We start from the raw sequence: 144,179 nt of genomic DNA on the forward strand, positions 1-144,179 counted from the left end.
CACAAACACTTGTTGAATGTGTGAGTCTCTCTCCTTCCTGCCACTTAAATATACCTCCAAGGATTGGAATGTTCCCTTTGACTCAAACCTACTTCCAGTTGATTCTCAGTCACTCATTTTGAAACACTAGTCATCCACCTACAACCTCTGTCGCTTTCCCTGCACAAAATTTCTTTGAGCCCAAACCACTGTCCTCTGTCCATAGCTTCTGATCTCTGTGGCACTGCCTAACCCAACCCCTGCTCTATTTTGGTGATGTGATGCTCATGTAAGTCATTTTCAGAGTACCCATCCTCTTCACCCTATGACATTCATTTTTCATCAAATCTCACTCTGGTTTTGGCCTTCCTCACATATTCTGACTCTGCTCAAAATAGAGAAATTTGACGTCCAGGTTGAAGCCATAGTACAGCAGCTAGACATTTGCTTTGCACGAGGCCAGCTTGGGTACAATCTCCAGCATCCCATATGGTTCCCTGGCACTGCATGGAGTAATTCCTGAGTTCAGCACCAGGAGAGGTCCCTGAAAATCACCACATGTGGCAATGAAAGAAAAAAATTGTCATTAGGAACAGGAATAAGCTCAATTTTTACCTTTGGGTCGATGTAATGTTTCTGCTAGATAGAACCCAAGCTTGTGCAACATTTCCAAAGTAGGGACAGTCGTGAGTGAAATGAGCACAGAATTATTTAAAAAAGAATTTGATTCAGTCACTTATCAAATAAAGTAGAAAATATGCATGTAAGTAATTAACAATGTATTCAAAATATCATAGGAAAAGGCCTGCAGCAATAACACAGTGGGAGGATACTTGCGTTGCATACAGTATCCCCTGAGCCCCAGCAAAAGTAATCCCTGAGTATGAAGATAAGTATGAACATATCAACTACAATACGCTCACTTTATTCCATTGTATCTTCAATAGTATGATAAAGCAAGAAAGAAGATAAACGTTGAAAATTATAAACAGAAATCTTGATTCACTGTTAGTGAATGACCTACATTGGTTAATAACTAAAACCTCCAAAGAAAACTAGGATAACACAAGTGATAACAGAGTTGCAAAGCTAAAGGATTTTCAACCGTCTTCCTCAGATAAAAAAAAAATCCAGTTGGGCCAAGAAATTCTTGGTAAAAACCTTTAAAATGGTAGAAAGATAATTTTGTAGGTTTTTTTTGCTTTTTGAGGTCACACCCAGCAATAAAGAGGGGTTACTCCTTCCTCTGCACTCAGGAATTACTCCTGGTGGTGCTCAGGGCACCATATGGTATGCTGGAAATGGAACCCGGGTTGTCTGCCATACCTGCTGTGCTATTGCTCCAGCCCCATTTTTGGATGACATAAAAAGACATTTGAAGACATTAATCATTTGTGATTCAGAAAATCTGGTATTGTGGTAGAAAATTCTTACCAACATTAAAAACTCTAAAATTTATAAAACAAATCTCCAAACAACCCTAAAATATTTTCATTAAGCTGAACTAGATAAGATAGTTCTAATTTTCCTTTGTTTATTTTTTGGACCACACTCAGAAGAGCTCAGGGCTTCCTCCTGGCTCTGCACTCAGGGATCACTCCTGCTGGGCTCAGGGACCCTATGGGCTGTCGGGGATCGAATCTGCATCAGCTGCATGCACTCAAGATCCCTCCCCGCTGCACTGTGGCTGCCGGTCCCAACAGTTCTAATATTTGGTCATTAGATCATAGGCTCTATGATCTAATTTTTTATTTATGATCAAAAATACAGGAAAAAGACCTTTTGGTGGTTCCAGAAGGGGCACTGTCCCCCCATAATTTGTCAATGCTTTGAGTAATCATTGCCCCTCTACTTTGAGCAGTTTGGCTTGGCTATGGGTCTATGTATTTGGAGAGATACAAAGTGGGTTAGAACACTTGCCCTGCACACGTGCGACCCAGCTTTGGTCTCTTTATTAATTGAGGAATGTGTCACATTACATAAATCAGTTTCACAGAGCCACTTCAATATTCTCAGGGATGAATATTTAAAATTATTATATAAATGAAATAAAGGGGAGCATAGAACGATAGTAATAGAGGGTGATGTGCTTGACTGGTACGCAGATAACCTGATTGGGAAGCACAACCAGATGTGCAACGCCTATAGGTGAGTCTTCCCATGATGTTTTTTTTTTATTCCATCTCACTGTTCATTTATCTAGTATGTACAGTAAGCTGTGTAGGTGAAGACATGTCCATTTAAGAGGTTATTTTCTTTCATTTTACGTCACTTAGTCTCAGCTTTCCTATCTCCTTTTCCATCCTGGTCACACCTGGTGACACTCAGTGCTCACTCCTGGCTCTGTACTCAGAAATCACTGCTAGCAAGTCTCCTACACAAGTGCGCTAGCCTATCTCTCCAGCCCCACATCACTTAACGTTTCCTGTCCTGAGTACTTTGTGTCAGAGAGGCTGTGAGAGTATTAAAGTCTCTGAAGGCAGTGGTTTGTGGAGATATCCACCTCTTTAAGAAGGTGCAGTTCGCAAAGGGGACTCTGGTTTCTTATCAGCAAGAAAGGACAGATCACTGAATAGCAGGAAGAGACAAAAAGAGTGATTTTTTCTAACCCTTGTACCTCACGTTTGTTCATTATATAAATGTTAAGGCAGCATCTGAACCAGGAAAAAAAGCCAAAACAGCTGACTTGGACCAAGATGGTGTAGGTGGCCTTGATCTCTGGAGAGGATGGTGGGCAGAGACAGTGCCTAAGGATGTGCTGGACTTTCTTGCTATGGTTGAACAGGAACTTTACCATGTGTACGCTGGTCCAGATCATGAGGGACACACACAGGAAATCTCTTAAAACCATTACTCCCAGAATTCCAGACACCACCAGAGTCTCTGAGTCATGTGCCATACAGTATTTTTGGTTATAAACTAGTCTAATTCCAGTAGTGTTGAGTGTTGCTTTCATTGCATGATGACCTGGCTATAGATGAGCATGTTGAGTATCCAGAAGAAGAGGAAGGCAGAAGAAATGCATGTATGGATGTTTGATTTGAACCACGCCCACTGAGCATGGTTGTTGGTGGTCACAATGGCTTGGAACACACTGAGGAAAGATGTGGTACAGAGGGAAAGACCCCGACCCAATCTGGACAAGAACAAAACGGCCTTACAACCAGTGTCGTTCAGAAAATTTCTTATTCCAAAGAAAAATATTAATTCTTGAATCCCTGAGAATAAAACTGTCATCAGGTTGGCGAGTATTAAGTGGGTAAATATCCAATCTATTGGCTTTGCTTTTTGCAGAAAGATCTTCATGTATATCATGAGCAACAGCGAATTTCCAGTAAAACCAAATATGAATTGGAAGAAAAATAATACTCCCAAAATCATATCTCTTAGAACTATTGTGTCCATCACTTCCCGTTGAATTGAATAAAGACCTGCACATTGAATAAAGACCTGCGCAAAGTGCAGATAACAGATTTGTTGGTGAACCTGAGAGAAATGTCATGACATGCTGGTGTGAATGTGACTTACACATGACGCCAACAGCCAATAGACTCTGCAAAAGCACTGTCATTTTTTCAGAAAATGAAGAATTAGTCCAAAAAGAATTTTTTGAGGGTTGTCAATATCAACTAGCAGGATTTATTGATACCATATTTTTGGTTTTTGATTTTTGGGTCACACCAAGCGATGGTTTTACTCCTTGGGGATTACTCCTGGCTCTGCACTCAGGAATTATTCTAGGTGGTGCTTGAGGGGAACCTTATTGGGATGCCCTGAATCAGCCATGTGTAAAACAACTGCCCTCCCTGCTCTCCTGTCTCTACACACCTGTTTCTTTCATTTTTATTGGATGATTTTAGTTGACTATTTTCAGAGAAGTTAATTTTGTATCTTGTTGAACATTTTGAATCGATTGAGCACAGCGGTAGGGCATTTGCCTTGCAAGCGGCCAACATGGCAGACCTGAGTTAGATTCCTCCGCCCCTCTCAGAAAGCCCAGCAAGCTACCGAGAGTATCTTGCCCGCACAACAAAGCCTGGCAAGCTACCCGTGATGTATTTGATATGCCAAAAACAGTAACAACAAGTCTCACAATTTATTGTGAAATGTTACTGGTGCCCGCTCGAGCAAATTGATGAACAACGAAAGGACAGTGCTACAGTGCTACATATATTTTATATTTTAGTTATTCGAGACTTAAATTGATTATTTTTAACTTGACAAATTTAATGCATTTCTATAATTTGGAATATGTTACAGAAACTTTAAAATCATTTAAGTCATTTGTTTTACCTTTGAGTTTTTTAGTCATGGTGATGGTCAGGAGTGACTTCTGGCTCTGCACTCAGGAATTACTCCAGGAGGTTCTCTGGGGACTCTATGCGGTGATGGAGATCGAATCCTGGTGTGCCATGAGCAAGGAAAATGCCCTCCCATATATACTCCAGCCCCCATTCAATCTTTTCAATCCTATTATTGGATCACCATTTTACATCTCATCATTCTGGTCTCTCTCCTGATCCTGACTTAGAGTATCCCAGGACTATCCGATTCTTTAGATTTCTCTTCTGAAAATGACTTCTGCAAATCTGGTCACAGATAATGTGCCAAATATCTCAGGACTATCCAAGTTTTAGGGTCACTCAAACAGGGATCACACAGACAGGCCGTTTTCCACCCATATTGCTCCAGCCTCCTGGTTCCCCTCAAGTGAGCCACCATTGAATTTGACAGACATGTTCATCACTGTGAGTAGACACGGCACAATAAGGGGTGCATGAAGACAGAGACCCAGATATTGCAAATGGCCAATCAGCAGCATCCTTACAGGATAGATTCAGTGACAATTTGCTTCTCTATTATGTCCTGGACATGTCTGTCTGCTTCCCTCTGGTCTAAACTATTTTTTCTTAATATCCCAAACATGGGGTTCCTTTAGAAGGTGAATTTCCCACATCCCACTATTCCGACGCGGGTCTCTTGGAGTTTCCATGAATTCATAGGTAGATTCCTTCAGTGAAAGTCTCAGTATGTTTCCTGGATATTATCTTAATCTTCTTCTCTACCATGAGTCACACTTTCCCAAGAACCCTTTCTTGGAGTAGAGCATTTGCCTTGAATGTGGGCAACGTGGGTTCCTTCCCCACATCCCATATGGTGCCCCATGCACTGCTGGGAATGATTTCTGAGTGCAGAAAAAGAGTAAGCCCTGAGCTTTGCCTGGTGTGGTGCCTCAAAAAAAACCCAAGAGAGGAAATCTCAGGCCAATTCTATGAGTCCAATTTTCCCTTTGTGAGATGGCCGGAATTCAGACTGGAGAAGGGTCATGAGCCTGAAGTTGTCTACGTACTATATAGCTGTTAGAAAAAAGGATGCTATGAAATTTGCTTATAAATGGATGGACATGGAGAGTATCAAACAGAGTGAAAAAACTCAGAGGGAAAGGGACACACAGAGAACGACTGCACTCATTTGTGGGATTTAAAAAAACACACAGTGTAAGTTTAACAACCATGGACAGTAGAAACAAGGGCCAGGACGATTGGTCCATGGTTACAAGCATGTCTCAGGGCTGGAGGAGAAGGCAATTGGGATAGAGAAGGAAGAATTTTGACAATGATGTTTCGAACAGATTGCTCTGGGTAGGAGATGTGTGCTGAAAGTGGGTAAAGGGTCAAAGATGATGAACTCTCAGTATGTGTATTGCAAATCTTAATCCTCAAAAGGAGAGAGACAGAGAGAGTGAGAGAGAGACATAGAGAGAGACAGAGGCAGAGACAGAGACAGAGGAGTAAAACTAGGGATATTAGTGGTGGGAAATGCACACTGTTTGAGGAATGGGTGTATTGAATGACTGTAATTCCATCAAGAAAACTTGTCACTTTATCTCACAGTGGTTCAATTAAAAACACACAGGCACACACATACACACAAACTTGTTGTATGTGTGCGACTCTCTCCTTCCTGCTTCTCAAATACACCCCTGAGGATTGAAATGTTTTCTTTGATCTCAAGCCTATTTCCAGTTGAATCTCAGTCACTCATTTTGAAATACTACTCAGCCACCCACAAACTCTGTCGCTTTCCCTGCAGACAAGTTAATTTAACCTGAATCACTGTCTTCCCTCCATAGATCCTGACTCGCTGTGTCACTGCCTAACCCAACCCCTGCTCCATTTTTGTGGTGTGATTCTCAGGAAAGCCATTTTCAGTACCCATCCCCCTCACCCTCTGACATTCATTTATTGTCACTTCTCATTCTGGTTCTGTCTTACCTCACCACATTCTTATTCTTCTCACAAATAGATATTTGTTATCAGGATTGAAGCCATAGTACAGCTGTTAGGCATTTGCTTTGCACGAGGCCAGCTTGGATACAATCTCCGGCATCCCATATGGTTCCCTGGGCACTACAAGGAGTAACTCCTGAGTGCAGCATCAGGAGGAGCCCCTGAGAATCACCAGGTGTGGCAAAGAAAGAAAAAAATCTGTCATTAGGAACAGGAATAAGCTCAATTTTTCCCTTTGGGTCAATGTAATGTTTCAGCTAGATAGAAGCAAATGTTGCACAACATTTCCAAAGTAGGGGCAGTCCTGAGTGAAATGAGCACAGGATTATTTAAAGAAGGATTTGTTTCAGGCAATTATTAAATGAAGTACAAAAATATGCATTCAAGTAATTAACAATGTTTTCAAAATCACATCGGAAAAGACCTGGAGCAATAGCACAGCAGGGAGGACACTTGCCTTGCGCACAGCTATCTTGGGGTTTATCCCTGGTACTGCATATCCCCTGAACCCCAGCAGGAGTGATTTCTGGGCACAGAGTCAGGAGTACGTGAGCACAGCAGGGTGGCCTAAAAGCAAAACGGAGCATAAAGCAAACAGTGTAAGCCTTTAGGGGATTCACAAACATGCTAAAATATCACCTCTTTATGAATCATATGAACATGTTGACTTAAGATTTGGCAAAGTAAGTCAGACTACCAAAAGCCAAATAAGAGAGGCAGCTCTCTCCTTGAAACATCTCATATATGTGCCTGAAGTGAGTGTGGAGTGGGGAGTCCGTTTACCTTGCACGTGGTCGACACTTTTGATCCCGACATTTCATATAGTCCCCACAGCACTCCCAGGAGTAATTTCTGAGTGGAGAGCAAGTCCCTTAACATTGCCAGGTGTGATCCAGAAAGTAAATCCAGCCAACCAATCATACAACCCATACAAGGCTAGAGTGATAACAGAGGGAGGGCGCTTGCCTGGCAACTGCTGATAGGGTTTGGCTCTTGGCATCCCTTATGGTCCCGGACCCCACCCTGAATAATTCCTGAGCTCAAAGCTGGAGTAAACCCTGAGCACCACCGGGTTTGGCTGCAAGAGGAACAAAAAATATCTTGTAGTACAAAAGTATTGTAAGACTAAGGGAGAAATAATTGATTCAAGATATTATAACAAAATCTACAAGATGCCAAACTCACTACTTTAAGTCATAAGTATGAACATATCAATTATCATAAGCCCACATTATTCCATCATATCTTCAATAGTATGATAAAGCAATAAAGAAGATAAATGTTGAAAATTATAAATTGTTTGATGTCTTGGTTCAATGTTAATGAATGACCTACATTGGTTAAGAATTGAAACCTCCAAAGCAAACTATCATTCTGAGGACACAAGTCAAAAAAAAGTTGCAAAGTTAAAGGATTTTCAACAGTCTTACTCATATAAAATAATTCTAATGGGTTCAAGAAATTCTCAGTCCAAACGTTTTAAATGGTAGAAAGATATTTTGTGATGACAGAAAAAGACATTTGAAGACATAAAATATTCATGAATCAGATATTCAGGAATACCAGATGTGGTATTGTGATAGAAAATTCTTACCAAAATTAAAAGCTCTAAAATGTATAAAACAAATCCCCAAACAATCCTAAAATTATTTAATTAAGCTGAACTAGAAAAGGTAGTTATAATTTTCTTTTTTTATTTTTTGGACCAAACTCAGCAGAACTTCTGTTTCTGCAATTAGGAATCACTCCTAGTTTCCTCAGAGACCCTATGAGCTGTCTGGGATTAAACCTGAATCAGCTGAATTCGCAGCAAGAGCTCTCCCTGCTGCACTGTCACCCCCAATAATTCTAATACTTTAGTTATTGAATGGAACTGTGAGTTACCATGAATGGTTTTGGTCGACATGATAAACTCAGACAGTCTCTCACCCTGTTCGTTCCATTCTAGGCCATGGGTCCCGATGTGAAGTTCTTCAGCTGATCTTCTCGGTCCTATCTTGGCATTAAAATCACCCACAATGATCTTGTAGAAGGTGTGGTCTTCTTTATAGAACTTCTCTAGCTCCATGTAGAACTTCTCGATTTCTCTTTCATCATAATGAGATGTTGGTGCGTAGACAACGAAGATAGAAACTGCAGGCAGTGAGCCACATCTATTCAAATGTAAACGTCCGATTCCGGTTGTTAGGCATTCGAATGAATCAATGCTCTTGGCCAAGTTTGTGTTGACAAGGACACCAACGCCTCCAACACCTCTTTTATCGCATGTTCCGAGGAAAAATTCTTCTCCAGTGTCGAAAATGGCATGGTGAGATTCGTGCCTTCTTGTCTTGGTCAGAACAATGATGTCGTACTTGATCATTCGCGTTTGTACCATCAGGTCCTCGATGGATGCATCTGATGCTAGCGTACGTGCATTGAAAGTACAGACGATCATTTTTGTCTTCCTTCATTGTGGCAGCCTAGGTCGGCCTTGAGATTTTGTCGGCCTCTCCTTTCTCATCCTTCTCAGTGCTGCTATGTCGGTGAAGCCTTCAGGGTCAGGTGAATGTGACCAGTTGTAGTTACTGGTTTTGGCATATCTAAAACACAGCGGATAGCTTGCCAGGCTCTTCCGTGCGGGCGGAATACTCTCGGTAGCTTGCCAGTCTTTCCGAGAGGGATAGAGGCTTTTGGGGTGACCTCTAATCACCCTTTTAGGTGTTACAATATTTGAACCCTATCAAATATGGTACAACAATTCCAGAAGATGGGTATTTAGTGTCTTATGATGTGTCGCGCGGCCGCTTGCGACCACGCGGGTCCGGAAAGCATCCTGGAGTGTGGCGACGGCTGGGTAGTGGAAGTAGTGTAAGTAGTGTAAGACATCAAGTAGTGGAAGACATCTTCATTATCAGAATTTTCACATCCAACAAGGTTGAGAAGAATATCATCATCTTTATCATCAACTTCACATCCCAGGAGCATCCAACTTTCCACATTATCACTTTCTGAAATGGTACTCTCTTCTTCACTTGAACTGACCTCTATGACCATTACCTCTCGAAGGTTGAAGAAATAGCTAAGAGGACGAAGAACCTCCAGCTCCGGGCACATCTCTTTGATTCCACTGTTCTTCCTGCATTAACATATGCCTCAGAGACCTGGGCCCTACGCAAACAAGATGAGAACACTATTCAGGTCTCCCAAAGAAGAATAGAAAGAGCTATGCTTGGAATATCACGTTTCACTCAAATGAGAGAACGAATCCGGAGTTCTGACATCCGTCGACGATCAAGGATCAGGGACGCTGTCTCATCTGCCAAGGTGTCTAAAATCAGATGGGCTGGTCACGTAATGAGATTTAAAGACGACCGTTGGACTAGAGCTGTTACTGATTGGATTTCACGGAATGTCAAGAGACCGCGTGGCCGCCCACCTACCAGATGGTCAGACTTCTTCGTCAAGATCATGAACGATCGGTTTGAGACCCTTCATGTTCCCGGAGCGAACAGATGCCATTGGGCTACACTAGCACACTACAGGGACAAATGGATACGTTACTGGTGCCCGCTCGAGCAAATCGACGACTAACGGGAAGTTAAGTGATAAGTGATTTAAGTGAAGTTATTAGATCATAGGCTCTAAGAAAAATACATGAAAAGGGGCGTTTGGGAGAAAAGTTAAAAATCAATGAGGGGGCTGGAGCTATAGCACAGAGGGTAGCGCATTTCTCTTGCATGAGGCTAACCCACGTTTCATTCCCAGCATCCCATATGGGACTCAAGCACCGCCAGGAGTGATTCCTGAGTGCATGCGTCAGAGTAACATCTCTGCATCATCATTGTGACCCAAAGAGCAAAAAAAAAAATCTATGAGAAATGCATAGATGGGGGGAAGAGAAACAAAAGAAAAGTGAACTCAGAAAACAAAGCTTAATCAGAGTGGAAAGGTGAACACAGTTGCTGTGTCAGGGAATGAGTGAGGATGTAAACATTCTAAGTAAATTGTTGTATGTGTTTCTAAAAGAACGAGTTATGTCACCAAAAGTTTTAAAAAATACCTTTAAATGAAACTGCAGATTAAGAGCCAAAAAAGGGGCCAGAGTGATAGTCTAGTGCAGAGGATACTTTCCTTGCTCATGGTGGGTTTGGGATTAATCCCTGGCATTTTGTAGGGTCCCTGGAACCCACCAGAAGTGTTCCCTGAGCACAGAACCAGGAGTAAGTTCTGAGCAACCTTAGTGTGGCCCCCAAACAACCAAAGTGAAATAAAAGAGAAAGTACAGTAGAATAAAAATTATAACAAAGTATATGGTTAAAACTGTAAAGAAGAAAATCATAAATTGTTGGGGCTAGAGTACAGTGGGTAGGGCCTTGCCTTTCACACAGGCAACCAGGATTCCATTCCCAGTATCCACTGAACACGACCACAGTAATTCCTGCTTGTCTTGCACACAGCTGACGAGTTACCATTCAAGAGGGTCCCCCATGCACCACCAGGAGTAATTCCTGTTAGCAGAGGCAGGAGTTAGCCCTCAGTATCACTTGGAGTGACTCAAGGCATAAAACAAAACAAAGAAGAAATCAACTCCTGAATATCATGAGTATAGGAACTCGCGTGAGTTTAGCATTAGAATCACTTAATCACTTAACTTCCCATTAGTTGTCGATTTGCTCGACCGGGCGCCAGTAATGTCTCCATTTGTCCCTGTCGCGTGCTAGTGTAGCCCAATGGCATCTGTTCGCTCAGGGAACATGAAGGGTCTCAAACCGATCGTTCATGATCTTGACGAAGAAGTCTGACCATCTGGTAGGTGGGCGGCCACGCGGTCTTTTGACATCCCGTGGAATCCAGTCGGTAACAGCTCTAGTCCAGCGGTCGTCTTTAAATCTCATTACGTGACCAGCCCATCTGATTTTAGACACCTTGGCAGATGAGACAGCGTCCCTGATCCTTGATCGTCGACGGATGTCAGAACTCCGGATTCGTTCTCTCATTTGAGTGAAACGTGATATTCCAAGCATAGCTCTTTCTATTCTTCTTTGGGAGACCTGAATAGCGTTCTCATTTTGTTTGCGTAGGGCCCAGGTCTCTGAGGCATATGTTAATGCAGGAAGAACAGTGGAATCAAAGAGATGTGCCCGGAGCCGGAGGTTAGAAAGTGTGTCCAAAATAAACAGAATCAGAAAAATAAATCCTTCTCCTTTTTTTTTTTTTTCGTCATTGTGGGTCACACCTAGTGATGCTCAGGTTACTCCTGGCTCTTCATTCAGGAAATAGTCCTGGAATGCTAGAGAAACCCTATGGAAAGATAGGAATGTTGGAACACGGTTCAGTAACGTGCAAGGCAAAACTCTCTACCCCCTGCTCTAATGCTCCAGCCCCAGGGAAAGGAAATTTTCTAATGAAAAATTCCTGTATCTTCCTTCAAGCAGGACCAGAGACAGGAAGTACTTACTGAGTCTGAGTATGGCAAAGTTGACAGAACCCTCTGCCATGCTGCTGGTGAATGCCTGTGTGTTCATCAGGGCTATAAAAACACACCAGTGACTTGTCCCCAAACACCCTGTCACTTTGAGCTCAGGAAACTTTGTGATGTGCCCACGGACTCAAAATTACTGTCTCAGTTGCAAAAGGATCAATTTAGAAAAGTTTTAATGAAACTTCCCCGCAGGTGTTCACTTCAGAAACTTTCCCATTGCATCATCCTGAGTCCTCAGAGTTCTGCAGGAGCAGAGCAGAAAACAAACTTGGGGATAATTGGCTACTCTCAGAGAAATCAAAAGTTCTCATTTCTCTGACAACCTTTTGGAGAGTAAGCGTTTCTCTCTAAGGATTTATTGTGAGAACAACCAAATCTCCACTGAGTTGAGAAAAGAAGGATTATAAATTATAATTCTTTTTTATTGAATCACCATGAGACATAGTCACAAAACTTTCATGTTTAAGTTTCAATGAACTCCCACAAGTGAATTTTTTCCACCATCAAAGTCCCCAGTATCCCCGCCGACCTGCCCCTCCCACTGCTTCTATGGCAATTTTCCCCATAATCTTTCTCTACTATGGGGCTTTATCATTTTGCAATACAGATACTGAGGGGCTATCACGTTTGGTCATTTATCGAATTTCAGCACACATATCTCATCTGAGTGATCCCTCCAATTATTATGAAATCAGGAATCCCCACTCTAACCCATCAAATTCTCCTCCAGTTCATAATAAAGGTTTCCAACTGGAGCAATATTCCTGGCCCTTGCCTCTACTGTCCTTGGGTATCAATATCATAATATGTTATTTTGTATTCCAGAAATCAATGTGGTCATTCTTCATCTGTCCCTGTCTGTCTGACTCATTTCACTTAGCATGATACTCTCCATGACTATCCACTTATAAGGAAATGTCATGACTTCATCTTTCCTAATAGCTGCATAGTATTCCATTGTTTAAATGCACCAAAGTTTCTTTAACCAAGTTGTTTCTTTTTGGACACTCAGGTTGTTTCCAGTTTTGGGCTATTGTTCCTGGTCATGCATTATGCTTGTATTTTAAAGCTCACCTTTTTCCTAAGGTCTACCTTTTCTCCAGCCCATATAGATGACTTAGTCTATCACACTACCTCCAAAATCTGTTGCAATTTCTTGGTGCACTCTAAGGTTTCATGTTTATTTCTCTGCTGGAGAAGTGTGCAAAGTCACCAGACACACAGTGGAGAAGCTGAGTGCAGGAATGTCAGCACGGTGCTGTTCTACTTCCTCGATCAACCGAGGCCAAGGGTTTTCTCACCATGGCTAAATTAAGAGCGACCGTTGAAATGCTTTGTCTTCACTTGACATAAAATCCTTTGGGTCCATCATATTGCTGAAAATGGCATGAGAGTATCATTACTTGCTGTTGAAGACAAAGTTGAATTTGCTTTCTACATGAACTTCTCTGTGGATCCTTTTGGGTTCTGTGCCCTGAGCTCTTATCTGGCATTTCTTGCGGCCTGATAGCATCATTTTCCTAGTAAATGAAAATTCTTAAGGATCAAAAAAGTCAAACTGAAAATTAGTGGAATCTATAAACCATATCACTGTATCACTGTCCTCTCATTGTTCAACAATTTTCGCGAGCGGGCCCAGTAACCTCCCCATCATGAAACTTTGTTGTTACTGTGTTTGGCATATTGAATCCGTGATGGGTAGCTTGCCAGGCTTTGGCGTCCAGGCAAGGTACTCTGGGTAGCTTGCGAGGCTCTCCAAGAGGGTTGGAGGAATCGAAACTGGCTCGGCCATGTTGGCTGCGTACAAAGCAAACGCCCTACCTGTTGTGCTATCGCTCCAGCCCATAAACCATATATATACACATATATATGTATATTTACTTTTTTAGCCACAATTAGTGATGCTTCGTGGTTCCACTTAACCCTGCACTCAGGAATTACTACATTTGAGTTGGGGTACGATATGGTATGCAGGGTATTGAACATACTGTACTATCTTTTCAGGCCTGCTCACTTATTTCTATATGTCATAAATTATTGTGAACATTTATAACTATTTGATAAGCATGAAACGTGAAACTCACATTCCACATCTATAAGAGCCTATAAATGACTCTATTTTGATCAGGTTTATGGTTTTTGTTGCTACTTGCGTCACATCCAATGATGGTCAGGGCTGTCTTCTGACTCTTTACTCAGGAATTACTCCTGTCCGTGCCTGCTGATCCATGTGTAGTGTTGGGGATTAAACTCCAGTCACCGGTGCAAGGCAAGTTTATCCTTGTGTTGGGTTCCCGCAGGCACTTTCTCCGGGTCATGTGGAGGGTGCCACCCTGTTGAATAAGGATCCGGGGGTTATCTTGAAGATAGGCGGGCCTCAGAGACAGTGCTCCATAGATGGCATAGGGCATTCCCAGAAGGGGCGCTCTTCCCCCATAATTTGTAATTGCTGCACGTAATTATTGCCCCCCTATTACGAGTAGTTTGGCTTGACTATGACTCTGCTTTTGTGCCTTCTGGAGATTATGTTATTTGAGTTACTTGCCACCCATTGCAGTGCATCCTGGCCCATCGTTCTCCAGGGACACTTACAATTTTCCATGTGTGTTAAACTCCGGCTTGTGTTCTACTCCTCCTCTGTACTTCCCTCCTATTGTTTCCATTTCTATCCCCATCCCCCAGTCACTAGTAGTCCCTCTTTCCCCACATTAGCCCTGCTTATTTTTCAATAAAATTTGTTATCTGGCGATCAGTCTGCAACCTGTCCTTCTGTCCAGCACCTGTGAATGCCTGTCAGTGCCAAATGCACCAGCGCACACAGACACCGCAAGTTGGAAATTGTTGAGGATTGCTTTGGCCCTGAGGCTTATGTTCTTTGAAATGTTCTTTTCATGGTGTAATCCAACTGTAGAAAATAATACTAAATTATAATGTTTTTTAATTAAGTATCATTGATAAAGCAAAAAATAATGTACAGAAGGGATGGGGTGTGAGGATGACCATGATGGGACACCTTTTTTTTAAAAAAAAGAAAAGCTCCCTACACACAACCCCAAATGTATGAACATCTAGTCTTTGATAAAAGAGCAAGAAAAGTAAAGTGGAGCAAGGAAAGCCTCTTCAACAAATGGTGCTGGCATAACTGGACCACCACATGCAAAAAAATGGGTTTAGACCTCGATTTAACACCATGCACAAAAGTCAGATCAAAATGAATTAAAGATCTCAACATCAGACCAAAATCCATAAGATACATCGAAGACAAGGTCAGCAAAACCCTCCAGGATATTGAGGCTAATGGTTTATTCAAAGACGACACTCCATTGTCCAACCAAGTGGAAACAGGGATAAACAAATGGGAATATCTTAAATTTAGAAGCTTCTGCACCTCCAAAGATATAGTAACCAGAATACAAAGACAATCTACAGAATGGGAGAGAATATTCACCCAATACCCATTGGATAAGGGGTTGATATCAAGGATATAAAAGGCCCTGGTTGAACTCCATAAAAAGAAAACATCCAACCCCATCAACAAATGGGGTAATGAAATGAATAGAAACATTCTCAAAGAAGAAATCCGAATGGCTAAAAGGCACATGAGAAAATGCTCTACATCACTAATCATCAGGGAGATGCAGATCAAAACAACAATGAGATATCACCTCACACCACAGAGACTGGCCGACATCCAAAAGAACAGGGGCAACCAATGTTGGCACGGATGTGGCGAGAAAGGGACTCTTCTTCACTGCTGGTGGGAATGTTGACTGGTCCAGCCCTTTTGGAAAACAGTATGGATGATTCTCAAAAAATTAGAAATTGAGCTCCCATTTGATCCAGCAATACCACTCCTGGGAATATATCCTGGAGAGGCAAAAGAATATAGCTGAAGTGACATCTGCACTTATATGTTCATTGCTGCACAGCTCACAATAGCCAAAATTTGGAAAAAATACGAGTGCTCGAAAACAGATGACTGGTTAAAGAAACTTTGGTACATCTATACAATGGAGTACTATGCAGCTGTTAGAAAAGATTAAGGCATGGAATTTACATACAAATTGTACTACATGGATAGTATCATACTGAGTGAAATGACTCATAAAGAGAAGGGCAGACATAGAAAGATTGCGTTCATCTAGAAAATATAAAATAAAAAATAGAAGATCAACATCCTAGAACAGTCGAGATAAGTTACAGGAGGTTGAGTCCATGTCTTGAAGGCCAACCGCACATGCTATGGGAAAGGGCAGCTCAAATGGAGAAGGGAAGACCAAACAAAGGGTGTTGGGAGGATTCTCCCAGGATGGGAGATACATGCTGAAAGTAGACTATAGACCAAACATGTTTGCCACTCAATGCCTCTTTTGCAAACCTTAGCATCCAAAATGAGAGAAAGAACAAATGGAAATGCCCTGCCACAGAGGCGGGATTGGATGGGGGTATAGGAGGGGTGGGAGGGTTACTGGGACCAATGGTGGTGAAACAATGGGCACTGCTGGAGGGATGGGTACTCGATCACTGTATGAACAAAACCCAAGTACAAAATTTATAAGGTCAACAACTGTAACACATGGTTTTTCGCTAATAGAAAAAAATTAAAATTAAAGAAAATTTTAAAAAGTGGTCCGGAAAAGGAGAGGGAACTGTTGGAAGGCTCTTGCCTTGCCTTGGCCAACCTGGGTTCATCCCCCGCACTATAGAAAACCTTGCACCCCCCACCTTTAGTTCGGCTGTGGCCACCCCAAAATCAAGCCAGAGCACTGGTGTGCAGTGTGGGGGCTGCAGAGGTGAGCGAGGATAGGGGTCCCTGTTCAGAGAGTTCAGAGGGTACGGGGAGCTTCAGCAGGTTCTGGAAGTAGGTTAGTACCTGGGGTGGACATTCCTGAGAAATAACCCTGGGAAGGGACGGACACGCTCCACAGCGCCGACTTGTGGTGACCGCGATGAAGTGGCGTGTCCCGGGTTTATAGAGTAGATTTCCAGTGCTGGGTTTTGCTTCAATGATTAAGGATCAAGCCTCAGGCAATAGAGCAGGGAAAAAGTGGGTAGAAAAGCGCTTCCCTTGCAGCAGTTAAACCGGGTGCGAACCCAGGCACCCTATACCTTTCCCGAGCACCTACAGGAATTATTAAGGAACGAATAGCCAGAAATTACCCCGGAACATTGCTGAGTGGGGCCCCCAATTAGAAATTAGCAAACAAAAAGCATTACCTCAGTTTCTTTGTCAGCTGATTCCTTCAGCTCAGGCCCGAGGTACCAAGCTAAATCATGCTTCGACCTCAGCGCCTACATATGTAATAGAGAATGGGCATTTATTGAAATGTGGGGTGATGAGGTATGGGATGACCAAGACAGGAAACTTTTCAGACGGGGTTCTTTGAGATAGAATACGGGGAAGACAAAACTTTGTGCTCAACACAGCATTTCAATTCCAGGCATTATGTAGGGTCCCTGAGGGCCTGCATAAGTTGGCTGTGGCCACCGACCACCCCCCCCCATAAAGAACCTGGTGTCACTTGCCCAGTGAGTCAGTATGGTGAGTGGAGAGTGGACGGGGATCACGTTTCTTTAAGTTCCCGAAGCCCAGCTAGAACAGCAAATACTGAACACCCAAATAAGAAGCCAGAGATAATTGTGGGAACCAGTGAGGGTGGGGGGCTGTGGAGGGCGGCAAGCCTCTGGCTGGGGGAGCCACACAGAGCAATGCCAATCGTTAAATATTCCTGTGAGTGTGTAGGGGACTATATGGGTGCAAGAGTTCCAAGCTGATGCAAGGCCATGCCCACTGTTATCCTAATATGGTCCCATGCTGCGTGCTTGATTCTTAATCACTCCCAACACTGAAGCAAACCGGGACTGGAAATCTTAAGGGTTGGAAACTCGAGCAACGGCAGTTCCGCGATTCCGCCACAAGATGTCGCTGCGGGGCGTTTCCGTTCCTCCCTAGGACCTTTTCTCAGAAATTCCACCCTTGGGTTTGCTTCAATGTTAGGTGTGGGGTAACTAAGGATCAAGCATGCAGCCCGGGGCGTGCAGCAGTAGCAGAGCCCTTAGGGCTCTTGCCTTGCGTTCTGCAGACAATTATGCAAGATTGATTCCTGAGTACAGAGCTGCAGGGGGCCCCGGTAACCACTCTCCGGCCCGCGGAGGTGGCCCGAGGATTGATCCGATGGTGCAAGGAGGGACCAACCGAATGAACACGAGACACAAGAGACAGAGTACAGTTTAGAAACAGAAAAAGAGAGAAAAAGGGACAGGCGTTATTGAGGGATAGAGGCTGTTTATATAGGGTCCGGGCAGCTCAGTCAGGAGCAGAGGCAATATAACCATATATGGTAAGGTCAGCAACAAGAGCTTTACCTAACATTCAAGGTAGACATTTGCACATCAAAGGGTCTTGTGGCAGTAGGTGCATCCTGAGCTTTACATTTGTATATCAAAGGGTCTTAGGGAGTAGATGCATCCTGGAGGTTACCATAGATAGGCCAGATAAGCTGTCAGCCTGATGTGTGGCTATAGATCAGGTATCTGCTGAGATCAGGAAGTCCTGGGAGACTGTCACCAATGTCTGTCCCAAGCAATTCCTAACATGGGAACCATGGCCAGGGTCTGTGAGAGGGCTCTTGGCTTCCCACACAGAGCCAGTAGTCACCCCTGAGCATCGTCAATTGTGACGCCCCCAAAAACATAAAAACATGAAAAGAAATCATAGCAGCCTCAATCCGATGCCGGCATATTCCTTCGGATGCAACCTTAGTGGGGTACAGAGATGAATCTTGCTTCCACACCCCTCATTCTCACAGAACGGGAGAACACCCTCAGAAATATGGGATGTCATGTTGTGGGGTGCACAATAACATGAAACTTTTAAGAAGCAGTTAACCCAGAGAATTAGTAGGGCAGGATTAGAACTTGCCTTGCTCAGAGAGAAAGAATGAAGAATTTTTATTGAAATTAATTTTTAAATGAAAACTTGCCTTCCTTGTGGCAGATGAGGTTCAATCCCAGGCATTTCTAATGGTCCCCAAAACCGCCTGGCCCCACACCAAACCCTCATATAAAATTAAAAATCCTCAGCAGTGGGGTTGGAGCGATAGCACAGTGGGTAGGGCGTTTGCCTCACAGGCAGATGACCCGGGTTCGATTCTCAGCATCCCATATGGTTCCCCGAGCACTGCCAGAAGGAATTTCTGAGTACAGAGCCAGAAGTAAACCCTGTGCTTCACTGGGTGTGACTCGAAAAGGAAAAAAAATCCACAGCAGAATGGGTGTATTTAGAATTTCCAGGAAAGGAGATTGGCTGCCAAGGCTCAATATTTCCATTTTAAATAAAATTCTTCCCACCCCACCCCAAGTTCCTCTGACAGCAGTTACCTTTGCCCTAACCTTCTGGAGACGTTGGAGTTGAATCTGGCCTCTGCCATCTTACTCACAGAAAACAGAGGACTTGGGACTTATCATTTGTATGTGAACCCCAAAGTTCTCTTAAGTATGGAGGAAGATACATGGTCAGAAGTGTGGGGCGCTGGGGGCTGGGATGACGGGGTTGAAGACCTGTAAGAACAGTTCGGTTTGAGAGATCGTACTGTGGAAGGCACAATTGTCTTTGGGCTCACCCTGGGTTCCGTCTCAGGCACCAGTAGGGTCACCTGAGCTGCCCTAAAAACTCTTGTGGCCATCCAGAGCCCACACCCCCAAATCAAGAAGCCAGAGCCACTAGCTTGGCCAGTCAACTCCTGGAGCTATGGATTTCCAAGGATCCGGCTCCTCTGTACAGAAATATTTTTTCCCGCAGAAATTCTGAGGGTTCTGGGGAGCTAGAGCGGGTTCTGGAGAGAGGTCAGGACCAGGGGTGACATTTATTAAGAGAAACATTCCAGGGGAGGGACGGAGTCGCCCCTCAGCGCCCTCTGGCGGTGCATAGGCGGAAGAGCCCGACTTTCCTGCCTAAATATTTGCAGCCCTTGGGTTCGCTTCCATGTTAACCTGCGGGTCCTTAGGATCCAGCAGGCCGCCTACGGCCGTGCAGCTGTACTGAGCATCAAGGGTGCTTGCCTCGTATGGGGCAATCCGGGTGTCGGGATTGAACCCAGCAGAGTGGCACGTGCTTTGCCTGCAGTAGAATCTCTCCTAGACCTAACCTCGATTTCGCAAACGGTTCCTGTCCCAGGCAACCCCACACCTTCGCGGTCTTCTGTGGAGAAAGCAAGACTCAGCTCGGCATCCCCACGTTTGGTGTGAAGAAATCCTCCCTGAAAGGCTTTTGTTTGTTTGTGTTTTGGGGACCACACCCGGCGATATTCAGAGGTCACCCCTGCCCCTGCAGTCAGGATTCACTCCTGACAGTCCCCGGGGGAACGTATGGGGTTCAGGGATAGAGCCAGGATCGCCCCATATAGGCAAGTTCCCTCCAGACTCAGTTTTCAACCCACGGCACTAGGCTGCGTGATTGATCCTTAATGACCCCTACTCAACATTGAAGCAAATAAAAGAGTTGGAAATCTTAAGTGTAGGAAAGTCGGGTGGCAGCAGTTCCGCCAAAGGTCACGAGATGGCGATGTGGAGAGTTTCTGCCCGTTTTTCTAAGAATTTTCCACTCTTAGAAAATTTGGATTCCCCATAACAACCCAAATTTCGGATTGGGTTGTTTGGGTTGCCCGTAACAGAAAACATTCAAAGCCTTCGAACACAGACAAGCAAGGTGGGTTCAGAACTTTTCTTGCTCAGAGCGAAGAGAACAAAAAATGTAAGAAAATAACCTTGCCTTGCTCATTCCAGAGGCCCGGTTCAATCTTCTGCACCCCTCAAGGTCCAGAGACAAAGCTAGGGCAACCCACTCGACCCCTCGAGGAGATTCAGCTAAGCACCCAAAAAAGATCTAAAGTCATGAATCGAACTCAGGTTACACAAGTGAAAGACAAGCACCCACAGACTCTCGTACAGCTGCACCTGCGGAAGTGGTTTGCTTGATCCTTAATGACCCCATCCTTAACACTGAAGCAAACCCAAGTGTGGAAAAATTCTTAGAGAAACCGTCCTGGCGAGGGATGGAAACGCCCCACAGTGCCATCTCGTGGCGTTTCGACGGAACTAGCGCGGCCCGACTTGCCCATGCTTAAGACTTCCAGTCCTCTTCTTGGCTTCAATGTTAGGTATAGGGTCATTAAGGATCAATCAAGCTGCTTAAGTACATAAGTTGCTGCAGTGGGAGCAGAGTGGTTAATACTTTTGGGTGGCAGTCACAGGCCCTGGTTCTTTCTTTGTCTTTTCATACAGTCTCATCATCATGCTGGAGAGATTCCTGAGTGCAGAGTCAGGAGAACCTCTGAGCATTGCTGGGTTTGTGGCCCTCAAACCATGAACAAACTAAATAAAACCAAAACAGCCTCAGTCCCTTGATGGAGGATTCCCTCATCCTATCTTGGTGGGTTCTGAGCTGTATCTTGCTATATCCCTGTGTCTTCTTAGTAGAAGTGGGTTGGGGCACCCTCAAAACATTTGGTGATGGCACGAGGGGTTATTTATAACTGGAAACCTTTCCAAAGAGTTGGGTCACAGACCGAGAAAAGCTGGCTCAGGTCTTTTCTTGTTCAAAGTGAACAGAACAACGACAAAATAATCTCACCCTGCTCGTAGCTGACTAGGTTCAATTCCAGGTACTCAACGGTCCCCAGAACCCTGTGGGCCCACACCAAAGGAGCCCCCCCACCAATCCTCAAATCCACAGCTATAGGACAGTGGGTAGGGAATTTGCCTGGCACACAAGAGACCCTGTAACTTTCAGCTCAGGAAACTTTCTGGTGTGCCCGTGGACTCAAAAATTACTGTCTGAGTTGCAAAAGGATCAATTTCGAAAAGTGTTTACTAAAAGTCCCCCTCAGGTGTTCTCTTTAGAAACCTTTCCATTACATCAGCCTGAGTCCATAGAGTTCTGCAATAGCAGAGCAGAAAATAAAATTGGGGATAATCGGCTACTTGCAGAGATATCAAAAGTTCTCATTGCTCTGATCAAATAGCTCTGACAGACTTTTGGAGCGTAATAGCTTTTCTCTCAGGATTTATTGTGGGAACAAGCAATTGTCCACTGAGTTAAGAAAAGAAGGATTATAAATTATAATTCTTTTTTATTGAATCACCATGGTAGGGCGTCTGCCATGCACGCAGCCAACATGGCCTACCTGAGTTCGATTCCTCCGCCCCTCTCGGAGAGCCCGGCAAGCTACCGAGAGTATCTCGCCCTCATGGCAGAGCCTGGCAAGCTCCCCGTGACGTATTCGATATGCCAAACACAGTAACAACAAAGTCTCCAATGGAGACGTTACTGGGCCCGCTGGAGCAAATCGATGATCAACGGGAGGACCTTTACTTTTACTTACTTTACTTGAATCACCATGAGATACACTCACAAAACTTTCATGTTGAATTTCAGTCCTACAGTGATAGAACTCCCATCCCTCCACCAGTGCACATTTTCCACCACAAATGTCCCCAGTATCCCACCCAGCCCTCCCACTGATTCTGTGGCAACTTTCCCCATACTCTTTCTCTACTTTAGGGCATTATGATTTTGCAATAGATACTGAGGGGCTATGACGTTTGGTCCTTGATTGCCTTTCAGCACACATGTCCCATCCTGAGCGATCCTTCCAACCATCATTAACTCAGGGAACCCCACTCTATCCCAGCTTCCTTCTCCTTCAGCTCCTGAGGCAGACCTCTAACATTGGAGCAATATTCCTGGCCCTTATCTCTACTGTCCTTGGGTATCAGTCTCCTAACATGTTATTTTGTATTCCACAAATGGATGCAGATATTCTATGTCTGTCCCTTGCTTTCTGAATCATTTCACTTATCATGATACTCACCATGACCATCCACTTACAAATAAATGTCATGATTTCATCTTTCCTAACAGCTGCGTAGTGTTCCATTGTGTAAATGTACCAAAGTGTCTTTAACCAGATGTTTGTTTTGGCCACTCGGGTTGTTTTCAGCTTCTGGTTATTGTGAACAGTGTACAGATCTGTTCTTGATCATGCATTCTACTTGTTTTTGAAAGCTCACTTTATTTAACTGTACCCCCAATGGTATGATAAAGGAATAAAGCAGATAAATATTGAAAATTATATATTGTTAGAGATTCACTATGAATGAATGATTTACATTAGTTAGTAATTGGAACCTCCAAAAGAAAATTATCATGATAAAACAATCCACAAAATAGATGCAAAGTTAAAGGATTGTCAATAGTATTACTCCTATAAAATAATTCCAATTTGTCTAAAAAATTCTTGGTCAAAACTTTTTCTTTTGCTTTTCTTTTTTGCTTTTTTGGGTCACACCCGGCAATACACAGGGGTCACTCCTGGCTCTGCACTCAGGAACCATTCCTGGCGGTACTCAGGGAACCATATGGGATATTGGGAATCGAACCCGGGCTGACTGCATGAAAGGCAAATGCCCTACCCTCAGTGGTATTGCTCCATCCCTGGTCAAAACTTTTTAAACACATAGAAAGATGTTTTTGGATGATAGAAACAGACATATGAATACATAAAATCTTCATGAAACAAAACATGTGGTATTAGAACCCAATAACTTCCACCAAAAAACTCTTAGAAACAATAGACTCGTATAGTAAAGTTGCAGGTTATAAAATCAATACCCAAAAGTCCATGGCTTTCCTATACGCAAACAGTGAGAGAGAAGAAAGCAACATGAAAAAAACAATCCCATTCACAATTGTGCCCCAGAAAATCAAGTACCTAGGAATCAGCTTAACTAAGGAAGTAAAGGACCTGTACAAAGAAAACTACAAAACGCTACTTCAGGAAATAAAAGAGGACATGAGGAAATGGAAAGATATCCCCTGCTCATGGGTCGGGAGACTTAACATTGTCAAAATGGCAATACTACCGAAAGCATTGTATAAATTCAATGCAATCCCTATAAGGATACCCATGACATTCTTCAAAGAAATGGAGCAAACACTCTTGAAATTTATATGGAACAATAAGCCCCCACGAATAGCTAAAGCAATTCTTGGGAAAAAGAAAATGGGAGGAATCAACCTCCCGAACTTCAAACTGTACTACAAAGCAGTAATAATTAAAACAGCATGGTACTGGAACAAAGGCAGAACTGCAGACCAATGGAACAGGGTTGAATACACTGACATTTCTCCTCAATCATATGCTCATCTAATCTTTGATAAAGGTGCAAGTAATGTGAAGTGGAGTAAGGAAAGCCTCTTTAATAAATTGTGTTGGCATCACTGGATGGCTACATGCAAAAAAATAGGCTCAGAACTCTGCCTAACACCATGTACAAAAGTAAGATCAAAATGGATTAAAGACCTCAACATCAGACCAGAAACCATAAGGTACATTGAAGACAAAGTTGGCAAAACCCTCCATGACATTGAAGCTAATGGTATCTTCAAAGATGCCACGCCACTGGCCGAGCAAGTGAAAACAGAGATAGATAAATGGGACTATCTTAAACTAAGAAGCTTCTGCACCTCCAAAGAAACAGTGACCAAAATACAAAGACAGTCTACAGAATGGGAAAGGATATTCACCGAATACACATCTGACAAGGGGTTGATATCCAGGATATACAGAATACTGGTTAAACTCCACAAGAAGAAAACATCCAACCCCATCCAAAAATGGGGCAATGAAATGAACAGAAACTTTCTCAAAGAAGAAATCCGAATGGCAAAAAAGCACATGAGAAAATGCTCTACATCATTAATCATCAGGGAGATGCAGATCAAAACCACAATGAGATACCATCTCACACCTCAGAGACTGGCCCAAATTCAAAAGAACAAAAGCAACCGATGCTGGCGTGGATGTGGCGAGAAAGGGACACTCCTTCACTGTTGGTGGGAATGTCCACTGGTTCAGCCCTTCTGGAAAACAGTATGGACGATTCTCAAAAAATTAGAAATTGAGCTCCCATTTGACCCAGCAATACCACTCCTGGGAATATATCCCAGAGAGGCAAAAATGTATAGTCGAAGTGACATCTGCACTTGTTTGTTCATTGCAGCCCTCTTTACAATAGCCAGAAACTGGAAGAAACCTGAATGCCCAAGAACAGATGACTGGTTAAAGAAACTTTGGTACATCTACACAATGGAGTACTATGTAGCTCTTAGAAAAGATGAAGTCATGAAATTTACATACAAGTGGTACAATATGGAAAGTATCATGCTAAGCGAAATGAGTCAGAAAGAGAGGGATAGACATAGAAAGATTGCATTCATCTGGGGGATATAAAGTAACAAAGTATGAGATTAATACCCAAGAATAGCTGAGATCAGCACCAGGAGGATTACTCCATAATTTAGAGGCCAGCCGGGTATCCTAGAGGAAAGGGCTATTCAGATAGAGAAGGGAGCACCAAATAAAGGATGTTTGGAGGATCCTCCCAGGAGGGGAGATGCATGTCGAAAGTAGACTATGGACTGAACATGTTTGCCACTCAATGCCTCTTTTGCAGACCACAACACCCAAAAGGAGAGAGAGAACACAGGGGATTGCCCTGCCACAGAGACGGGGGGATGGGGGGATGGGGGTGGGAGGGATATTATCCATGGTGGTGGAAAATGGGCACTGGTGGAGGGATGGGTATCTGATCATTGTATAATTGAAACCAAAGCACAAAAAATTGTAAATCTACAACTTTAAAAAAAATAAAATAAAATAAAGGGGAAAAAAAAAAACATGTGGTATTATAATAGAAAATTATCACCAAAATTAAAAACTCTAAAATTATAGAGCAAATACCCAAAAAACCTTAAAATCATTTAACTAAGCTTAACCAGATAAGATAGTTCTAATTTCTTTCATTTATTTTTATTTCTGGACCACACTCAGCAGTACTCATGGTTTATTCCTGGCTCTGCACTCAAGGGTCACTCCCGGCATAAATGAAAATTCTTGAGGATTAAAAAAACAGCCTGAATACTAATGGAATCTCTAGGCCATATATATACATATATATGTACATATATGTGTATATATACATATGTATATCACTGCACTGTCCTCCCATTGTTCATTGATTTGTTTGAGCATGCCGAGTAACATCTCCATTGTGAGACTTGTTGTTAGTGTGTTTGGCATATCGAATGTGTCACGGGTAGATTGCCATGCTCTGACATGCGGGCAAGATACTCTTGTTAGTTGCCAGGCTTCTCGAGAGAAGCGGAGGAATTAAACACGGCTCGGCCAGGCTGGTTGTGTGCAAGGCAAACGCCCTACCACTGTGCTATCATATATATATATATATATATATATATATATATATATATACTTTTTTCAATCACAGTGATGCTTATTGGTTACACCCAACACTGCACTCAAGGAGTTATACCTTTAGGCTGGAGTACTACTTAGGATGTGGGTATTGAACCTGCTGTACTATCTTTTCAGTCCTGCTTACTTATTTCTATATGTCATAGATTATTGTGTACATTTATAACTATTTGATAAGTCTGAGGATCATATATGGTGCTGGGGATGAAACTCTGGTCAGCTGGTGCAAGGCATGTTTAGCCTTGTGTGTTGGGTTCCTGCAGGCACTGTTTCCGAGTCATCTGAGGGTGCCACCCTGTTGAAAAAGATCCAGGACTTCTCCTGGAGGTGGAAGGGCTTCAGAGGCACTGCTTCAGAGATGGCATAGGGCATTCCAGAAGGGGCTCTCTCTCCCAGTGATTTATAATTGCTGTGTGTAATCATTACCCTTCTATTACGAGCAGTTCGACTTTTCTGTGGATCCACTTTACTTCCTTGCTGGAGATTGTTATTTGAGTTACTTGCCACCCATTGCAGTGCATCTGTGGCTCATCACTCCCCTTGGACATACACACTTCTCCATGTGTGGTAAACTCGGCTTGTGTTCATCTCCTCCTTTGTGTTTCCCCTGATTGTTTCCCATTCTATTCTGTCCCACTTTTTAGCAGGTCCTCCTTCCCCACATTAGCGTTGTCTATTTTTCAAGAAAGTTTGTTTACTGGTGAACAGTCTGCAACCTGTTCTGTCCATCACCTGGGAACGCCTGTCAATGCACCAGAGCACAGGGAACCAAAGACTGGGGATTGTTAGAGATTGCTCCAAACTCGAGGCTTATGTTGTTTTTTTAATGTTCTTTTTATTGTGTAATCCTGCCTGCCTTTGTTCCTCTACTGGTACCTTCATGTGTGTGGAGAGTGGTCTCTGCACGGTGGTGGTCTCCTGCCCCCACGCCTGGCTGTTCTTGCCGGCCCCCCCCCCTGTTTTATGCGTTCAGCGAAATTATTTGGAACTCAGTGAATAATGTCTACATTGCTTTGTTGCCCTGACTTCACTTTTGTTTTAAACATTTTATTTATTTATTGCCTTTTGAGGTCACACCCGGCGGTGCTCAGGGGTTCCTCCTGGCTCTGCACTCAGGAGTTGTTCCTGGTATTGCTTGGGAGACCCTATGGGATGCCGGGAGTGAACCAGGGTCAGCTTGTGCAAGGCAAACACCTTACCCGCTGTACTATCGCTGAAGCCCAAACGCCACTGCACTATTATTCCATTGGAGGACTTTTTCAGGGTTGGAGAGATAAATAGTGGAATAGAACACTTTCCTTGCATGTGGGTGACATGGTTTGATCTCCCATTACCTGAGGAATGGGTCACAGTACACTCATTGTTTCTACAGAGCCACTTCAGTACTCTCAAAGGTGAATATTTGAAATCATATTATAAATGAAATAAAGGGGGCATAGAGCAATAGTGTCAAAGATAATGTGCTTGCCTTGAGAACAGACAAACCCGGTTGGAGTCCCAAGCATAGCCAGATGTGCTTTCCATTCTCCTTTCCCAAGAAAGAATGGAAATTAAATTTCACTTACAGGTGCAGCTTTCCACAATGTGTTTTATTTAACTCAGAGTTCATTTACCTCCCTCTGTACAATAAGTAAGCTGTGGACTTGGATATGTTGTCCGGATAAGATATTATTTTCTTTTATTTTACAACAGAAAACTTTCACTCACCCTCCTTTTTCTCCTGGTCACACCTGCTGATGCTCAGGACCCACTTCTAGCTCAGAACTCAGAAATCACTCCTGGTTGTGTGCAGATCATGTGCAAGGCAACGGCCCTACCCACTGCGCTATCTCTCCAGCCTCACATCACTGAACCTTTGCAGTGGGATTTTTCTGTCCTGAGCACTTTTTGTCGAAGATGCTGTGAGAGTTATTCAAGTTGGATGGTAGTGGTTTGTGAAGATTTTCTCATATTTCCAAAGGTGCAGTTCAGAATGGGGCCTCTGTGATTTTTAACCAGCAAAAAAGGACAGACTACGGGATAGCAGGAAGAGACAAAAATAGTGATGTTTTCTAACCACTGTAGCTCATGACTGAATGATAAATAAATGGTAAGAGAGCAGTTGATCCAGTAAAGGACAAAACAGCTGACTTGGACCAGGATGGCGTGGGTGGCTTTGATCTCCAGAGAGGATTGTGGGCAAAGACTGTGCCTATGGATGTGCTGGACATTCTTGCGATGGTTGAAGAGGAACTTTACCATGTGCACGCTGGTCCAGATTATGAGGACCACACACAGGAAATCCCATAAAATCATTCCTCCATGAAACAGAGATGCTTCTGAGCCATGTGCCTTAATTGCCATACAGTATTTTAGGCTAATAACTCCTTCAATTCCAGTAGTGTTGAATGGGGCCTTCACTCCAGTTATAACCCGGCTATAGATCAGCATGTTGAGTACCCAGAAACAGAGGAAGGCAGAAGAAATGCACGTGTAGATGTTTGATTTGAGCCATGCCACTGAATGTGGTTGTTGGTGATCACGATGGCTTGGAACGCACTGAGGAAAGATGTGGTAGAGAGAGAAAGACCCTGGCCCACTCTGTACAGGAACAAAACTGCCCGACAACCAGTGTCATTCAGAAAATTTCTTATTCTAAAGAAAAATATTAATCCTGGAATCCCTGAGAATAAAACTGTCATCATGTTCGCAAGTGTTAAGTGGGTAAATATCCAATCCATTGGCTTCTTTCTTTGCAGAAAGTTGTTGACATGTAGCATGAGCAACAGTGAATTTCCAATAATACCAATCATGAATTGGAAAAAAAATACTCACCAAACTGTTTCTTGTAGAAATATTGTGTTCATCCCTTCCTTGTTTGTTCAGTAAAGACCTGCAGAAAGAATAAGTAACAGATTTGTTGGTGAACTTGAGGGAAATGTCATGACACGCTGGCATCAATATGTCTAAGATATTCTTCTTCAGTAGAACATGAAAAATGCTGTCATTTTTCAAAATATGAAGCATTATTCCAAAAAGAATTCTAAGAGGGTTATCGACATCACTGAGGAATAGACATTGCTTCCATTTATTTTGGTTTTGATTTTCGGGTCTAGCCAGCAACGGCTGTCAGTTACTCCTAGCTTGGAATTTAGGAATGATTCCTGGCATGCTTGGAGGACAGTATGGGATGCCTGGGATCAAATGGCAAGCCCTCTCCACACTGCACTATGTCTCTTGCCCTGTTTTTTCCATATTTGTAAAATTATTCCAGTTGACTATTTCCAGTGAAATAAATTTGGTATTTTTTTTGAAAAAATTTTAAATAAGTTATATATTTCATGTCATAGAGATATATTTATTTCATGTCATAGAGATATATTTATATTTATATTTCACAGTTCCAGAAGGCAGAATCTAAACGATGGACATGGGAGTCTCCCGGTGGACGATTCCACAACGAAATAGACCACATCATATTCAATCGACGGTTTTGCCTGACTGATGTCGCTGTTGTCCCAAAATTTCGAACGGGATCGGACCACCGTCTCCTTCGTGCAAAATTCTACTTCACAGAGCGGGGAGAAAGGGCTGCAAAGTTCAAAAAGAGAACTCCCAGAATGACCACCAACTGGGAACTCTTTGGTACTATTGCGGCAACATGGGAAGATGCCATTGTTGACAACATTGACGAGGAATACGATCGACTGGTTCAGCACCTCCATGAATGTGCGAGGAACGCCAAGAGAGAGATAGCCACAAAAAGTCGCCTATCTTCGAAAACTCTTGAGCTAATTCGCCAGCGTGGTTTGGCGCATGCCTCAGGCAACCGCAAGCTAACGTCCGAGCTTGCAAAGCAGTGCAGAGATGCGATCAAGGAAGACCTCAAAGAGAGAAGAGCAGAAGTACTGATAGATGCGGCAGAAGCCGGGAAAAGTATTCGTAACGCCCGCCTGTCCTTCGCCAACTATAAGACCAAGATGACTGCCCTCCGACGTCCTGATGGATCCATCACATCCTCCAGAACGGCAATGGAGAAGATTATCCATGACTTCTACTCAAATCTCTTCGATAGCCATGTCCACTTGCCGACATACCAAATTCCACAGGATGGGTATGTCGTTCCTAACGTTCTCCCTTCCGAAATCCAACACGCCATTTCGTTGGTAAAGAAGCAAACAGCACCCGGACCAGACAAGGTCAGACCTGAACACCTGAAGAACCTGCCGTCAGTACTCATCAATACACTGGCTCGGCTCTTCACTCGCTACCTGTCTGAATGCAAGGTTCCGTCCCAATGGAAAACCAGCAGGACCGTACTACTGTTCAAGAAGGGAGACATCCATGACATTGGCAACTATCGCCCGATCTGCCTATTGTCTGTCATCTACAAGCTGTTCACTCGAGTCATCCTGAATAGGATTGGCAGAACACTAGATGAAGGACAACCATGCGAGCAAGCAGGGTTCCGCAAAGGATTCAGCACCATCGACCATATCCACACGGTAACCAAGCTCATTGAGGTTTCTCAGGAGTTCAAGATGCCGCTCTGCTTAACGTTCATTGATTTAAAGAAGGCCTTTGATTCTGTTGAGACGGAAGCGGTCATTGAAGCCCTAGCCAATCAGGGCATTCAAGCCCAATACATCAGGATCCTCCGTGAGCTCTTTTGCGGATTCACTACCAGGATCTCACCATTCTACAAAGAAGTGATCGTTGATGTCAAGAGAGGGGTGCGGCAGGGTGATACCATTTCACCGAAACTCTTCAGTGCCACCCTCGAGAACATCATGCGACGACTGGAATGGGAAGGAATGGGAGTGAAGATAGATGGTTGGCAACTACACCACCTCCGCTTTGCTGATGACATTGTTTTAATAACGCCAAACATCAGCCAAGCGGCACAAATGCTGGCTGACTTTGACCGTGAGTGTGGAAAGGTGGGACTACAGCTGAATCTTACGAAGACAATGTTTATGAGAAACAGCCTTGTTCCTGACGCCCCATTCGCTCTCAATGGAACGACCATCTCTGAATGCAATAGCTATGTGTACCTAGGTCGAGAGGTCAACATGAGAAATGACCTGGCACCCGAGCTGCGCAGGAGGAAGAGAGCAGCTTGGAACGCCTTCAAGAACGTCGAAGAAATAGCTAAGAGGATGAAGAACCTCCGGCTCCGGGCACATCTCTTTGATTCCACTGTTCTTCCTGCATTAACATATGCCTCAGAGACCTGGGCCCTATGCAAACAAGATGAGAACGCCATTCAGGTCTCCCAAAGAAGAATAGAAAGAGCTATGCTTGGAATAACACGTTTCACTCAAATGAGAGAACGAATCCGGAGTTCTGACATCCGTCGACGATCAAGGATCAGGGACGCTGTCTCATATGCCAAGGTGTCGAAAATCAGATGGGCTGGTCACGTAATGAGATTTAAAGACGACCGCTGGACTAGAGCTGTTACTGATTGGATTCCACGGGATGTCAAGAGACCGCGTGGCCGCCCACCTACCAGATGGTCAGACTTCTTTGTCAAGATCATGAACAATCGGTTTGAGGCCCTCCATGTTCCCGGAGCGAAGAGATGCCATTGGGCTACACTAGCACGCGACAGGGACAAATGGAGACGTTACTGGCGCCCGCTCGAGCAAATCGACGACTAACGGGAAGTTAAGTGATTAAGTGTGATTAAGTGATACAACTTAAATGGATTGTATTTAACTTGACACCTTTAATACATTTACATAATATGTCTATGAAATTGAAAACCATTCAAGTTTTTTTTTCTTTGGTTTTTTGGGTCTCATCAGGTGATCCTTAAGATTACTTCTGGCTCTGCACTGAGGAATGACCTCTGGAGGTGCTCAGGGAACCGTATGGGGTAATGGGGATCAAACCCTTTCCCATCACAAGCACGGCAAATGCCCTAACCAATGTACTTTCACTCTGGCCCCTTTCAAGTTATTTGAATCACAGTATTGGATGCCCATTTTACATGAAATCATTCTGGCCTCTCCCCAGATACTGTCTTAGAGTATAACAGAGTGTCTGATTCTGTTGATTTCTTTTCTGATTCTTTTCTATCATTCCCTCCAGTGCTCCAAAATAGTTTGATTTGAGAGCCCTGACCAGTGAGACTGGTCACATCAAATGCGACAAATACATCAGGAGTGCCCAAGCTTTAGGGTCACCCTAACTGGTAGTGTAAAGGGCGTCTTTTGTTCATCCAAATCGCTCCAGCATCCTGGTTCCAATCATGTGAGCCGCGTTGAAGCTGACAAACACGTTCAGCACTATGAGTAGACACGGCACAATTAAGGGGTGCATGAAGACAGAGACCTGATATTTCACAAAGACAATCAGTGACAGCCTTAAAGGATAGATTCTGTGACAATTTGCCATTCTGGCCAGGAATGGCTGTCTGATTCCCTCTGGTCTAAACTTGTTTTTCTTAGGGGACTACCCCGACATTGAGGTTTCTGTTAGGGGGTCAATTTCCCACAACTTAGTATTCATTACCTGTGTAAATTCAAAAAAGACAGCAGCAGCGGCAGCTCTATCTCACCTGGCACCCGGGTTGGGTGGTCTCACTCCTCTACCCCACCCCAGGAGGTCGATGGTGATGGGCAGGTAAAGGAAGGAATGAGGGCCAGGCTGGTTGGTCTTAGTTGCAGTTTATTCCAATCCTCTCTCCATTCATTCCTGTCTCTCTCCTCTGCCTCCCCTTGCCCATTCTTTATATAGTTTCATTATATCTCCCAGCATGAGGAATTGGGGTAACAATTACACATAGGTGTGGTCATAATCAAAAGGGGTAGAATTCTTTCCTTGGGGAAAGCTGCTTCTCGGACAGATTCTCATTATCAGATCAACCCACCCTAGAGGGGAATCCTCTTGTTTTGTTTCTGCTCTCTTTGTCCAACAAACATATAAGTATATATAGTATAAATCGTTTTGTACAAATACAGTAAGAAATACCTTAAACTTAAGGAATTGCCTCCTAGGGCCATCTCAATCTCAGACTACAGTGCTCAGGCCAGATAGTCTTTCCTATCCGTAGCAGGGTCATATTCTCGTTGTTACTTTTGGATCATGAGAGCATTTGTCTATGGTCAAGCTGCTAACTTATAGTTAAGAATTGTGGCACTTTGGCCTGGTCCATTTCGATGCCTGTGTAACTCACTGCTTGCCCTGGGTCCATTCAGTCCGTCGACGGGACCCTGCTTCTGGGGTGTTAGGAACTAAGGGTAACTGAGGCTTAAGTCGAGAAAGCAGATGCCTGGGAGTGAATAATATTCAGAGCCAATTAAATCCTAAGTTACAAAGCATAATGTTAACGTTCTTCCAGTATCTATAGAAAAAGGGCATTGGTCTAAAGTAACCTATTCAAAAGACATAGGAGAGGAGAAGGATAATATTAATTTACAATATAATTTCAGTGTCCTAGAAGGATCTGACCTTACAAACAATTAACAGATTCTGATTAGGGGAAAAGCTGATTAACTGGTTGGGGAGGAGGGCATAGGGAAGAATTTACAGATAAACACAATGGAAAGGAAGTGCCTCAGGAGCACTGTAATAAACCTGAGTTTCTCATGGCAAGGGAGAAAGGGCAAACCAATATTAAGCCTAAAATATTTGGAACTATATTCCAACAATTACCAAAGTCTCCTGCCATGTCCATGAATTCATAGGGATTTTGGTTAAGTTCTCAGTATCTTTCCTGGACATTATCTTCATGTAGTTCTCTATGATGAGTCACAACTTCTCGAGCAACTTTCATGGGGTAGAGCATTTCCTTGTATACAGCCAACGTGGATTCGATCTCCCACATCCCAATTGGTGCCTCACGCACTGCCAGGAGTGATTCCTGTGCGCAGAGCCAGGAGTAAGACTAGAGCATTTTCTGGGATGGCCCCAAAAACAAACGTGAGGGAGACAATTCTGGGGAAAAACACTGAGGAAAAACACAAAGCAAACAACTTTGTGTTGCGGCTGGACTTCTGCTGAAGGAGGCAGAGGAGCCTTCTTTGGTCCACATACTATACAGCTGTTAGAAAAATGAAGTTCTGAAATTGCTTCTAAATACGTGGATATGGAGAGCATCATGCTGAGAGAAATATTCAAAAGGACAGGGAGAGAATAACTGCACTCTTGTGGGATATAACAACATGGTATAAGTCTAACAGCCAAGGACAGTAGATCCAAGGGCCAGGAGGATGGTTACTGATTGGAAGCCTGTCTCAGGGCTTGGAGACGGTAGTTGGTTAGAGAAGGGACCAGTATGACAATGATGACTGGAAGGGATCACTGTGAGTGGGAGATGTGTGCTGAGAGTGGGTAAAGGGACACGCACATTGGCTTCTCAGTTAGTTCCAGGCGCCAGAGCAGATGGCTTGTTGCAGAAGGCCCAATAAAAGAGAAAGGGGGGGGGAATCCAAATAGAGGGGCCAGAGAGAGAGCACTGCGTGTAGGGCACTTGCCTTGCATGTGGCCAGTTCTTCTTGGTACTGGGATAAATTTCTTAGCTCCGTGGGGTGTGGTGGTGGTCTCCTCTAGATAGAAAGTCGGAGTCCAGGGAAATAAATCCTTTCTAAATCAGCAACGGGCTGGAGTGATAGCACAGAGGGTAGGGCCTTTGCCTTGCATGCAGGCCGACCTTCGATTCCTCCATTCCTCTTGGAGAGCCCGGCAAGCTACCAAGAGTATCCTGCCCTCACGACAGAGCCTGACAAGCTCCCCAGTTGCTTTTGATATGCCAAAAACAGTAACAAGTTTCAGAATGGAAATGTTACTGGTGCCCGCTCAAGCAAATCGATGGACAACGGGAGGACAGTGCTACAGCGCTAAGTATTAATATCAACAATCACAGCTCACTTTATTCCATGATATCTTCAATAATATGACAAAGAAATAAGAAAAAGCTTAATATTGATAATGATAAATTGTTAGATTTCTTCATTCAATATTAATGATGTGCATTGGTTAGTATCGAAACCTTCAAACAAAAATATCATTACGACAGCACAATTAATACAATAGGTAAAAGTTAAAGGATCAGCAGCATAAAAACTACTATAAAACAATAGCAATTGGTGCAAGAAATTGTTGGTCAAAACTTTTTAAACTTGTAGAAACATTTTGTTGGATGACAGAAAAAGACATCTAAATGCATAAAATATTTATGAACAGAGCCTGTGGTATTGTGATAGAAACTTCTTACCAAAATAAAAAACTCTAAAATTTATAAAACAAATCCCTAAACAATCCTAAAATCATTTAATTAAGCTGAAGTAAATAGGTTATTTCTAATTTTTTTTTGTTCGGTTTTTGGACAACGCTCAGCAGTACTCAGGGCTTACTCCTGGCTCTATGCTGTGTGGGTTGGTGGGATCAGGGACCTTATGGGCTGTCGGGGATTGGACCTGCATCAACTGCATGCACGGCAAGAGCCCTCCCTGCTGCATTGTGGCTGACGACCCCAATAATCCTAACTATTTGTTTATTAGATCATAGGGTCTAAGAAAAATACATGAATAAAAAGGCATTTGAGAGAATAATTAAATATCAATGAGAAATACATGAAGAGGTGGGTAGAAGAGAAATAACAGAAAAAGTGGACTCAGAAAACAAAGTTTAATCATAGTGGAAAGGTGAACAGAGTTTCTGTAAAAGTGATGAATGAGGATGTAAATATTCTTAATAAATTGGTATATTTGTTACTATTAGGACTAATTTTTGCCATCATAAAGTTTTTAAAAATGCTTTTAAATGAAAATGCAGATTAAGAACAATAAAAAGGGTCAGAGTGATAGTCCAGTGCATAAGGCACTTGCCTTGCTCGTGGTTGGTTTGGGATTAATTCCCTGCATCGTAAAGGGTCCCCAGAACCCACCCAGAATTATCCCTCAGTAAAGAGCCCGGAGTAAGTCCTGAGCACCGCTGGTGTGTCCCCCAAACAACCAAAGTTAAATAAAAGGGAAAGTACAGAAGAATACAAGCATAACAATATATATGGTTGAAACTGCAGGAAAAAAATCATAATTTGATGGTGCTTGTGTTTCACGCAGCCAACCAGGATTCCATCCCCAGTATCCTCTGAGCACGACCACAGTAATTCTTCCTTCTTTGCGTGCAGCTGACCAGTTACCATCCCATAGGTTACCGCAAGCGCCACCAGGAGTAATTCCTGCATGCAGAGGAAGGAGTAACCCCTCAGCATTGCTTGGTCTGACTCAAAAGCAAAAAACAAAACAAAGAAGGAAAAAAAAACAGAATATCATGAGTATATAGGAATGTGAGTATTGGAACTCCGGTGAGCTTAGCGTTAGAAAGTGTTTCCCACAAAATCAGCATCAGGAAAAATAAATTCTCCATTTTTTTCTTTAACTTTTTGGGTTACACTGGTTGCATATCAACGGGTAGTGTCTTAGGCTTCACCAGGCAATTGACTCTTTCTGTATAAACTTTGTTGGTGGCCAGCGAAGGCCCCAGCGGCTGTCCCCCTCGCCGCCTAGTTCCTGGGGGTCTCAGTCCACTCCCCAAGCCGGGTGGCCATGAGATGAAGGAGGAAACAAGGGTCATGCCGGTTGATTCCTGACTGCCCCTCAGGCTCAAGGGCTGAAACACCACCTAGGGCTATTCCTCTTCCCCTTAATTAACATCTTAATGAACATCTTCATATTAGTTATTTTTGTATGGATACAGTAAGAGATGCACTGAGGCTTGGAGGGCAGCTCTCCTGGGAACATCTTGCCACAGACTCAGACTACAGTGCTCAGGCCAGATTAATCATTCCTAACCCTAGCAGTGTCTGAATCTAGTTATTGCTTTTTGGATCATGACAGCATTTGTCCATGTCCGAGCTCTTATCTTATAGCTAAGTATTGTGGCACTTTGGCCAGGCCCGCATGATGCCAAGGTAGCACATAGCTCACTCCTTGCCCTGGGTCCATCTAGTCTCTCATGGGGACCCTGTTTTGGGGGGTGCTAGGTCGAAAGTGCAACTGAAGCTTAGGTTGAGAGAACATATGCCCAGGTGGTAAATATCATTTATAGTCAATTAATTCCACATTACAAATATAGCATTTACTGTCTTCTTGTGCCCATATAAAAAGGACATTGCTCTGAATTAACACTGCAAAGGACTTAAGGAGAAGAGAAAAACTATATTTACAAGCTAACAGAGCGCAAAGAAAGAAGTTCTAAATAAACACAAAGGAATGGGAGCACTGTGATGGGAGCAACCCAATAACCCTAGCTCCCTGAGGCAAGGCAAAAAGGACAAACCAGTGCTATCCTACACATTTCCTCCTTCTAGAGAAGCTTCCCATGCCCTTGCTAACATCCCTAATTTGGTTAAAGTCTATCTTCAGCCTTTGCTTTGTCTTGGATATTAACCCTAAGTGCTTTAGGCTTCATCAGTGAATTGCCCCCTTTTCTGGGAGGAAGAAACTGCCAGAGAAGCTTAACATGCCCTTGCTGGCAACTCTAATTTGGTTAAAGATTATCCTTAACTTTTCCCTTATAATTTACCTCTCCTTGTCACCAGGCCCCAAGTCAGTCTTGATTACATATAAGTCAAAACTTTCTGGTAATTCTGAACTTTGTATTTGTACTGCTTTGTATCTGAAGTGCTGTAGATTTCTACCTGCTTTTCTATCTCCCCTAAGGAGCAAAGTTCTTTGGTTAAACACAGAAAGACCGTTAATGCTATGCTTCCAATATTTGGGAGTTGATTGACTGAGATATATCTGCTCCAGGGCATAATTACTTGGTCCTAATTACCTGACTAAGGCTTCATTTGCTGTAGTTCCTAACACCCCAAAAGGGAGGTGCCACTGTGGGCCTGGGATGAACCTGTGGTGAATGGCAAAGCCACCCGGTATCGAACTGGGTCATCTAAAAGGCATAAATGCATGGTCCTGAAGCAAGCTGTTACAAACTAAGAGACAGGACCCCCTTGGGGAAGGACAAGCTGAAGTGTCCTGAGGACTTAGTCTGGGATATATGGTAAAAGCCTTGCTTGCTCTCAGAGCCCAGAGAACTAAGTGTTGGGATCTTTGTCTCCTGCTGTGTTCATCCAAACAATTGCAAGAACTGATAACTTATACAACTAGAGGGAAAGATAAGAGCAAAGTAGATGTCCCTGGGAGACAGAGTGTCTTTTTGAGTTGATCTACCAAGAGAATTTCCTCTGCCAATATTTATGTAAATGAGCAATCACACCTATGTCCTTACCTCAATCCCCCATCAGATGTTCTATAAGAATGCTAGCAACTCTGCATTAAAAGGGCCATTTTCACCCTCAGACTGTCGTGCTCCATCTCCCCATATCTCTGCTCTATGCTGGGGAGACCTGGGGAGGCAGGGAGGCAGCTCTGGTCCATGGAACGCAAACACATCACAGTAGCAGTTTGTGAACTCACATACATGGTGATGCTCAGGTTTCTACCTGCTCTGCATTCAGGAAATATTCCTGGCGGTGCTCAGGGGACCCTATAGAATGTCGGGGATGTTGGAACGAGGGTCAGCTGTGAGCAAGGTAACCTTCATAACCCCTGCTCCAGCCACAGGGAAAGATAATTTTTCTAAAGAAAAATCCCTGTCTCTTCCTTCAAGCAGGAGAAGAGACAGGAGGTACTTACTGAGTCTGAGTTTGGCGAAGTTGACGGGACCCTCTGCCAGGGTGCAGGTGAATGCCTGTGTATTAATCCAGGGCTAGAAATACATACCAGTGACTTGTCCCCAGATACTCTGTCACTTTGAGCTCAGGAAAATTTCTGATGTGCCTATGGACTCACAAATTAAAGTCTGAGTTGCTAATGGATCAATTTAGAAAAGTTTTTAATGAAATTCCCCTCAGTTGCTCACTTCAGAAACTTTCCCATTACATCATCCTGAGTACACGGAGGTCTGCAGGAGCATAGCAGGAAACAAACTTGGGGAAAATTGACTACTCACAGAGGTATCAAAAGTTCTCATTTCTCTGATCAAATAACTCTGACAGCCTTTTGGAGAGTAATCGCTTTTCTCTCAGGATTTATTGTGGGAACAACCAAATATCCACCGAGTTAAGAAAAGAAGGATTATAAATGATAATTCCTTTTTTATTGGATCATCTTGAGATACAGTCACAAAAGTTTCATGTTTGAATTTCAGTCCTACAATGACAGAATTCCCATCCCTCCAACAGTGAATATTTTCCACCACCAGTGTCCCCATATCAGCACCTACCCACCCCTCCCACTGCTTCTTTGGCAATTTTTCCCATAATCTTTCTCTACTTTTGGGCATTATGATTTTGCAATATACATACTGATGGGATATCACATTTGGCTCTTGATTGACTTTCAGCAAACATGTCTCATCCTGAGTGATTCACCCAACCATCATTAACTCAGGAATTCCCACTTCATCCCAGCTGGGACCCACATAGCAAAAAAGCCATAAACTTGATCAAAATGAGGATTAGAGTCATACAAAGACAGTAATTTGTGAGTCCTTGCGCGCATCAGAAAGTTTCCTGATCTCAAAGTGACAGAGTCTGCAGGGACCAAGTCACTGGTGTGTTTCCATGGCCCAGTAAATCACACAGGCATTCTCCCGCAGCTGGCAGAGGATTCCATCAACTTTGCCAGCGTCAGACTCAGTCTGTACCCCCTGTCTCTGCTACTGCTTGAAGGAAGAGGCAGGGTGTTTTCTTTGGAAAATTTTCTTCCCCTGGGGCTGAAGAGATAGAGCAGGGGGTAGGAGTTTGCCTTGAACGTGGCTGACCAGGATCCAAGATCCCTGACATTCCATAGGTTCCCCTGGGCACTGCCAGGAGTATTTTCTGAATGCAGAAGCAGGAATAACCCGAGCATCACTAGGTATGACCTAAAATGACAAACAAAAAAAAAAAGAAAAAGAATTTAATTTCCTGATTCCATATTTGTGGGACACACTTTCTAATACTAAGCTCACCTGTGTTCCTTATACTCACATTCCTTTATAGTCATAATAATCAGGTTTTTTCTTTTTTTTTTTTTTTTTTTTTTTTGCTTTTGAATCGAACCCACCTTACACAGGTGAAAGTAAGCACTCTCACAGCTCTCCTAACTGCGCGTTGCTGGTCTGGTGGCCCCCAAACCATGAACAAACCAAATAAAACCAAAACAGCCTCAGTCCCTTATTGGAGGATTCCCTCACCCCAACACGGGTGTTTCTGAGTTGTATCTTGGTGTATCCCTAAGTATTTTTGGTAGAATGAGGGTTGGGGCACCTAAAAACGTGAGGTGATGGCACGTGGGGTTGACTATAACTGGAAACCTTTCCAAAGAGCCGGGTCTCAGACAGAGGAAAGTGGACTCAGAACTTTTCTTGTTCAAAGTGAACAGAAAATGACAAAATAAACTCACCCTGCTCATAGCTTACTAGGTTCAATCCCAGGTACTCAATGGTCCCCAGAACCTTGCGGACCCACACCAAGCAGCCCCTCCCCCACAAAATCCTCGGATCCAGAGCAATTCGGGTGTTTGTCTTGCACCCAGCTGAACTGGGTCCAATCCTGGACATCCCAGATGGTCTCCCAAGCACCGCCAGGAGTAATTCTTGAGTGCAGAGCCTGAAGTAACCCCTGAGCATCGCTGGGTGTCAGCTAAGAAGCTAAACATAAATAAATTAAATAAATAAATTCCTTGGCAGAAGTGATGTGTTTAGAATTTCCAGGGAAGGAGATTCCCTGGTCTTAGGCCTATTATTCCTTTGTGAATTAAAATTCTTCTTAACCCACCCCCAGTTCCTCTGACGGCTGTTACCTTCACCCCAGACATCGGGAGATGCTGGAATTGAATCTGGTGTCTGCGACCCTCCTCCATGCAGAACAGAAGACTTGGGACTTCTCATGTGTCTAGGAACCCCAAAACTTTCAGGATGGAAGAAGGCATCCTCAGAAATTTTGGTTGCTATGCTGTGGGGACGTCGAACATGGAGACCTTCAGAACCGCGTTGGTGGGAGACGTCGTAGTGCGGAAAGGCAAGCCTCTCCTGTGTCACCCTGTTCGCTCTCAGGCAGCTGGCTCTCGAGCACTGTGCACTGGGTGTACCTACATGCATAGAAAGAGTGGAGCGAGCCCCAGTCAGCACGGACACCCGAACACTGTTCATTGTCTGACCCGAGGCCCATCAGGGCGCTGCAGGGACGGAAGATGCTGGACTCTCTCATCCCCTCCAGCCCTTGGCGGGTGTGAGAGAGTTGAATGCACCAGAGGCAGCTTCCTCTTGTCACATGAAGTTCTGGAGAATGAAGGACCATTGGGGTCCGGGTCACCCCCCAACCCCGACTCCACCCCACCCAGTCCACACCTACTGATCTGGCCCGATGATTCAGGGGAGGGGGTCGGAGGTATGGGTGGGGCAGCGACAGGAGTTGGGCTGAGGGGGGCGCACAGAGCTTGGCCAGAGGGGCAGTTCCATCTGGATTCAGACATTGGTTCCTGCATTCGGGGACCCCACACCTGCCCTGCTCCCCCAAATGTCAGGGGAATCCAATGAGCAGTCTCTGTCGGACAGGAGGGAATCCAGTGGTCAACAAGGAGGTCCGGAAGCAGCAGAGTTTTGGGGGGAAAGGGTGGGAGGCATGTTTTGGGGGGTTTTATTAGCTCTGAACTGTAAGTCCTTCATATGGGATGCAGGGGTGCTAAATTTCCAGCGAAACTTCTGCTCTGCCCCCCAAAGCAGAGTGGAGTCATTTGGATTCCTCCTGGGAGCCGAAGAAGGAAGGAGATTCCTCTTGCCTCTCCGTGAAGCAGTTGCAGGAAAAGATAAATAGGGAGGGTCGAGGCCTCAGCACCATGAGTGTCCCCATGGGTGTTTCCCATCTGCCCCCCCTCCCCGACCCCCGAGAGTCAATTGCTGAAGCAGATGTGGTAGCCAATAGTGATCCTAAATTGCATGATTAGAGGGTTTAGGGCCACTCTGGAAGTGCCCAAGCTACTTCCTGGCATATTTGGTTGCAAGACCCACTGTAGCAACACCCTGATGCACCCCTCCAGACCGCAACCTGAGTTGGCTTAAAGCTCCACACCTTGGGGCCTGAGTGACAGAATAGAAAAATGGGCATTTCTTTTGAAGGTGGCCAACCTGGGTTTAATTCTGGGCATCTCTCGTGGTTCCTGGCACCACTAGGAGTGCTTGCTGGATTTAGAGCCAGGAGTAACCATAATGCCGCGCTGGGTTTGACCCCAAATGCAAAATAAATAAATCAAAAGGAAAGAGAAGCTCCCCACCTCCGTGAACTCCCAGAACCCACTGAATGCACAAGAACCAGTGAAAACCAAAGGCTCAGCCAAATGCTTCTGACCCCCAAGCGCATGAAGAATATTCCCAGCCCCTCCCCCCATTCAGCCCCGCCACCCCCCAAGAACGACAGGACAGAGGGGAGGGTGTTTTTTCCTTCATGCTGCTGACCCAGATATGTGGTACCCTGAGCAACTCCAGGAGTGACCCCTGAACACAGCCAGGTGGGGCTCAACACCCCCCACGAGGAAAAAGAATGCGTCCCCCAGGTCCCTTTGATGAGGGAATCCCACGCTTTAGCCCTACCCCACAATCCGCCTAAGGAACGACGGGGGGCCAGTAACGGGATGTCCTGGGGACACTGCTGGGATGACCCACCCACCCCTGTGACTGACCAGTTGCTGGAGTCACCCCGAAACTAAGATAACGCTGAGATGCCCTCACCCGCCCCATCAGATCTGGGGGAGACTGAGGCTCCCTCTAGCTCTGGCGCTTTCTGCTTTGGGAGGGGCCCGAGCGATGGGTCAGCAGGGAGGGCGCTGGCCTCGCATCCCGACACCCCGAAGAGTCCTCGGATCCCCAGGGAGGGAGTCTTAGGCACCACCGGGTAAGGGTCTAAAACACATAAAAAAATTAAAATGTTTTTTCCACTTTTGTTTGTTCGGTTATTGTCCTTGTTTCTGGAACTTTCAGAACAACCTCCACGCTTCCAATTCGTTTTTCTCCTAGACCACGTGCTTCCTCTGCCCACCCACCTTTTATTTTGGGGGGCCTGGGGGTCTTTGCCCAGGGGTTACTCCGGGCCCTGGGCTCACACCAGGCTGGTCCCGGGACGCTGTGGGGTGCCGGGATCAAACCCGGCCGGCTGCATTCCCCTCTTACGCATCTTTCTAAATAAGTTCTACTCATTAAAAACGACCATTTTTTCTCTCAAAATCAATTTATAAACAAGATAAACCTCTCGGCAGGAGCGCTCAGCGCGTCCCTGGTGAGGGACCGCCACCCCGGGCCGCCGCCACTGAGCAACCCCGCCGCCCACAAGGTGGAGACCCGGAGGTTCAGGCGCTCAGAGCGACCACTGGCTGGTGAGGAAACCGACCTTCCGGGACCCCCCTGCCCCCCTGGGTGCCCCCTCACCCGCTCCTCACCTTCCGCAACCACGAGACCCGCCTGCACTTCCGCACAGAATGCCAAGGCTGGTAGATAAAGGTTGCGCATTTTGTGACATCACCTGCACATTCGCCCAGAGCCTTAAAGGGTCAGGCTTCAAATATTCCTGGCCAGGTACTTGTCTGGTAAAGAAGGTTCATTTTTCCTCCTTTCTGGGATAGGATCAGGTGATCCAGACATCAGGGCGTCACCAGGTTTGGGATAGATGGGAGAGAGATGAGCTGAACAGATAACATGTTGAGTCTTTGTATTTACAAGGGAAATAAAATTCACAAAAATACTTTGCAAACAGCCGCCAAGACCATCTCTCTGAGTCCCAACGTTCATTTATTTATTCATTTACAACCCTCAGCTACATGCTAGGACCACGCCCCCAGGATTCCTCCTGGCAGGTGCCAATGAAAAAGACTGGCTTCAACAGGGTCACTCACTATTGGGGGCTGTGGAGTGGCGGCTCAAAGTGATCTGGCAGTTTTACATATACATGTCTACACAGAAAGCTGCAGGACAGGGCCCAGCACAACCCCTAGTTGAGAAGTTTGGGATGTTCAAAACTTCTGCCATCAGCAGGTGCGGCATCCTCAACACCCACAGCCCCCCATGTTGATCTCCACCCCAGGCCATGTTGCCCCATCGCAGAGCTGGAGGTGAAGATGCCTCAAGGATAATGTACTCACACTCGAGACCCCTGTGCCATGCTAAATCCCCCCAGTGCAACCAGCAAAGCTGCACATCCTCCTAAAGCCTCTGGAGCAAAGCAGATCCCAGGAAACCACTTGATATGGATGGGAGGAGTAAAAAAACAACCACAAAAGTGCCCCAAGAGCTGGCACAATCTCGTTGGTCACATTATAGGCACTGGAGGTGAGAGGTACTCATGTTCTGCCACTAATTGGCCTTCAGTGTCCCCCTTCGACTGAAGTATCACTTTGTCCTTTAAACGTGTGCCCGGAGGAGGCCTGATCCACTGGACATCACTAGGAATAAAGGTGCACATGGAAGACTCCCATCTGTGACATCATCCATTTCACCAAGGAGACTTAACGTGCCAGATTCCAAGTGCACACAGACCATTATGGCAGCCCCGGTGAATCAGTGCAAGGGGGATGAGCTTTAATCAAAAAGAGGATAGGCAAGTGCTGGAGGGGCTGGTCACAGAGTTCAGGGCAGCGAGTTAAGGTGGAGTCTCTTAACTGGTCAAACATAGAACCAATGCTCCCACATACATTCATCATAAAAAACAAAGCAGGTTGATTCAAAGTGAGACAGGCAAGTAGGTTGTGAATTGGTACTGGGACAATGAGTTTCTCTGGGAAGTCATTAATCAAGATGGGTGCAATGTCTCTGAAGCCATTCCTGAAGATGCAGAGGAACTGGCCTAGCAGCAACCCAGAGAGCTGGAGAGACACTGGACAGAAGCAAAGGCTGGGAAGAACATCAGAGAGCACTGTACAGTGAACACTCTACCCCTTGAAAACATGCTATATAAGAACCTACAAGGAAACTCCAGGACACAGCTTTAGAAACACGTTTTCATCCAAGAGTATGGGGAAAGAGGTTAGTACTGTGGCTTAATGCTTGTGTTAAGCATGGTTTTCCTGAGTTCCATTCCTGGCATCCAAAACAACACAGACTCCGAAGAACTGCCAAGTATGGCATGAATTACATAAAACATATTTCAATAAATAAATCCATGTATGGACCTACCCTAAGAACAGAGGCACATAGGAGCTAATGGGCACCAATGTGTACTAGATCATTTTGTAGACTTCCTCTTTTGGACAGACTCAAAACAGTTTTAATCATTCTGGTGGCTAGTAGGGTTGAGATTTTACCACTTACAAACGCAACGTGTTGTCATCTTTTCTCCTAATATAATTGAAATGAGAAGAGTAAAATCCAGGAATGTGACCACCCTTTATAGTTAGTCATCACAGCTGATGTTATTGCCTGCTGAGATGGGAGTTTGGGCATTCTGCCAGGTTCCCACCATTTGTAAAATATTTTGATCAAGGGGCCTGTCCCATCCTTTCATAGAACCATCAGAAATCTTTCTGTGCACAGTCAAAACCATTTCAACTATCTCTAATCCACCCAATAGCACAGCGGGTAGGGCGTTCGCCTTACAAGCGGCCAACATGGCCGACCCGAGTTCGATTCCTCCGCCCCTCTCGGAGAGCCCGGCAAGCTACCGAGAGTATTCGATATGCCAGACACAGTAACAACAAAGTCTCCAATGGAGACGTTACTGGGCCCGCTCGAGCAAATCGACGATCAACGGGAGGGCCTTTACCTTTTACCTTACCTTTACCTAATCCACCCCATTAAAGAATAATGACATGGCCATTATCCTAAACTTTTCAGAAATATTTATCCTCAATGCTTAGGAAAATCTAATAAAAATCTGAATACAAGGAGTGCAGAGCTGATACAGCGGGAAGGTGCTTGATTGCACAAGACTGATCGGGATTCAAAGTCCAGATCCCCATGAGGATACCTATGTTCTCTCTCGCAGATATGGATGAGCTCAGAGCCAAGAGTACGGCCTGAGCAAAGCAGGTCCGACTCCTCAAAACATAACAGAAGAAGGTTTGAAGTGTGGAGGTTTGCCTCTTTCTCCATTCCAAAGGATTCACTGCAACATCCTGGTTGATCTCTATCATAAACCCCGCCAACCGAGGTCTCTGCCTCAAGTCCAAGCAAAAATGAGACACTGGGCTGGAGTGATAGCACAGCGGGTAGGGCGTTCGCATTGCATTCAGTCAACACGGGTTCAATTTCCAGCATTCCATCGGGTCCCCCAAGAATAGCCAGGAGTAATCCCTGAGTGCAGAGCCAGGAGTAACCCCTGTGCATCTCTGGTTTTGACCAAAAAAAAAACAAAAGAAAACAAAAAGAGTGACACTGACAGCTGTGATCGAGGGGTGGCTTTTGTACCCATTTACTTAGTTCCTATTTAATCAGTTTTCACCTGGATTCCATTATCAAGACCCGTTATTTACAGGGGCTAGAGCAACAGCACAGCGGGTAGGGCGTTTTCCTTGCATGCGGCCGACCCAGGTTCGATACCCAGCATCCCATATGGTCCCCCGAGCACAGCCAGGAGTGATTCCTGAGTTAAAAGCCAGGAATGACCCCTGAGCATCTCCAGGTGTGACCCAAGAAGAAAAAAAAAGAAAACGTACCCATTATTTAAAGGTTAATATACACATCAAGTCCAAGTGTGTGACACTGGCATAGGAAATAGTAATCATTACTGTTACTATTATGGTTTGCTATATAAGGTAACTCAGGAGTTTAATTCAGCATCACCAGGAACTCAGGAATTAGTAGGCATATGAAAATACACAGAGGCAAGAACTCTTAAGAGTGTACAGAATGAGAAGATCTTTGTGTTTCCCTGAATTGCAAACATCAGCAATTCCCTTTCCCTCATAGTACTGAATTTACCATTTTAATTTGAACGTGAGAACTGTAACATAAAGAATGAACTAGGAGTGTATATTTAAGACATCAAAAGGTTCAAGCCGAGTGTTTACCATAAGATCCCCCAAGCACCACACTTCCAGAGTAATTCCTGAGTGCATATTCAGGAGAAACCCCTGAACATCATCCAGGTGGGACACAAAAATGAAAAAAAAATGGTCAAATGGCAAGTCGTGAGGAACCCAGAGATAATGGAGGCATTGTGTATCCCACCGAAGTCCTGGGGGAGATTGAATGATGAATTCAAGGTAAATTGAAATTCAGATTTTAGGGACTGCTGGGCGTTTGTCTTGCAGGGGATGATGGGATATTATCCCTTTCCCTCCCAGGCCCACCTGGCGTGATCCTGACTGTGGAGCCAGAATAAGTCCTGGGCATTTCTGTTTGTGCCTTACCCCTGCCTCTACAAAAAGGTATGTGTTTTGTGTATTGAACAGAAAGCGCTATGTCAGGGGGATCAGGTTTATAAATGACAGTTGTGAGCAATTTTAGTGATCCCTGTGATCAAGGCTTTCTCTGCCTGTAGATGGTTTTTCTGGGCTCACCTCCAGTATCACATGGCCCCCTGGTACCACAGGGAGTAATCAGCTACCTGGGCAGCACTGGGAGCCTTAGGATTTGCATCTTTGGGGAGGGAAACACAGTCAGCAGTGCTCAGGGCTTATTTATTCCAGCCTTTGCACTGAGGAGTCACTCCTCTGGGGCCAGGGTTGAGGGCTCCTAACATCCTAACGTCCAGCACATCCTAATGGTTTGGAGGGAATTGATGTAGGCATGCAGGCAGATATGGAAGGTTCCCCCTCCCAAGGCAAAGGCAGTAAATTTCCTGGGAATAGCTCTGAAGTTGTGAAGGCCAACCTTGCAGAAAACAGGAACTAAGACCTGATCACACCCTCACCTATGGCCAGCAACAGACCCACAGAAGCTCCTGCTGAAACAAAAGGCCAGAAAAGGAATTTCAAAGAAGAGCATCACCCCTCCCAACCAGCCTAGGCAACATCCTTAGTAATGGGACTTTGACCTAGGTAAAAGCCTAGATTGGATTCCCTTCTCTTCCAGGGAGACCGCTCATTGGCTTTCCTAGACATTTGCGGGAGCAGGGCAAGTGGGGGGTCCGCAGCGTTGGAACCAAAGTCGGACTCCAGAAGGATGTGGGCCCCCCACAGCTTCAGACCCCCTCCCCCAAATCATATAGTCAGATCAGGAGGTGTGGACCAGGTGGGGTGGGGTGGGGGTTGGGGGATGACCCCAGACCTCAATGGTGCTGCTTCATTCTCGAGGGGTCCGTGTGCCAAGAGGAGCCTCCTCTGGTGGATTCAACTCTCTTACACCAGCAAAGGGCTGGAGAGGATGAGAGAGTCCAGCATCTTCCGGCCCTGCCTGCCTCCGACTGGGCCTTGGGTCAGAGAATAAACTGGGGATCTGTGTCCGGGTATACCTGCTGCCTAGGGCTCCCCCCACTCACTCTATGTGTGGAGGCACACCCAGTGGGCCGTGCTCCAGAGCCAGCTACCCGAGAGCAAACAGGGTGACACAGGATAGGCTTGCCTTCCCGTAGTACGATGTGTCCAAACAACTCAGTTCTAAAGGTCTCCAGATCCCACATCCACATATCACAGCACCCCGTATTGCTGAGGGTGCCATCTTCCGTCCTGAGTTTTGAGGTTCCTATACACATGAGAATTCCCATGTCTTCAGTTCTCCGTGGAGGAGAGTGGCAGAGGCCAGATTCAACTCCAGCATCTCCAGATGTCTGGGGTGATGGTAACAGCCATCTGAGGAACTAGGGTGTGTTAAGAAGAATTTTAATTAACACAGAAATATTGAGCCTAAGACTGGGCAATCTCCTTCCCTGGAAAATCTAAATACATCACTTCTTCCAAGGAATTTTTTTTTGCTTTTTGGGTAACATCTAGCAATGCTCATGGGTTACTCCAGGCTCTGCACTCAGAAATTACTTCTTGTGGTACTTGGGGGACCGTATGGGATGCCCAGGATTGGACCTGGGTTGGCTGTATGCAAGGCAAACATCCGACCAACAATACTATACTTCTGGCTCTGAGGGTTTTTTGGGGGGCCTGATTTTGTGTGTGCCCACAGGGTTCTGGGGACCATTGAGTACCTGGGATTGAACCGATTGGTCGGTTACAAGCAGGGTGAGATTATTTTGTCGTTGTTCACTTCATTTTGAACAAGAAAAGTTATGAGCCCTCTTTGCTCTGTCTGTGGCCCAGCTCAATGGAAAGATCTCCAGTTATAGTCAACCCCATGTGCCATCACCCCACGTTCTGAGGATGCCCCGACCGTCTTCTACAAAGAAAAGGGGTCAGAGATACAGCAAGATACAGCTCAGAACCCACCAAGTTAGGGTGGGGGAATCTGCCATCATGGGACTGACGCTGTTTTTGTTTGATTTGGTTTGTACATGGTTTGGGGCCCCAACACCAGCCATGCTCAGAGGTTCTCCTGGCTCTCCACTAAGGAATCACTCCGGCATGATGGTGGGGTTGTATGGAGAGCCAAAAAGAGAACCAGGGACCTCTGACTGCAAGCCAAGAGCAATAATGGCTCTGCTCCCGCTGCAGCGACCCAAGCGGCTTACCTGATTAATGACCCTAGACCTAACACTGAAGCAAAGAAAATGGCTGGAATTCTTAAGCTTGGGAAAGGTTGGCCCGCGGGAGTTCCGCGAAGCGCCACGAAGTGTCGCTGTGGGCATTTCCGTCCTTCCCCAGGTCTGCTTCTCTTAAGAATTTTCCACCCTTTGGTTTGCTTCATTGATAAGTATGGGACAAATAAAGATCAAGCAAGTCGCTTCCACAGGTGCTCCTGTACGATAACCGCGTGAGTGCTTTCTTTCACTAGAGTAACCTGGGTTTGATTCCAGCGTTCAGATCTTGTGGGGTACATATCTGAATCTTCTTGGGGGTCGAGTGGGCTTCTCACGCTTTGTCTCTGGACCAGGAGGGGTGCAGAGGATTGAACCTGATGTGGAAAGAGCAAGGCAAAGTCATTTATTTTTATTTTTTATTCTCTTCACTGAGCTAGAAACCTTCTGAAGTCACTTTGCTATGTCTGTGACCAAACCATTGAGAAATATTTCCTGTTATGGGCAACCCACATGCCATCACCCCATCTGAGAGAGCCGAAACCTCTACTACAAGGAAGAGGCAGCATGGACACACCAAAATGCAGCTCAGAAACCCCCACGTTGTGGTGAGGGAATCCCCCAATAAGCGACCGGGGCTGTTTTGGTTTTATTTGGGTTGTTCATAGTTTGGGGGACACAAATCCAGCAACGGCAGAGGTTCTCCTGAAGTTGCATTCAGGAATCAGGCATGATGGTGGGGCTGTATGGAGAGCCAGAGAAAGAACCGGGGTCTGTGAGTGCAAGCCAAGAGCACTAACCGCTCTGCTCCCACTGCAGCGACCCAAGTGGCTTCCTTGATCCTTAATGACCCTATACCTAACATTGAAGCAAAGAAATGGGCTGGAAATCTAAAGCGTGGGAAAGGTGGGCCGCGGCAGTTCTGGCGATACACCACGAGATGGTGCTGTGGGCATTTCTGTCCCTCTCCAGGATCATTCCTTTGTTTTTGTTTTTGTTTTTTTTTTAAATAATTTATTTCTTTATTGAATCACTGTGGGAAAAGTTACAGAGCTTTCGGGTTTAGGTCTCAGTCATGTAAGTATCAAACACATTTCCCTTTACCAATACTTATTTTTAACCGCGAACCCCAATAGAACCCCACCTCCCACCCCTCCCAATTCCTGTGAGCCAGATGAGTTCTAGTTAATACTCTATCTACTTTGACTAGATACATTGTTTCGATAGAAGATGCACAATTATTGTTTAGAGTTTACGACCCCCCCCCCCCAATCTGATATGCTGAAACAGCGTTGTGAAATAATTTGCTTTCTACAGCTGGGTTTAAGAATAAAATGATGTCGCGCGGCCGCAATAGCGGCCGCGCGTGTTTTTATTTATTTATTTGTTTGTTTGTTTCTCTGTTTTTATTTATTTATTTATTTTTGAATTAGTGAATTACCACGAGGTACACTTGTAGACTTACAAATTTTTGTGCTTGGGTTTCAGTTATACAATTATCGAGTACCCGTCCTCCACCACTGATCCCAGTTAATCCCTCCCCTTCCCATCCCCCCCATCCCACCCTGCCTCTGTGGCAGGGCATTCCCTTTTGTTCTCTCTCGCCTTTTGGGGGCTGTGGTTTGCAAATGAGGCATTCAGTGGCAATCATGTTCAGTCTATAGTAAACTTTCAGCATGCATCTCCCATCCTGGGAGGATACGCCCAGCACCCTTTATTTGGTGCTCCCTTCTATATCTGAGCTGCCTTTTTCCGTAGCATGTGGGGCTAGCCTCCATGCGATGGAGTAAACCTCCTGGCACTTGTCTTGACTAATATTGGGTGTTAGTCTGAAAGAAAGGGACAGACATAGAAAGACTGCTTTCATCTGGAGAACATAAAGTAACAAAAGGTGCTCGTTTCTCTAAGAATTTTCCACCCTTGGGTTTGCTTCAGTGTTCAGTATGGGGTAATAAAGGATCAAGCAAACCTCTTCCACAGGTGCAGCAGTAGGAAGGAAAGCCTGTGGATGCTTGTCTTTCACTTGAGTAATCTGGGTTCGATTCCAGCCTTCAGATCTTTGTGGGGTGGATAGCTGAATCACCTTGGGGGTCGAATGGGTTGCCCTAGCTTTGTCTCTAAACCTGGAGGGGTGCAGAGGATTGAACTGAACCTTTAATGAGCAAGGCAAGTTTATTTTCTCACATTGTTCTTTTCTCTCTGTGCAAGAAAGGTTCTGAATGCACCTTGTGATGCCTGTGACTGAGACCTTTGAAAGTTTCCTGTTATGGGCAACCTACATCCCATCACCCAACATTAGGAGGGTACTCTGTCTTCTACACGGTTGTGAGGAATGGAAGAATATACAGTTCTGACACCCTCAAATCAGGGTGAGAGAATTCACCATCAAGAAACTGAAGCTCTGTGTTTTACTTTTCTTTCTTGTTTGTTCCTTTATGGTTGTGGCCACACCCGGATATGCTCAGAGCCTTCTCCTGCCTCTGCACTCAGTAATCACTATGGACAAGACTGAAGAACCGTAGGGGAAATCTATGACTATACCCGGGTCCTATGGATGCAAGGCAAAAGCCCTATCCGCTCTGCTCCTGTTGCAGCGGCCCAAGCTGTGTGCTGGATCCGTAATGACCCCATACTTAACATTTAAGCAAAGAGAAGGACTGAAAATCTTAAACGTGGGAAAATTTGGACCGGAGAAGTTATGCTGAAACGCCATGAGATGGAGCTGTGAGCGATCCCGTCCCTCTCCAGGCCCATTTCTCTAAGAATTTTCCACCCTCAGTTTTGGTTCTGTGTTAAATATGGGGTAATTAAAGATCAAGCATGGAGCTTCAAAGTGGCAGTGGTCAGAGAGCCTTGAGGTTGCGAGTCTCTCACATGGGTGACCAGCATTCGATTTCCGCCTTCAGATCTTGTGGGATACATGGTTGAACCACGTTGGGAGTTGAGTGGGCTGCTCCATCTTTGCCTCTAGACCAAGAGGGGTGCAGGGGATTGAACCTGACATGAACAGAGCAAGGCAAAGCTGCAAGGCTGGAGCAATAGCATAGCGGGTAGGGCAATTGTCTTGCATCGGTCCGACATGGCCACCTGGGTTCGATTCCTCCACCCTCTCAGCAAGCTAACAAGAGTATCTTGCCTACATGGCAAAGCCTGGCAAACTACCCGTGATGTATTTGATATGCCAAACACAGTAACAAGTCTCAAAATGTTACCCGGCCCCCCTTGAGCAAATCAATGAACAATGGGAGGACAGTGACTGTGACACTCTGAGCTAAAAAACATCTGAAGCCACTTTGTTATGACTGTGACCAAACCATGTAGAAATATTTCCTGCTATGGGCAACCCACACCTCATCACCCTACGTTCTGAGGGTACCCGACCCGCTTCTACGAGGAAGAGGCAGCATGGATACAGCAAGATACAGCTCAGAAACACCCATGATGAGGTGAGCTAATCCTTCAATAAGGGATTGAGGGTGTTTTGGTTTTATTTGGTTTGTTCATAGTTTGGGGGCCACAAATCCAGCAATGCACACAAGTTCTCCTGGCTCTGCACTCAGGAAGCACTCAGGCATGATCGTGGGGATGTATGGAGTGCCAAAGAGTGTGAGAGCTTTCTTCCACTTGGGTAACCTGGGACCAATTCCAGTCTTCATATCTTGTGGGGTACATAACTAGTACATAACTGGACACACTATAAACAGTGCTCCTCTCCCACAGTCCAGGGACTTTTATCCTGGGGTGGTTTGTGTCCATGGACTGAGCAGAACAGTCTCTGAATAGCTTGTCCCGGGGGGAGCGCTTGTTTGCAGCGTGGGTGCTTACTTCCTACTGGTAACCCACAGAAGACCTCCCACCTCTCTTGGCGTCCTCATGGCGCTGAAGGCATAACTGCTTACTCGAGATTTTGTCACAGTGTCATGACCAGAAGAATTCCACCTGGGCTGCTGCTACCCGAACAACAGCAGAGAAGGATTCCAATTACTGTTCTGTGCCTGATAGTCTTCTTGTCAAAAAAATTCTAGACCTGCGGGTTGGTTTCTAACATTTACCCAACTCGGTTGCAATTCTGACACGTGGATGGATTTTCCAGGCAACAACCTAACATTTCAGCAAGATGGACAAGCAAAATAGACCAATGGCAGGTCACAGAGCTGTGTAATTTTTTTCCAACTCAAAGAACAGACACAGTAAGTGGAAATAACTCCCTCTGAAGAAAATTGAAGCACCAGTTTAGAGTGAAAATAAAAGGGGCAGAGACTGGGTTTGGTACTAGCTTATTGTGGAGTTTAGTGGGATAGCTTAGTGGGATATACGTGCGAAGGCAATGATGCATCCCCACATAGCCAAGACAGACCTTTGAAAATATCTCACCTGGAGCAGATTCCTCTCGAGGATCAATGAGTTTTCTGTTATCTTGTATTATTTACTTAGGTGGGGAGAGGCTCACCCCAGCATTGCTCAGGGATTCCTGCTGCTGGGACTCTTGGGGCCGAGAGAGATAACCACGAAAAAACCACATTTCTTTGAACACTCTTGAACTTATTCGCCAAAGTGGCTTGGCACATGCCTCAGGAAACAGCAAGCGAACGTCCAAGTTCGCAAAACAATGCAGAGAAGCCATCAAGGATGACCTCAAAGACAGGAGAACAGCGATGATGTTAGATGAGGCAGAAGCCGTGAAAAGCCTTCGTAATTCTTCCAGAAGGGCAATGGAGAAGATTATTCATGACTTCTACTCAGATATCTTTAATAGCCACGTCCACTTGCCCACATACCACATTCTGCACGATTGACATAATGTTCCCAATGTTCTCCCTTCCAGAATTCAACACGCCATCTCTTCGGTAAAGAAACAAAGAACAGCTGGTCCAGACAAGATCAGACCTGAACACCTGAAGAACTTACCATCAGTACTCATCAATACACTGGCTCGGCTCTTCACACGCTACCTGTCTGAATGCAAGGTTCCATCCCAATGGAAAACCAGCAAGACTGCACTACTATACAAGAAGGGAGACATCTATGACATTGGCAACTATCGCCCAAACTGCCTATTGGCTGTCATCTGCAAACTGTTCACTCGAGTCATATTGAATAGGATTAGCAGAACACTAGATGAAGAACAACCATGTGAACAAGCTGGGTTCCGAAAAGGATTCAGTGCCATCTACAATATCCACACGATTACTAAGCTCATTGAGGTTTCTCAGGAGTTCAAGATGCCGCTCTGTCTAATGTTCATTGATTTAAAGAAGGCCTTTTTTTCTGTTGTGATGGAAGGGGTCATCGAAGCACTACCCAATCAGGGCGTACAAACTCAATACTACAAAGAAGTAATTATCCATGTCAAGAGTGGGGTTGGGCAGGGTGAAACCATTTCACCAAAACTCTTCAGTACCACCATCGAGAACATCATGCAATGACAGGAATGGGAAGGAATTGGAGTGAAGATAGATGGTCGGCAACTATACCACCTCCGCTTTGCTGATGACATTGTTCTAATAACACCAAACATCAGCCAAGCAGCACAAATGCTGACCTACTTCGACCGTGAGTGTGGAAAGGTCGAACTACAGCTGAATCTTACGAAGGCAATGGTTATGAGAAACAGCCTCGTTCCTGATGCTCCATTCGCTCTCAATGCACCACCATCTCCGAATGCAACAGTTATATGTACCTAGTTCTATAAAGAAACATGATGAATAACCTGTCACCTGAGTTATGCAGTAAGAAGAGAGCGGCTTGGAATGCCTTCAAGAGCGTTGAAGAAATAAGTAAGAGGACAAATAACCTCCAGCTATGAGCACTTCTCTTCGATTCCACTGTTCTTCCCGCATTAACATATGCCTTAGAGTCCTGGGCCCTACGAAAACAGGATGAGAATTCTACTCAGGTCTCTCAAAGAGAAATTTAAAGAGCTATGCTTGGAATATCACACATAACTCAAATGAGAGATAGAATCCGGAGTTCTGATCTCTGTCAATGGTCAAGAATCAGGGACGCTGTCTCATCTGCCAAGGCATCAAAAATCAGATGGGCTGAACACGTACTGAGGTTTACAGACAACCACTGGCCTAGAGCCATTACTGACTGGATTCCACGGGACGTCAAAAGATCGCGTGGACGCCCACCTACAAGATGGTCAGACATCTTTGTCAAGACCCTGAATGATTGGTTTGAGGCTCTGCATGTTCCTAGAATGAACAGATGCCATTGGGCTACACTAGCACGCAACAGGCATGCATGGAGACGTTACTGGCACCCACTCGAATAAATCGATGAATAAAGGGAGATCAAGTGATCAAGTGATATATTTTTTAGGTTTTAGAATTACTGGTTTTGTGCAGCTACACGGTTGGAACTGGAAGATACCGTCTTGACTGAACTTAGCCTGAAAAAGAAACAAAAACACGATAATGTTCACTCATCTGTGGAATACCAAACACTGGATGTGGAAATGTACTGTAAAGTGGCTGCTTAAATCATCCCTGATTCCCGTGTTTAGAGAGAAACCAGACAAAGAAGGAAAGAAATTTGGGGCGGAAGAGAACCAGAAGTTTACAGGGATCAGGGATTCATTTATGCCTGTGACATGAGTTAGGGGTGTAGCCATTTACCCAAAACACAGATGCAACAGAACTGAAAACAAGAGATCTAAGCTGTAACCACTGAAACCTAGTCATGTGCTTGTCCAGATGACAGGCGGGGGTAGAGTGGCGACTGGGGTGGGGAGTGAATATAGGAACACGGGTGGAGGGAATCTGATATAGGAATTGGTGTTCAATTATTGTACGCCTAAATGCAATTATCAATAACTTTGAAAATACTGGCACTTTAATGAAAACTTTAAAAAACAATACAATAGAATAAATTTCCAGATTTCAGAACTCACTGAGGTTAAGGACCCTCTAGTCCCAGCATTAGGCTCCGATATTTTTTCTGTGATGCTGAGACCATAGATGTGGTTGAGGGGATAGAGCCGGTACCCACCTTTCAAGTCGCATGCTCGGTCCACTGAGAACTCCAATGGCATAATAGTTTCAACAAGAGAATCTTAAAGCACACTTGTATGCAATAGCCCTGTTCCCTAAAGAAATTGCTGTAATGCCACATCCTAAAACTGTGATTTGATTTCTGAAATCAAACAAAATCAACAATGAGAATTAGTCCAATGTTGAATGGAATGCAGTTGAATGACCAAGCAGGTGGAGGACAACTCCACATTTCTCACAGCCTAAGCAAGTCTACAGAAAGGGAAAATCTGTGGGAAGTGTCGAGAAGGGGAGCTCGGCAATTCCCAAAAAGGCCTTTTGTGTTTTGTTTTTAATCAGACCCAGTGATGCTTGGGATAACATAGGGGATGCTGGACATCGAAGGTAGGCAGCATCTGTAAGGTGAGCACCCACCGTGATGCACTGCTGTTCTCGTCCTAATTAACTTCACTATGGGCTCAGAGTCACAATTTAACATACACAAAATAAAACAATTTTTGGTGCCTACAAGCGAATAGCAGGTAGGCATTTGCCTTGCATGAGGCTGACAGGGGTTGATCCTTGAACACTGTCAAAAGCAACTTACGAGAACCACCAGGAATAACTGCTGAGCATCCCCAGGCCCCAAAACAAAAGAAAACTAAACTTCTTCCTATATTCAAAAAAACATGGCAATGACCAAAGGCAAAGAAAAGCATCGTGTCAGATTAACTGAGCGGGGTCCAGAAAGGGTACCCGACCCTTTAGGAGTACAGTCAGGCTAGTTATATAGCCGGGGAAACAAGGGCCTTGAAACACATGTACTATTAGACATACCTGACAGATGAGGAAGAATGACAACAAAGTCAAGAAAGCAAAGCACAGGATCTATCCGTAATGAAGAGCTCCGGGGAGAAGACACCCCTACCCCATGCCACACCTCCACATAACATGGTCTAGCGATGAGAAGGGGACACTCAATGTCCAATGAGCAACTCAAAGATGTTTTGGACTGGAGGACTCCTGGGTTGGCCACACGCAAGGCAAGCATCCTACTTGCCCGACTATTGCTCTGGCCATTTCTAAATAAATTGGAGAAAACGGAAAAAAATGGGAGAGCAATTACAAAGCTTTCAGATTTAAGTCTCGGTCATACAATGAAACACCCGTCCTTTCACCGTGTCCATTCCCACCACTAAAAACCCAAGTATACCGCCATTCCACAGCCTCCCATTATGGGGCAGATAATTTCCACATTCTTCTCTCTACTTTTATTACATTCAATATGTTGACTCGAGACCACCATTATTATTTGGGATTTTACCCCAGCACTCAGGTCTGGCTAAAACGCAACATTGACAATTCTTTTTCGATTGCTGGTTAAAAATAACTTATGATTCTGGAATTCTGAAATTTTAACAACTAAATCTGGCAGGATTGCTGTCAAAACCTGCTGGGTTCCGAGATTTGTGTCAGAGTCTCTGGGGTAATGGCCATTAAACAGCTTTACAACGAGCCACAGAGGCGGTTCATGGGAATGACATAGGCTCTTGTTGGGGAGGGGAGGAATTGGCCGGCTCCACCCCATCCTGAGAGGCCCCACGTATCTTCCTGAGTGAGGGCCCAAACCTGACTTTACAAAGGCCTTTGGAGGATGGAGGCCACCGAGCCGCCAAGTGGGAGCAGTTGGGGGGACAGCACCAATTTCCCCTGGGGTGGACAGGGAACAGTAACCTACTGCAGGGTCCAGATGCATTTCTGCTAAAAGGCACTGGGTTTCAAGATTTGTCTCTGAATCTCTGGGATCATGGCCATTACGCACCTTGATCATGAACCACAGAGGTCAATCATAGGTGCCAGACAACTCGGGGTTTTGTTGGGGTGGGGAGAAAAGGGCCGGCTCCACCACCATCCAGTTAGGCCCTGCACATCTCACAGCAGTCCCAAACTGAACCGTCCAGAAGCCATTAGAGATGGCGGCCACTGAGCCGCCAGGCATGAAACCTATTGCCACCTGAAATACCCAGCTTTGGTAACCTACTGTGGGGACCAGACATATTTCTGCTGAAAGCCGCTGGGTTCCGAAGATTTGTTACTGAGACTCTGGGATCATGGCCTAGTGATCAAGAGCCAGACAGTCTGTACATGGGTAGCAACTCGGGGTCTCATTGAGGTGGGGAGGAAAGGGCAGAGTCCGCCCCAATCTCATGAGGCCCCACATGTGTTGTCACTGCAGGCCCAAACCTGTCTGTCCAATGGCCTCTGGAAGATGGTGGCCACTGAGCCACCAAGTGGGATCAGGAGGAGATACACACCCTTTTCCCCTTGTGGTGGTCTGTCACTGGTAGCTCATTGCGGGAACCAGGCGCATCTCTGCAAAAAGCCGCTGGGTTCCGAGATTTGTCTCTGAGTCTCTGGGATCATAGCCTTTAAGCAGTTTGATCAGGAACCAGAGAGACCTTGCCTCCAATTATATAGCTGAGCCGGAAATGGTTTGTTGGTGTGTCTTGCACATACCTAACTTTTGGCCATTTACTTTCTTGGAAGACTTTGCCCAACGTTTTTGTTGTCTGGACAATGGCACAGCATCTATTTCGGAGTATCTAGAAGTCTGATAGTGCCATCATTCTGCTGATGCACTCGCCTAACAGGCACAGATTGACCTGCTGGTGGTACCATACACCTGGGAAGTAGAAATTCTATATATACAAAAAACAACCAATATTGGGGTTGGACTCACTATAAAGCGAGTAGGATGCTTGCCTTGCTGATCCAGGTCAAACCTCCCCATCCCATAGGAACCCAGCAGCACTGCTGAATAATTTCTGAGCTGCAGAACCAGAAGTAAACCTTGAGCATCAAAGAATCCCTTCCAACTCCCCTGAATTAAAAAAAAGCTAGTAAAATTAATCCAAAGTGGGGCTGAAGTGATAGCAGAGCAGGTAGGATGTTTGACTTGCACATGACCAACCCGGTTTCGAATCCCAGCAACAATATGGTCCCCTGAGCTTTACCAAGAGTAATTCCTGAGTACATAAGCCAGGAGAAACCCATGTGAAAAGCTGGGTATGACACAAAAAGCAAAAAAAAAAACAATAATAATAAATAATAATAATAATCCAAAGAGTAAATTTTCAGAGGCAAATATCTCTCACCTGTCCAAACACGCCCCAAAGTCCCAAACCCAGCACGGAAGCCAGTGAAAATGACCAATCACAAAAGTGTCCTTTTCCTCTGGGGGCTGGCCGTGAACATATCTGGAGGTTCGATAAGTGTTATGTACAGTCCAAAGGCTCCAAACATGGTCCTGTGCAGTCTCGAGTAGGGAGGAATGAGATGGCCAAGACCCCCACTCTCTGCAGGCTCCTCACACCAAGGCCTGAAGTCCATGTGCCCACCCTCCAGTGCCATCTTGGAAATGGCTGCGATCGTGGCTGCAGAGGCCCTCAGGATAACGCACCCTCACCCATGACACTTGAGCCACAGAACAGCCCCCAATGCACCCCTCAAAAGCTCCACATCCACTAAAGCCTGGATATCCAGAACAAGTAAATAAAATCATGAAAGTGCCCTACAAGCTGGCGTTACCTGCCGCTCAAGTTCCCAAACCGGGATTTTCAGGGTGCTGAAGCATTCCAAATTCTAACACAGGAAAGACTGAAGAATGAAGGTTTACCTGTTTTTCCATTTTCAAAGAATTCAGTGCTGCATCTTGGTTTATTTCTGCCATAATTCCCAACAAACAGCCCCTCTGGGCCAAGCCAGAAGCATAGCAAACAATAAGAGAGTAGTGAGCTGTGACAGCTCTGAGCAGGGGGGTGTTTCTATACCTGTTCATTCAGTCACCTTCCTCCTTATTTTCATCACCAGGTCCCATTATTTACAAGTTAACACATAAGCAATTCTAAGCACTAGAATACTGGCATAGGTGCAGCCCGTGTGAAAATCAGCAGGTAACTTTCAGTGACATGAGAAGCCTGTTCCGAGCAGGCAGGCTTACTTCCCTCTTAACTGCACTTTTTTAACACCCTCGACAATTGTGTCCAAAGGAAACTTGCTTGACTGACTTGTCCTGTTCTGTCCTTAGGGACTGTTATTAAGGGATCAAATCATCCAGTATGAATTTTTATATGTTTATTATGGTGTGAGGGGTACATGAAGCCCTTCCCACATTACTGACATATATGCAGTTTGTCTTCAGTATGAATTCTCACATACTGAGTAAGAGAATAGCACCAAATGAAGGCCTTCCCACAAGTCGGACACTAATAAGGTTTTCCTCCACTATGAATTTTCCCGTGCTTAGCAAGGATTTAGAATGGCAGAAGACCTTGCCACATTTCTCGCATATATAAGGTTTTTCTCTGGTGTGAATGCTACTTTGTACACTAAATCTGAGACTTCTCAAAAGGCCTTTCCACATTTCTTACATGTATATGCTTTCTCTCCTGTGGTATTCTCCTATGTACATTAAGTATTGAGGACATACAGAGGCCTTCCCACATTCCTTACATATGAAGTTTCTCTCCAGTGTGAATTTTCCTATGTACACTAATATTTGAGGCTGTAGCAAATGCCTTCCCACATTCCTTACATATATACGGCTTCTCTCCAGTGTGAATTCTCCTATGTACAGTCAATTGTGAGGAAGAAGTAAAGGCCTTTTCACACTCCATACATATGTAAGACTTCTCTCCAGTATGAATTCTCATGTGCAGAGTAAGGGCAGAGAACAGTGTGAATGTCTTTCCACATTCCTCACACATATATGGTTTCTCTCCAGTGTGAATTTTCCTATGGTCACGAAGTGTTGAGGCTACAGCAAAGGCCTTCCCACATTCCTTACATATATGCGGTTTCTCTCCAGTGTGAATTCTCCTATGTTCTCTAAATGTTGAGGCCCAAACAAAGCCTTTCCACATTCCTTACATATATATGGTTTCTCCCCAGTGTGAATTTTCCTATGTTCACTAAGACTTGAGGCTACAGCAAAGGCCATCCCACATTCCTTACATATATACGGTTTCTCTCCAGTGTGAATTCTCCTATGTACACTAAGATTTGAGGCTACAGCAAAGGTCTTCCCACATTCCCTACATATATACGGTTTCTCTCCAGTGTGAATTCTCCTATGTAAACCAAGTCTTCCGGCCCAAACAAAGGCCTTTCCACATTCTTTACTTCTATACGGTTTCTCTCCAGTGTGAATAAATGCATGTCTACTGAGGCTTGACGACTGAGTAAAGGCCTTGCCACACTCCTGACATATATAAGGCTTCTCTCTACTATGAGTTTTCATGTGTCTATTAAGATGTGAGGTCCGAATAAAGGCCTTCCCACAAGTCTGACATTTATATGGTTTCTCTCCTGTATGAATTCTCCTATGCAAAATAAGATGTGCTGATCTATTGAAGATCTTTCCACATTCTTCACATGTATAAGGTTTCACTCTTGCATTTATATCCATATGGTCATGATGGGGTAACCCTTGACTCACACTTTGTTCTCGGGGCTGACTTTTCTGGGGATTCTGTCCACTGTGGTTTTCTAAGGGAACAACACAGTGCTGAGAACATGGGGAGGCTCCGCCACATTCCTTACACGTAGATGGGTTCTGCTCACGGTGATTGTGGTTGAGGGTGTGTTGCTGTGAGGGACTCACTATAAACAGTGCTCCTCTCCCTAGCAGGTGCCCCATTGGGGAATTTTTTGCCTGTGAACTGAGAATAACACACTCCAAGGAACTTTTTCCAGGAGAGGGCTTCTTCAGAGTGAGGTAGCTCTCACCATTCTGATCACCCTCAGAAGACATCCCGCCTGTCTCGGCGTCCTCATGGGACTGAGGGTAGGATTTCTCACTAGAGACATTGTCACACAGTGTAGGATCAGAGCATTCCACTCGGGGTGGCAGCTTTCCTGTAGAACAACAGAGGATTCTAATTATTGACTTATTCACTGTGTCTTCCTGACAAAAAACTGAGCTCTTCAGCTGTGGTTTCACACATATGAACCACACAAATGCAATTTCCGACATATGAATTGTCTTACGATAGAATAATTTCATGTTACTGTAAGTTGGACACACGAAATTGATGGATGCAGAGTCAGTAAATTCTGTGGCTTTCTCCCCTTTAATTTAATGAAGGAATACAACTGAAAATAATTCCTTTTATAGAAAATGGAAGCATCTATTTCAAGAGAAAATGAAATAGATCCACATGTGGATTTGGTTAAAGTTCTGTGTGGAACCTGTGATGCAGGGGTGAAGACAACCATGCATCGACACGCAGCTGAGACAGACCACATGGTCATTGCAAAGCTGTCACCACAAGTGATGGCTTTCAGGATCAATGAAGATTTTTGTTCTTTCTGTTTTGTACTTTCTATTTATTGGGGGTTAGGTGGGTGGAGGGGCACACCATGTAGTGTCTAGGATCATTTCTGTGGGTCTATGCTGTCTATAAGGTGTTCTGGGTAAGGACCATCCATCCTTGTGCAAAGAAAGTATATTTCTCACTGCACCCTCTCTAGGGCGCACCAATTAGCTATCAAAACGACTTTCACTGTTAAGCAAATCAAAATTCACAGTATTTTTATATGTGGTTTATTTCAGGACGTAGTGAAGCTAAGGGTCCTATACTCCAAGCATCAGACTTTGGAATTCCTCCCTGCCATTCCCAGCCTTCCACCTTAACAATCACATACTTGGTCCACTCCTGCTGGCATAATAATATTTATTCTGAATTAGCGAATCTTACCAACTCACTCGTACTTGCTGATCCCATTCCCAAATCAAAGTGCTGCAATGCCAAATCCTGAAGTCGCGGTTTCAGTTCTGAAACTGAACAAAACATGCAATTCAACCACATGTCATAAAATGTAGCAAAATGATGCCATGTAGTTAAGAGTACATTTCTGTGGTTCTCTGAGTCCAAAGAGTCCAACACTAAAGAAAAGATTTGGATAGTGGAAAACTGTGAGGATCTTGGCAATTCTACACTAGGTTTTGTTTTTGTTTTTGAGTAGAGCTGGTAATGTTCGGGGAACCAGGTTACTGAACAAATTATTGAACAGGTCACCTTCAGGCACTGCAAGGAACTCCCTGCTGTACTATCGTTTAGATCCAAACTAGCTCTGTTATGGTCTTACTTATTCGAAAGCCATGGAAACAAGTTACAGGATCATTCTGTGACTGACATTCCAGGGAAATGAAGAGCAGCATGAGTGCAGCACAGACCCAAGGATCCAGGAGTCCAAGGCCCCGTGGCCCCGTTCTCAGCAGCGTGTTTCCTACATGCTCAGCGCACCCATTCACTGCACAGGGCCTGAGTCAGGAAGGGTCCTCAGACACTCACCCGCACACACGCCTCTCCTCCCTGACCTCAGGGCTCCTGCTTCCAGCCAGGAGATCACTGCAGACTTCATCCTGGAGTGCCCTGCCCCAACAGAGACAGAGGCATGGATAAGTGACAGGGAAAAGGTGACCGGTAAATGCCCATGTTTTCCTGATATAAGTGGGCATATATCTGAAAAGCATGAACAGAATGTCCATTTCCAAAATGCCACATATTACTAGTTATTCGAGAATTAAGACCCAAGAAAATACGACAAATACTCTAGACCTGACCTTGTGTATGGCTGACAGGGGGTTGATCAGCACAGTATGTTGTTGGTTTTTGTGTTCTTTGGGGTCTCACCTGGCAATGCTCAGGGGTGACTCCTGACTCTGTATTCAGAAATCACTGCTGCTGGTGCTCAGGGATGACATGGGATACTGGGGATTTAACCCACGTTTGCCGCTTGCAAGAAAATCACTTTCCTCCATGTACTGTCTCTCTAGGCCCAGAACCACATGGAGATTCCTGAGCCCCTCATGAACTCATCACGGATTTCAGTAAAAATAAGTGCATAATAAATCTGAAAGTGGCCAAGGGTGGCAAGAGATCCTTATTTTTTAAGCTAAAAAATGTATCCAGAAAGATAGCAGCACAGGAGTTTCTCACGGACAATCCAGTTGCGAAACCTGGTATCACCGAGGGTTCCTCATGCCAGCCAGGAGAGATCCCTAAGTGCAGAGTCCAGGAGCAAACCCTAAGTCCTGCTGAAGTCTCACAAGAACCATTAGAAGTAAATCCAAGCACTGAAATAGGCAGCGTCTAATGAGTTGAGAGACGAGATATCAAATCCCCTGTGATGGGAGAGAGGTAGTAGAGCACATAGGACAAAAGCACTGGACACACATGTGGGTTTGATCCCAGGCAGTCCATATGGTCTTGGAGCAAGGCCAGGTGTGGATCCTGAATACACAGGCAGGAATAATCCCTAATCCCTAAGGAAAAAAGAAAATGCAAAAACCGTCTGACTTGAGTGACTGGTGCAAAAGTACTGGGGGTGAGGCACCAACATTTTAAGTTGCCAAGAGGTTTCAGTCCACGGTACCCCATGGCCCCTTAGCACTCTTAGGAGTCATCCTTTAGCACAGAGCCAGGAGAACTGTGGACTGTGCCCCTCCAAACATAGGCAACAGAAAAACCAATTAAACACACAAAAGTTCGTGTAGTACACAAAGTAAATTGATGCCCCAATGGATAGAACTTTTTAAAGGGAACTGAGAGATAACTAGACAGATAGAGATCTTCCCATGGACACAGTCCAAACGGGTTGATATGAATCACACAATAGGATCCGGCTACCCCGAACGAGAAATTACAGAGGATAAAGCTGAGAGTAAGGGCTGAGTATCCACAGGTGAACACTAAAAAAAAAACTACTGGCCACAGAGATCCTTGGCTTTCTCATTTGATTGGCGCATGCCCAGAAATCCACACACAAGATTATGTGAACGTAAGACTATATGACTGAGCAGGTAGTCTCTCCAACGCAGGAAGGACAAAACAGGAGAAAAGCAAGTCTCGGGCCCAAGTCACAGTAGTTGCCAGGGAGAAAACGGGGCCAACACACCCCAGGGTGCTCTGAAGCCAGTAAGTTTTCAATCTAGAGCCCAGAGTCAAGAGGACAGCTCATGACAAAAACAATGCAAAAGAAACCGAAGCTGCAGGTTGGCGTAACAGGACAGCTGTTCCCGGGACAGCATGTAGGACTGGCGATCCCCAACATCCCATATGGTCCCTCAAGCACTGCCAATGGCAATGCCAGAGTGCAGGCCAAGGAGTGATAGCGAGAATCCTTGCTCTGCCACCCCAAATAAAACAGAAAACCCAAGATGAAACCTTTGTACCTCCAGCATCCCATTGGTCACCTAGACCTGTCAGGAATCAGCATTGAGCACTGAGCTTTGAGTACTCCTCATGCACCACTGGGTCGGCCCCAAAGCCAAATAAAACAAAACAAACATACACAAAAGCAGCTTCAAACAGCAGAATGGGACAGTCCGATCGGAAGTCTCATCTTGGAATCCGTCCAAAAGAAACTCAAAACAGGTGGACCAGGAAGCCTGGGCACTCCGGGTACTACCTCATGTCATACTATCCGTCTACTCCTACCTGGGGACATTTTATCGGAAGCCGCGTCACCATCTTCTCCTGTCACTGTTGTTCTGAGGATCAGCAGGAGGCTCCGTGCAAAGACCTGGAAAGTCAGAACAGTGAGCACCAGAGAGGAGCACCTCCTTCCAATCCTGAGCTCAGACCAGCCACACCCTCCTGCACAGCCTCACAATTCCACCTCTGGGAGACAATGGCAGAAGCTCCTGTCTCCACTGGGGATGCAAATTTTGTTGGCATCTGTGCTGCACTTCACGAGAGGAACCTGGGCCCAGGCTACAGGGAAGGAAAAAACAGCCTTCTCCGATCCCTGGATTTCTCTCTGGCTCCCACAGGAAAGTCCCTATAGGCCCTGCCAGGGGCCGGCTCTCAGCCCAGGAGCTCCCAAATAGGCTGGCAGCAGTGCTGCCCCCTGGGAACCAGAGCCTGGAATGTGGCTCCACCACGTGCCTTAGAGTGAACAAACCTTCGACACTCTCTTGCAGGGTGGACAAGGATATGCACCTGGGCACTATGTCCTGGGGAACTCAGTATTATCCACAAATGAAGGTGTCGTCTGCTCAGGGAGAGATGAAGAGTCAGGGGTGCTTTGCAGCTTGATGTGAGGGAGCTGAAATTCATGAATCAGAAAAAGATACACCAGTATTGTAGTTAGAAGGCAATAATGTGAGTTGAGTTCTTGACTAGATGAACCCATCAATCCTCTGCATCCCATATGGACCCCAGCAGAGCCAGGGATAATACCTGAGCTTAGAGACTCGAGTAAGTCATGAGCATCTCTGAGTATGTGCCCTCTCCCCACCCCAAATCTAAAGAACCAAAAATATCCCCCCAAATACATTTTCATTGGCAAATATCAGCCACCATGCAAGTCCCCTTCCCCCGCACCCGCCTGACCCGGGCTCTCACGGCAGACAATGAAAATGACCAGCAACAGGTCTCCTGCCATTAGGTGGAGGGGCTGAAGCTCTGCCCCTCAAATCTGGAGATTCTACAGAAGCGAGCTTAGGGTTGATGGTTCAAACATGGGACTGCTGGGAAGGTTGGGACGGCCAAGCCCCTGGCTGAGTCCCACTTTCACCCACTGCTGCCCCATCCGGAGCTGGAGACGATCGTGGCCAAAGAGGCACGCCATAATCACGAACACACAACTGTCACTCCTGAACCCTGAGACAGCCCCCACTGCACCCCCAAAGCTCTGCGTCCCCCTAAAACCTCCACCACACCTCACGATCCACCTGGATGTTGGCGAACAAGTGAAAAACCAGTGCAAAAGTATCCCCCAAGTTGTCTCGGTCCCTCGGCTCAGAGTGTGGAAACGGGAAGGCGTGGGGTGCTCACAGGAGGTTGCTTGAGTCCTGAAACTAAATACTTCTTCAGAGTCCCCCTTCCAGTATGGGGCGCAAATTTACTTGTCCCTTGCCAAGTGAGCGACAGGCCCAGTGTCTGATTCAGGGATGGAAAATGAACCATGACATTTATGACATCACTTATGACATCACTTCTGTTTCCATTAGGTACCTTAAAGAGCAAGAGTCTAGGCCCTGAGAACCTTTTTGCCACCCAGGTGAATCTGTGCTGCAAGGGGGATGGACTCAAATAAAGGAGTGGAGAGGCAAATGCTGGACTGGTCGGTCACACACTGAGGGCCTGGGGGTAAGGAGAAGTCCCCTGATCCTGCAGTTGTCAACTAACATCGAATCAATGATATCTAAACACAGAATGTTACCCTGACTCTTGTGAAATGATCCCTGAGCTCAGAGACAAGAGTAAACACTGAGCACTGTAGACTGTGGTGAAAAATATAACAAGAAAAAAGGCAAATTCTACTGAAGGGGGGAAAATGATGTACAAAGACAAATTTGAGAGTGAAACATTAAAAGAGTCAAATTTCTGGTCCTTAAAAATCCCCTATTCTTGGGGCTGGAGAGATAGCACAGTGGGTAGGGTGTTTGCCTTGCACGCAGCCAAACCGGGTTCGATTCCCAGCATTCCATATGGTCCCCTGAGCATTTCCAGGAGTAACTCCTGAGTGCAAAGCCAGGAGGAATCCCTGTGCATCGCCAAGTGTGACCCAAAAAAGAAAAAATAATCCCCTATTTTTGATCTATCCGTGCTACAGAAACTTACAGTTTCTCCTGAATCCCTGTTGTTCTTTCACCATTGTGCATATATATGTGTATATATAAGTGTGACTTTGTGTGATTTTTGTTTCGAGTCCACAACTGGCATATTCAGGGCTTACTCCTAGCTCTACACGCAGGAATCACTCTGGTACAGACCATATGGTATGCAGGGGATAGAACCTGGGTCAATTGCTTGTATGGTTAAGTCCTTACCCACTGTACTATGGCTCCGGGACTAAGTAAACGTGCTCCTAGCACACCCAGTGGGATTCCTGAGCAAATGTCCTTACTCCTGGAAAACCGAAACTTTCTTGCTTAAAAAAAACAAAATCCTTTACCCTGGTTGGACTCTAGTTCTAAACAATTTAGGTTTAACATTGGTTCATCATTTCTCCTCTGCTACAAGGAGCTGAGGCTTTCTGAGTAACACCCATCCCAATCACACCCATTTCCTTAGTATTCGTCTTTAATTCCCTGTGCTCTGCTTCCCCTATACATTATTCACCCATTTTCCCTAGATACAACCTGTGAATTGTAAAGTCAGATTCTCCAGAGATCTCTGGATTTTGTATTTGTAAATAAAATGTTGACTTTCTCTTTCCTTTATATCCTCTACAGTTTACTTTATAAAAATATCCTTTTTTCTCCTGAACAAGGGCCAGTGCAGTCCCAAGTTGGGAAGATTGTGCTGGGATGATTGGGATGGCCATGCCCCCAGCCCTCAGCTTTGTCTAGACAAAGGAAGTCAATATTATGCTTTTTTAACTTCAGAGTTAATTAACTGCAGATACTATATACTCCTGGGCATTGTCTTGTTTATGAGACTTAAGCATCATCTGCCCTTTGTTCTTAGCACCCCAAAAGCAAGAGACTGAATGGACCCAGGAGAGCTGTGAGCTACCCAGGCATCGAAAAGGGACAGGAAAGAGGGGTGACTGATCATTTACGCAGATAAACATTTGGCAGAGTAAATTCTCATGGGGAGATTTACCCAAGGAGACACTCTGTCTCCCAGGGATATCTTCGTTGCTTTTATCTTTTCCTCTAGTTGTATAAGTTATCAACACTTGTAGTTTGGATAAACACAGTAAGAGACAAATATCCCAACACTTAGTTCTCTGGGCTTTGACAGCAAATAAGGCTTTTTTCCTTTTTGCTTTTTAGGGTCACACCCGGTGATACAAGGGAATACTCCTGGCTCTGAGCTCAGGAGTTACTCCTGGCATTGCAGAAGGGACCATATGGGATGCTGGGAATCGAACCCAGGTTGGCCATGTGCAAGCCAAACACCCTACCCGCTGTGCTATCTCTCCAGCCCCCAGAGCAAATAAGGCTTTTAACACTTACTTCTCTGGGCTCTGAGACCAAGCAAGGCTTTTACTGTAAATCCCAGACTAAGTCTTCAGGCCAGTTCACCTTCTCCTTCCCCATGGGGATCCTGTCTCTAATGCTGTAACTGTTTGCATCAAGACCATGCACACGTGCTTTCTAGAATGTTCCATTTCGAAGATGGGATAGTTTTCCCACTTGCCCCTGGTCCATACAAGTTCCACGGCAGAACCTCCCTTTTGGGGTGTTAGGAACTACTTTAACTGAAGCCCGAGTCAAGTAATTATGACCAAGCAATTATGCCCAGGAGTAGATATACTTGAGTCCATCTACTCCGAAATACCAGGAGTATAAGCATTGATGGTCTTTCTGTGTTTAACCAAAGAACAGTGCTGTAGAGTGAAAACATAAAAATGCTATAGGGGAAACAGGGAAGCAGGTACAAATACACAGCCACTTCAACTACAAAGCAGTACAAATACAAAGTTGAGAATAATCAGAAAGTTATGGTATATAAGTAATCAAGACTGGCCTGGGGAATTGAGACAACGCGAAGAAAAATACAAAGGAAATGTTAAAGATAAACTTTAACTAAATTAGGGATGTTAGCAAGGACATGATAAGCTTTTCTGGGAGAAGCAAAAGGGGCAATTCACAGATGAAGCCTAAGACACTTTGGGTTAATATCCAGCAGATCACCAAGAGCCTGGCCCCTGTTTCCTTCTTTGATCCTCTGTTACCCTTCACCGGCCAGGGTGGGGAGACCAATCACAGCCACCAAAGGCATGCAGCGCATGTCCGGACATTATTTGAACACAACTCTCAGTGTAATAGCCGGGTTTTGCCTAATCAGGGAGAGATGAAGAGTCGGGGTGCAATTTTCAAATTGATTTTAGGATACAGAAATTCTACGTTAGAAAAAACAACAATGTGGATTCAGAGATATTAAGCTGGGAGGGGCGCTTCCCATGCTGACCCTGATTGATATTCGGCATCTCACATGACACCTAAAGAACTTAAAAAAAAAAAAAGAATTCCAGAGTGCTGCTCCTTAAAGAAGCCGCGAGATTACATATTTGTGCCCAAAATACAACCAAAAATAGCCCTAAAGTAAATTATCAGTTGCAAACCGCAACCACCCCTAGAACCCCACCCATGGCTGGTCTGGAAATCAAGGCTACTAATGAGTAGTGACTGAGGGCTACAGTGTCACTGAACAGTCCTTTTATAGTTTTGGAGGCACCACCGGCGATATGGACGAGAAATGTCTAACTGCGCTCAGGCACCCGTCCTGGTCGAGCTTGGAGATCGATCTTGGGTGGGCCAGATGCAAAGCAAACGCCCTAACCGCTGTGCTATCTCTCAGGTCCTCTAAGTGAACCTGCAGCTTCTACAGCAGTGAGGTTGGGGCCAAAGCTCCCAAAACAGGGCCCAGCGCAGTCCCGAGCTGGGAGGGTAGGAACGGCACAGTGCCCCCCCCACCCACTCGGCCCCGCGCCCACCTGCCGCCGTCCCACGGCGGAACTGCAGGGGATCCCCAGAACCACGCACTCACACCCGCAACCCCTGCGCCCCAGCAAAGCTCCCACTGCACTCACCAAAGCTCCGAGTCCCCCACAAAACCCCGCCGGGCCGGGCCACAGGAACCGCCTGGATATCAGTTGAAAAAGCTTAAAAGTGTCCTTAGAGCTGGCTTGGCTCCGCCCCTCAGTGCAGAAACTGGGAGGCGCGGTGCGTGGTGCTCACCGGAGGCCGCTAGTGTCCTGCCACGAAAACAGCCTTCACAGACCCCTTCCACGACGGGACAGACAGCCTCTTCTCCCTTCACCTGCTTAACAAATGGAGGCCTGATCCAGCATCTTGCATGCAAACATGGAAATGCCCTGCTGTGACGTCACTTCCGCTTCTGCAAGCAGCCTTAAAGGGCCAGACACCAGCTGCGCAGAGAACAGCTAGGAAAATGCAGGTAAATGTGTAAGACTCGTTGGCTGGAGCGAAAGCACAGTGGATAGGGTGTTTGCCTTGTAAGCAGCTGACTCAGGTTCAATCATCTGGATTCTATATGGTCCCATTTTGGTGTATAAGAGATTGTTAGGATTTTACTGCTTCCAAAGTGTAAGTCTCAAAACGTTTACCCTCAATGTTTGTGTAAATCAAAGGGAAAACTGAATACAATGAATGCAGATATGCTACAGCGAATGAAGTGCTTCCTTGCATGTGGCTCTACCTGGACACAAATTATGGACAGCACTGTGGGATGTGACTCCCAGAACATAACACAGAAGGGCCTGAAGAATAGAGGTTTGCCCTCTATACGTCAAAAAAGGCTAACCACAGCATCCTGGTTGGTCTATGCCATGATCTATGCAAAGCAGGGCCTCTGAGCCAAGTCAGAGTCACAGCAAAGAATGAAACCATGGTGAGTCGTGACAGTACCCAGCAAAATGCAATGTTTGTACCTATTTACTTCTTATTTAATTCCTTCCACCTTGACTTATCACTAAGAACCATTATTTACCAGTTAAGATACTGGGAAGTCCACATGCCAGGACATTGTCATAACCATGGTGCAGGGGATAATCAGCAAGTACCTTTCACTTACGGTACTAGTATCACAGGAAGCTTTCACATATAACAGGATTATTTCCTTCCTTACTGTACTTTTGTGTCTATCCCCCACCTACTTGTTGAAACTAAAATTGTTTTACCCAAGGACCCTGTTCTGACGCCGGCCATTGTTATCATGGAAGTGATTGATCCAACATAACTTTTATATTTACTAAAGCTTGAGGGAACATGAAAGTTTTCCTATATTCCTTACCTACAGGATTTCCTCCAGGATTGTCTTTAAAGTTGCAGGTGAGAATAATTCACTTTCCACGTTCTTACATAAATATATATATATTCTTACATATATAAATATGTATATTTATATATAGCTTCTCTCCAGTGTGAATTCTCCTATGCATAAGGCCCAAGGATCCAGGAAAGTCCTTCCCACACTCCTGACAGATATAATTTTTCACTGCAAAATGACTTTTCACATGCGCAGTAAGGGCTGGAGACAAACTGAACACCTTTCCACATTCCTTACACTTATGAGATTTCTCTCCACTGTGAATTTTCCTGTTCAGAAAGCTATGCCAATTGCATCAAAATCTTCCTGCAGTCATTTCATATATAAGGCCTCAATCCAGGATAAATTTTTCTCACACAGCAAAGCTTGAGGATTGAGTAAAAATCTTCCCACACCCCTACATATGTCTTCTTCGAGAATGAATTTTCCTATGTTTAATAAGGAGTTAGGGGAAAGTGAAGGCTTTGCAAAAGTCATAACAAACATAAGATTTGTCTCCTATATGAAAATTTCAGTGTCACAAAAGGATTGTGAAATAAGCAAAGGCCTTGCCACACTCCTTACATATATACATGGATTCACGGCAATGTGCGTTCTCTTATGGACAAAAAAGTTTGAATAGTAAGTGAAGACCCTCCCACAGTAGTGACACGAACAGTGTTTCATTCACCTGTATGAACATTCCTATGCTCAGAAAGACATGAGATGAAAGGCCTTTCCACCAACCTCACATATATAAGGGTTTTCTACAAAACAGAATTTATGAAAACTAAGACTTCAGGAAGAAGCAAAGGCCTTCCTACATTGCTCCCAAATATAAGTTATCTCTCCAGTGTTCCAGTGTGAGTTTTTCTGTGTACTAAGGCTTGTGGAATAAGCAAAGACTTTCACTCTGTATATGCATATGGTTTCTTTCCAGTGTGACTTTTTCCGTGCATACTAAGATGTATGAGACAGAGAAAGGCCACAGCACATTCCTTACATGCATACGGACTCTCCAGTATGAAATCTCCTATGTATAAGGTATGAGGATCCATCAAAGGCCTTCCCACATTCCTTAAACAGTTTCTCTCCTGTGTGGATGTTCACATAGTCCCACCGGGGTCATGCTGGACTCAAAAGTTTGTCCTCAGTGCTTACATTTCTGGGAATTCTGTCCAATATGGGCTTCTATGGGAAAGTGATGGTGCTGAGGACATGGGAAGAGTGATCTTTTGATCGCCCTAAGAACACCTCCCACCTGTCTCGGCATCCCTGTGGGGATGAGGGCCAAATTGCTCACTTGAGCCTTTATCACAGTGTGCAGGAAGAGACATTCCACCAGGGCTGGCTACTGCCATGTAGAAGAACAGAGGATTGCACTCATTAGTCTATGCCATGAGAGTTTTCATGTGAAAAGAAATTAAGCTCTGTAGGTAGGTAGCTGGTAGGGTACGGGACAATGAGTTTCTTGGGGAAATAATAAATCCAGATGGGGATGAAAGTAGTGACTCCGAAGCCAACCCTGGGTATTCAGAGAGGAACTGGCTTAGCAGAAACCCAGAGAGCTGGACACATGGAAGAGGAACAAAGGCTGTTAAGAACATCAGAGAGCAAGGTCTGGCCAATGCTCTACCCCTTGACAACACGCAAGCAGTGGACTCTCAGCTTCAAAGAAAACCCCAGGAGGCAGTTTCAGAAACATGATTTCAAACTGAGAGTATCACGCTAGTACAGTGCGCTGCTTGCAGTCAATCTAGGTACAATGTCCAGAATTCCAAAGGGTCCCCTGAGCACCATCTGACTAATAGATGGATGGAATTTTCCTTTATCCAATCGTAAATGTTTCCTTTTTTACCTCTATTATTAGTAAAATAACATGGGTGGGATCCAGGAATGTGACCATCCTTGTGAGAAATCACAGGTAAACGGAATGGTCTCATGGGATGTGGAGAGCTTGGGACCTGACCCATATTCCCACTTATAAAAGATTTCATCAAGGCGCCCCTTCTATCCTTTCATATAACATTCTGTGCACAGTTACATGTATCTAAACTCTCCAACTGAGACCAGAGCAACTGTAGATCTGGGTAGGGTGTTGTTTGCACATGGCCAACCTAGGTTCAATCATCAGAATCCTGTAGTTTCCAGGAACACCATCAGAAATAATACCTGAGTGCAGAGCCAAGAGAAACCATTGAGGATCACCAGGTATTGTAGTATAATAGTGGTGTGCCCTTGCTCCCTGGCAGGTGAGATCTTATGTTTCTTGATTGCCCATAACCTTTCAATTACCTTTGTCAACTGATCAGACTTTGACTTGTAAATATTGTCTTTCTCTTCTCCTTAATGTCTTTTGCATGGTTAGCTATTTCAGAGCAATTGCTTTTTGTATGGATACAGGAAGACAGTTACAAAGAAAAGCCTGAGCTTGAGAGTTGGTCTCCAGATAATATTACCTCTTGGACATCTGCTCTCTTGACTGAAGCCTCAGCTGCCCTTACTTCCTCAATCTCATAAAGAAGGGTCCGATGAGGGACTAGATGGACCCAGGGCAAGTGGTGAGCTAGCTTCGCTGGCATCGAAATGGGCCTGGTCAAAGTACCATAATGCTTATATATAAGAGCCTGGTCATGGACAAATTTTGTCACGAATCAAGAAGTAATAACTAGACTTGGACGCTGCTGGGATTGGGAGTGATTGAACCGGCCTGAGTCTGAATCTGTGGTGAGAAGTCCCCAGGAGATTCACCAACAAGTTTAAAAGTGTCTATTACTATGTTCATACAGAATGGTAATCATTAGGACTAAATATGTCAATTAAGTTGCTGGTTGAAGGAGAGTAGTAACACACCTTTAGGGCTGCTTTTTCTTCATGGGCTGCAGGTGATGGGGAAGTCTAGAAAATCATTTTTCATTGCGCTTCCCTTGAGGAGGCGTGGATTGGAGTAGTGGTGAGAGAAGAAAAAGAGCAGCTTCAGGGAGACAGGGGGAATGAAGGAGACTGAGAAAAGAGATGGTCCTCCTCCACCCTGATCCCCTATCTTCCAGTATATAGGCGTTACACCCACCAACTGCCCCCGGTGCTGTGTAATCCCATCAATGGCCAAGACCCAGAGACTATAAAACCCTGCTCCTGAAAGAAAACACGCAGTCTCCTGCCTCCGTGTCTGGCTTTCTTACTGGTGCCTTTTGGAGGAGGGTGTGTTGAGTTTCCCTCCCAACCCCGAGCAGAGCCCCGGCAGCTCAAGACCTCTGGTTTGAGCCACAGCCATGTTTAAGACCACTCTCCAGAATTTCGGACGAGCCTCATGCATGAAGGAACTGGCAGAGGAACCCAGGTGTGCTGGACCTGGGGCTGAGATCTCCAAGCTGCTCCTATTGGGACTGGGCCTCCTCCACCCACATCTCCCATCTTCCAGTATGTAGGCATTACACCCACCAACTGTCCCCGGTGCCGTGTAATCCCATCAATGGTCAAGACCCAAAGACTATATATGCTTATCTATAAGAGCCTGGTTATCCCCCTTTTTGATTCATGACAGAATTTCATTTCATGTATGTGTGTGTGTTTGTGTATATATATATATACACACATGTATATATATATGTGTGTGTGTGTGTGTGTATTTGTGTATGTGTGTATATCTAAACCTATATGCATACTTAATTTGTTCACAAGTCAACCTCCACCTACCAGTTTTGTAGAATGCAGGTTTGGATTTGGGCGCTACAGGTGGCAGAACTTTGACCTTACCTGAGTGGTGCTTGGGGAATCCTGCGTTTTACAGGAGACTACCATGGCAGACTGCTTGCAAGGACAGGTCCTGCATTCCTGGCCTATCTCTGACTGCAGGAATTCAAATTCTATATAAATAATGTGAACTTTGTGAGAAAGATATTGCAAGTGGCAGGGATGAGGCCCTGCTGGTAGATAGAGGGCAGGGCAGGGTTGCTGGTACCTGGGGCCTCCTGGTGCAAACCTGAGCCAGATGTACAGGGTACAATTTCAAAGGTTTGCAGCGGTCTGGAAGAGCTGAGAGTGAGTGGCAGGGCACTTGCATGAACGCAAAAGACTTAACTTCTTAACTTGAATTGCCAAGGAATGATTCCGGAGCACTGCTGGGTTTGGCAAAATCCCGCATAGCCAATCCTCCTCCTGCCCAAATAAAGGAAATGAGGAGTTAACGGCCAACAGAAGAGGTGTGAAATCTAGTAATATTTCTGAACGCGCAGTCCTCTGGGTTTTTTTTGTTTTGGGACCACATCCAGAAATGCTCATAGCTTACAGGCCAGGTTTTCAGACTATGATTTTACTCCTATGGGTACGTGATTTAATAAAAGAAAAAGAAGATGAAATATTATACTTGGATCCAGAGTGATAGTACAGTTGGCAGGGCATATGTTTGATCCCTGGCATCACATACAGTCCCCCAAAAACTGCTAGGAGTGATTCCTGAGTGCCAAGCTAGAAATAAAACCTGAGCATTACCGCTGTGTCCCAAAAAGAAAAAAGAAAAATTAAATTTAACGCAAATGAGATTTTAAAGTCCATAATTTCGCTAAGAGCCTCCAACTCCAACTCCTTCATTTTCACCTAACAGCCATCTGTTGAAAGGGCTCTAGAAATTTCACAGGTAAGAACTTTCCATGAAGGTATAAACAGGAGAGAGCACACCAGACTGAAGCAGATGCCAGCCACCTGGAAGCCCAGAGGGCCTTCCCTTGTATCCAGTGTCCACTAGTCCCCTGAGCACAGAGCAGGACACAGACCTCAAGTACTACCAGGTGTGGCCCCAAATCTCACCTCATCTGCTCCCCAAGTAGTGAGATACACCCAAGGAGAGGAGCTCAGAGGGCTGAGCACCTGATTTACCTTTGGGGGACAAGGCATGGCTCCCCCTGCATCTCAGACACACAGACACAAGAGGGGGAGAGTCTCTGACTATCTCCAAGTTTGTAGCAAATGGAGCGGGTGAGGGGGAGAGGGAAAGACAGGAAAAACACTCCAACTCCAAAAAGATGCATAAAAATTTCTCATGTGTCAAGACAAATTCTGAAGTGGGAGGGTTGGAGTCATACCTAGTGATGCTCAGGAGACAATATCACTTAGTGATGTTCTGGCAGGGATAACTCTGGTAACCACAAGAAAGACAAACGCTCTCCTGGCTGTACTACTGCCCCAGCCCCTAAGAGTGAGACATTTAGAACCTATTGCAGCTGGTCCCTGGAAAACCCCTTTCTGCAAGTACTCACTTCAACAGCAGGGCACACTCCTGGTCTTGGAGAGATGGACAGTGGAGGTGCTTGGAATCTGGACAGGTGAGGCAGAAATTCTTTTTTTCTGAGGAAATATAATCACACAGGGTTAGCAAAGCTAGTAAGTTGGTAGGGTGCTTTTCTTTCAAGCAGCTAAGCCGGGGTCAATATGCAACAGGACATAGGCTCACCCACTCCAGCACTGCTAAAAATGATGCATGAACTCAGAACCAAGAGTAACCCTTGAGCATTGAGTGTTGCTGTGGCCAAAAAAAGTACAATAAAATAAGTAATGAAGACATTTCTGGGGCCGGAACGATGGTACAGCAGGTAGGGAATTTGCCTTCCATGCGGCCAACCTGGGTTCAATTCCCAAAGTCCCATATGGTCTCCCAGTACTGCCAGGAGTGATTATTTAATGTAAAGCCTGAGTAAACCCTGATCATCGCTGACTGTGACCCTAAAAATCTAAAAAATAGAAATTTCTGTGGAAAGAGTTTGGAGACACAGTATAGCAGGTGAGGTGCTTGTCTTGCAGTCGGCCACATCAAGTTTGAATCCTGGCATCCCATACGGTGCCTTGAACCCCGCTAGGAGTGATCCCTGAGTGCAAAGGTAGGAGAAGTAACTGAGTCTTGCAGTTGTATTCCCTACAGACTAAATAATTATTTCATTTAAACGAATAAAGGTGTGGTGGCCAATAGTGATCCTAAATTGCATTATTAGAGGGGTTAGGGCACACTCTGGAAGTGCCCAAGCTACTTCCTGCTAAGATTGCATATTTGGTTGCAAGACCCACTGTAGCACCACACTGATGCACCCCTCCAGACTGCAACCTGAGTTGGCTTAAAGCTCCACACCTTGGGGCCTGAGTGACAGCATAGACCAATCAGCATTTCTTTTGAAGGTGGCCAACGTGGGTTTAATTCTGGCCATCGCTTATGGTTCCTAGCACCACTAGGAGTGCTTGCTGAATTTAGAACCAGGAGTAACCATAATGCCTCGCTTTGTGTGACCCAAAATGCAAAATAAATAAAAAAAGGAAAGAGAAGCTCCCCACCTACCTGAACTCCCAGAACCCACTGAATGCACAAGGACCAGTGAAAATCAAAGACTCTGCCAAATGCTTTTAAGCCCCAAGCATATGAAGAATGTACCCAGCCCCACCCCCCAACAAGACACCCCCCAAGAACGACAGGACAGAGGGGAGGGTGTTTTTTCCTTCATGCTGCTGACCCAGATATGGGGTACTCTGAGCAACCCCAGGAGTGACCCCTGAGCACAGCCAGGTGGGGCTCGACACCCCCCCACGAGAAAAAAGAATGGCCCCCAGGTCCTTTTGATGAGGGAATCCCACGCTTTAGCACTACTCCACAATCAGCCTAAGGAATGAAAGGGGGCCAGTAATGGGATGTCCTGGGGACACTGCTGGGATGATCCACCCACCCCTGTGACTGACCAGGTGCTGCTCGTCGCCCCGAAACTAAGAAAACGCTGACGTGCCCTGACCCGCCCCATCATATCTGGGGGCGACTGAGGCTCCCTCTAGCTCTGACTCTTTCTCCTTTGTGAGGGGCCCGAGCAACGGATCAGCAGGGAGGGTGCTGGCCTCGCATCTCGACACCCCAAACGGTCCTCGGATCCCCAGGGAGGGAGTCCTGAGCGCCACCGGGTAAGGGGCTAAAACACATAAAAAAAATTAAAACAACTTTTGTTTCCACTTTTCTTTGTTCGGTTATTTTCCTTGTTTCTGGAGCTTTCAGAACGGAACTTAGCGCTTCAGATTCATTTTTCTCCTCGAACACATGCTTCCTCTACCCACCCACCTTTTGGGGGAGCTCTGGGGGGCTTTGGTCAGGGGTTACTCCCGGCTCTGGGCTCACTCCAGGCCGTGATCCGACGCTGTGAGGTGCCAGGATCGAACCCGGCCGGCCGCGTTCCCCCCTTACGCATCTTTCTAAGTAACTTCTACTCAGTAAAAACGATTGTTTTTCCCCAAAAATCAATTTATAAATAAGATAAACCTTTCGGCAGCAGCTCTTTGTGCGACCCAGGTGAGGGGCCGCCACCCCGGGCCACCGCCACGGAGCGACCCCGCCGCCCACAAGGCGGAGAAAGTGGAAGTTCAGGCGCTCAGTGCGACCACTCGGGCGGCCAGCGGGAAACCGACCTTCCCGGACCCCCCTGCCCCCTGGGTACCCCCTCACCCGCTCCTCACCCTCCGCACCTAAGCCAGCCCGCCAGCACTTCCGCAGACTTCCAAGACGCTCAGGGAAAGATGGTCCCAACTCTGTGACGTCATAGGCAGAGCGCCCAGAGCCTTAAAGGGCCAGGCTTCAAATATTCCTGACCAGGTACTTGCCTGGTCAGAAAGGTTCATTTTTCCCGTTTCTGGGATAGGATCAGGTGATCGGGACATCTGATATTTGCTAGGTCTGGGATAGATGGAGAGTGACGGACTGAACAGATAGCACGTCAATCAGAAGTCTTTGTTTTGACGAAGGAAATAAAATTCACATTCTTTGCAAACAGCCACCCAGACCTCTCTGAATCCCCACGTTTATTTATATCACACTGAAAATATAGGTCTTGAGTAGCTTCAACTGTTTATTTTCACAATGATAGGAGAGATTCAGAAACTAAGTGAATCACGTGGCTTAGAAAGCAGTCAGGGGTAGCCCAGAAGGGGACTCAGGAATTGGTGATGACTGGGAAGACATTTGTGTATGCAAAAATTCCTGTTTCTGTATTTGTGTGTGTTCAGCGCAAACGTTGCTTTCCAGTTATTCCTTGAGAGCTATGCGCAGCAACTCTTCAAACAGTGCTCAAAGTCTACATAGCAGTGATTCTACATGGATCAGACAAATGAATAGAAAGTCCCTTAACTGCTGTGCAGCTAAATAATCTTTTAATATTTTAGTACTTGATGATTTATTAAGATATAATTCTTCAAAATTTGAACCAGTGGGAAAGAATAACTGTACAGTAGTAGTACAGGAGAAAGCCTCTTTTTCAGACATGTTGATCTATTGATCTGTTGTTTGGCTATGATGATTTGGTGCTTGTTACCGTAAGAATATGAAATTAATTTAGATTACAAGTTTACTTTTTAGCGGAGTTATTACAAAAACATACTCAATTTCTTGTAACCATTCCACTAGGGTGCCAGATCGTCACAGAGTGCAAATAGGAAAAATAGGTTAGGGTCCCCCCAAAGTGAGGTAGTAAACATCAATAGCTGATTTATTTCTGTATTCGCTTTTCTTTGCTTCGGTAAATATGCTTGCCTCACTATGCTTAGATAAATTTACAGGGTACCAGGATGTGGGTCTGGTGAATTTAATTTTGTGGGTGCTTATGAAATGGACAGGTGAGTCAGGATGTGCTTTTTTCTAACGAACAGACTGTGCTTCTCTTGGGAGGCTGCTGCTTTGCCTGGCGGAACAGCCTGTAACCTGGTGTGAACAAACACTCCAAATTTTGGAGTTCATTCGAGATTTGATGGGGTGGGGGCCCAACATCCCAATCCCTGGGATGTCCGCAGAAAGCCTTCAAAGGACTTGTTAGTACTGGCGATCTTCTCTCTGGTCCCGAGAGTCAGCTGTGGGGTGATGTAGAAGGCTGGGCGCAGCACAACCTCCCCTATCTTTAACTTCCCCTATCTTCCCACTACCACACTGTCCTCCCATTGTTCATCGATTTGCTCGAGCAGGCCCAATAGTGTTTCCATCGTGATACTTGTTGTTACTGTCTTTGGCATATCTAATATGCCATGGGGAGTTTGCCAGGCTTTTCCGTGTGAGTGAGATACTCTCGGTAGCTTGCCAGGCTCTCCGAGAGGGGTGGAGGAATCGAACTTGGAGCAGCCTCAAGGGCCACGTGCAAGGCAAACGCCCTACCCACTGTGCTATCACTCCAGACCAACTACTACACTGTTCTGTTGAAAATATAGCTCTAAACATTTTAGGTTTAACACTGGTATGTCCATTCTCCCTTGTGACAGGGAGTTTAAGTTTTATTGGATTACACCCATACAATGCTCCTGAGGCACTCCCATTCCTCTATTTCTTGGAATATAGCTCTAAACTTTGCAGCCCTTTCTCCCCGCTCTGTGAAGTAGAATTTTGCACGAAGGAGACGGTGGTCCGATCCCGTTCGAAATTTTGGGACAACAGCGACATCAGTCAGGCAAAACCGTCGATTGAATATGATGTGGTCTATTTCGTTGTGGAATCGTCCACCGGGAGACTCCCATGTCCATCGTTTAGATTCTGCCTTCTGGAACTGTGAGTTACCATGAATGGTCTTGGTCGACATGATGAACTCAGACAGTCTCTCACCCTGTTCGTTCCATTCTAGGCCATGGGTTCCGATGTGAAGTTCTTCAGCTGATCTTCTCGGTCCTATCTTGGCATTAAAATCACCCACAATGATCTTGTAGAAGGTGTGGTCTTCTTTATAGAACTTCTCTAGCTCCATGTAGAACTTCTCGATTTCTCTTTCATCATAATGAGAAGTTCAAAAAGAGAACTCCCAGAACGACCACCAACTGGGAACTCTTTGGTACTATTGCGGCAACATGGGAAGATGCCATTGTTGACAACATTGACGAGGAATACGATCGACTGGTTCAGCACCTCCATGAATGTGCGAGGAACGCCAAGAGAGAGATAGCCACAAAAAGTCGCCTATCTTCGAAAACTCTTGAGCTAATTCGCCAGCGTGGTTTGGCGCATGCCTCAGGCAACCGCAAGCTAACGTCCGAGCTTGCAAAGCAGTGCAGAGATGTGATCAAGGAAGACCTCAAAGAGAGAAAAGCAGAAGTACTGGTAGATGCGGCAGAAGCCGGGAAAAGTATTCGTAACGCCCGCCTGTCCTTCGCCAACTATAAGACCAAGATGACTGCCCTCCGACGTCCTGATGGATCCATCACATCCTCCAGAACGGCAATGGAGAAGATTATCCATGACTTCTACTCAAATCTCTTCGATAGCCATGTCCACTTGCCGACATACCAAATTCCACAGGATGGGTATGTCGTTCCCAACGTTCTCCCTTCCGAAATCCGACACGCCATTTCATCAGTAAAGAAGCAAACAGCACCCGGCCCAGACAAGGTCAGACCTGAACACCTGAAGAACCTGCCGTCAGTACTCATCAATACACTGGCTCGGCTCTTCACTCGCTACCTGTCTGAATGCAAGGTTCCATCTCAATGGAAAACCAGCAGGACCGTACTACTGTTCAAGAAGGGAGACATCCATGACATTGGCAACTATCGCCCGATCTGCCTATTGTCTGTCATCTACAAGTTGTTCACTCGAGTCATCCTGAATAGGATTGGCAGAACACTAGATGAAGGACAACCATGTGAGCAAGCAGGGTTCCGCAAAGGATTCAGCACCATCGACCATATCCACACGAAAACCAAACTCATTGAGGTTTCTCGGGAGTTCAAGATGCCGCTCTGCTTAACGTTCATTGATTTAAAGAAGGCCTTTGATTCTGTTGAGACGGAAGCGGTCATTGAAGCCCTAGCCAATCAGGGCATTCAAGCCCAATACATCAGGATCCTCCGTGAGCTCTTTTGCGGATTCACTACCAGGATCTCACCATTCTACAAAGAAGTGATCGTTGATGTCAAGAGAGGGGTGCGGCAGGGTGATACCATTTCACCAAAACTCTTCAGTGCTACCCTCGAGAACATCATGCGACGACTGGAATGGGAAGGAATGGGAGTGAAGATAGATGGTCGGCAACTACACCACCTCCGCTTTGCTGATGACATTGTTTTAATAACACCAAACATCAGCCAAGCGGCACAAATGCTGGCCGACTTTGACCGTGAGTGTGGAAAGGTAGGACTACAGCTGAATCTTACGAAGACAATGTTTATGAGAAACAGCCTTGTTCCTGACGCCCCATTCACTCTCAATGGAACGACCATCTCCGAATGCAACAGCTATGTGTACCTAGGTCGAGAGGTCAACATGACAAATGACCTGGCACCCGAGCTGCGCAGGAGGAAGAGAGCGGCTTGGAACGCCTTCAAGAACGTCGAAGAAATAGCTAAGAGGACGAAGAACTTCCGGCTCCGGGCACATCTCTTTGATTCCACTGTTCTTCCTGCATTAACATATGCCTCAGAGACCTGGGCCCTACGCAAACAAGATGAGAACGCCATTCAGGTCTCCCAAAGAAGAATAGAAAGAGCTATGCTTGGAATATCACATTTCACTCAAATGAGAGAACGAATCCGGAGTTCTGACATCCGTCGACGATCAAGGATCAGGGACGCTGTCTCATTTGCCAAGGTGTCGAAAATCAGATGGGCTGGTCACGTAATGAGATTTAAAGACGACCGTTGGACTAGAGCTGTTACTGATTGGATTCCACGGGATGTCAAGAGACCGCGTGGCCGCCCACCTACCAGATGGTCAGATTTCTTTGTCAAGGTCATGAACGATCGGTTTGAGGCCCTCCATGTTCCCGGAGCGAAGAGATGCCATTGGGCTACACTAGCACGCGACAGGGACAAATGGAGACGTTACTGGCGCCCGCTCGAGCAAATCGACGACTAACGGGAATTTAAGTGATTAAGTGATAGCTCTAAACACTTTAGGTTTATCATTGGTATGTCCTTACTCCCTTGCCAGAGAAAGCTTAGGCTTACCACAGTGCACCTGAGGCACTCCCATTCTTCTATGTTTCTCTGTAACCTCCCTCTCTGTGCTTTGCTTTCCCAACTGGTCTGTCACATATTTCTCCTAATCAGACTCTGTTAAGTTGTAAGGTCTGAATCCTCAGAAATCTGAGTGAAAAACTGCTTTTCTCTTCTCCTTATGTCCTTGGCATAATTATTTTAGAGCAACACACTTGTTGTATAGACGTAGGAAGATAGTAAATACTCTGACATTGTAACTTGGGAGTTAATTGACACCAAATAATACTTCACACCTGGGCATCTGCTTTCTCAATCTAAGCCTCAGTTGCCCTTAGTCTCTAGCACCCCAAAGGCAGTATCATGATGAGGGACTGGATGGACTCACGGCTAGCTGTGACGTACCCTGGCATCGAAATGGGCTAGACCAAAATGCCATATGAGTTAAGAGCATGGTCATGGACAAATTCTGTCATGATCCAAAGAGTAACAACTAGATTGGTACCATGCTAGGGTTAAGAAAGACTAATCTGGCCTGAGCACTGTAATCTGAGATCTATAGTAAGTTGTCCCCAGCTTAATGTATCTATTACTGTGTCCATATTAAATGACTACTAATTTTATTAGGGAGTAGAATTAAGATGAATGTTTATATGGTTCCTGAACTAAGGGAAAGAAAAACGCACCCATAGATGGCATTTCACATTTAGGTGGGTCTTCTTTTTTTTAATTTTTTTTTTATGTAGGAGTACTGCTATTTATTCAGCCACTGATTAGCTGACTGAATTGTGCATGAACTCCACCTTACTTTTTTTCATATTTTATAATTTTATTTATTGAATCACCGTGAGAATAGTTACAAAGATTTCGGGTCTAAGTCTCGGTCATACAATGAAAATAACCGTACCTTCACCAGTGCCCATTCTCCACTACCAAAAACCCCAGTATCCCCCATCCCACACCCTCCCCCTTCCTGTGGGGCAGATGATTTCCACATTACTCACTCTCTACTTTGATCACACTTAATATTTTGACACCAGACCCACCATTATTATTTGAGATTTTACACCAACACTCAGATCTGCTGAAAAGGCAACAGTAGACAATTTGTGTTCTATTGCTGGTTATGAATAACATATGATGTCGTGTGGCTGCAGTAGGGCCATGTGATTTTGAAATTCTGCAATTTTAACACTTAAATCTGGAGGGATTTCTGCCAAAAGCCACTGGGTTTCGAGATTTGCTCCTGAGTCTCTGGGATCTTGGCTGTTGAGCAGCTTGATCAGGAGCCAGAGAGGCCGTTCGTGGGTGATGACTTGGGGTCTCATTGGGATGGGAAGGCCAGGACTGGCTCCACCTCCATCCTGTGAGGCCCAACAAGATTCGTCACTGCGTCTCAGACCTGACTGTCCAATGGCCTCTGGAGGATGACGGCCACGGAGCCACCAGGGGGAAGCAGGTGGAGGGAAAACACCCTTTCCCCCCTGGGGTGGCCCGGCGACAATAACCTACTGCCGGGTCTGGACGCTTTTCTGCCAAAAGCTGCTGGGTTTCAAGATTTGTTTCTGAGTCTCTGGGATTATGGCCATTAAGCAGTTGAATCAGGAACCGGAGAGGCCATGCCTCCAATTATATAGCTGAGCTGGAGGTGGTTTGTGGGTGTGTTTCCCACATACCTAACTTTTGGCCGTTTACTTTCTTGGTAAACTTTGCCCCATGTTTTTGGGGTCTGGCCAATGGGGTCTGGCCAAAGGCACAGCAGCAATTTTGGGATATCTGGAAGTCTCAAGGTGCCATCAGGCTGCTGATGCACTCGCCTCACAGGTACAGATTGACCTGCTGGCGGCTGCATACCCCCAAGGTGGGTCTTCTTGCTGAAAGAGTTTGTCCTAGGAGAAGTTTCCTCTGAGAGAAGGACCATACATCCATTGATTGTATGACCTCGCCTATGTGTAATTGCTACCCCAACTCCCTCATGATTTGGGGGATAATTAATGCTATAAGAGTTGGCAAGGGAAAAAAATCAAGAAAGAATCTGAGAGGGAAAATCCAAGAGAAATGAAGGAGATTCATGGAAGGAGAATCAGAGGAGAACTGAGAGGAGATTGGAAGAAACTGCAATTGATACCAACCAGCCTGGCCCTCATTCCTTCCGTCATCCACCCATGGCCGTCAGCTGGCCAAGGGTGGGGAAAGCAGCCTGAGACCATCAAATTCAGGCGGCGGTGGGGGGGAGGGGAGAAGAGAGAGAGGAGAGAGAGAGGGGGCTTCATATTCATTTTTTGTAAACACAGCATGAACTGACAAAAGAATTCTTTGAAACAATTACCATTTGTGTTTGCTTTCAGTAGAAGAAAAAATTAAAGTACTTTATTGATATGAAAAATATCAATGCTTGCTCCACTGATCTATCCCGCTGGGTATAATGATATTCATTTTTGAATGCGTGAATCTTACCAGCTCACGCATACTCAGTGACCCTATTCCCAAGTCAGATTGCAGCTATGCCAAATCCCGAGGCTGTGATTTGAGTTCTTAAATAAATCACAGCAAGTCAGGTAAGAATTAGTCGAATGACTCTTGGGTGAACAGGCCGAGCAGGTAGATGACATCTCTGTGGTTCTCACAGTCCAAACAGGCCCAGAGCAAAGGGACGATCCTTTGGGATTATTGCTGGGAGGAGCCTGGCAATCACACACTAGCCTTTTGGCTTTTCTATTTTACTAGAACCAGAGATATTTGAGGATCCTATGGGAACTGCAACTCAAACCCTGTGCAAGACAAGCACCCTCCCCACTATACTATGACTTCAGCACAAACTAGCTTTTTTATGGGCTCACTCAATGACTTTTTAACATAAAACCGAAAGAATATTTCATAGTGGGTCAGACAGAGAATAGCAGGTAGGGCACCTGCCTTGCATAAGGCTGACAGGGGCAGGATTCTAAGCACTGCCCAAAGGAGCCCCTGAGCACCGCCAGGAATAAACCCCTTGGCAACATCAGACCCCAAACCGATACAAAACAAAATGTCTTCGTATACTCAAAAAACATGCAAATGACCTGATGGCAAAGACAAGCTTAGTGACAGAGAGGGCGGGGTGCAAGGTGGTTCTGCTGCTCCTGAAAAGGGCACCCCAACAATACATGCTGTGCAGCCAGGCTGATAAGGGAAAGGGGTACAAAGGATCCTGAATCTCATGAACACATGACTAATGAATAAGACTGGAATGAGCCAAGAAAGCAAAGCACAGGATCACCCCAGGGGAGCGAAGGGTTGTGTGAGTAGAGCACAGATGCCTGCATCCAGGAGCCCGAGGCCCCCTGGGGTCAGCAGCATGTTTCACACACACTCAGGGCACACCCACGATGCCCGGAGCCGAGCCTGGGAGGGTCCTCAGACACTCAGCTGCATACACGCCTCTCCTCTCCGGCCTCAGGGCTGCTCCTACCATCCAGGGGATTACAGCTGGCTTCACCCTAGAATACCCTGAACCCCACAGAATCAATTTAGAGATTAGTGACAATGAAAAGGTGAGAGTCCTAGCCCATGTGTCCCTGATATAACCAGCCAAGTTACTGAAAGTACGCAAACAACACAATCTTCACTTTTGCTGCCTTGCACGCATCTGGTCCAATTCAATCCCCGGATCCCATATGATCCCCCACGCAAACACCAAGACTGATAAGTGAGTGCAGAACCCAGAGTCACCCCGAAGTATCATGGCGTGGCTGAAGAATGAAACTAAAGAAAACAAAATTGGACGCATACAAAATATAATGTTAGGTCCTTGAGAAAATTTTATTTGGGAGAGTTTTGAATTATTGAGTAAATAATGTATTATAAAGGTAACTTTAAAAGTATTGTGTATTTGTTTTGTTTTGTTTTGCTTTTTGGGTCACAGCCGGCGATGCATAGGGGTTACTCCTGGTTCTGCACTCAGGAATTGCTCGTGGCAGTGCTCAGGGGACCACATGGGATGCTGGGAATCGAACCCGGGTCAGCCGCGTGCAAGGCAAACACCCTACCCGTTGTGCTATTGCTCCAGTCCCCTGCCTTTTCTAAATAATTCAAGCACACCAGCAGTGATCCCTAGGCAAAGCTCCTATTCACCAAAAAGTCAAATATATTCCTTCCAGTATCTTACTTTACCAGTGTTACACAAAACAACAGCGAGGGAAGCCTGCTAAGGGAGAGATGAAATGAGAAAGGTGCTTTGCTCCTTAACATATTCCTACATACTCTTTTTTTTTTCCTTTTTGGGTCACACCTGGCGATGCTCAGGGTCTCCTCCTGGTTCTGCACTCAGAAATTAATCTCGCAGTTGCCAGTTGCTCGGGGGACCATATGGGAAGCTGGGAATCAAACACGGGTAGGCCACATGCAAGGCAAATGCCTTACCTGCTGTGCCCAATCAAAATAATCAATCAAAATAATCAAAATAAATCGCTCCAGCCCAATCAAAATAAATCTTCTATTTTATATTTTTGGAGGCCACACAGCTGATGCTAAGTGGTAATTCCTGGCTCTCCACTCAAAAATCAATCCAGGTTGTTGCTAGCAGGATGGAACCTCGGTCTGCAATGTGGAAAACAAGGGCTTTCAGTGCTTTGATGTAGGTCCCTCACCCCAAGACCTGCAGTCCCCCTGCTCAACCCTGCTCCCACACGCCTCTGCCTATAGCTGACCTGGAGGCGATTGTGGCTGCAGGACCCCCCCCCCAGGTCATGCACTCACACCCATGCACCCTGAACCCTGGTACAGCCCCCATCATACCCCTCAAAGCTGTGCCCCCGAGAGCCCCCACCGCTCCCCAGGAACCACCTGGATATCAGGGAACAAGTGTAAAAATGTGTGAAAGCGCTCCCCAAGCTGGAGCAGGTAACCCTCTTATAGTACAGAGACTGGGAAGTTTGGGGTGCTCACAGGAGGCCTTGTCTCCTGCCACAAAATTGGCCTTCACAGTCAGCTTTCCAAGAAGATACTCTACTGTGTCCTTTATCCACAAGAACAATGACTGCTGGGCCCTGTGTCCAGGACACCAGCAACTGGAGGGTCCTGAGTTCACTCTCACTGAGCGCAGAGTCAGTAGTAAACCCAAACATCCAACAAGGACAATGATGGAAATCCCCCCAAATTTATATTAAGCTAAAAACAAAGGGAAAGACGGAGGGTAGCAGGTATTACAGCAGGTGGGGCAATGGTCTTGCCAATGGTCAGACCAGGTATGATCCCCGACAACCCCATACTGTCCACCACCAGCCAGGCATGATCCCTGAGTGCAGAGACCAGGAACAAACCCTGAGTCCTGCTGGTTTGGCCCCCCAAAAAATTTTGAAAAACCTAAAAGAGTCCAATGAAGGCAGGGCGACAATGCAAAGGATTCAGAAACATGTTTTGCATGCAGGAACCTCTGATTTGATGCTGGGCGACACCTGATCACCGAAGATCACTTGAAGTCACCCCAAGCACTGAGAATAAGAGAAGATGAGGGGATGAGGCGCTAAGAAATAAATGATCTTAGGGGCTGTAATGACAGAATAGCGGGCACGGCTTGCATGCAAACCACCAGAGTTCGAATCTCAGCATCCCATATGGTCACTGAGCACTGCCACGAGTAAATACTGAGGGAAGAGCCAGGAGTAATCCCTGAACACCACTGAGTGTGGCCCAACAACCAAAAAATAAATGAATGGAATTTAAAAGTTACAAATGAAAGAAAATAAAAATTCCTAGTGTGTCCCCGAAACAATACCAAGAGCAAAAGCAAAACACCCAAGTTAAATGTGGAAAGAGAAGTAAATTTATTTCGTTTGTTTTGAGTCACATACACAGCAATGTATAGGGTATATTCATGGCTCTGGGCTGAGGAAATACTCCTGGCCATGCCTGGGTTCCATATTGGATGTCAAGTATCAAACTAGTAGTGATTCCTGAGTGCAGAACTTGAAGTCACCATGTGCATTTCCAGCTGGACCCCAAAATGAAACAAAGTAAAAAAAAATAAGTTGGACTCATAATAAATAAGGCACACAACTGGGGAGATACTCCAGCAAATTGGGGCTCACCTGTTCCTTGCACATACTTAGCATTCTCGTCCCCGTCCATTCCTCTGGGGTGAAGCTCATGGCCACATAGGGGAAGATCACCATGTCCTGACCGACATACACAGGGGACAGGAGTGAGGCCATCCCACCCCATACTATGGTGTAGGGCCTGACCACAGCTCCCTCAGGCATAAGACAGCGAGGTGGGAAGAATGAAGAATTGCCTGATTTTTGATTCACAATAATTTTCGGCAACATTATGGTTGACCTCTGCCATAAACCCCTTCAAAACAGGGCCTCTGGGCCAAGCCAGAATCAGAGCAAAGACTGAGACAATGGCAGTCCAAAGTAAGGGGTGGTGACATATGTATGTATTTAATTTAGTAAAGAGAAAAATCCCCAACTGCTAATAAAATTTTAGGATTAAAATTGATAAGAAAACAAACTTGCAATATCAATCGATGTAGTAATAAATTTATGTGAACATTGTTATATTTGATTGCAGGATTTTAAGACTCGAAGAATCTTTGAAGCTTTTTGGTGCTTCAATAGGTTTTTACATATTGATTTTTAATTTTTATTTAGTCAGCTTCCTATTGACTTTCATTACCAAAACCCATTATTTACAAGTTAACATACACGTGAAGTCCAAATGCTGGGACACTGCTAAATCCGAAGCCCGGGTGATAATCAGCAAGTACCTTTCCCTTATTGTACTGATGTCACTGGAAGCTTGTAACCTGCTACCTGGATTAATTCCTTCTTGGCTGCACTCCTGCAGCCCCCTAACACTCCTGGTCCAAACAAAACTTGTCTTCTCTAGGGGCACTCCTCTGAATGTGGGAATAGTTATTAGGGATCACTCATCCAATGTGCATTTTATGATGTCTACACGGCTTGAGACGTATGCAAAGGCCTTCCCACATTAACAAACATAAGATTTCTCTCCAGTATATGTTTTGATATGGCAAGTAAGCGCCGTGGGTTGAGTGAAGGTCTTGCATTTTTCTTACATATTTAAGACTTCTCTCTACTATGACTTTTATTATTTTCTTTACTTTTTCTTTCATAATTTTTCTTCTTATATTTATTTATTGAATCACTGTGGGAAAAGTTACTAAGCTTTCAGGTTTGTCTCGGTCATACAATGATCAAACACCTTTCCCTTCACCAGAACTCATTTTTCACCACTAAGAACCCCAATATACCCCCTCCCAACCCTCCCAATGACTGTGAGGCAAGAATTTCTACGTACCACTTCTCCACATTGATTACATTCATTATTTCGACAAAAGATGCACCATTATTGTTTAGAATTCCCCCCCAACAATCAGAATTGTTGAAAAGGCACTGTGAAATACTTTGTTTTCTATAGCTGGTTATGAGAATCATATAATGCCATGGGGCCACGATTATGTATTTCTCCAAAGAGCTAGATGAGTACGAGATTGGTTTCTGTGCATCTGATGTTATGGCTGTGCAGGAGAGCCACTCGTGGGGGGCAACTAGTGACCTCGGTAGGGCGTGAAGGATGAGCCGGTACCAACCCCCTTCCCATGAGACTACAGTTGCCTTTTCACCGCCGGCACATACTTGGCTTTCCAATAAGCTCTGAGACGGCGGCCACATTATATGGGATCCAGATGCACTTCTGCGAAAAGCCACTAGGTTTCCAGATTTGTTTCTGAGTCTCTGGGATCATGGCCGTTAATAAGCTTGATCAGGAGCAGGAGAGGACATTTGTATGCGGCGACTCGGGGTCTCGCTTGGATGGGGAGGAAAGGGCCGGTTCCAATCCCATCTGGTGAAGCCCCGTGTGTCTCATCACTGCAGGCCCAAACCTGACTGTCCAGTGGCCTCTGGAGGATGGCGGTCACCAGACTGCCAGGGGGAAGAGGCCAAGGCATGAAACCTATTCCCACCTGGAGTGGCCCAGCGCCAGTAACCAATTGCAGGAACAGGATGCATTTCTGCCAAAAGTCTTTGGGTTCCGAGATTGGTTTCTGAGGCTCTGGGATCAGGGCCATTAAGTAGTTCAATTAGGAATCAGAGAGGCCATGTCTCCAATTATATAGCTGAGCTGGAGGTGGTTTGTGCATGTGTCTCCCACATACCAAACTTTTGGCCGTTTACTTTCTTGGTAAACTTTGCCCCAAGTTTTTGGGGTCTGGCCAAAGGCACTGCAGCAATTTTGGGTTATCTGAAAGTAAGACAGTGCCATCAGGCTGCTGATGCACTCACCTCACAGGTACAGATTGACCTGCTGGCTGCACGATAGCCCTCTACTATGACTTTTAAAATGCATAGTAAGGCTACAGGGTAGAGCGACGACGTTCCCACATGTCAGACATTTATATGGTTTCTTTCCATTGTGATTGTTTTCTGTGTTTAGTAAAACACCAAGCTTGAATGAAAGCCTTCCCACAGTCCTTATATATGTAGAGTCTGTCTCCACGACAAATTTTCCTATAATTATAAGGCTTGAGGGCATAATGTAGGACTTTCCACATCATTTACACATGTAAGTTATGTGTAATAAGGAGGAGTAACTGAATGGGTTCCCACAGTCCTAACAAATATAACGGATTCCCCGAATTCATCTCAAAGATGGTAAAAGTGATTCAATCCTAAGGTTCTCTGCCCCAAATCCCTGGGACAGGCACATGCCCAGAACTGCACACACAGCATCATCTGAACATGAGACTGTGTGACTGAGCAGGTGAGGCTCTCAGAGCAGGAAGGACAAAATAGGAGAAACACATGTCCTGGGGTCTGAGACATTTGTAGCCATCAGGGTACATACATAAGTAGCACACCTGGATTCCCCTGATGCCTGTCAGAGGTGAATCTGGAGCACAGAACCAAGAGGATGCCCTGAGTATCTACACTGAAGCACAAAACTAAACATGAAAGAAAACAAAGCAGCAGGATGGAGTAACAGAACAGTGGGTCTGGGACAGCATTAAGGGCTGGTAATAACGCCGTCCCTTATAGTTCCTCAATAACTGGGAGATGGAAATCCTTCATACAGAATCAGAAATAACCCTAGAATCACTGGGTATGTCCCCTCCCCTTAAACATCTTCCAAAAACAAACAAACAAACAAGTCTAATCAGCGTTGGACCCCTGGCACCCTATACAGTTGGTACCCCAGTCTTGAAAGGAATGATCCTTGAGCACCACTAATAGCACAGCGGTAGGGCGTTTGTCTTGCACGCAGCCAACATGGCCGACTCGAGTTCGATTCCTCCGCCCCTCTCGGAGAGCCCAGCAAGCTACCGAGAGTATCTCGCCCGCACGGCAGAGCCTTGCAAGCCACCCGTTATGTATTCGATATGCCAAACACAGTAACAACAAAATCTCCAATGGAGACGTTACTGGGCCCACTCGAGCAAATCGATGATCAACGGGAGGGCCTTTACTTTATTCAAATCAACAAAAAAATAAAACAGTGGCCTAAATCAGAGCTGATCAATCAGGTCAGGAGCCGGATCCCCAGGCTCCTTCCTAAAACAATCAGAGACGATCAGCCTGGGAAGTTTGTGCTACATGTCACTGCACTGCGTTGTCTTCTCACTCTCCTGCCTGAAGATGGTGTGGCAGAGGCCATCTCACCATTTCCTGCCTGTTTTTCCTGTGGACCAACAGGAGGCTCCATGCAAGTATCTGAGCCGTGGGCACCAGAGAGGAGCACAACCAGCCCCGGCCCCCACCTGACCAGAAGTCCCTGCATTGGAGCCAGAAAGGTAGTGACCAGCTGGATGTTTGGACACTGGCTCACAGAAACATCCACGGCGAGACACTGACAGATGTCCCTGTCTCTCGGGGGAGAGAGAAATGGGTTGTGACCCAGCTGCTGTCAGGACAGGAGTGGGTGAGGCCTACAGGGGAGGAAACCACAGCGCTGCCCAAGCCCGGGACTCTACCTAGGGAACCACACAGGAAGGTCCTAAAGGCCAGAGACTAACTCTGAGGCCAGGAGCTCTCACGTAGCTGCAGCCCCTGCAGGCCCTCGTGACCACAGCGCCATTATTGGCTCTGCCGTGGGGCCAGTCACAGGGACTTGGGGTGGACAAAACTTCAGCTGCCCTCTTGCAGAGTGGATAGGACACGGGCCTGTGAGCTCTCTCTCCGGAACCAAGGTCACTTCTGGGCTCAAGTAGGCCCCAGGCAGTCCCAGCTCTGACCCTCTGGACCTGGACCCATCCTGGTCTTGATTTACTGTAATCCCCAATCAGCACATGAGCCTAATCAGCACTTGCTCCTATTTTGCAAGAATCTCTCTGAAAACCATGTAAAAAGTGTGTTGTACCACAAAACTATCCAAATAACTAGGGTGTTTACTATGACCCATGATGTTATGTGTGTCTAACAACAGGAATTTCTAGAGTGAATCTACTTTGAAACCATGAATATTATATCTTGGGATCTGGAGTGGTAATACAGTGGATAAGACATTCAGCTTGCACTTGGCTGACCCAGGTTCAATATACTAGAATATATATGGGCCCCTGATACTTGTAGGTAATGATCCCTGATTTCAGAGGCAGGAATAAGCCACAGACAATGAATGGTGATTACCAAAAATACTGCAACTTCAAAAGGTAACTATAATGAAACAAGACAACAACAACAAAAAATACCCAAGTGTCAATTCTGAGGCATACACACCAGGTCGCCAGATGTGAAGAATAGTGAGTTGGTAGGTCACATGGCAACACGTTCAATGTTCTGTCTCTGCAAAGAAATACAGACACAGGGACCACAACAACTGATGGCCAATGGATAGTGCATAGTCAATCTTTAATTCAGAACCGAATAGCATACTTATAGAACATCCGAGGGGTTCTGAGGTACAGAACTTCACGTATTGTGATTTACCATTTACAGAGGTCAAGCGTTTCAACAGAGATAATTCTTTGCGGGGGACTTAACTCAAGGAGACGTTCTGCGGGAGACTTTGCTGAGAAATTCGCTCATGGGCTATATGCATCTGTGTTGCTTTTCTCCTTCCCTGCTCGTACATACTAAACAATTAAGTTTACTTCTTATTAATATTTGAAATTATCAATACACACAGTAGAGAAACATCCCAAAACTTACTTCTCTGGGCTCTAGGAGCTAAGGTTAAAAGCTGGCTGGGATCCAGCTTTCTGGGGTTAGCGACTACAGCAACTGAAGCCTGAGTAAAGTAATTATGATTGATGGCCAGCAGTATATATATTTTAGAGTCAATTAACTCATAAATATTAAGAGCTTATCATGAATGGTTTTTCTGTTTTGAAGCAAAGAACATTGCTCTATAGTGATAGATTATAGATTATACAGGTTACAGCGGAAAGAGAAATGCAAATAAATGACTGCAGATACAAAGTCTAGAGTCACCAGAAGGTTTGACTTTATGATTTAACGATAGATTAGGAGTGCTCATAAGAGCACTATAACCATCTTTGGGGGGAGCAAAAGTGGAAATTTACTGATCAAACCTAATACACGCAGGGTAAAGACAAATTCTAGAGTGAAACATTTAAAGTGGATGCTTAAGCCACTTTTTCTGTATTTTTCTTTTCTGCAGAAATTCATGTTTTCTCGTGAATACTACTCTTCTCTCTCAATGCTCTCATATTCTCTCTGTGTGTATGTGTGTGTGTGCATGCACATATTTCAATTTTAGACCACAACTGGCAGTGCTCAGGGATTTGCAGCTCTGGGATCAGGGTTCAGTCCTAGTGGGGCTCAGGGACTATATGGATTACTAGACATAGAGAGACCTGGGTTGGCTGCTTGCAAGGAAAGTACCCTACTTGCTGTACTATTGCTCTGGCCCTTTCTAAGTGAATTATTTCCACCACATCAAGAGTGACCCTGAAAAAGATTCCCCAACAACACCCCCCGCCCCGAAAATCAACTATTTCTCTTAAAAAAGGAAAACAAAACTTTACCCCCAGTACTCACAATAGCTGGGGGTCATCTGGTCAGGGAGAAATTACATGTGTGGGGTGCTTTGCAACTGGACCTTAGGATGGAGAAATTCTTTACCTAGGGAAAAATACAAAAGCTGGGACCAGAGACAGTAAGTGGGTACGAACTTGCCTTGCATGAAGCCAACTGAAATCAATTCCCGGCATCCCTTATGGTCCCCTTGTACCACGAGCAGGAATTCCCGACTGCAGAGCTGAAAGTAAACCGTGACCACCACCAGATGTGGTACAAGAGCCAAACCAAAATGATAATAATGAAAAAGTTTCATTTGCAAACGCCACCCACCTGCAAGGACTGAGACACTGGGTGGCCCCACCGCATTAGGACAGTCAAACAAAGGACAGAGGACGACTGGGTCCCCTGCTGCAGTGGGGCGGGGGCCCCACCCTTCTAAGTGAACCTGAAGGTGCCACACTAAGGATGCCAGAGCCAAAGCCTCCGGACAGGGCCAAGCAAAGTCTGGTGCTGGAGGTTCGGGAGGGCTAAGCCCCGCCCTCTGCAAATCCCACAGTCCCAGGCCCACTGGACTCTGACCCTTCCAGGAGCTGGAGGAGATCTTGGCCAAGGGGAACCCCAGGATCACTTGTTCACACCTGTGACCCCTGCGCCTGTCACAGCCGCCACTGCACCGCCCAAGGCCTCTGAGTCCCCTGAAAGCTTTCGCTTTACCTCACCTCAGGAACTGCCTGGACATCCTGAACAGAGGAAAACAAGCATGAAAGCACCCCCCAAGTTGGCGCAGCCCCACCACTCACAGTGCCAAGACGTGGGGTGCTCACCTGAGGCCACTTGCGTTCTACCACAAAATTGGCCTCACAGTTTCCCCATCATGCCAGGCGCCAGTTTCTCCTCTACACAGGAGACCAATGGCGGCCAGAGCCAGGCAACCACAACAAGAACAGAAAGGATTTCTGAAGGGCCCGTCTATGACATCATTTCAGCTTCTGCCAGGAGCCTTAAAGGGCCTTGGTCCAGATGCAGAGACCCTCTGTGCCCACCCAGGTGAATCCGTGCTGCAAGGGGGATGGACTGAATAAAGGAGTGGAGAGGTAGCTGCTAAAGTGTTTGCTCATACAGTGGGGGTCTGGGGATAAGGGGAAGACCCCTGATCCTGCACTGGTCAGTCTTAACATTGAAACAATGCTCTCACACACAATCCATCAGGAAAAACACATGTGGGTTGATTCAAGGACAAACAGGCAGGTTGGTACAAAGCACCTGACATTGAGTTGCGTGAGGAAGTCATCAAGAAGGGGTGAAAGCAGTGGAAATGGCAGCCTTGTATGATCCTCAGATTCCTCCATGGAGCACAAAAAAATTCCCTAGAGACCCAGCCAGGGGCCTCAAGAGTTCCTGAGTACCAGCATCCCCTGCAGGCAGGTAGCAGTGCTGCCCCTGGGAACTACTGCCTGGAATGTGGCTCTGCCATGGGGAAAGTCACTGGGGCGTAAGGTAGACAAACTTTCAGCCACTCTCTTGCAGGGTGGACAAGGATATGCGCCTGTGCACTCTGTCCAGGGGAACAAGGTCACTTCTGGGTCCAGATAAGCCTGAGGCACAGCCATGCTCTGTCCTGCTGGACCTGGGCCCATCTGAGTCCTGATTTACTCTAATCCTGCATCAGCACATCTGCATGAATCTCATCCTATGCTCGCTCCTGTTGTGCAGGAATATATTTGAAAACGATGCAATCACCCAGGTTTATAGAAAATAAATCCAAATATCCAAGACATTTATTTACTAAGGACCATAATATGAACTGTGCCTGTCATTTGGAACTTCTCAAGACTACTTATACTGTAAATATTCTATTTTGGGGGTGGAGTGGTCTTAATCTCAGCTGACCCAAGTACGATACTTGGCCACGCTGGTCCCTGGCTGCAGTGATCCCTGAGCTGAGTCAGAAGTAAGGGCAGAGCACTACAGGGAGTGGCCAAAACTACAGCAACAACAGGACAACTGTAAAGAAGCAAAACAAACAAACAAACAAAAATCATGTGCAAAGTCAAACTAGAGAGGAACATTTAAATAGTAAAAGAGTGGGATCTTAAAACTCTTTTTTCTGGCAGTTCCATAGTTTCCCAGAATCCTTATTATTCTCTTTTTCTTGCAATCACATGTTTTCCAGTGTGTGCAAGTGTGTATGTGTGTGTGTGTGTTTTTCTTTGATCCAGAACAAGCATTGCTCAGGGGGTATTCCTAAGTGCACTCAGGGTTTCACTCTTGGAACCTTTGGGGATCACTAGGATGCAGGTGACCGAACCCAAGTTGACTGTGTGCAAGGCAAGTATTTGCTGTACTTTCGCTCTGACCTGTCCTACATAAATTTCTTCCAAAAGTACCAGGAGTCCTGTACAAAGTCCCCCCTACCCCCACACAAATAAACAAGTATCTTCCTTCAAAAAAGGGGGGGGGGATTTAAAAATGACAACAAAAATCTTTACTCTCAGTATTTATCCCAATAGCCACGGGTCACCCGCTCAGGAAGAGATGAAGAGTGGAGGGTGCTTTGCAACTTGACATGAGGGAGATGACACTCGTGATATGAAAAAAAAAAAAAAACACCAATATTGTGGTTGGACAGACAATGAAGTCTGTAGGGCACTTGCCTTGAGTTCGTAAATTCTCCCCGTACCTATGTACCGCAGCAACACCAGCAGGAATCATACCTGAGCCCAGAGCCAGAGGAAGCCCTGAGCATCTCCGGGGATGCCCCCTCCCCCCAACGCCCCACAAAACAACCCCCAAACCAAAAAGAGCCCCAAGAGAACATGTTCACTGGCAAACCCAGCCACCTGCAGGTCCACTGCCCCCGAATGTCACAGACCAACACGGCGGCAATGAAAGTGATATACAGCAAGGGGACCCTTGCCATGGGGGGCAAAGGGGGCTTCGGCTCTGCCCTTCAAATATGGAGGTTCTACAGCTACGAGATTAGGGCCAAAGGTTACAATATGGGACTGCCGGGAGGGTCGGGACAGCCAAGACCCCCGCCCTGTGCAGGTTCCACACTCCTGTGCTCACCCCCAAGCTCAGCTCCGTCCCCCACCCGCCGCTGCCCCATCATGGAGATGGAGGCCATTATGGCCTCATCGGCCTACAGGGACCACGCACTCACAGCCGCAACACTGCGCCCCAGTACAGCCCCCACCGCGCCCCCCAAAGCTCCGCATCCCCCCTAAAGCCTCCGCCACACCTCAGGAACACCTGGAAGTCGAGGAACATGTGAGAAACCAGCGCAGAAGCGTCCCTCACACTAATGCATTGCTCACAGTGCAGAGACCGAGAGTTGCCCCTCTCCTGCCCCAAAATCCGCCTTCAAGAACCGCTTCCAGCCAGTTCCAGGCCATCCTTCACCCAGGTAACAATAGTGAGACTGACTGAACCATCTCTGTCAGCAAGAACACAGGCACCTGGAAGGCCCTGTCTGTGATGTCACTTCCGTTTCCACCCGCAGCCTTAAAGGGCCAGCTCCAGGTGCAGAGAGATCCTTTCGGGACACCCAGGGGATCCTGTGCGGCCTAAGAAGGTTCAAATCCCATCATCCCATATGGTCCCCCAAGACCCGCTAGGAATAATTCCTCAGTGCATAGCCAGAAGTACCCTCTGTGCATCGCCAGATGTGACCCAAAAGGCCAAAAAAAAAAGAATAGAATAAAATTTGAGATAACAAATTTGCAATATTAATATCAATAGGTAGAGAAAACAAATTCATGTGAACATTCTTATATCTGGTTTTAGAGTTGGTAAGATTGTCTCATTAATTTTTAAAAGCTTTTGTTGCTTCAAGAGCTTTTTCCTTTTATATTTGGTACTTATTTAGTCACATTCCTCCTGGATTCCATAACCAAGACTGTTATTTACAAGTTAACACACTGTGAAGTTTAAATGCCGGGACACTGGCATAACTATAGCCCTGGTAATAATCACTGAGTACCTTTCCCTTATAGGATGATGTCACGGGAAGCTTGTCATGCCAGATTCTTAGCTTCTTGGCTGCACTTTTATAGCCCCCTCCTAACCTTCCTGGTCTAAATAAAACTCGTCTTCCCTAGGGGGATTGTTCTAAACTTGGGGACAGTTCTTTGGGGTCAACTCAACCCATGTGCATTTTACAAAGACTACAAAGGCTAGAAAGGCACACAAAGGCCTTCCTACATTTACAAACATGAGTTTTCCCTCCAGTTTGTTTTTTCCTATGGATCTTAAGAGTTGAGGGTTGAGAGAAGGCCTTCGCACATTCCTGACATATGTCAGACTTCTCTCCACTATGAATTTTCCTATGCATACTAAGGCTTGAATGTAGAGCAAATGCCTTTTTAACATGTATGGGGTTTCTCTCTGGTATGAAATTTTCTGTTTAGTAAGACATCAATTTTGAATGAAGGCCTTCCCACAGACCTTCCATATGTAAGCTGTCTGCCATATGAATTTTTCTGTGATCAATAAGGCTTGAGGACATAATGTAGGCCTTCCTGCTTGCTTACATACATAATATTTCTTTCCAGTATGAATGGTCTTATATGTAATAAGGAGTGAGAGGTAAGTGAATGCCTTCCAACAGTCTCTCTCTCTCTCTCTCTCTCTCTCTCTCTATATATATATATATATATATATAATGATTCTTTTCAGTGTGCATTTTCCTGTGCTTAGTAAGTTCTGAGTACAAAGTAAAGGTCTTCCCACAGTTCTTACATGAGTAAGGTTTCTCTCCTGCATGAATTTTCTATGCACAGAAACCCCTGAGAAGGAAATAAAGGTCTTCAAACATTTCTTATCCTTACATGAATAAGATTTCTCTAAATGAATTTTCCTATGGTTACTAAGTCTTGAGGTCTTCTCATATTCCTTGGATGAATAGCGTTTCTCTTCTGTATGAATTCTCCTATGTATAATCAGGTATGAGGATCGATCTAAGCCTTCCCACATTTTTTACATGTTCACAATTTCTCTCCTGTGTGGATATTCAGGTGATGACACTTGTGTGGCGGCTGACTCAAATTGTGTCCATGCTGCTAACAGCCCTGGGATTTTTCCAATCTGAAGAATTCCTGCCTGTCTCAGAATCCCCACAGTGATGCATGCACCACTGCTCACTCGAGACTGTCACGGTGCACAGTATCAGAGACATTCCGCTGAGGCTTGTTGCTTCCCTAGAGAACAACAGAGGAGGTTTACAATTATTTCTTGATTTCTTGAGGGTCTCCATGTCAAAAAAAAGTCAAACCCTGCAGGTTTGATGTCTAACATTTCCACCATGGAAATACAATTATTGACACATATATGGCTTTTCCTGGAATGACCAAATAGTTTTACAAGAAGTTCATGCAAAATTGACAGAAGTGTTGTTATTAACATGTATCCATTTTTTTCTCAACTCAACGAAGAACACATTAAGTGGAAATTATTTCTATACAGAAAAAGGAAGCACCAGTTTCAAGCAAAAAAATACACCCAAGTCTGGGTTCAGTTGTAGCTCAGTACAGAGCTCGGGATGCAAGTCTGCGTCCCCACAAAGCTGAGAATGCAGGGGCCACTGAAATCATCTAACCTAATTGAATCAATGTCAGGATCAATGAGGAATTGGGGTTTTTTTTATGTTTATATGTTGGAACTCTGTCACATGAAACAGTGCTCATAGTGCATTGCAACTGGCACTTAGGAAGCAGAAATTCTTTTTTAAATTTTTAAAATTTTTTTATTTTTTTATAATTTATTTATTTATTGAATCACTGTGGGAAAAGTTACAGAGCTTTCAGGTTTAGGTTTCAGTCATGTAAATATCAAACATATTTCCCTTTACCAATACTTATTTTTACCCGCAAACCCAAATAGAACCCCGCCTCCCACCCCTCCCAATTCCTGTGAGGCAGATGAGTTCTAGTTAACACTCTATCTACTAGATTTATTGTTAAAATAAAAGATGCACCATTATTATTTAGAGTTTACACCCCCCCCCCAAATCAGACATGCTGAAAAAGCATTGTGAAATGATTTGCTTTCTACAGCTGGGTTTAAGAATTAAATGATGTCGTGCAGCCGCAATAGTGGCCGCGCGGTTTTGGATTTCTGCTATTTCACTTATTAACCCTGGAAGTATTTCTATTAAAAGTTAGATAGTTAAGAGATTGGTTTCTGTGCTCTGGATTCATGGCCGTGCCGGAGAGCCGCTCATGGGGGGCAACTGGTGACCTCGGTTGGGCATGAAGGACGGACCGGAACGCCCCCCTTCCCATGAGGTCCCTGCCATCCCCACCCCCGGCTCAAACCTGCTGTCCACAAGGCTCCCGTGCGGCCGCCATCATTCTTTCCAGCGAGGCCAGGGCGAATGGGGCAACACCCTTTCCCCTCCGGGCAGGCATGCTGGCCCGGTTTAACACATAGTCCATTCGCTTTTCTGCTCCATGAATTTGGCTTTCTGCACTAAGTCCTTGTGCTTCTGGGGACGTGGCCATGCCGGAGAGCCGGGAAGCAGAAATTCTTGACCTAGAAAATAAGACAAAAAAGTTGGGACGAGAGACAGTAAAGCGGGTAAGGGAATTTGCCTTGCACGTTGCCAACCCAGATCAATCCCTGGCATCCTATATGATCCCCGAGTACCATCAACAGGAATTCCCAACTGCAGAGCCAAAAGTAAACCATGAGCATCTCCATATATGGTACACAAGCCAAACCAAAAAAATAATGAAGGGGCTGGAGGAAACGCAGAGCTGGCATAGCATTTACTTTGCATGTGGCTGACCCAGATTTAATTCCCAGCATCCCATCTGCTCCCCTGAGCATCGCCAGGAGTAATTCCTGAGTGCAGAGACAGAAGTAACCCCTGTACATCGCTGAGTGTGATCCAAAACGAAAAAAAATAAATAAATAAAGTGGGCTGGAGCGATAGCACAGCGGTCGGGCATTTGCCTTGCATGCAGCCAACATGGTGAACCCGAGTGCTATTCCTCTCCCCCTCTCGGAGAGCCTGGCAAGCTACCGAGAGTATCTCGCCCACATGGTAGAGCCTGGCAAGTTCCATGTTATGTATTCGATATGCCAAACACAGTAACAACAAAGTCTCCAATGAAGTCATTACTGGTCCCGCTCGAGCAAATCAATGAACAACGGGAGAAGAGCAAAGAAAGAAAGAAAGAAAGAAAGAAAGAAAGAAAGAAAGAAAGAAAGAAAGAAAGAGAAAAGAAAAGAAAGAAAAAGTTTCAACTTCCAAAACCTCACCCATTCACAGGGAATGAGCCACTAGGTGGCCGTTTCACACCACAACAGCCAATCAAAGCACAGAGGAGAAATGGGTTTCCTGCTGCAAGGGGGGGGGGGGAATAGGGGCCTGCCCTTTGAAGTGAATCTGAAGTGAAGCCAGGGCAAAAGTCTCTGGAAAGAGGCAAGCTCATCCCAGTGCTGGCAGGTTTGAGAGGGCTAAGACCCGCCCTGTGCAGGTCCCTCAGCCCAGCACCCACCCACCTCTGAGCCCTTCCAGAGCGGGAGGTGATCTTGGCTAAGGGGACCCTTCAACGATCATTTGCTTACACGTGCGAACCCTGCACCACGAAACAGCCCCCGCTCCACTGCCCAAAGCCTCTGGTCCCCCTAAAGCCTTTGACATACCTCAGGAACTGTCTGCATGTCAGGAACGAGTGAAAAACAAGGGAGAAAGCGCCCCCAAGCTGGCCCAGCTCTGCCAATCACAGTGCAGGCGACTGGGAGGCCGCTAGTATCCTGCCACAAAATCGGCCTCCACAGTCCCCATCAAAGGAGCAGCCAATTCCTCCTCTAACCACGAGACCAATGGCAGCCTGAGCCAGGCAACCACAACTAGAAAAGAAAGGATGCTGACACTACCAGTTCTGTGACATCACTTCCGCACCTGCCAGGATCCTTAAAGGGCCATTGTCTAGATGCAGAGACCCTCTGTCCCCATCCAGGTAAATTGGTGCTTTAAGGGGGCTGGACTGGATATAGTAGTGGAGAGGCAGCTGCTGGAGTGGTGGGTCACACAGTGGGGCGCTGGGGTAAGGACAAGAGCCCTGATCCTGTACCAGTTAGTCAAACATTGAAACAATGCTCTCACAAACATTCCATCAGGAAAAAAAATATGTGGGTTGATTCAAGGTCAAACAGGCAGGTTGGTACAAGGCACCTGACACTGAGTTTAGTGAGAAAGTAATCATGATGGGGTGAAAGCAGTGACTCTGAAGCCAACCCTGGAGATGCAGAGAAGAACTGGCCTAGCACTAGCCCAGACAACTGGACAGACCCTGGAAAGGGGCTAAACCTATTAAGACCATAAGAGAGCACTATCCAGCCAACATGCTACCTCTTGAAAATGCCTGACCAGTGGAATCTTGCCTACAAGAAAAAACACAGGAGGCAGTTTCAGAAACACACCTTCAAATCCAGAGTATGAAAAAGAGAGGTAGAACAGTGGGGTGGGTGCTTGCCTTGTATGTGGTCAATCTGGGTACAATTTCTCATAATTCCAAATGGTCCCCTGAGCACTGTCAAAGCGAAAATCAAGGACTAAGCTCTGCGCACTGCCAGGTATGTACCACCAACAAACATAGTGATAGCACAGTGGGTAGAGCATTTCCCTTGCAAACGGCCAACATAGTGTACCCGAGTTCGATTTCTCCGCCCCTCTCGTAGAGTCAGGCAAGCTACTGAGAATATCTCGCCTGAACAGCAAAGCCTAACAAGCTACCTGTGGAGTATTCGATATGCCAAACACAGTAACAAGAAGTCTGAAAATGTGACTTTACTGGGACTGCTAGAGCAAAATACATGAAAAACGGGAGGACAGCTTGGTTTTTTACATATATATATATATAATATGGAGTATTCGTATAATACATAATGAATATCATAGAAATTACATATATATCAAATTTATATCTATGTACATGTATGTACACATAAAAACCTAGAGTATATTTTGAACCTAAGAATGGAGGATAATAGGCAGCAAACCATTCCGGTCACTTTGGAGCCTTTTATGGCCTTTAAACAGATCTGAATCCTTTTTATCATTGGGGTGACTGTGAGATTGATGGAACTTTCCTAATTCCAAATAGAATGCTTATTTTATTTCTCTGATATTATTGAACTGACGGGTGGGATCCAGGAACCTGACCAACCTTGTGAGTAATCACAGGAAAATGGAAGGGCCTGCTGGGATGTGGGAAGCCTGGGGAGTGTTGGGATGTGGGGAACTGACCCATATTCCCAACATTTGTCAGATATTTGAATCAGGGGGCCCCTTCCAACCTTTCAAACGTCTTTCTACACACAGTAAAGTTCATTTAAACTGTTTCGAGTAGGGGCCAAAGAGACAGGACAGCAGGGACGAAGTTTCTCTTGAATTACCTTTAAGAGGGTCTCAGAGCACCACCAGGAGTAATCCATGAGTATTTCTAGGTGTGCCTCAAAAAGACGGCGCATGCCCAGAACTGCAAACAGAGAAGCGAGTGAATGCGGGACTGTGTGACCGAGCAGGCAAGGCTCTCCAGAGCAGAAAGGACAAAATAGGGGAAACACATGTCCTGGGATCTGAGCACCATAGCTACTAGGGTGAAAACAGGGCCAGCATGCCCTAGGGGACCCATGATGTGCCTGAGGTGGGAATATAGAGCACAGAGCCAAGAAGGCCTGGGCACCTCCACTGTGCAACAAAAATAAACAGGAAAGAAAATAAAGCAGCAGGATGGAGTAACAGAACAGAGGGTCGGAAGATTGTGAACCCAATCTTCCCATATGGTCCCCCAAGCACTGCCAGGTGCAAGCCAGAGTGCAGGGCCAAGAATAATCCCCAGAATCATTGGGTGTACCACTCCAAACAAAACAAAATACCCAGAAGCAAGCGTTCGACCCCCAGCACCCCATATGGTTCCTGAGACATGTCAGGAGTCATCCTTGAGCACTAAGGTATGAGTACTCTTTACCTGGGTGTGGTTGAAAAGCCAAATACAACAGAACTGAAATAAACATAGCCTAATAAAGAAAGTATTGGGCCCTCCAAAAAGGAGGCACAATACAGGATCCTTCCTGAAACAACTCAGAGACATTTGGCCCAAGAAGACTGAGTGCTCCTGTCACTGCATCATCTTATCTTGTCACTCTCTTCCTACCTAGGGATGGGATGTCCGATGGCATATCACCATCTTCTCCTGCATCTGATTTTCCCAAGGATCAGAGACCTGAAGGAGGAGTCACAGCAGTGAGCACTGGAGAGGAGCACAACCCCCAGCCCCGACCAGTCACACCCTCGGGCACTGGCTCACAGACTCTCCTGGGGGACACTGCCTAATGCTACTGTCACCCCAGGAGAATCAAAATCAGTTGGCATCTGTTTAGCCTTTCACGACACAAGCTCTGGGCTTGGTTACAAAGGAGAAATCTCAGCCCTGCCTTGGCCTGAGGACTCCTCCCTGGGTCCCACAGAAGGCTCTCATAGGCACAGCAGAGGCTAACTCAGAGGCCAGATCACATGCATCAGCGCACCTTGCAGGCTAGCAGCAGGGCTACCTCCCACAACCATAGCTCAGAATGTGGCTCGATCATGGGGACAGCCCTTCTCCTCTTAAAATAACTCAATTTCTACACACACACATACACACTCACACACACCCTTTACCCCCAGTACTCACCTAGATAAACAGGGGTCTAGACAGGGCTTTGCAACTTGATGTGAAGAAGCAGAAATTCCTGTTCTGGTAGACAGTAAAACTAGCAAGATGCTTGCCTTGTTGACACCACTCAATCCTCTGCATCCCTAAGCATCCCTATGGCCCCCAGAGCACTCCAGAATGAATACTTCAGCCAGCAGCCAGAGGAAGCCCTCAGGGTATCGTCGGGCATGCAGAGCCCTCCATTCCCCACACCAAAAATAGACCCAAAAGGAAAGTAAAACACCTGTAACCTGCGGATACACTGCTCCGAATGGCCCCATCATACCAGGGAAGCCATTGAAAAGGTCAGACGGTAACAGGGTCTCTTGGCATTGCAGGAGCTGCCACTCTGCCAAAAGTGAATCTGGAGATTTTACAGCAGCGAGTCTGGGGCCTAGGTCCCAACGTAGGCCAGCAGGAGGTCAGAACGGTCAAGCCCCTGCCCTCGGCAGGTCCTTCACCCCAAGGCCCACAGCCCCCTTGCTCAGCCCCGTAGCCAACCGCCGATGCTCAATCGCATAGCTGGAGGCGATTGTGGCCGCAGCAGCCCCCCAGGATCACTCACTCACATCCTCCTCCCTTGACCCTGTCAAACATCCACCACACCTCAGGAACCACCTGGTATCAGGAAACAAGTGAAAAACAAGTGCAAAAGTATCCCCAAGCTGGCGAGGACCCGCAGCTCAGTGTGGACACGGGGAACTGTCAGGCACTCACAGGAAATTGTCCCCATTCTGCCACAAAGTTGGCCCTTCAGAGTCCCACTTTCTCCCAGGGGCCCTACTCTGTCCTGTACCCATGTTAACAATGACACTGACCCAGTTTCCAGGAATAGAATCACCAGGAAGGGCCTCCTGTGATGTCACTTCTGCTTCCACAAGCAGTCTTAAAGAGCCAGACTCCAGATGTGGAGAGACCATTATGCCCACCCAGGTGGATCTGTGGCGCAAGGGGGATGGGCTCACATAAAGGGATGGAGGCAGCTGCTCTACTGGACGGTCACACAGTGGAGGGCTAGTGACAGGTAAGAAGTCCTATTGGGCAAATATGAGCCAATGCTCTCACACACAGTCCATAAGGAAAAAAGCAAAGAGGGTTCATTCAAAACAAAAGAGGCAGATAGGGGGCAGGTGGTCAAGGAACAATGGGCTTCTCCAGGAAATCAACCATCAAGGTAGGGTGAAAGCAGTCACTCGAAGCCAGCACAAGAGCAGAGAGAAACTGGCCTAGTAGCAGCCCAGAGAGCTGGAGAGACGCTGGAACGGGAGCAAAGGCTCGTAAGAACATCAGAGAACACTGTCCACTCAATGGTCTATGATTGCCAACACGCGAGCAGTGAACACTCATCTACAAGGAAAACCCAGGAGGCAGTTTCCGAACCCTGAGTGGGGCTGGAGAGATAACACAGCAGATAGGGCGTTTGCCTTGCATGCGGCCTGCCTAGGTTTGATTCCCAGCAACCCATAGGGTCCTGTGAGCACTGCCAGGAGGAACTCCTGACTGCAGAGACAGAAGTAATCTCTTTTCATTGCCAGGTATGACCGAAAAAGCAAAAAAAAAAAAAAAAGTAGACCCTGAACAACTGTGAATGTGGTACACAAGACAAATCAAAACAATTATACTGAAAAAGTGTCATTTGGAAAACCCAGCCTCTGGCAGGAATCAAGCCATCATGTGGTCTTGCCATTTCACAACAGTCAAAGGACAAACAACAACAGGGGGGGCTGGAACCCTGCCCTTTGAAGTGAATCTGAAGGTTCTACACGAGTGAGTGATGCCAGGGCCAAGTGCTCTGAAACAGTGCAGAGCAAAGTCCCATCCTGGGAGGGTCAGGACATCCAAGCCCTGCCCTCTGCAGGCCCCGCAGGCCCCGAGCTCAGCCCCTGCGCTTAGCCCCACGCCCACCTGCTGCTGACCATTCATGGAGCTGGAGGTGATGGTGGCCAAAAGGGACTCCCATGATCACCCACAGACACCGCAACCCCTGAACCCCCTAAAACCTCTGGGTTCCCCTAAAGCATCACTCATGCCTCAGGAAATGGCTGATATCAAAAATGAGGGAAAAACAAGCACAAAAGGGCCCCACCAAGCTGGAGTGGTCCTGGCACTCACAGTGCGAAGAACAGGAGGCACTGGGCGCTCACGGACCGCCACACACGTCCTTACAAAAAATAGGTCTTCACAGTCCCCCTTCCACAAAGGACCACCATTTCCTCCTCTACCACCAGACCAATGGCTGCCTGATTAGGCAAACACAATGGGAAGAGAAAAAATATCTGAAGGTTCCTGACCTGGGACGCCACTTCCACTGCTGCCAGAACCTGAGCCTTAAAGGGCCCTGTTCCAGATGCACAGACCCTTTTGCCCACCCAGATGAATCTGTGATCTAGGGGGATGGACTGGATAAAGCTGTGCAGAGGTGGCTGTGGAGAGTTGTGGGTCACACAGTGGGAGGGTTGGGATAAGAAGACCCCAGATTCTGTACTCCTCAGTCAAACAATGACTCAATGCTCTCACACACAGTCCATCAAGAAAAAAGCAGCTGAGATGATTCAAGGTAAAACAGGAAGGTTGCTGAGTTTCTTGGGGAAGTAATTAAGATGGGGTGGAAGCAGTTACTGCAAAGCCAGCCCTGGAGATGCAGAGAGGAACTGGCCTAGAAACAGCCCAGAGAGCTGGACAGACACTGGAAAAGGAGGAGAGGCTGGTAAGAACATCAGAGTGCACTGTCTGGTCAACACACTACCCCTTGAAAACACCAAACCAGTGGACTCTTGCCTACAAGAAAAACCGTTTCAGAAGCACAATTTTAAATCTAGACTATGGGGCAAGAGGTTAGTACAGTGGCTTGGGCGCTTGCCTTGCATGTGGTCAATTTGGGTTCAACCCTCATAATTCCAAATGGTCCCCTGAGCACCATTGAATTGCAAAGCCAGGAGTAGGCCCTGAGCACTGCCAGGCTGCACCAACATCATTATATATTCCGACCCTAAAAATGGAGGCTAATGGGCAGCAAGCCATTTTGGGCACCTTAAAGCCTTTTTTGTCCTTTAAGCAGATCTGTATCCTTTTTATCATTCTGGTATCTACTACACTGAGGGGTCTTTGCTAATTCTAAATACAACACTTAAATTTTTTCTGTAATATTATTAAACTTGGTGGGGGGATCCAGGAATGTGACCAACCTTGTGAGTAATCATAGATAAATGGAACGGCCTGCTGGGATGTGGGGAGCTGACCCATATTCCCGGCATTTGTCAGACATTTGATGCAAGGAGCCTCTTTCATCCTTTCATATGTCTTTCTAAAAACAGTAATCTCTGAGTATTTCAAGATATGACCCAAAAAGATGGGAATAAAGTTCAACATTTAAAAACAAACTGTTTTCACGGCACTTCATTAAAGAACCTTGCCAGGGCCATTTAACTAAGATAACACTTTCTGAAACATTTATTCTTTATACTTACACAATGCTAGCCAGTATCTGATGAACACATGGGAGGCAGAGATGGCATGGGGGAAGGAGCTGGTCACACACAGCCCACCTGGATTCCAACCACAGTGACCCATAATGATCCTGAGTCCCCCAGGTAGGGATGACTGAGCTGAGAGCGAGGAGTAGGACTCAGCTGGGTGTGGCTCCAAAGAACATGAATCAGGAGGCCCTGAAGAACGAAGATGTGGCTGTTTTTCTGCTATAATCCCCCAAACCAAGTGCCTCAAAGCCAAGTCACAGGGGCTGGAGCGATAGTCCAGGGGGAGGGCTGTTCCCTTGCATGGGGCCAGCCCAGATTCAACCCCTGCCATCCCATATGGTACCGAGAAACCACGAGGAGTAATTACCAATTGTAGAGGCAGGAGTGATCCCTGAGCATCGCTGGGTTTAAACCAAAAAAGCAAAAAGAAAGTCAAGCCAGAGTCACTATAAAGAATGAGATAGTGGTGAGTATCGACAGCCCTGAGCACAGGGGATTTTTTGCCTTTTAATTCACATTCCTTCTGGCTTTCACCAGAAAATCCAAAAAGTACATGTTAACATACACATCAAGTTTAAATGCCAGAACCTTTGCATAGACTTTCCCTTATAAACTGACATCACAAAATGTTTGGTACACACTAAAGGATTATTTCTTTCCTAGCTGCACTTTTGTAGCACAGCATCCCATGGTACAAAGAAAACAGACTTTACCAAAAGGGGGCTGTTTTGACATTAAAAATTGTTATTAGGGCATTGACTTATGTAATATGAATTTTCTGATGTTTCCTAAGACCAGAAATAAACAGAAAGGCCTTCCCACATTCTTGATATATATAAGATTTCACACCAGTGTGAACTGCCCTATGTACATTTAGGCCGGAGGCCTGATGGAAGGCCTTTCCACATTCCTTACAAACAAAAGGTTTCTCTCCAGTGTGAATTCTCACATGACCAGTAAGGGTTGAGGAACAAACAAAGGCCTTCCCACACTCCTTACAAACATAAGGTCTCTCTCCAGTATGCTTTTTCATATGCCGAATAAGACTTGAGGATTCAACAAAGGCCTTCCCACATACCTTACATCCATAAGCCTTCTCTGCAGTGTGAATTTTCATATGATGAGTAAGGCTTGAGAAATAAAGAAAGGCCTTCCCACATTGCTTACAAACCTAAGGTCTCTCTCCATTGTGACTTCTCATATGCCTAGTAAGGCTTGTGGATGCAAAAAGGCCTTTAAACATACCTTACAGCCATAAGGCTTCTCTCCAGTGTGTTTTCTCATATGACAAGTAAGTTGTGAGGGATACCAAAAGGCTTTCCCACATACCTTACATCCATAAGGGTTTTCTCCTTTGTGAATTTTTATATTGCGAGTAAGGTTTGAGGAATAAGTAAAGGCCTTCGCGCATTCCTTATATATATAAGGCCTCTCTTCAGTATGAGTAAGCATTGAGGATTGAGTGAAGGCCTTTCCATGTGCCTTATATTTATGACATTTCTCTCCATTATGAATTTTCCTGTGTATAGAAAAGTGTGAAGAGTAAGAAAAGAGCTTCCCACATTGCTCACACAGATATGCTTTCTCTCCAGTATGAATTCTACAATGTCTTAAGAGGTCTGAAGGTCCAGTGAAGGCCTTCGCACAGTCCTTACATGTATGTGGTTTCCCTCCTGTGTGGATGTTCATGTCATCACAAAGGGGTGACGCTGGATTCAAACCATGCCCTTGCCGCCGACACTCCTGAGTATTCTGTCCACTATGGGTTTCAAAGGGAACATCATGGTCCTGGGAACACGGGGAAGCTCCCCCACATTCCTTACTCTTGGACAGCATTAATCCATGGTGACTTTGCTTGTGGGCCTTTCGGTGTGAAGGACTCACTATAAACAGTGCTCCTCTCCCACATTCTAGGGACTGCCCCAATGTTGAGGTTTGTGTCTGTGGACCGAGAACAACAGACTGTGTGAACCTTTTCCCCGGGGAGGGATTCTTCAGAGTGAGGTTGCTCTCTCCATTCTCAACATCCTCAGAGGCTATCTTGCCTGCCTTAGCATTCCCATGTGGCTGAGGGCACAAATGCACACTCGAGACTTTTTCACAGTGTGAAGGCTCAGAGAAATTCCACTCGGGCTGGCTGCTTCACTATAGAACAGCAGAGGATTCCAATTATTGTTCTATGCCTTAAGAGTCTCCATGTTAAATGAAATTGATACCTGCAGAATTGTTTCTAACATTTGCACCACACCAATGCAATTCCTGTCAGGTGGATGGCATTACCATGGACTAACCTAATGTTTCTGTAAGACAAACATAGAAAATTGATGAATGAGAGGCCATTAATTTGTTAAATATTTTTTCAACTCAATGAACAGGCAGGAATAACTCCCTCCACAGAAAACTGATCCACCGGATTCAAAAGAAAAATAAAACACACTAAACTCTGGGTTCAGTTCTATCTCACTGTAGAGCAGAGCCCGGAAAGCATTTGTGAAGAAATGCTGCATCCCACACTGCTGAGACTGACCACAGGGGACATTGAAAACATCTCACCACAGGCAGATTCTTTTCAGGATCAATGACTTTTTCTGTTCTGTAGTTTGTTTTCATTTGGGTGAGGGGGTGCACCATGCAGTGTCAGGGATTATTCCTGGTAGGTCTCTGTAAAACACATGGAGAAATGTGGATGGACCAGTTTAAAAGACCAAGTCCTTTCACGATTACCATTTGTAGATACTTTCAATCAAATGAAAAAGCACGGCATTTACATGAAACATATTACAATTTTCCTTGGGTTTTGAGCAGAGATGTCATCACCCAGTGAAGATAAGGGTCCTCGAACTCAAGCATCATACCCTGAATTTCCTTCTGGCCATTCCCGAACTGCACTTTAAAAATAACATGCTGATCCACTGACATTTCCCATTAGCACTATAATATTGATTACAGACTTGCAAATCTTACCGGCTCACTCATACTCACTGACTGAGTTCCCAAATCCTGAAGCCATGCTTTGAGTTCTGAAACGAAACACAATATACAATATAAGAATTATTGAATGAAACATGCTTAACCAGGCAGTACAACTTGAGGACATCTCTATGGTCCTCACAGTCCAAAAGATCCAACAGAATAGGGAAGGTCCCTGGGGAGGATTGCTGTGAAAAGCTTGGCAATCCTACAAGACATTTTTTCTTGTTTGTTGAACATACGCAGTGATGTTCAGGGAACTATTCGGGATGCTGGTTATTGAACCAGGTGGACAGTGTGCAGGACAAGCGCATTTCCTGCGTTAGTATCACTCAGAGCCAAAATAGCTTTATTATGGCCTCACTTATTAACTAAACAAAAGAGGAAAATTTTTTGAAAGTATAGCAACATTATAGGCTGTACAAAAAGGCTGGTAAGGAAAAGACAGGGGGACCAAGAAGTGAGAATTTCATGGAAATTTTGGCAGAAGATGAAAAATAATGTCAAAGCCAAGAAATTAAAGTGCAAGATTATTCCATGACAGACAATCTGTGGGAGCGAAGAGCAGCGTGAATAGAACACAGATGCCAAGATCCAAGAACCCAAGGATACCAGGGTCAGCAGCTCGTTTCATATGTGCTCAGGGCACCCACACACTGCCGAGGGCCTGAGCCAGGGAGGGTTCTCAGACACTCACCTGCACGCATGACTCTCCTCCCCGACCTCAGGGTTTCTCCGTCCAGCCAGGAGATCACTGCAGGCTTCACCCCAGAATGCCCTGAACCTCTCAGAGACGGAGCATGGATACGTGACAAGGAAAACATGACAAGTAAACCCCATGTCTCCCTATAAAAATGGAGTCAATTACGGGAATGGCATGAACAGAATCTGTACTTCTAAAATGCTCCAGATTTGGAGTTATCCAAGAGCTAAGATTCAGGTCTTAATTTAAGAGAATATGGGGCCCCAGAAAACATCACAAGTAGTATAGCCCTGGCATTGCAAAGGGCCAACAGGTTTCTCCCCCCAACGGGGGTTTGATCACAGCACAGCACCTAGTCTTTTTTTCTCTAGTTTGGGATCTTCACCTGGGGATGCTCAAGGCTTCTCCCTGACTGTGTACTCAGAAATCACCTTTCGTGGTGCTTGAGCATCTCATGGGATGGTAAGGCTATAATGCATGTCCAGATCTGGCCAGACAAGCACCGTGCCCACTGTACTGTCACTCAAGGCTCAGCATCACATGCAATGTACTGAGCCTGCGTGAACTGATGCCTGAGTGCAGTAAACCCCAAAGCTTAACAAATCCAAAGATGGCCAAAGACGACCAAAGCCCCAAATTGGTTATAAAAATAAAGATAAAAGGATGCAGACAGACAGCACAGAAGGTCAGGCACTGGCCTTGCTCAAGGTCAAAAAAAGTTCGATCCTGACATTCAGTAGGGTCTCTCAAGTCATCTGCTTGATCCCTGACTGTATAGTTCAGAGGCAAACCCTGAGTCCTGATGAACAGAGAACCACTGCAAGTGACCACGAGCACTGAAATAGAGCAGCATCTTATGGGGTGAGGCCCTAAGAAATAAATAAACTGTGTTGGGTGCGATATTTCAGCAGGCAGGACACAGACACTGCACACATGTACAGTATTGGTCCCCAGCAGCACACAATGCCCCGGACCACAACCAGGATGAATAACTGAATACTCAGCCAGAAATAATCCCTAAGTGTTTGTAAGTATAACCCCAAACCAAAGCAAAACAAAATAAAAGGGAATGCCCTGCCACAGAGGCAGGGTGGAATGGGGAGATGAGTGGTGGGAGGGATACTGGGATTAGTGGTGGTGGAGAATGGGCACTGGTGGAGGGATGTGTAATTGATCACTGTATTACTGAAACCCAAGTACAAAAATGTATAAGTATACAAAAGTACCTCATGGTGTTTCACTAATAAAAATGAAAAAAAAATAAAACTAAACTAAACCAAAATAAACAAAAATAAATTAACTGAAGTTGTGGGGCAGGTGCAATAGTACCAGGATTAAGACAGCAACCTTTGTGCCTGACAAGCATGTTCAATCCTCAGCACCCCATGGCCCCTGAGCACACCCAGGAGTGATCCCTCAGCACAGAGACAAGAATATTCAAGTTATGCCCCAAATAAAAGCAAAACCAAAATACATAGAAATTATGTGTAGTACAAGAAATAATCAGAGAACTCAGCATTGGCAGGAACCAGGAACATTTTAGAGAGACCTGAGCAATGGTACAACATGTGGGGAGCTTGCTATCCACGGGGCTAACCTGGGTCAATCCCCAACACTCCACATTCATTAAAAGCCACAAAGAGTGATTCCTATGGACAGAGCTTAGAGTAAGCCCTGAGCATTGCCAGGTGAGCACCAACAACAACAACAAAAAAAAAAAACAGGGAAGGAACTAGAGGAACAGCTACTGCATGGCTGTCCTCAGCAGGACATTCACAGCTACTGTTGGACACACAGTCACGGCCCAGCACAGGGAGCCCACACCGGTCTGTCCAGACAAGGTCGGCCCCACACTGCTCTCACCAATGGTCGACAGGTGCTCATAGGTCTCCAGCATCACGTCCCTGTAGAGCTTTCTCTGAGAGGTATACAGGCATGTCCACTCCTCTGGGGTGAAGCTCACAGCCAAGTCGGAGAAGGTCACCGTGTCCTGAGTCGACATACAAAGAGGGGCAGGAGTCAGGGTCTGTCCCCACCATGTTCCCTGGGCTGTGAAGCCAGGACCCCCAGGCCCTAGAGGGGCTCAGGGTCTGTCCCCTCGGGAAGAACCAGTCTCCACCTGAACTCCTGGCAGATGGGTCCCAACTTCTCTCTAAGACAGCTGCGTCTATAAAAAGTGAGGATGTTCTACTAGAAGATTCCTGAAGGTGGTGGTCTAGCTTCTGACCCCAGGGAATTCCACCACTGCTACTATGAGCACTGCAGAGAGTGCAGTGCTGAGCACACAATCAGTGGGACACAAATGAGTGACCCTGCTTTCAGCTCAAAACACTAAACATACACTCCCTGCATCCCACAGCCCATGTTCTAGGGAGAAGGGGACACTCAATGTCCAGCCACCGACTGAAAGCTGTGCATGTACATATGTGCCTGTTGAACTATGATCATGGTTCAGGGCCACTCCAAATGCCTCTCAAAGTGTCTTAAGCCCAACAGCTCTGATGGCCCCAGAGATCTTTTGCTCTGTCTCCCTAGGACCAGCACATGCCCAGAACCGCAAACCGAGGAGCCAATGAATGCTGGACTGTGTGATAGAGCAGTAGAAGCTCTCCAGAGCTAGAAGGACAAAATAGTGGAAACACATATCCCGGGGCCCGAGTTACTGTAGCTGCCAGGGCACAAACAGGTCCAGCGCACCCGGGGACCCATGATGCACATCAGGCACAGAGCCAAGAGGAAGCCCTGAGCATCTCCCCTGTGGCGCAAAAATAAATATGAAAAGAAACAAAGCAGCATGACTGTGTAACAGGACAGTGGGATGGGGATAGTGGGTAGTGCTGGTGATCCCCACCATTCCATAGGGTCCCCTAAGCAGTGCCAGGTACAATGCCAGAGTGCAGAGCCAAGAGTATAATCCCCAGAATAACTGCGTGTGGCTCTGAAAACAAAACAAAATACCCAGACACCAGCCTTTGATGCCCAGCACCCCATATGGTCCCTGAGACATGTCAGGAGTCATCCCTGAGCACCAGTAATCCTTGAGCTCTTGTGATCCAAAAGGCAAATACAATGAAACTAACACACGTGGCCTCAGATAGTAGAGAGCCGGGCGCTCCAACAAGGCGGCAGGATCTTCCTGAAGCAAGTTAGAGACAGACAGCCCTGGAAGCCTGACGCTCCTGTCACAGCATCACCTCATTTTGTCACTCCTACCTGGCGTCGGTGTGTCCGATGGCACCTCACCATCTTCTCCTGCCTCTGTTTTTTCTGAGGATCAGAGACCTGGAGGAGAAGTCAGAATTGTGACCACTGGACAGGAGCAAAATTACCAAGTTCTGACCAGCCACACCCTCGGGCACTGATTCACAGAACCGCTTGGGGGACACTGCCTAATGCTTCTGTCTCCCCAGGAGAAGCAAAATGCATTGGCATCTGTGCTGCCTTTTGCGACACAAGTTCTGGGCTTGGCTACAAGTGAGAAAAGTCGGCCCTGCCTTGATCTGGGGACTCCTCCCGGATCCCACAGAAGGTTCTCCCAGGCCCAGCCAGGAAGGACTCTGAGGCCAGGAAATCCCATGCATCAGCGCCCCCTTCTGGCCCCGTGAGAGAGCCACCATTTGGGCTATGATTGTATGGGGGAGCCCCTGTCTTCTTAAAAAAAAAGAAAAAACAGGAGCTGGAGTGGTCGAACAGTGGGGTAGGGCAGTTTGCTTTGCAAAGTGGCCAACCTGGGTTCGATTCCCAGCATCTCTTAGCTTCCCCTGAGCACCACAGGAGCAATTCTTGAGACAGAACCAGGAGTAACCCGTTGCATCACCGGGTGTGAACCAAAAGTAAAGGTAAAAGTAAAGGCCCTCCCGTTGATCGTCGATTTGCTCGAGCGGGCCCAGTAACGTCTCCATTGGAGACTTTGCTGTTACTGTGTCTGGCATATCGAATACTCTCGGTAGCTCGCCGGGCTCTCCGAGAGGGGCGGAGGAATCGAACTCGGGTCGGCCATGTTGGCCGCGTGTAAGGTGAACCAAAAAAGCAAATAAATTTTTTTAAAAACTTTCTACTGGGGCTGTAGCAATAGCACAGTGGGTAGGGTGTTTGCCTTGCAAGCGGCCAACCCGGATTTAATTCCCAGCATCCCACACGTCCCCCAAGCTTTGCCAGGAGTGATTCCTGTGTATAGAGTCAGTAGTAACCCCTGAGCATCGGCTGGGTGAGACCCAAAAAGCAAAATAAATAAATAAATAAGCAAACTTTCTACAGACATACACTTTTACCAGTAGTACATGAACACACACAAGGGCATGCACACACACACACCCTTTATCCCCTGTACTCACCTCGATAACCAGCGATCTGGGTAGGACTTTGCAACGTGATGTCAGGAGGCAGATATTCCTATTCCAACATACAGTAAACCTGTTAGGATGCTTGTGTTGCTGACACTAATCAATCCTCTGCATCCCCAAGGCCCCCAGAGCACTGCCAGGAATAATATCTGAAGCCAGAGCCAGAGTAAGCCCTCAGGGTATCTCCGGGAATGCAGAGCCCCCTATTCCACACACCGAAAATAGCCCCAAAAGGAAATTATCATTGGCAAACCCAGACACCTGCAGATCCACCGTCCGGGCCTGACCTACGAGGGCAGCCGATGAAAAAGCTGGACGGCAACAAGGTCTCTTGCCTTTAGGGGGGCTGCGGCTCAGCGCCTCAAAGTGAATCTGGAGATACTACAGCAGCGAAACTGGGTCAAGGACCCAACATGGGTCAGCTGGAAGGTTCGGGAAGGCTAAGGCCCCGCCCTTGGCAGCTCCTGCACCCCAAGTCCCGCAGCCCCCGCGCTCAGCCCCCCGCCCACCCGCGGCTGCCCCAAAGCAGAGCTGAAGGCGACCGTGGCCACACTAGCTCCCCAGGATCACGTAATCACACCTGTGACCCCCGCATCTCACTACAGCCCCCTATGAACCTCCCAAAGCTCCGCCCCACGCAGGACTCCATCATACCTCAGGAACTGCCTGGATATCGGGGAACACAAGAAAAACAGGCGCAATAGGCCCCTTGTGCTGGCGTGGTCCCGCGGCTCACAGCGCGGAGACGAGGATGCTCAGAGTACTCACGGGAGGCCACCCCCGACCTGCAGCAAGACAAAATTGGCCTTCAGAGTCCCCTTTCGCACTGGGCACCTACTTGGTCCTTCACCCACGTGAACAAGGACTCTGTGACCCGTTTCCAGGAAGAGAAGCACCAGGAAGGCCCCGCTGTGATGTCACTTCCGGTGTTACAAGAAGCCTTAAAGGGCCAGACACCAGATGTGTAGAGAAGAATTAACCCCACCCAGGTGAATCAGTGGCGGGAGGGGGATGGATTTGAATAAGGGAGTGGAGAGGCAGCTGCTAGAGTAACTGGTCAGTGTGGGAGCTCAGATAGGAAGTCCCCTGATGCTTTACTGGCCAGTCAAATGTGGTCAATGCTCTCACACACAAGGCCATCAGGAAAACTGCAGCAGGGTTGATCCTGGTAAAACAAGCAGTTAGGGAGTGGGTGGGGCACAGGAAAGTGAGTTTCTTAGGATTGTTAAATTTTTATGGGGGTTTGATGTGGGCCCACGAGGTTCTGGAGAACATTAGAAATGCCTAGAATTGAAGCTCATTTGCCACAATGAAGGCAAGTTTCCATTGTTTAAAAAAATTAAATAAAGGGATGGAGAGATAGCATAGCAGGCAGGGCATTTGCCTTGCATGCACCCGACCCGCATTCAATTCCCTGCATCCTATATGGTCCCCTGAGCACCGTAAGGAGTACTCCTGAGTGCAGAGCCAGGAGTAACCCCTGTGCATCACCGTGTGTGACCCAAAAAGAAAAGAAAATTTTAAATAAAAATATTATGTTCTCTCTCTGAGCAAGTCAAGTTCTAACACCCCTCTGTTTATTCTCTGGCTGAACTACTTCATAAAAGTTTCCTGTTATTGTGTACCCCACAACCTGACACCCTAAATTTTTGACGGTGTTCTCCTCCCATTCTGTGAGAATGAGGAATTTTGAATCAAGATTCATCTCGGTACCCCACTAAGGTTCCATCTGAAGGAATCTGCCAACATCAGATTGAGGATGCTCTGATTTCTTTCCTTTTTTATATTTTGGGAGTCACAGCTGATGTTGCTCAGGGGTGACAACTGGTTCTGTACTCAGGAATCACTCTTGGCATAATTAGGGGTTCTTATGGGATACCGGCAAAGGTATCCAAGTCTGCAGAACACAAGAAAAGTGCCCTAAGGGCTCTGCTACTGCTGCATGCCCCAGGCTGCATGCTTAATCCTTAATTACACCACACCTAACATGGAAGTTAACACAAGGGTGGAAATTTTTACGCTGTGGAACCGCCCCACAGCGGCATCTCGTGGCAGTTAAGCGGAACTCCCATTGCCCGAGATCCCCACCCTTAAGATTTCCAGCCATCGGATTTGCTTCAATGCTGGGGCTCATTAAGAATCGAACACGCAGCCTGGGACCATAGTGGGATAACAGTGGGTAGGGCCTTGCATCGGTTTGGAGCTCTTGCACCCCATATAGACCCCTGTACGCCAACAGAACTATCTAACAATTGGCGGGACCAACCCCTGAGCATTACTGTGTGCCCCTCCCCCCGAAACAGATGCTTGCCGCCCTCCACAGCCCCACCCACACACTCTCTGACCCCACAAGAGTCTCTGGTTTCTTAATTAGGTATCCAGAATTTGCTATTCCTAGTGGGGTTTGAAGCCACATAAAAAAACATGATCTTCGTTCCCTCCCCACCCACCATACTGACTATCTGGGCAAGTGACACTGGGTTCTTTATTGGGGAGAGGGGTCGGTGGCCACAACAGACCTACTGCGGGCACTCAAGAACCCTACATAATGCCGGGAATTGACCTGTGTTGAGCACAAAGCATTGCCTCCCCCCCATCTTCTATCTCGAAGATCACCATCTGAAAGGTTTCCTCTCTTGGTCACCCCCATACCTCATCACCCTCCATTTCAATAAAAGTCATTTCTCTGTTCTATGTGTAGCTGGTGTGGTCGAAGCAAGATTCAGCTCGTTGTTACTCCGGGCCTGAGGTGAAGGAATCCGCTGACAAAGAAACTGAGGTTATGGTTTTCGTTTGATAGATTATGGTTGGGGGCCACACCCGGCAATGTTCTGGGGTGACTCCTGGATATTCTTTCCTTAATTACCCCTGTAGGTGTTCACGGAACTATAAGGGGGTGCCTGGGTTTGGACCCAGTTTAACTGCTGCAAGGGGAGAGCTTTTCTACCCACTTTCCTCCTGCTCTATTGCATGAGCCTTGATTGTTAATCATTGAAGCAAAACCCAGCTCTGGAAATCTTCCCTGTAAACCCGGGATGCACCTCATCCCCTCCGTCACCACAAGACGGCGCTATGGAATATATTCGTCCCTGCCCAGGGTCCTTTCTCTCAGGAATGTTCACCCTGGCCCTCTCCCCCTTCCAGAACCTACTGAAGCTCCCCAGGACTCTCCAAGCTCTCTGCAGAGAGACCCCTGATCCTTGCCCAACTCTGCAGCCCCCAACACTGCCACACCAGTGCCCTGGATTTATTTGGGAGTGGCCAAAGCAGAACTAAAGCTGTGGGGAGGGCAAGGCTTTCTATGGTGTGGGGGATGGAACCCAGGTTGGCCAGGGGAAGCCAAGAGATTTCTCAGAGTTCTGTCTCCTTTATCTGACCCTTTTTCCCATCATGGTCATCCTCACACATCTTCCCCCTCTATACAGTTTTTTGCTTTTTGTCATCACACGGGATGTTGCACAGGGGTTACCGCTGGCTCGATACTCAGGGATTACTTGTGGCGGTGCTCAGGTGACCATAGGGGATGCTGGCTATCAAACCCGTGTCGACCACGTGCAAGGCAAACACCCAACCTGTTGCACATTTGGAAGGACCCCAAACAATCTCTTACTCCCTGCCAGAGTTTGGGGGATTCCATAGACTTGAGATGTTCAAAACATTGTGCTTGTGGCACTTTTGTGGCAGCCACGAAGTACACTTTCTGCACTCCCCACTCCCTTGGCAAAACAAAAGAGGTTCTACTGAGAGGTCCTGTTCTGACACTGTAAATGTTTATTAGTCATTCAATATGAATTTGACCATGTTTCCAAAGATCAGAGGGAAAGAAGAAGGTCTTCCCACATTCTTTACATTCATAAAGTTTTGTTGTGTAAGCCTTTTGATACGAGCAGTATCGGAGGATGTAGTAAGTGGGTGGAGATGTAAACAAAGGTCTCCCCGCATTCTGCACATGTATATAGTTTCTCCCCAGTGTGAATTCTTCTATGTACTGTAAGCTTTGCGGATCAAGTAAAGGCCTTCACACACCCCCGACATATATAATGCTTCTCTCCAGAATGATTTTTCACATGCAGAGTCAGGGCTGAGGATTGAGTGATGGCGTTACCAAACACCAACATTTATGAGGTTTCTTCCACTCTTAATTTCCCTATGTGTAATGAGGAGTGACGGGTACCGAAGACATTTCCCACAAACCTCACATATAACAAGCTTTTATCCAGTATGTATTTTCTTGTGCTTCAAAAAGGCTTGAGGGGCTGGAGAGATAGCACAGCGGGTAGGGCGTTTGCCTTGCTTGAGTCCTACCTTCCCATATGGTCCCTTGAGTACCGCCAGGAGTAACTCCTGAGTGCAGAGTCAGGAGTAACCGCTGTGCATTGCCAGGTGTGACCCAGAAAGCAAAATAAAATAAAATAAAATAAATAAAAATAAAAAATAAAAGGCTTGAGTAAGAAGCAAAGAGCTTCCCACTGTCCTTCCATGCATATGCTTTCTCTCCGGTATTAACTCTGTTATGTATAATAAGGTATCGGGATTGTTGGAAGACCTTCCCACATTCTTGACACGTATATGGTTTCTGTCCTGTGTGGATGTTCACATGATCACACCGGGGTAGTGCTGGACGCAAAGTTTGTTCTTGCTGCTGACATTCCTGGGGATTCTGTCCACCTCTGTGGGTTTCGAAGGAGATGTCAAGGTGTCGAGGAACTGGGATGGCTCCCCCACATTCCTTACATTTGGACGGGTTTGTACCATGGTGACTTAGGAGACTGTTGGAGTGAAGGACTTTCTATAAACTGTGACCTCTCCCACCGTCCAGGGGCTTCTCCCCTGGGACGGTTTGTGTCCATGGACTGAGCACAACAGTCTCTGAGTAGCTTTTCCCAGGGGAAAGCTTCTTTGCAGCAAGGGCGCTCCCTTCCTTCTGGTCACCCAGAAAAGACATTCCACCTGTCTTGGCATCCACACGCGGCTGAGGATACAATTGGTTGCTCGAGATTCTGTCACAGTGTGCATGATCAGACAACCCACCCAGGCTGGTTGCTTCCCTGAGTAACAGCAGAGAAAGCTTCCAATTAGTTTGCTGTGCCTGAGAGTCTCCTCGTCCAGAAAATTCACATCTTCGGGTTGATTTCTAACATTTAACCCCCTTGATTGAAATTATGACATGAGACCGGATTTTCCAAGCAACGACTAATGTTTCAATAAGACGGACAAGCAAAAATTGAACAATGCGGGGTTACAGAGCTATATAAATTTTTTGAACTCAATGAACAGACACAGTAAGTGGAAATAACTCCCTCTGCAGAAAAATGAAGTACCTGGAGCGATAGCACAGCGGGTAGGGCGTTCGCCTTATAAGAGGCCAACATGGCCGACCCGAGTTCGATTCCTCCGACCCTCTCGGAGAGCCCGGCAAGCTACCGAGAGTATTCGATATGCCAGACACAGTAACAACAAAGTCTCCAATGGAGACGTTACTGGGCCCGCTAGAGCAAATCGACGATCAACGGGAGGGCCTTTACCTTTACCTTTACCAGTTTAGACTGAAAATAAAAGGGACCTGAGACTGGGTTTGGTTCCAGCTCAGTGTGGAGCCCAGGATACATGTGCGAAGGCAAAGATGCATCCCCACACACCCGAGAGGGACACTGTGAAAACATCTCACCTGAAGCAGATTCCTCTCCAGGATCAATGAGGTTTTTTGTTTCTTGTTCTGTTTACTTAGGTGGGGAGGTCACACCGAGCACTGCTCAGGGATTCCTGCTGCTGGGGCTCTGAGGGACATGTGGGGTGCTGGGAAGGAGTCCAGGTTTCCTTCCTGGTGCAAAGCAAGTACCCTTCCTAACGCAAAATCAATAGTGCTGCACCATCAGGTTCTTTTCAACAATCGCCACTTGTCTTTGCTGTATATCAGATCTAAAATCACAGTATTTCCCCTGTATTAAAAAGAGATTTCGGGGGGTCAGAGCCATACTACAGGTGTAGGGTGTTTGTCTTGTACGCGGCCGACCTGGGTTCAATCTCGGATATCCCATATGGTCCCTTAAGCATCGCTAGGAGTAATTACTAAGTGGAGAGCCCAGAGTAACCACTGAACATCGCTGAGTGTGACCCAAAAAGCAAAAAAATAAATAAATACAAATAAGTGTTTTTTAGGTTTTAGAATTACTGATTTTATGCAGCAACAGGGTCGGAATGAAGATATGCATTGCGTGAAGTTAGCCAGAAATCACTTAATCACTTAATCACTTAACTTCCCGTTAGTCGTCGATTTGCTCGAGCGGGGGCCAGTAACGTCTCCATTTGTCCCTGTCGCGTGCTAGTGTAGCCCAATGGCATCTCTTCGCTCCGGGAACATGGAGGGCCTCAAACCGATCGTTCATGACCTTGACAAAGAAGTCTGACCATCTGGTAGGTGGGCGGCCACGCGGTCTCTTGACATCCCGTGGAATCCAATCAGTAACAGCTCTAGTCCAACGGTCGTCTTTAAATCTCATTACGTGACCAGCCCATCTGATTTTCGACACCTTGGCAAATGAGACAGCGTCCCTGATCCTTGATCGTCGACGGATGTCAGAACTCCGGATTCGTTCTCTCATTTGAGTGAAACGTGATATTCCAAGCATAGCTCTTTCTATTCTTCTTTGGGAGACCTGAATGGCGTTCTCATCTTGTTTGCGTAGGGCCCAGGTCTCTGAGGCATATGTTAATGCAGGAAGAACAGTGGAATCAAAGAGATGTGCCCGGAGCCGGAGGTTCTTTGTCCTCTTAGCTATTTCTTCGACGTTCTTGAAGGCGTTCCAAGCCGCTCTCTTCCTCCTGCGCAGCTCGGGTGCCAGGTCATTTGTCATGTTGACCTCTCGACCTAGGTACACATAGCTGTTGCATTCGGAGATGGTCGTTCCATTGAGAGCGAATGGGGCGTCAGGAACAAGGCTGTTTCTCATAAACATTGTCTTCGTAAGATTCAGCTGTAGTCCTACCTTTCCACACTCACGGTCAAAGTCGGCCAGCATTTGTGCCGCTTGGCTGATGTTTGGTGTTATTAAAACAATGTCATCAGCAAAGCGGAGGTGGTGTAGTTGCCGACCATCTATCTTCACTCCCATTCCTTCCCATTCCAGTCGTCGCATGATGTTCTCGAGGGTGGCACTGAAGAGTTTTGGTGAAATGGTATCACCCTGCCGCACCCCTCTCTTGACATCAACGATCACTTCTTTGTAGAATGGTGAGATCCTGGTAGTGAATCCGCAATACAGCTCACGGAGGATCCTGATGTATTGGGCTTGAATGCCCTGATTGGCTAGGGCTTCAATGACCGCTTCCGTCTCAACAGAATCAAAGGCCTTCTTTAAATCAATGAACGTTAAGCAGAGCGGCATCTTGAACTCTCGAGAAACCTCAATGAGTTTGGTTATCGTGTGGATATGGTCGATGGTGCTGAATCCTTTGCAGAACCCTGCTTGCTCACATGGTTGTCCTTCATCTAGTGTTCTGCCAATCCTATTCAGGATGACTCGAGTGAACAACTTGTAGATGACAGACAATAGGCAGATCGGGCGATAGTTGCCAATGTCATGGATGTCTCCCTTCTTGAACAGTAGTACGGTCCTGCTGGTTTTCCATTGAGATGGAACCTTGCATTCAGACAGGTAGCGAGTGAAGAGCCGAGCCAGTGTATTGATGAGTACTGACGGCAGGTTCTTCAGGTGTTCAGGTCTGACCTTGTCTGGGCCGGGTGCTGTTTGCTTCTTTACTGACGAAATGGCGTGTCGGATTTCGGAAGGGAGAACGTTGGGAACGACATACCCATCCTGTGGAATTTGGTATGTCGGCCAGTGGACATGGCTATCGAAGAGATTTGAGTAGAAGTCATGGATAATCTTCTCCATTGCCGTTCTGGAGGATGTGATGGATCCATCAGGACGTCGGAGGGCAGTCATCTTGGTCTTATAGTTGGCGAAGGACAGGCGGGCGTTACGAATACTTTTCCCGGCTTCTGCCGCATCTACCAGTACTTCTGCTCTTCTCTCTTTGAGGTCTTCCTTGATCGCATCTCTGCACTGCTTTGCAAGCTCGGACGTTAGCTTGCGGTTGCCTGAGGCATGCGCCAAACCACGCTGGCGAATTAGCTCAAGAGTTTTCGAAGATAGGCGACTTTTTGTGGCTATCTCTCTCTTGGCGTTCCTCGCACATTCATGGAGGTGCTGACCTAGGCTGCCACAACGAAGGAAGACAAAAATGATCGTCTGTACTTTCAATGCACGTACGCTAGCATCAGATGCATCCATCGAGGACCTGATGGTACAAGCGCGAATGATCAAGTACGACATCATTGGTCTGACCGAGACAAGAAGACACGAATCTCACCATGCCGTTTTCGACACTGGAGAAGAATTGTTCCTCGGAACATGCGATAAAAGAGGTGTTGGAGGCGTCGGTGTCCTTGTCAACACAAACTTGGCCAAGAGCATTGATTCATTCGAATGCCTAACAACCCGAATCGGACGTTTACATTTGAATAGATGTGGCTCACTGCCTGCAGTTTCTATCTTCCTTGTCTACGCACCAACATCTCATTATGATGAAAGAGAAATCGAGAAGTTCTACATGGAGCTAGAGAAGTTCTATAAAGAAGACCACACCTTCTACAAGATCATTGTGGGTGATTTTAATGCCAAGATAGGACCGAGAAGATCAGCTGAAGAACTTCACATCGGAACCCATGGCCTAGAATGGAACGAACAGGGTGAGAGACTGTCTGAGTTCATCATGTCGACCAAGACCATTCATGGTAACTCACAGTTCCAGAAGGCAGAATCTAAACGATGGACATGGGAGTCTCCCGGTGGACGATTCCACAACGAAATAGACCACATCATATTCAATCGACGGTTTTGCCTGACTGATGTCGCTGTTGTCCCAAAATTTCGAACGGGATCGGACCACCGTCTCCTTCGTGCAAAATTCTACTTCACAGAGCGGGGAGAAAGGGCTGCAAAGTTCAAAAAGAGAACTCCCAGAACGACCACCAACTGGGAACTCTTTGGTACTATTGCGGCAACATGGGAAGATGCCATTGTTGACAACATTGACGAGGAATACGATCGACTGGTTCAGCACCTCCAGCCAGAAAAAGAAACACAAACAAAATGATGCACCCATCTGTGGAATGCAGAACACTGGATGCAGAAATGTACTGTAAAGGGTGTGCTTAAATCATCCCTGATTTAGTGTTTAGATACTGTTATAGTGCATAGGATCAGAGACATTCCATCGAGGCTGGCTGCTTCCGTGGAGAACAACAGAGGAGGATTCCAATTATTTCTTGATTTCTTGATAGTCTCCATGTCAAAAAAATGTCGAGGCCTGCAGGTTTGGTGTCTAACATTTCCACCAGGCAAATATAATTATCGGAACCTGGATGGCTTTTCCTGTAATGACAAAATGTTTTTGGAAGAAGGACATGCAAAATTGACAGAAGTGTTGGTCATTAACTTGTGTCCATTTCTTTCTCAACTCGATGAAGAACACATTAAATGAAAATAATTCCTATATAGAAAATGGAAGCACCAGTTTCAAACAAATAAAAATAAACCAGAGTCTGGGTTCGGTTGTAACTCAGTATGGAGCTCGGGATGCATGTATGAAAGCAAGGCTGAATCCCCACAAAACTGAGAACACAGGGGCCATTGAAGACATCGAACCTAATTGAGTTAATGTCAGTTAATGTTAATCAATGAGGTTTTGGGAGTTTTTTGTATTTATTTGTTGGTGCAGTGTCACACAAGATAGTGCTTATAGATCACTCCTAGCGGGGCTGTGGGGACCATATTGGGTGCTGGGTATAGAACCTGGTTCCATTCCTGGACAAAGCAGTGCACTTCCCACTACACTACTACTAGGGCCAAAAAACCAGTTCTTTTCAACAATGTTCACCTGTGCTTACATTCTATAAAAAAAAACCTCAGTATTATTTTGGTATTTAAAAAAACAGAATGTCTTTAAATCTTAAAACTACTGCGTTTATCACCCACTGAGGCTAAGAGTCTATTACTCTTGGCATAAGGCTGTGGATTTCCTCCCTGTGATGTCCAGAGTCTGGAGATCTGCTGACAGCAAAGGATGCCAGGTGCCCCCATTCAAGCCACATGCTTGGTCCATTGAAAATCCCACTGGCATAATAATTTATTCTGAACATGCAAACCTTTCCAGCTCACTTGTAATCGATGATCCAGTTGTACTGCATCAAAATGTGGTAATACTGAATCCCACATTTGGGGTTTGATGTCTGAAATCAAACAAAACAGAATGTAAGAGTTACTCACTGGACAGTAGAATGAGGTCCAGCAGATAGTGGACATCTTGATAGTTCTCACAGTCCAAACAGGCCCACAGAAAAGGGTAGATCTTTTGGGTGATCACTGTGATGACCTAGACAATATCCAAACTAGCTTTTGGGTGTTGTATTTTGACCAGACCAGATACTGGGAGCACAGGAAATGCAGGGGATCAAAAATCAGTCAGCTGCCTAAAGTGCAAGTGCGCTCCCTGCTATCCATGTCCTGATCCAAACTAATTTTGATATGGACTTATTCATTACTTTAAAACAAAGGCAAAAATATAACTAAGAGGAACACGAAAGAACAGGAGAGAGACCATGTGCTTAGCTTGAGGCAGACAGGCTCAGATCTCAGATCCCTGAACACCTCGGGTACAATTCCTGAGCGCACGGCCAGGAGTTACACCTGAGACCCACAAGGAGTCATGTATTACTATGGCTGGGCCCAAAACCTAAACGACGATAAACTTCTTAGGTACTCAAAAACATATAATGATCCGAGGGCAAAGATAAGCATGGTGTTAGAAAGGGCAGAGGGGTTCTGACTGCTCCAGAAAAGGGGACCCGGAGTTGCAGGCTCCACAGCCACCCTGCTGAGGCACATAAAGGAAGACCGAAGGCTGAGATTCCCATGGACTATTCTACACAACTGACAGATAAGGAAGATTAACGACAAAGCCAGGAAATTAAAGCACAGATCATTCCATGATGGACAGTTCAGGGGGGAAGAAGGGGAGCACGAACTTGGCACAGATGCCTGGATCCAGGAGCTTGAAGCCCTACGGCCTCAAACAGCAGAGAGCCGGGCACTCAGGCTCGGAGCCACATCCCACGTCTCCTTCCTGAAACAACCCAAGACCCGAGAAGCCTGTGTGCTCCTGTCACTGCACTGGGTCATCTTTTCGCCCTCATGCCTGAGGATGGTGTGGAAGAGGGTACGTCACCAGCTCCTGCCTTTGTTTTTCCTGTAGATCAGCAGGAGTCTCCATGGAAAGACCTGAGCCGTGAGCACCAGAGGAGCACAGTCAGCCCCACCCCCCACCAGGAAGTCCCTGCATTGGAGCAAGAAATGTAGTGACTTGCCAGACACTTGGTCACTGGCTCACAGACCCATCCGCAGGGATACACTGCCAGATGCTCCTCCCTCTCCAGGGGACAGAGAAGTGGGTTGTGACCAGGCTGCCTGTTGGGACAGGAGGGCTAGTCTCAGCCTACAGGGGAGGAAACTATGCCATGCCCGAGCCCCGGGAATCCACTCAGGGCCCTACAGGAAGGTACCTAAGGCCAGGGACTAACTCTTAGGTCAGGAGCTCCCATGCAGAGATGGCTCCTGCAGGTCACAGTGACAACAGGCCCATTAGTGGCTCTGCGTGGGGGCAGTCACAGGGACTCAGGGTGGACAAACCTTCAGCTGCCCTCTTGTATAATGGGCGGGGTCATGGGCCTGGGAGCTTTCTTCCAGGGAACAAGGTCACTTCTGCACTCGGGTGAATCCCAGGTGCCCCATGTCTGATCTGCTGGACCTAGGCCATCCTGGTCCCGATTTACTGTAATACCAAATCATCACATGAGCCTCCTCCAGCACTTGCTCCTGTTTTGCAGGAACAGCTCTGAAAACCATGTAAACAGTGTCTTGTATCACAAAATTATCCAAATATCCAGGGTGTTTACTATGAGCCATGATTTTACGTGTGTCTAACAACTGGAATTTCTGGAGTGGGTCTACTTTTTTTAATGTAGGAGTACTGCTATTTATTCAGTCACTGATTAGATGATTGAATTGTGCATGAACTCCACCTTACTTTTTTTCATTTTTTTACAATTTTATTTATTGAATCACCGTGAGAAGTTACAAAGCTTTCAGGTTTAAGTCTCGGTCATACAATCAAACACCCATACCTTCACCAGTGCCCATTCTCCACCCCCAAAACACCCAGTATACTCCCATCCCACACCCTCCCCCTACCTGTCGAAAAGATGATTTTCACATTACTCTACTTTGATCACATTCAATATTTCGACACCAGACCCACCATTATTATTTGAGATTTTACCCCAACACTCAGATCTGCTGAAAAGGGAACAGTAGACAATTTGTGTTCTATTGCTGGTTATGAAAAACATATGATGTCGTTTGGCTGCAGTAAGGCCATGTGATTTTGAAATTCTAAAATTTTAACACTTAAATCTGGAGGGATTTCTGGCAAAAGCCACTGGGTTTTGAGATTTGCTCCTGAGTCTCTGGGATCATGGCCATTGAGCAGCTTGATCAGAAGCCAGAATGGCCATTTGTGGGCGATGACTTGGGGTCTTGTTGGGGTGGGGAGGACAAGCCTGGCTCCACCCCCATCCTCTGAGGCCCAACAAGTTTCATCACTGGGGGCCCAAGCCTGACTGTCCAATGACCTCTGGAGGATGACGGCCACCGAGCCGCCAGGAGGAAGCAGATGGAAAGACAGCACCCTTTCCCCCCTGGTGTGGCCCAGCGACAGCAACCTACTGCAGGGTCCGGACACATTTCTGCCAAAAGCTGCTGGGTTTCAAGATTTGTTTCTGAGTATCTGGGATCATGGTCATTAAGCAGCTTGATCAGGAACCAGAAAGGCCGTTCGTGGACGATGACTTGGGGTCTTATTGGGGTTGGGAGGACAGGCCCATCTCCACCCCCATCCCGTGAGCTCCAAAATGTCTCATCACTGTGGGCCCAGACCTGACTGTCCAATGGCCTCTGGAGAATGACTGCCACTGAGCCGCCAGGGGGGAGCAGGCGGAGGGACAACACCCTTTCCCCACTGGGATGGCCCGGGAACAGTAACCTACTGCGGGGTCTGGACGCATTTCTGCCAAAACCCACTGAGTTTCGAGATTTGTTTCGGAGTCTCTGGGAGCAAGGCCGTTAAGCAGCTTGATCAAGAGCCAGAGAGCCCGTTCATGGGTGATGACTTGGGGTCTCGTTGGGGTGGGGAGGACAGGCCCGGTTCCCCCCCCCCCATCCCGTGAGGCCCAGCAAGTTTTTTCACTGCAGGCCTGAGCCTGACTGTCCAATGGCCTCTGGAGGATGACAGCCACCGATTCGCCAGGGGGGAGTAGTCGGAGTGACAACACCCTTTCCTCCCTGGGGTGGCCGGGTGACAGTAACGTACTGTGGGGTCCGGACACATTTCTGCCAAAAGCCACTGGGTTTTGAGATTTGTTTCTGAATCTCTGGGGTCATGGCCGTTAAGCATCTTGATCAGGAGTCAGAGAGGCCGTTCGTGGGCGATGACTTGGGGTCTTCTTGCAGTGGGGAGGACAGGACCGGCTCCATCCCCATCCTGTGAGGTCCTGTGTGTCTCGTCACTGTGGGCCCAAACCTGACTGTCCAGTGGTCTCTGAAGGATGTCGGCCACTGGGCCACCAGGGGGAACAGGCCAAGGCATGAAACCTATTCCCACCTGGGTTGGCCCAGCACCGGTAACCTACTGCAGGGACCAGACGCATTTCTGCCAAACGCCTCTGGGTTTCGAGATTTGTTTCTGAGTCTCTGGGATCATGGCCATTAAGCAGTTCAATCAGGAACCAGAGAGGCCATGCCTCCAATTCAATAGCTGAGCCGGAGGTGGTTTGTGGGTGTATCTCCCACATACCTAACTTTTGGCCGTTTACATTCTTGGTTAAGCTTTGCCCCAAATTTTGGGGGTCTGGCCAAAGGCACAGCAGCAATTTTGGGGTATCTGGAAGTCTGAATGTGCCATCAGGCTGCTGATGCACTCGCCTCACAGGTACAGATTGACCTGCTGGCGGCAACCATACCCTTTGGGTCGACTTTTAAACCATGAATATAATATCTTGTGGATTGGTGTGGTAATACAGCAGATAAAACATTCACCTTGCACTTGACTGACCCAGGTTCAATACACTAGCACATATATGGGCTCCAGACCTCTGCCAGAAGTGATCCTTTAGCTCAGAGGTAGGAATAAGCCACAGACAAAGAAGAGTATTTACCAAAAATACTGCAACTTCAAAAGGTAACTCTAATAAAAGGAAACAAGAACAACAAATACTCAAGTGTGAATTCTGAGGCACCCTTCCCAGGTTGCCAGATGTGAAGAATAGTGAGTCGGTAGGTCCCATAGTATGAGGTGTTTGGTGTTCCGCTCTCCAGAGAAACAAACACACAGGGACCACAACAACTGATGGCAGATGGACCAGAGCACAGTGAACCTTTAATTCAGAACCGAATAGCATACTTGTAGAACATCTGAGATCGAGGTACAGGACTGCATATATTGTGATTTACCATATACATAGGTCAAGCTTTTCAACAGAGGCAATTCTTTGGGGGGTTGGGGTGGGGGAATTAACTCAAGGAGATGTTCTGTCTGATAAATTCACTCGGGGGTTACAAGATCTGTGTTGCTTTGGTCTTTCCCTATGTGTACGTATTAAAGAATCAAGTTTACTTCTTATCAATATTTGCAGTTATCTGAATACACACAATAAGAAACATTCCAAAAATTAATTTTCTGGGTCCAGGAACTAATGTTAAAAGATGACTGTGCGTTTTTCCATAAATTCCACATGGAGCCCTTAGTCTTGTTACCCAATGGGTTCTGGTCTTTTAGGTCATGACGGATTGGAAACAAGACCATACTTTATGATTTCTAGACTGATTCTAGATGTTGGAGCCAATGTAGCTTTGATGCTTGCCCCAGGTCAAACCAGAGATTCTCGGTTGGATCCAGTTTTCTGGAGTTAGAAAATAAGGTAAGTGAAGCCTGAGTCAAGTAATTATGATGAATGCCCAGAAGTAAATATATTTTAAAGTCAATTAAACCTCAAATATTAAGCACTTCATATTAACTTTATTCCTTTTTGAAGCAAAGAGCATTGCTCCATAGTAATAGATTATACTTTATATATGTTATAGGGGAAAGAGAAATGCAAATACATGACTACAGATGCAAAGACCAGAGTCACCAGAATGTTTGACTTATAAGTTAAAGATAAACTCGGGAGACTGGGAGTGCTCTAAAGAGCACTCTAAAGAGTAACCTAAGTGCTCTAAAGAGTAACCTTCTCTGAGGGGAGGAAAAGTTGGCAATTCGCTGACCAATCCCGAAACACTTAGGGTACATATCCAACACTCATATGTAAAGACAAATTCTAGAGTGAAACATTTAAAGCAAGTCCTTAAGCCCCCTTTTCTTTGTTTTCTATGCTGCAGAAATCCATATTTTCTCTTAAATACTAGTAGTACTTTTTATTGTTCTCACATTGTATGTGTGTGTTTGTCTCTGTGTCCATATGTTTCAATTTTGGACCACAACTGGCAGTGCTCAGGGGTTACTGCAGCTCTGGGATCAGGGCTCAGTCATACTGGGGCTGAGGGACTATGTGAAATACCAGGTGTAGATGGAACTTGAGTTGGCCGCGTACAATACAAGCATCCTACTGGCTGTACTATTGCTCTGGCCCTTTCTAAGTTAATTATTTCCACCGCATCAAGAGTGACCCTAACCAAGGTTTCGACAACACCACCATACAACCCAGAAATCAACTATTTCTCTTTAAAAAAATACAAAGGGGCTGGAGAGATAGCACAGTGGGTAGGGTGTTTGCCTTGAACGTGGCCGACCCAGGTTTGATTCCCAGCATCCCATATGGTCCCTTGAGCACCATCCGGAGTAACTCCTGAGTGCAGAGCCAGGAGTAACCCCTGTGCATCGTCGTGTGTGACCCAAAAAGCAAAAAAAAAAAAAAAGTTTCACTTGCAAACCTCACCCAACCACTTGCTCATACATGCGAAACCTGCACCCTGGCACAGGCCCCACTCCACTGCCCAAAGACTCTAGGTCCCCCTAAAGCCTTTGCCATACCTCAGGAACCACCTGGATATCAGGAACGAGTGAAAAAGTGCAAAATCGCGACCCCAGGTGCACCAGCTCTGCCACTCACAGTGCAGGAGACTTGGAGGCCGCTAGTGTCCTGCCACAAAATCGGCCTCCACAGTGCCCCTATCAAAAGAGCCATCGATTCCTCCTTCACCCACGACACCAATGGTGGCCTGAGCCAGGCAACCACTAGAATAGAAAGGATGCTGAAAGCACCAGTTCTGTGACATCACTTCTGCACCCACCAGGATCCTTAAAGGGTCATGGTCCAGATGCAGAGAGACCATCTGTGACCATCCAGGTGAGTCGGTACTCTTTGGTGGCTGGACTGGATAAAGTAGTGGAGACGTAGCTGCTGGAGTGGTGGGTCACAGTGGAGGGCTGGGGATAAGGACCAGAATCCTGATTCTGTACTGGTTAGTCAACCATTGAAACAATGCTCTCACACACAGTCCATCAGGAAAAACACATATGGGTTGATTCAAGGTCAAACAGGCAACTTGGTACATGGCATCTGACATTGAGTTTTGTGAGGAAGTAATCAAGAATGGGTGAAGCAGTGACTCTGAATCCAGCCCTGGAAATGCAGAGAGGAACTGGCCTAGCACCAGCCCAGAGAACTGGACAAACACTGGAAAGGGGAAAAGCCCGGTAAGACCATCAGAGAGCACTGTCCATCTAACATGCTACCTCATGAAAACACCTGACAAGTGGACTCTTGCCTACAAGAAAAAACACAGGAGGCAGTTTGAGAAACACAATTTCAAATCCAGAGTATGGACAAGAGGGGTAGTTCAGTGGCGTGGGCGCTTGCCTTGTATGTGGTCAATCTGGGTTCAATCCGCAGAACTCCCAATGGTCCCCTGAGCACCATCAAAGTGAAAATCCAGGAGTAAGCCCTGCGCACTGCCAGGTGTGTACCACCAACAAACATACATATATATATATATATATATGGAGTGATAGAACAGCATGGGAGAAGGAGCTGGTCACACACAACCCACCTGGATTCCAATCACAGTACCCCATAAAATGATCCTGACTCCCCCAGGTATGGATGACTTAGCTGAGAGGGAGGAGTAGGACTCAGTTGGGACTGGCTTCAAAGAACATGAATCAAGAGGCCCTGAAGAACGAAGGTGTGGCCTGTTTTCTGCCATAATCCCCCAAACCCAGGGCCTCAAAGCCAAATCACAGGTGCTGGAGCAGTAGTCCGGAGTGGAGGGCTTTTTCCTTGCATGGGGCAGCTCAGTTTCAATCCCTGCCATCCCATATGGTCATCAGGAACTGCCAGGAGTAACTACTGATTGTGGAGGCAGGGGTAACCACAGAGCATCACTGCATGTGAACCAAAATGCAAAAAAAATGTCAAGCCAGAGTCACAACAAAGAATAAGACAGTGGTGAGCCTTGACAGCCCTGAGCGAAGTGATTTTATTTTGCCTTTTTATTCAAATTCTTTTTTTTAACTTTTAATTAGTGAGACACCTTGAGGTACAGTTGTAGACTTACAAAATTTTGTGCTTGGGTTTCAAGTATACAATGACCAAATACCCATCCTTCAACCAGTGCACATTTCCCACCACCACGGATCCCTGTATCCCTCCCACCCCCCACGCCCTCATCCCACCCTGCCTCTGTGGCAGGGCATTCCCCTTTGTTTTCTCTCATTTTGGGTGTTGTGGTTTGCAAAAGAGGCATTGACTGGCAATCATGTTTGGTCTATAGTCTACTTTCAGCATGCTTCTCCCATCCTGGGAGGATCCTTGCAACACCCTTTATTTGGTGCTCCCTTCTCTATCTGGGCTGCCTTTTCCCCTAGCATGTGTGGCTGGCCTCCAAGCCATGAAGCAAAATTCCTGGTACTAATCTTGGCAACTCTTGACCATGACAGCCCTGAGCAAAGGAGATTTTTTTTTGCGTTTTATTCATATTCCTCTTAGCTTTCACCAGAAATCTGAAAAGTACATGTTAACATACACATCAAGTTCAAATTCGGGGACCATGGCATAGACTTTTCCTTACAGACTCACAAAGTTTGTTACACATAGCCAGGATTACTACCTCCCTGGCTGCACTTTTGTAGCACAGCATCCCATGGTACAAAGAAAACAGACTTTCTGCAAAGGGCCTGTTTTGACATTAAAAATTGTTATTAGGTCATTGAGTTATCTACTATGAATTTTATGATGTTTCCTAAGACCAGAAGGAAACACAAAGGCCTTCCCACATTCTTGACATATATAAGATTTCACCCCAGTGTGAACTGCCCTACGTACAATTAGGCCGGAGCCCTGAGGAAAGGCCCTCCCACATTCCTTACAAACAAATGGTTTCTCTCCAGTGTGAATTCTCACATGATGAGTAAGGGTTGAGGAAGAAACAAAGGCCTTCCCACACTCCTTACAAACATAAGGTCTCTCTCCAGTGTGCTGTCGCATATGGCGAATGAGGGTTGAGGATTCCACAAAGGCCTTTCCATATACCTTACATCCATAAGGCTTTTCTCCATTGTGAATTCTCATATGCACATTGAGGCTTGAGGAAGAAACAAAGGCCTTTCCACATACCTTACATCCATAAGGCTTCTCTCCATTGTGCATTCTCATATGCCGAGTAAGGCCTGAGGATTCAACAAAGGCCTTCCCACATTCCTTACAAACATAAGGTCTCTCTCCAGTGTGAATTCTTATATGGCAGATAAGGTTTGAGGATACAACAAAGGCCTTTCCACATACCTTACATCCATAAGGCTTCTCTCCATTGTGAATCCTCATATGCAGATCAAGGCTTAAGGACACAGAGAAGGCCTTTCCACATAGCTTACATCCATAAGGCTTCTCTCCTTTGTGAATTCTTATATGCCGACTAAGGTTTGAGGAATAAGTAAAGGCCTTCCCACACTGCTTACATATATAAGGCCTCTCTTCAGTATGAGTTTTCATATGCCCGGTGAGGGTTGAGGATCGAGTGAAGGCTTTTCCACGTGCCTTATATTTATGAGGTTTCTCTCCAGTATGAATTTTCCTGTGTCTAGAAAGGTATGAGGAGTAACCAAAGACCTTCCCACATTACTCAAACACATATGCTTTCTTTCCAGTATGGATTCTACAATGTTTTAAGAGGTCTGAGGGTTGAGTGAAGGCCTTCACACAGTCCTTACATGTATGTGGTTTCCCTCCTGTGTGGATGTTCATGTCATCACATTGGGGTGATGCCGGATTCAAACCACACCCTTGCTGCTGATACTCTTGGGGATTCTGTCCACTGTGGGCTTCTAAGGGAACATCACAGTCCTGGGAACATGGGAAAGCTCCCCCACATTCCTTACTCTGGGACAGGGTCAATCCTTGGTGCCTTTGCTTGTGGGGCTTTCGGTGTGAAGAACTCGCTGTAAACAGTGCTCCTCTCCCACATTCAAGGGTCTGCTCCAATGTTGGGGTTTGTGTCTGTAGACTGAGAATAACAGATTGTGTGAAACTTTTCCCTGGGGAGGGATTCTTCAGAATGAGGTTGCTCTCTCCATTCTGATCACCCTCAAAGGCCATCCTGCTTGCCTTGGCATCCCCGTGTGGCTGAGGGCACAAATGCACACTCGAAACTTTTTCACAGTGTGAAGGGTCAGAGACATTCCACTCGGGCTGGCTGCTTCCCTGTAGAACAGCAGAGGATTCCAATTATCGTTCTCTGCCTTAAGTGTCTCCATGTCAAAAGAAATTGATACCTGCAGGTTGATTTCTAACATTTGCAACATACCATTGCAATTCCCGACAAGTGGATGGCAATACCATGGACTAACCTAATGTTTCTGTAAGACACACATGGAAAATTGATAAATGAGGGGCCATTAATTTGTTAAATATTTTTAACTCGATGAACAGGCAGAAATAACTCCCTCCACAGAATACTGATGCACCAGATTCAAGATAAAATAAAACACACTAAATTCTGCGTTCAGTTCTATCTCAATGTGGAGTAAAGCCGGGATGCATTTATTAAGAAAAACTGCATCCAACACTGCTGACACTGACCACAAGGGCAATTGAAAACATCTCACCATAGGCAGGTTCTTTTCAGGGTCAATGCCTTTTTATGTTCTGTATTTTGTTTTCATTTAGGGTTGGGGTACACCATTCAGTGCTCAGCATTACCAGTAGGTCTCTGTGAAACACATGGCAATGTGGATGGACCAGTTTAAAAGACAAGGTATTTTAACGAATATCATTTGTAGATACTTTCAATCAAATGAAAAAGCAAGGCGTATACATGAAATATATTACAATTTTCTTTAGGTTTTAAGCAGAGATGTCCGCACCCAGTTAAGATAAGGGTCCTCAAATTCAAGCATCATACTCTAAATTTTTCTCCAGTCGTTCCCGGCCCTGCACTTTAAAAATAACATGCTGGTCCACTGACATTTTCTGTTAGTATTATAAAATTGATTCCAAACTTGCAAATCTTACCGGCTCACTCATACTCGGTGATTGAGTTCCTAAATCCTGAAGCCATGCATTGAGTTCTGAAACGAAACACAATATACAATGTAAGTATTCTTCGAATGGAGGGGCTGGAGCAATAGCACAGTGGGTAAGGCATTTGCCTTGCACACGGTTTACCCGGGTTCGATTCCCAGCATCCCATATGGTCCCTTGAGCACTGCTAGCAGTAATTCCTGAGTGCATGATCCAGGAGTAACCCCTGTGCATTTATGGGTGTGACACCCCCCTCCCCAAAAAAAAGAAAAAGAATTCTTCGAATGGGATGGGACTTCCTTAACCAGGGGCAGTACAGCTTGAGGACATCTATTTGGTTCTCACAGTCCAAAGTATCCCACAGAAAAGGGAAGGTCCCTGGAAAGGATTGCTGTGAAAAGCTTGGCAATCCTACAAGACATGCACGCATGCCTCACTTCCCCGGCCTCAGGGTTCCTCCTTTCAGCCAGGAGATCACCGCAGGCTTCAACCCAGAATGCCCTGAACCTCACAGTTATGGAGCATGGATTAGTGACAAGGAAAATGTGACAAGTAAACCGCATGTATCCATATAAAAATGGAGTAAATTACTGGAAAGGCATGAACAGAATCTTCACATCTGAAATGTTCTAGATTGTGGTTATCCAAGAGCTAAGATCCAGGTCCTAATTTAAGAATAAAATACTGGGCCCATAAAACACCACGAATAGTATAACTGGGGTCTTAAATGTCCAACAGGGGTTTGATCACAGCACAGTACGTAGTATTTTTTTTCTCTAGTTTGAGTTCCTCACCTGGGGATACTCAAGGCTTCTCCCTGACTGTGTACTCAAAAATCACCTTTGGTTTTGCTTGAGGATCATTATGGGTTGGTGAAAATAGAATGCATGTCCAGAACTTGCAAGACAAACACCGTGTTCGCTGTACTGTCACTACAGGTTCGGCATCACATGCAATGTACCGAGCCTGTGCGAACTGATCCTGAGTGCAGTAAACCCCAAAGCTTAAAAAATCCAAATATGAACAAAGATGACCAAAGCCCCCAGATGGTTTTTAAAATAAACATAAAAGGATGCAGAGAGACAGCACAGCAGGTCAGGCACTGGCCTTCCTCAAAGTCAATTAAAGTTCAATCCTGACATTCAGTAGGGTCTCTCAAGCCATCAGCTGTGATCCCTGACTGCATAATCCAGAGGCAAATCCTGACTCCGGATGAACCAAGAACCACTGAAAATGCCCACGAGCACTGAAATAGACCAACCTCTGATGGGGTGAGGCCCTAAGAAATACATAAACTGGGTTGGGAGCAATATTACAGCAGGCAGGACACAGACACTGCACACACGTACAGGATTGATCCCCAGCAGCACACAATGCCCCGGGCCACAACCAGGATGAATAACTGAATACACAACCAGAAATAATCCCTACATATTTTTAAGTATAACCCCAAACCAAATCAAAACAAATAAGAGAATGCCCCGCCACAGAGGCAGGGTGGGCAGTGGGGTGGGGGTGAGAGGGATACTGGGATTAGTGGTGGTGGAGAATGGGCACTGGTGGAAGGATGGGTACTTGATCACTGTATAACTGAAACCTAAGCATGAAAATTTGTAAGTCTACAACTGTACCTCGTGGTGTTTTATTAATAAAAATTTAAAAAAATAAAAAAATAAAAAATAAAAATAAAAATAAATTAACTGAAGTTGTGGGCCTGGTGCAATTGTTCCAGGATTAAGACAGCAACGTTTTACACTGCCAAGCGTGTTCAAACCTCTGAATCCCATGGCTCCTGAACACCTCTGGGAGTGTTCCCTTAGCACAGAGACAAGAGGATTCAGGTTGTGCCCCAAATAAAAGCAAAACCCCCAAAAATGCTAGATATTATGTGTAGTACAAGAAATGATCAGAGAACTCAGCATTGGCAGGAACCAGGAACTTTTTTGAGGGACCTAAGTGATGGCTTAGCACATGGGGAGCTTGCCATGCACGGGGCTAACCTGGGTTGATCCCGAACACACAAGATTCATGCAAACCCACAGAGAGTGATTCCTAAGGACAGAGCTTCGAGTAAGCTCTGAGCATCGCCAGGTAAGCAACAACTAGAAAACCAGGGAAGGAGCTAGAGAAAGAGCTACTGCATGGCTGTCCTCGCCAGTACAGTCACAACTACTGTTGGAAACACAGTCACGGCCCAGCACAGGGAGCCCACATGGGACTGTCCAGACAAGGTCAGCCCCGCACTGCTCTCACCAATGGTCCACAGGTTCTGGTAGGTCTCCAGCATCACGTCCTTGTAGAGCTTTCTTTGAGAGGCATCCAAGCACATCCACTCTTCTGGGGTGAAGCTCATGGCCACGTCAGGAAAGGTCACCGTGCCCTGAACCAGCATACAAAGGGGGCAGGAGTCAGGGTCTGTCCCCACCCTTTACCCTGGGCTGTGAGGCCAGGAACCCAGGGCGCTAGAGGGGCTCAGGGTCTGTCCCCTCGGGAGGAACCAGCCTCCACCTGAACTTCTGGCCAACGGGTCCCAACTTCTCTCTAAGACAGCTGCATCTATGAAAATGTGAGTATCCTATTCTAGAAGGTTCCTGAAGGTGGCAGACTTGCTTCTGACCCCAGGGAATTCAACCACTGCTCCTATGAGCACTGCAGAGAGTAAAAACTGAGCACACAATCAGTGGGATCCAAATGAGTGACCCTGCTGTCAGCTCAAAACACTAAACATACACCCCTTGTATCCCACAGTCACTTGAGCTGCAAGAGCACAAACAGGTCCAGCACACCCGGGGACCCATGATAAACATCAGGCACAGATTCAGGAGGAAGCCCTGAGCATCTCCACTGTGGCACAAAAATAAATACGAAAAGAAACAAAGCAGCATGACTGTGTAACAGAACAGTGAGTAGGGCTGGTGATCCCCACCATTCCAGAGGGTCCCCTAAGCAGTGCCAGGTACAATGCCAGAGTGCAGAGCCAAGAGTATAATCCCCAGAATCACTGCGTGTGGCTCCGAAAACAAAACAAAATAACCAGACTTTGATGCCCAGCACCCCATTTGGTCTCTGAGATATGTCAGGTGTCATCCTTGTGCACCAGTAATCTTTGAGCTACTGTGGTCCTAAAGCCAAATACAACAAAACTGACACACGTGGCCTCAGACAGTAGAGAGCCGGGTATTCCGACAAGGCAGCAGAATCCTTCCTGAAGCAAGTCAGAGAGAAGACAGCCCGGGAAGCCTGACGCTCCTGTCACTGCATCACCTCATTTTGTCACTCCTACCTGGTGTCGGTGTGTCTGACGGCACCTCACCATCTTCTCCTGGCTCTGTTTTTCCAGAGGATCAGAGACCTGGAGGAGAAGCCAAAATTGGGAGCACTGGACAGGAACAAAATCCCCAAGTTCTAATCAGCCACACCCTCGGGCATTGGCTCACAGACACATCTGGGGGACACTGCCAGATGTTTCTTTCTCCCCAGGAGAAGCAAAATGGATTGGCATCTGTGCTGCCTTTCGTGACACAAGTTCTGGCTTGGCTACAGGAGACAAAACTCGGCCCTGCCTTGGTCTGGGGACTCCTCCCACATCCCACAGAAGGTTCTCAGAGGCCCAGCCAGGAAGGACTCTAAAGCCAGGAAATCCCATGCATCAGCGCCTCCTGTCCCCGTGAGATAGCTACACTCTGGGCTATGATTGCCTGGGGAAGCCCTTCTCTTCTTAGAAAAAAAAAAAAAAAAACAGGGGCTGGAGTGGTGGAACAGTGGGTAGGGCAGTTTGCTTTGCAAGTGGACGACTTGGGTTCTATTCCCAAGATGCCATATCGTACCCTTAGCACCTCAGGTACAATTATTGAGAGCACAACCAGGAGTAACCCCTTGCATCGCCGGGTGTGAACCAAAAAGCAAATAAATACATTTTTTTTAAAACTTTCTACAGGGGCTGGAGCAGTAGCACAGCTGGTAGGGTGTTTGCCTGTCCAACCGGGTTTAATTCCCAGCATCCCATATGGTCCCCCAAGCACCGCCAGGAGTGATTCCTGAGTGCAGAGCCAGGTGTAACACCTGAGCATAGGCTGGGTAAGACCCAAAAAGCAAAAAAATATATAAATAAAAACTTTCTACAGACATACACTTTTACCAGCAGTACACAAACACACAAACACACAAGTGCTCGCACACACCCCCCCACCCCAGTACTCACCTGGATAGCCAGCGGTCTGGACTGGACTTTGCAACTTGATGTGAGGAAGCAGATATTCCTATTCGAACATACAGTAAACCTGTTAGGATGCTTGCTTTGCTGACACTAATCAATCCTCTGCATCCCCACAGCCCCCAGAGCACTGCCAGGAATAACATCTGAGGCCAGAGCCAGAGTAAGCCATCAGGGTATCCCCGGGAATGCAAAACCCCACATTCCCCATGCCAAAAGCAGCCCCAAAAGGAAATCATCTTTGGCAAACCCCGGCCACCTGCAGATCCACTGCCCCAGCCTGACCCACGACAGCAGCAAATGAAAGGACCGGAGGGCAACAGGGTCTCAAGATTTGGGGGAGGGGGCTTTGGCTCTGCACCTCAAAGTGAATCTGGAGATTCTACAGCAGCAAAACTGGGGCAAGGTCCCGACATGGGTCAGCCGGGAGGGTCAGGAAGGCTAAGGCCCCGCCCTCGAGAGCTTCTGCACCCCAAGGCCCACAGCTCCCGTGCTCAGCCCCACACCCAGCCGTGGCTGCCACAACGTGGAGCCAAAGTCGACCATGGCCACAGCGGCCCCCCAGGACCACACACTCACATCCATGACCCCCGCATCCCAATACAAGTCCCAACGAACCTCCCAAAGCTCCGCGCCCCCAAAAGACCCCATCATACTTCAGGAACCGCCTGGATATCAGGGAACACACGAAAAACAAGCACGAGAGGCCCCTTGAGTTGGTGCTGTCCTGCAGCTCACAGCGTGGAGAAGGGGAGGCGCAGAGCACTCAGGGAGTCCACCCCTGTCCTGCAGCAGGACAAAACCGGGATCCAGAGTCC

The sequence above is a fragment of the Sorex fumeus genome, unplaced genomic scaffold (genome assembly GCF_029834395.1).
Source record: "Sorex fumeus unplaced genomic scaffold, SorFum_2.1 ptg000019l, whole genome shotgun sequence".
Classification (NCBI taxonomy): domain Eukaryota; kingdom Metazoa; phylum Chordata; class Mammalia; order Eulipotyphla; family Soricidae; genus Sorex; species Sorex fumeus.